Source organism: Salvelinus namaycush, chromosome 14 (genome assembly GCF_016432855.1).
Source record: "Salvelinus namaycush isolate Seneca chromosome 14, SaNama_1.0, whole genome shotgun sequence".
Classification (NCBI taxonomy): domain Eukaryota; kingdom Metazoa; phylum Chordata; class Actinopteri; order Salmoniformes; family Salmonidae; genus Salvelinus; species Salvelinus namaycush.
In genome coordinates, this window is record NC_052320.1 from 34459599 (window position 1) to 34601841 (window position 142243).

The following is a 142243-nucleotide window of genomic DNA, read 5'->3' on the forward strand; positions in this document are numbered from 1 at the left end:
CGGGAACTGGAACACGCTGTCGTACACATTGATCCAGAGCATCCCAAACTTGCTCAATGGGTGGTGATGTCTGGTGAGTATGCAGGCTATGGAAGAAGTGGGACATTTTCAGTTTCCAGTAATTGTGTACAGATCCTTCCGAAATGGGGCCATGCATTATGCTGAAACATGAGGTGATGGCAACGTATGACTGGCACAACAATGGGCCTCAGGATCTCGCCACGATACCTCTGTGCATTCAAATTGCCATCGATAAAATGCAATTGTGTTCGTTGTCCGTAGTTTATGCCTGCCCATACCATAACCCCACCACCACCATGGGGCACTCTGTTCACAACGTTGACACAAGCAAACCGCTCGCCCACACGACGCCATACACATGATCTGTGGCTGTGACGTTGGAGGCGGCTTATGGTAGAGAAATAAACATAAACATTTCTGGAAACAGCTTTGGTGGACATTCTTGCAGTCATTATGCACATACATGTACACACAGCATGCACACACGGCACATTTTAGAGTGGCCTTTTATTGTCCCCAGCACAAGGTGTACCTATGTAATGATCATGCTGTTTAATCAGCTTCTTGATATGCCACACCTGTCAGGTGGATGTATTATTTTGGCAAAAGAGAAATGTTCACTAACAAGGATGTAAACAAGTTTGTGTCTATGGAACATTTCTGGGATATTTTATTTCAGCTCATGAAACATGGAACCAACACTTTACATGTTGCATTTATATTTTCGCTCAGTGTATATGTTACAACTTTTATCACAAGCTGTAACGTATACATAAGGGAGAGTTATGGCTTTTTGCATTATCCAACTGTAGTTAATTATAAATGTAGGCAGTACTCACGTGGTTTCATCGAGCCGGAGACTGCAGATTCTTTTGTTCAAAAAAATCCATCAAAAAACGAGGAAGACGGACAGACACTAGAGAATCAGGAAATCCTTCTGCAGGCGTTAATTAGTCACCGAATTAGAAGTAAAATAATCTGAAATCAAGAGGTTTAGCAACTTTTAGTTGGAGAAAGCGAAAGTTTTTCATCGGTGTATTAGCTAGCTAACGTTAGTTAACGTTACTCAAGGTTTGTGTCTTTGTTTAGATATCGATAGCTTACACTAGCTGGCCTTAGTTAGTGACGTTAGCTGGCTAGCTAGATTAGCTAGCTAACTAATTCATTTTTTTATCAAGTGAAACCGTGCACTGTGTGGCTATTTTCGTATTTTTCCGTAGTTTAATAGTTGTCTGTTGTTCAGTAGGTAGTAGCCTCAGATTGTTAGCACAAAGACAAAGAAATGCGGACAACTGAGTGCTAGAATTCATTACTAGCGCGAGTTGCTATGTTAATCGTGCCTAAAATAGGTGGCTTTCTAACTTGTGTGTACTTGGACTTCAATTTAACGTGTAAATGACAAGCCATTTACGCTTAGTTTTCCTTTGACTGTTTACATGTCTTTCCTCTCAAGAGCATTGCGTTGTCAGCAATAATAGTTTGGTTTCGGTTGTATTGATATCCAAATGCATGTCTGTGTTTTCACCCCTACTTTAATAGATATTTTGACAAACATGCCACGCAAGAAGGTAACAGAAGTCTCAGGGAATGGTGGGATCAAGAGGAAGCGGGCAGGAGGCAAAAAGAAGGAAAGGGAGTTCAGCAGTGATGATGAGTTTGACGATTATGAAGAGCAGGAGAACACAAAGAAACCTGGCAAGCCTGCTACAAAGTCAGGCCTTCAACCAGTCACTGTCGCGGACGATATCAAGGAAAAAATAGTAAGTCCTCCTGACCTGCATGAGGTTGTCGAACATTGTTCAGGTAATCAAGGGAAGGGGTTTGTGATGTGACTATATAGAATTGTGGTTAATGTGAATGGAGAATGTAACAACATGTCACTTGTAAATCAAGGGTGCTTATGCAGTGCTAGAACAAAACATCAGGAGAAACGTTAAGATAAAGCTGATCCCTGTATTGTCATTTCTATAGAAACTTGACTTACCTAAAGTCAAAGGTCAACTGCTCATTTTCGGAGCCACCAACTGGGATCTCATCGGAAGGAAAGAGGTGCCAAAAGCACAAGGTATAACCCTGCCCAGTCCTGTATGTTGCTGTATGCAATACTCCACTCAGTTGTCCCTTAATAGCACTTGTCACCAACTTTGAAAGTAGTTTTTCCTGTCTTTCTACTGACAATCTTGAAGCAATCCTCATAATTGACTGTAGTATTGAACTGTTCCTGTTTCTTATCAAATCAAACGTTAAAGTGCATTTAAAAATGCAACCGACTTTACGTTAAAATTGTGCTGTGTGTGTGGTCTCTCAGTGGCCTTCAGGAACCTAGGCCAGAACTTGTGGGGTCCTCACCGCTATGGCAGCTTGAGTGATGTGCAGGTCAGCAGTGTGGTGTCTGGGCCCTGTGCTGCCCACAGCCTCCTAATCACCACTGAGGGCAAGCTCTGGAGCTGGGGTAGGAATGCTATACTGTAATAGCTCATAGTTTATACTTGTATATGTCTCATAGATGTAATCATTCTAGCTTGTTTGAGTCCAGGAGAAAGGATCAATATTGACTTCTTTCTCTCTTTGTCAGGTCGAAATGAAAAGGGTCAGCTGGGTCACGGGGACACCAAGCGCCTGGAGGCCCCAAAGCTGATTGAGGCCCTCGCAGACGAAGTGGTGGTGGCTGCAGCCTGTGGACGTAACCACACCCTGGCATTGACAGAGGGTGGCACCGCCTACTCGTTTGGAGAGAACAAACTGGGCCAGCTGGGCCAGGGCAACCAAACAGATGCAGTCCTCAGTCCAGCCCTGGTAAGCAACATAAACCTCCCTATTCATCTGCCTCATTATTGTGGCTGATTTATTATAGGTTTAATATGGCCACATCCTGAGCCTGTGCTTATCAAAGCTTTCCCTTTCCCCTCTCAGATCCAGTACAATGGGCAGCCCTTGGTCAAGGTGGCGTGTGGGGCAGAGTTCAGCATGGTGGTGGACTGCAAAGGAAACCTCTACTCGTTCGGGTGCCCAGAGTATGGCCAGCTAGGTATGTACACAACTAAAGAGCAGGACTGGACAGATTTAAAATGTAAAAATGTTTCTTTAATGACACATTTTAAAGAGTCACAATGACCCCTTCAAAAATCATTCTAGATCAAACACTGGCGTTGCACTTATTTTTGTCTTGTGTTTTGGGTCACAGGACACAACTCTGATGGCAAGTTCATTGCCCGCGCTCAGCGCATCGAGTTTGACTGTGAGACCATTGCACGCCGCGTGGCCATCTTCATCGAGAAGAGTAAGGACGGCCAGGTGACGCCTGTACCTAACGTGGTGGTCCGAGACGTCGCCTGCGGAGGCAATCACACGGTGAGGAGAGAAGACCAGGACCTGTATTCAGTCTTGGAAAACGATCAGTTTGGCCTTTTTAGATCATAATGAATAAAATGACAGGTACTTGGGGGACCTGATTCTAGATCAGCACTCCTACTCTGAGACACTTTATAATTACGGGCTCTGATCCCTACTGTCACAAACCCCTTGAGCCAGAAATGTGCATTTTAGAAATAGAAATCAAGCAATGGTATAAAGCTTTGTCTCGCAATAGTGTTGGTGTATATTAGTGATGTTAGCATGAGGTGTGTGTTTCCAGCTGATATTGGACTCCCAGAAGCGGGTGTTTTCCTGGGGCTTTGGTGGTTATGGACGGCTGGGTCACACGGAGCAGAAGGACGAGATGGTGCCCAGACTGGTGAAGCTCTTTGACTTCCCCGGGCGCGGGGCATCCCAAATCTACACTGGCTATCAGTGCTCCTTCGCTATAAATGAGATGGGTATGGGACACAATGCTTAACCCCTTGAATGTCGCACTGATGAGTAAATCTTTTTAGAATTATTTTATTTATCACCCCTATTATCAATTTATACCACTATAAACCAAGAATACTACTGTTACTTCCCCAAGTCTGTTGCTCTACCTGATATACACTCTGTACAAAACATGTCTCTTTCCATGACAGACTGACCAGGTGAAAGCTGCAATCTCTTATTGATGTCACCTGTTAAATCCACTTTAATCAGTGTAGATGATGGGGAGGTCTGGTTAAAGAAGGATTTTTAAGCCTTGAGACAATTGACATGTGGATTGTGTATGTGTGCTCTTCAGAGGGTGAATGGGCAAGACAAAAATGTGCTGCTGAACGGGGTATGGTAGTAGGTGCTAGGCGCACCGGTTTGAGTGTGTCAAGAACTGCAATGCTGCTGGGGTTTTCACGCTCAACTGTTTCTCGTGTGTGTCAAGAATGGTCCACTACCCAAAGGACATCTAGCCAACTTGACACAACTGTGGGAAGCATTGGAGTCAACATGGGCCAGCAACCCTGTGGAACGCTTTCAACACCTTGTAGAGTCCATGCCACCAACGAACTGAGGCTGTTCGGAGGGCAAAAGGTGGTGCAAGTCAATATTAGGAAGGTGTTCTTAATGTTTTGTACACTGAGTATATTGTAGTGATTTTCAAGCGGTATGCCAACTGATTTTGAACCTTACATCTGTCAGTCTAAACAATGTAGCCATTACGCCAAAGAGGTGGACAAATTTTGCTGGTGTTTTTTTTATAAGGAAGCTACAATATTAACATTTTGTGTGCAGGAGGGCTGTTTTTCTGGGGGGTCACCAATACCTCGCGGGAGTCTACCATGTACCCCAAGTCCGTGCAGGACCTGTGTGGCTGGAAGGTCCGCAGTCTGGCGTGCGGGAAAAGCAGTATAGTTATCGCTGCAGACGACAGCACCATCAGCTGGGGACCCTCCCCCACCTTTGGGGAACTGGTAAGTTTTAATTGGTGTATTTATAAAGCAGACTTCTCGCACCCAAAGTGCTGTACCATTATAGAAATGTACTTGTGTGCTCGAAAGACTGCTGAATTGGCACCCCTCTTCTGGCTTCTCTACCTGTTATGACATGGGTTTTGTGTTTTGTTACAGGGATACGGAGACAACAAGGCCAAGTCCTCCACTACTGCTCAGGAGGTGAAGACCCTGGATGGAGTTTACGCTGAACAGGTGTGGAGCAGCAACAGAGAATGAAAACAGTGATGAATTTGAATTCCCACTTATGTAATCTGTAGATGGGAACTGCATTTAGGTGCAGCTCTTTGGGCTGAAACATTTGGGTGTTTGTGGTTTTAGGTGGTGATGGGATACGCACACTGCCTGGTCATCGCCAGACAGGATACTCCACAGGAACAAGAGAAGCTCAAGAAGCTGCCAGAGTACAACCCACGCACGCTCTGATAGGGCACCATCCAGCTGCCTCACCTTTTATTTTTTTACTCCAGAGACAACCGATTCTCCAGAATGCACCTGCCCTTTAAGTCACCTTTGTAAGTCATGATGGATGGCTGGGGAGGGTGGGCTCCCATGAATATGTATGCATACACTTTGAAAAACAAGTCAGGTCTAGGCCATAGATTCAGAGGTTAAATGAAAAAAATGCGCCACAACAACTAAGACTGAAACAAATCCACTCTGGACAGAATACATCCTGCTCACAACGCTTGTCAGATTTCTACAGCTGGATAGAGGAACTCTACCACTCAACTCTCCAAGCATGTTATTCCTCTCTGGGTTCTACTCTACCCCAAAATCCATGCAACTCCACTGAAGAGTTCACTATATTTTCATGAAGTCTTTTTATTCTTCTGTTGAACTGATCAATGTCCTCTCCCTCACCATAACAGGTGCTACATCAGTCCTCTTTGGGCAGATTCATTTCCAAGTGAGGGATCACTTCAAGACCAACACTCCATCCCTTTTAAAATTGTCGTTTGGGGGTATGGAGTAAATGTTTCTTTGTGTTTGTTCCCAAAGACCAATTGCTGAATTTAGTTTAATTTGTTCATGAAGTCCATGGCAGTATTACTCTTTGTCAGGTCGATCTGTATGCATTGTCAGAACACAATCGGGATCTGAGACATTTGTGTCACCAAGTTGATGCTCTCCGGCCATTGACTTATGTTACATTCTTTGGTTAATCTCTTCACTTGTATGATTAAATGTTGGCGTTGAGGATGCGCAACTGTCCCTCAAAGGCCACTGTCTGCTTGTTGTCATTCCTGATATTTGTTTGATTTTTTTTCCCCTTATTACTTTTTAGCCTGGGAAACCAGCTGTGGACACTGCAGTCTTGGGAATGATGAAAACCAGCATGAATGTGATTTTGGGAGGACTTGAGTTGTGTGCCTCTTTTAGTGTGAAACTACACTTTCTGCACTGCTGTTAAAATTCTTTATTTCATAAACTCCTGTGTTGAGCATCCTAAATAATCCCATAGATTATGTTATTATATTTATAGTGAATTTGAAGGGGGGGGACATGATGTAAGATGCTACCCTGGTATTACAAATTATGTATTGGCTACTAAAGCCAACAACTTACTGCTGTGCAATGGAGTTTTGATGAAAAAATCTGATAATCAAATGCTACTATTTATGCTGCCCTAATTTGAATTGTGTACAGAAAATGAAGCTCTGAGTATTGATCAGTTTTTCTGGCACAATTTGGTGAATGCGCCCGATGCCTTCAGAAAGCCTTGGTTTCCCCATTTACTAGTGGAAACACCACTGGTAGGAAAATGCCTTATTTTTTCCCCCGTTTCGGTCTGTCGATCTGGCTCAGTTACAGTAATCTAGGCGTGAGCAACAAAAAAAAAGCGTTGTACGGTGCATTCGGAAAGTATTCAGACCCCTTTTTCAACATTTTGGTAAATTTTTATTCAAAAATTGATTAAAATGGTTTTATTTCCCCTGCAATCTACACACTATCACATAATGACAAGGTAAATACAGGTTGACATTATTGCACATTTTATAATTTTTTAAAATCAAAAATCTTAAATTTACATAAGTATTCAGATCCTTTACTGAGTACTTTGGTGAAGCACCTTTGGAAGCAATTACAGCCTCGAGTCTTGGGAATGACGCCACAAGCTTGGCACACCTGTATTTGGGGGGTTTCTCTCATTCTCTGCAGATCCTCTCATGCTCTTTCAGGTTGGATGGGGAGCGTCGCTGCACAACTATTTTCAGGTCTCTCCAGAGATCGGGTTCAAGTCTGGGCTCTGGCTGGGCCACTCAAGGACATTCTGAGACTTGTCCCAAAGCCACTCCTGCGTTGTCTTGGCTGTGTGCTTAGGGTCGTTCTCCTGTTGGAAGGAGAACTTTCACCCCAGTCAGAGGTCCTGAGAGCTTTAGAGTAGGTTTTCATCAAGGATCTCTACTTTGCTACGTTCATCTTTCCCTTGATCTGACTAGTCTGCCACCACCATTCTTCACCGTAGGGATGGTGCCAGGTTTCCTCCAAACGTGACGCTTGGCATTCAGGCCAAAGACTTCAATCTTGGTTCCATCAGACCAGAGAATCTTGTTTCTCATGGTCTGAGAGTCCTTTAGGTGCCTTTTGGGGAAACTCCCGACTGGGCTGTCATGTGCCTTTTACTGAGAAGTGGCTTCAGTCTGGCCACTCTACCATAAAGGCCTGATTGGTAGAGTGCTGCAGAGATGGTTGTCCTTCTGGAAGGTTCTCCCATCTCCACAGAGCAACTCTGGAACTCTGTCAGAGTGACCATCGGGTTCTTGGTCACCTACCTGACCAAGGCCCTTTTCCCGCTTGCTCAGTTTGGCCGGGCGGCCAGCTCTAGGAAGAGTCTTGGTGGTTCCAAACTTCTTCCATTTCAGAATGGAGGCCACTGAGTTCTTGGGGAACTTCAATGCTGCAGACTTTTTTGGTACCTTTCCCCAGATCTGTGCCTCGACACAATCCTGTCTCAGAGCTCTACAGACAATTCCTTCGACCTCATGGCTTGGTTTTTGCTCTGATGTGCATGGTCAACTGTGGGACCTTAAACATGTGTGTGCCTTTCCAAATCATGTCCAATCATTTGAATTTACCACAGGGGGACCAAGTTGTCGAAACATCTCAACGACGATCAATGGAAACAGGATGCACCTGAGTTCAATTTTGAGTCTCATAGCAAAGAGTCTGAATATTTATGTAAATATAAGGTATTTCTATTTTTTTTTATACATTTGCTAAACTTTCTGAACCTGTTTTTTGCTTTGGAAGCTTAGAGATAGGTCTATAATTATTCAGTGAGGAGGGATCTAGATTGTGCTTTTTAATGAGAGGTTGGACCAGAGCCAGAGGTCAGACAATGTTGAGGCCAACAGTATGCATAAACCTCTTTAAGTAGTCTAGTAGGGACCATGTCACAGGGGTAGGAAGAAGTCTTCACACCACACACGCTTACACTTGGTGACAGTTCCTTGCATTCTCGCCATTGACTCTTCTGCCATATGCTACCTGGGTGTGTTACATTCTTCAGGGGTGTGTGGCAGATCCAGATATGTAGTACAGACTGATTCCGCAGGCAGTGACCTCAAACACACAACACAGGATTCCTATCCTCTCAGGCATGACAAATCATGGCAACTAATACTCTTACAATCAAAATGGCTCCCAACAAGGTGGACTTTCTATTTCTAAAGACACGCCCAGAGTATACTGTGTTCAAAGGTCTTTATCTCAAGAACGCTTAGCAACAAAACGGCTGTAGCAGAATGCAAATGTTCTGATAAATGAAAGTGGCACCAGTGTGCTGTTTGAGGGGGCATATTACACTTTTAGCTCTCAAACTCGAGTGAGGGTCATTCCTGAGCTCAGGCCAAAAGTAGTGCACTATGTAGGGAATATGGTGCAATTTGGAAGGCATTTCTTATGAATAACTCAAGGCTTTTGGGAGAAAGATGGCCATAGATGGAGTGGTCTTATGATTAGACCCCAGCAGGGAGAAGCCTACGTGATCTACGGTCAGTCAGAACAGTGCATGGATTGTTTGGCCGAAGGGAATCCCAGTCAGTGGCTGGCTCTATACTCCCACACCAAGGACATTACTCAATCAAAACCTCTATCCTGGTTTCTGGGATGTATGTCGTAAACAACATTGCCCCACTGCAGCAAGTAAAAACATACAATGTATATACAATTTCGTTTTTTTTTTTTTTATTCACCCAAAAGTTGTGTTGATAACATGAACCCAAATGTGCATTCTTGCAGCACACAAAGAATGTTGTTTTGAAACTGGGGACCAAGTTTGACTTACTAAGGCTTGCTCTGTAAGCCTATCAAGTCACTTTCCTAAAATATGGAGGTCACCCCCACCCCCATACCTTCCCATCCTTCCTATTGGGGTCCAGGCTTTGTTGCAATGCGATGATACAGAGAGTAATGGACAGTCACAGCATCCAGGGAGGGCTGTAGATGTCCTCTGTGCGGTCCACTCTCACACAACACGGTTAGCCCTGAGCTCCTGGCTCTAACCACACAAAGGCTGTCACTAGTTGCTGCTCCCACACTAGGATCAGGAAATGATCCTCTCTCTATGGTTAGCGCTCTCCCTCTGTTTTCCCTCTCTCCCTGCAGTGCATTAACAGGCGCAGTCCTACACTACTGGGGTACAAATACTCACAACACCCCATCAGCCAATCAGGAGCATAGGTTCAGCATTTCCACCAATCACAGCTTTGTGTGAATCCTGGCACCTCATTCTCAAAACGTGGGCTGGGATAAGGAGGAGAGCATTGTCAGAGGCAAGACTGGCACCTATAGGCCTTTACTAAGTAACACTGGCACAATGTATCAACTCATTATACTATTGAAGTCACATTAAGATTACCCACTGTTCAATGGTCAATTACTTGATGATACCCACTGATTCTTGAAAAATATTTGTATTTTTTATTGTTTTACCTTACCCTATCATACAAATCTATTGTTTTTTGCCCCATTTTTTGTATACATTATCTACAATGTATAGCTCCAAATATGTTTCCAACGATCATGTCAGTCTAATTGACCTTCAGGCATTCTGAATTGCAGAGTGGTTACCCCTAAGCCTCATCCTAAATTTAGTAGTTTAGCAAACAAAGTGGCAGGGTCAGGCTGTTGAAATTAACACTTTCAAAGTATGTAATTCACTGACATTTGGCAATGAGTTCTAGTCAAGGATTTCCCCTTTCATTTTTGGCTCCAGCCTAAATAATCTCGAATTTGCATTTGTAAAAAAGTCCACTCTTGGATGGTAATGCACATCCCCGTCACAAGAGGGCGACATGATACTTTGGTAGCTTCATGGGTTGTAGTTTTCTTTACATTTTCCAAGTCCATTTTTATTTTGTAGTACCAACCGGGCCGGCATGTCACGTCTCTGCACATATTTACATTTTAACAAAAAAGACAGACGACAAAGGGGGAGGGATCATAGCGATAAAGCAGAACATCAATCAAAAGATTTATAGGCCAGACATCCACAGCAAACGAATCCCAGGTAAACATTGAAACATATGTGTTACAACTTGCATCACAGGCTGTAACGTTAATATACATAAGGGAAAGTTGTACGTATTTTACGAGTTATAGCTTTTTGCATTTTACGACTGTAGTTAATTATAAACATAGGCAGTACCCATGTGGTTTCATCGAGCCGGAGACTGCAGATTCTTTTGTTTATTTTTTATTTTTTTTAAACCTGAAGATGGACATGCAAGAGAGAATAAGAATAAGGAAACCCCTCTGCAGACGTTAATTACTCACAGAATTAGAATGAAGATAATCGGAAGACTGGTTCCTATATAGTTCAATGAGCTTGTTACACAGGAATCTGAACAGATTCAGAGTAGTGGGTGTGCATTTGTAACGACGAAGAGTCGTTTTTATTTTTTTTCTATAAAGATATAATTTCGAATCGGTTTTTGTATTGACGAAACGTGAATAAATCCGGTGGAGGTGATTGAGCAACACTGGGCTGTGACTGGAACAGAGATGGATGAAAAGGTAGGCAGGTTAGGAGTTGATGAGGACGGGATGGAGTGGAAAAAGGTGGAGGTAGAGTAGTAAAAGGTTAAGAAGAAGAGAACGCCTGAGGAGCCTTTGCAGGTCTTGTGGGAAGAGTAGTGATGACGGAGGTTGGGTTCGCAGTGTTGTACTGAGAGAAGTGGCGTTCAAGGTGTTGGTGAAATTTAAGGACCATATTCAGATGATTTAATAGTCACAGGTACAGGTTGTAGGTGTGATTACAGGGTACAGTGGAAATTTTAGGATTCGAGCTCCAACATGCAGGACTAGTGAAAAAAATCATGAAAATGGTAAAATAACCAATATGCATAATAACAAAGGTGGCAGTGATGAATAAATACATTTCTATTGTGGTGGAGGCAGAGTAAAGACTATTGAGGGGGTGGAGTGGAATGACCATAGGGGGACAGCAGCATGATCATTGAGTGAAATAAAAACAAAAAAGTTATAATATACATATTAACAACTGCAACAGTGATGAATGTTATTATGGCGGGGGAAGGTCCATACGGGGAGTAGCATGGGAGGGGGGAGCAGGTAGCTGACTAGTGGTGGCTATTCAGCATCCTGAGGGTATAAACTGAAAGACTGGACAATAGTTTTTGCCATGATGCTGTGATGTGTGGGGGAGAACATGCATGTGGAGATGGGGTCCAGTTAAAGTGCTGGTAAAAATCATCTGTCATCTGTCCTCGTTTGCAACACTCACTACCAACTTCAAAACTGCCTCTGGAAGCAATGTCAGCACAATAACTGTTCGTCGGGAGCCTCATAAAATGGGTTTCCATGGCCGAGCAGCCGCACACAAGCCTAAGATTGTCGTGCGCAATGCCAAGCATCGGCTGGAGTGGTGTAAAACTCGCCGCCATTGGACTCTGGAGCAGTGGAAACGCTTTGTCTGCCGTAATGAATTATGCTTCACCATATGGCAGTCCGTCGGACGAAGCTATGTTTGGCGGATGCCAGGAGAACGCTACCTGCCCGACTGCATAGTGCCACTGCCAACTGTGAAGTTTAGTGGAGGAGGAATAATGGTCTGGGACTGTTGTTCATGGTTCGGGCCCCTTAGTTCCAGTGAAGGGAAATCTTAACGCTACAGTATACAATCGCATTCTAGACGATTTTGGGCTTCCAACTTTGTGGCAACAGTTTGGGGAAGGCCCTTTCCTGTTTCAGCATGATAATGCCCCCATGCACAAAGCGAGGTCCATACAGAAATGGTTTGTCGAGATCGTTGTGGAAGAACTTGCCTGGCCAGCACAGAGCCCTGACATCAACTCCATCAAACACCCTTTGGTATGAATTGGAACGCCGACTGTGAGCCAGGCCTAATCTCCCAACATCAGTGCCACTAATGCTCTTGTGGCTGAATGGAAGCAAGCCCCCACAGCAATGTTCCAACATGTAGTGGAAAGCCTTCCCAGAAGAAGAGTGAAGGCTGTTATAGCAGCAAAGAGGGGACCAACTCCATATTAATGCCCATTCTTTTGGTTATGTGGTTGTAACTTGGGATCACAGGACTGACATGGGAAAATGTACAGGATGACCTCCATAAGATTATCAGTCCAGCCAGGAATCATGTATTGGTTAATTTTCATAATGGCGTTAATCCTTCAATGGAATGCCAGAAGTTTGATGGCTAATGGTGTCTTGAGGAGTTACCAGCCAAACCTGATGTGATATGTCTCCCGGGGACCTGGTTTAAACCTACTGTCAATTTTGTATTACAAGGTCATGTTGCAGTCTGTAGAGAGAGGGTGGCAGGGGAGGAAGAGGATGTGCTTCCTTTATAAAGCAGGGGGATCCCATATAGGTGTGTGGGAGTTGAACAGGAGTATGTAGTGTTAGAGGTGTGGTTGGCAGGGGGGGAGAATATGGTAATAGTGAACTTTTACAACCTGTGTAAGACACTAGAGTTGATGGCCCTTGGGAATGTAGAAGCTCAAGATAGGAGACGGGTAATGTGGTGTGGGGATGTTAGTGCTCATAGTACACTCTGGGGAGGATTACGGACTGATGTACATGGACAAGTGTTGGAGGAACTACTGGATGAGAAAGGGCTTGTGAGTCTTAATGCCGGCCGGGGAATCAGGATTGACCCAGTAACTGGAAAGGAATCTGCTCTGGATCTTACTTTGATCTCAAGTTCAATGGCAGGCAGATGTAGTTGAGAGGTTTTGGAGGAATCTACAGGGGGTACGGATCACTATCCTATCAGGTGTACTGTAGGATTGAGGGAGGAAGATTCAGTAGGAAATGGATTGCGGAGATGGATATTTGGGGAAAGCGGAGTGGGCTTAGTTTCAGGAGTTGAGTAAACAGGAGCTGCCTAAGGTTGATCTCAATTCGGATATAGAAAGAGTTAATGATGCAGTAAGAGGAGATGCAGTAGGGGCGACAAGGCAGGTGATTCCTACGGGTACAGGGGGGAGAAAGAGTAACGCAGTTCCCTGGTGGACTGAAGAGTGTAGAGAAGCAGTGAAGAGTAGCAACAGGGCTTTCAGAATGTTGAAATGGTCACATAATCACCAGCACCTGATTCAGTATAAACAAGCACAAGCAGTAGTAAGGAGGATTATTAGGACAGCTAAGAGGGAGTATTGGCACCGGTTCTGTGGATACATAGGCAGGACCACTCCTATGGGGGATGATTAAGAGGATGAGTGGGGTCAGATGGGATCGGGATCTCCCTGTGCTGTGGGGAGATATGGAGACGGCTGATATGTTATCCCTGGCATTTAAGGTGCATTGCTAAAATAATGTGACGGCGGCGTCGGAGGAGAACATCCTGCGGTCCTGGATCAGAGGGAGATGGTGGGGGGTGCATTGAATGCCCCTTTTCCGTTGGCTGGGATGAAGAGAGCATTAGCTAAAGCTGGGGTAACATCTCCTGGGAAGGATGAGGCGTGTTACATCATGATGGCTCATCTCAGCGACACTGCAGTGAAGAAAGTATTGGGCCTTTACAATAAGGTGTGGCAGGAAGAGAAACTGCCTGGGAGTTGGAAGCAGGCTGTAGTGGTGCCGATACGGAAACCAGGGAAAGAGTCCTTTTAAGCTATAGGCCGATAGCGTTGACATCTCATGTATTTGAACTTATGGAAAGGATGAAATGGGAAAGGCTGACTTACTTTCTGGAGTGTAGAAGACTAATGTCACCAGATCAAAGTGGGTTCAGGAAAGGCAGGATCCTGTACTGTGCCTTGAGTCAGTCATACGGAAGGTCCAGGCAATAAGGAGGTGGTGGTAGCCGTTGTCTTTGATGTAGAAAAGGCTTATGATGTGGAAGGAAGGCCTACTCATCAAGCTGGATAACATGGGGTTTGGAGGAAGGGTTTTTAACTGGATCATGTATTTTCTTTTTGGGCAATCAATACAAGTGAGGGTGGGGAGCTCTGTCAGAAAGCTATAAGGTAGATAATGGTACATTCCGGGAAGTGTCATTAGTCCTTTGTTGTTCTCTATTATGATTGATGATGCATTCTCCCAGGTGAGACCTGATATTGGGAGGTCATTAATTGCGGATGATGGGGCACTGTCGAAGAGAGGGAGAAATATTACCCATACAGTCAGAAGAGTTCAAGAAGTGATTAGTGAAGTAGAGCAGTGGTCCCTCAGGTAGGTCTTCAAGTTTTCAGTTGAGAAAACAGACTGTGTTTCTTTCTAGAAGGAAGGTTGGGGAGTAAAAATACTTGAAGTTGTATGGAAGGAATCTGGAGAGGGTGGGAGGGGTTTAGGTTCCTGGGGGTCTGGTTTGACACTCGAGTGACGTGGGCAGAGCATATTAACAGAGTACTTGTCAAAGGAAAGAAAATATTGAATGTGATCCATTGCTTGTCAGGAATGGAGTGGGGGCAGATAGAATGGTGTCAAATGCTATATATAGTGCTGTTAAAGTCATCACTGGATTATGGAAGTATGGCATATGGATCAGCAGCTCAGACATCTTTAAAAAAGCTAGATGTAATCCAGCTTCAAGCCCTAAGAATATGTCGTGGAGCACTCAAGACCTTTCCGGTGGCAGCGATGCAGGTAGAGTTGGGAGAGATGTTGTTTAAAGTTAAGAAGACAGCTATACATGACCTATACCCAATAGGACAAGGACATAAGGTTACACACGCTACAAAAAATGTACTCCTAGAACATTAACGAAATCTGAATACAATCTTTGGGTGGATAGGCAATGGCATGGCGAGAGAGATGGGGTTGTTTGGGAGGAAGTTGGGCCCCTCTGTGGTTCTTCCTACTATCCCACCTTGGTTTCTACCTCAGCCAGTGATTGATCTAGGGTTGATTGCGAGGGTAAGATATGGGAGGACAGGTGCAGGGAGGACAGGTGCAACTTTTAGTGTTCCTGAGTTTAAGGTGGCAGTGACAAAAAGAGCAACGGATAATTTATCTGTTTGCACAATGGAGTTGTTGGCCAGAGTGGGTGGAGGAGGAGTAGTCTTCTGCTCTGACTCCTGTGCAGCACTGATGAGCCTAGCTTAATACATCCTGTCTGCTATGAGATGCACATGATGAGGTTTTGCAGTACTTGTATAGGGTGAAACAGGTTGGGGGTATTTGTGATGTTCCTCTGGGTACCAGCTCCAGTGGGAGTAGAGGGGAATGAGGAGGTAGGTGGATGTTGTCACCAAGCAGGCTCTTAAACATCCTAATGTTGAGATGGAATTGTCAATCAGTAAAGCAGAAGCCACGCGGTTTAATAAGAACAGTGGTTAAAAACAAATGGCAAGAGTTGTAGAACAGGGAGAGGAAGGGAAGATGCCTGTTTAAGATCCAGGAAAAGGTGGTGGCAGGGAGGTCCTCAGGCCGAGAGAGAAGGGAGGGAAGTGTAATCACAAGGCTCAATAGTACATTGAAATTGGTGGGGAAACATCTGACTAGGAGGTGTGATCATTGTCAGGAGGAGATGGAGACAGTGGAACATGTTCTATTTTAGTGCCAGAAATACGGGAGGGAAAGGGAGTGATTGTTATTAGATTTGAGGGTGGCAGTAATTTGGGGTGGCAGGTAGCCTAGTGGTTAGAGTGTTGGGCCAGTAACCAAAAGGTTGCTAAATCGAATCCCCGAGCTGACAAGGTAAAAATCTGTCGTTCTGCCCCTAGACAAGGCAGTTAACCCACTGTTCCTAGGCCGTCATTGTAAATAAGAATTTGTTCTTAACAGACTTGCCTAGTTAAATAAAATAATTTAAAATAATGGGATTGAAGAGCCAGGATTCAGTGAACTGCTGGGGAAATCTTCAGGGGATATAGTAATTCCTTATGTATTTCGTTTCCTTAGATAGACGCGAATCTTGGGTAGGATTGAGACTTTAACTGTCTCTGGTCCACACTCCAGTCCAGTTGGTGGCGGTAATGCATCTTAAAATTGGTTGCCAACTGCCATATAAAATCCACAGAAGAAAATCTGAAGCCAAGAGATTTAGCAACGTTTTCATCTCACCTTCAACTTTTAGTTGGGGAAAGATAACGTTTTTCATCTGTGAATTAGCTAGCTAACTTTACTCAAGATGTGTCTTTGTTTAGAAATCGATAGCATACACTAGCTGGCCTTAGTAGCTGGTAGTAAATTGTGTGGCTATTTTCATATTTTTCCGGAGTTTAATAGTTAGTTGTCAGATAGGTAGTAGCCATTGATTATGCTAGCATGACGACAAAGAAATGCGGAGAAGACTGAGTGCTAGAATCCATTACTAGCTAATAAAAATCTAATCAAACTTTTTGTCACATGCACCGAATACAACAGGTGTAGACCTTACCGTGAAATGCTTACTTACAAGCCCTTAACCAACAGTGCAGTTCAAGAAAGAGTTAAGAAAATATTTACCAAATAAACTAAAGTAAAAAATAAAATAAAAAGTAACACAATAATATAAAAATAACGAGGCCATATAAAGGGGGTGCCGGTACCGAGTCAATGTACAGGTTAGTCGAGGCAATTTGTACATGTAGGTAGGGGTGAAGTGACGATGCGTAGATAATAAACAGAGAGTAGCAGCAGTGTACAAAACAAATGGGGGGGGGGTCAATGTAAATAGTCCAGTGGCCATTTGATGAATTATTCAGCAGTCTTATGGCTTGGGCATAGAGGCTGTTAAGGAGCCTTTTTGTCCTAGACTTGGCGCTCCGGTACCGCTTGCCGTGCAGTAGCAGAGAAAACAGCGACTGGAGTCTGACATTTTTTGGGGCTTTCCTCTGACACTGCCTAGTATATAGGTCTTGGATGGCGGGAAGCTTGGCCCCAGTGATGGGCCGCAATGTAGCGCCTTACGGTCAGATGCCGAGCAGTTGCCATACCAGGCAACCGGTCAGGATACTCTTGATGGTGCAGCTGTAGAACGTTTTGAGGATCTGGGGACCCATGCCAAATCTTTTCAGTCTCCTGAGGGGGAAAAGGTGTTGTAGTGCCCTTTTAACGACTGTCTTGGTGTGTTTGGACTATGATAGTTTTTTGGTGATTTGGACACCAAGGAACTTGAAACTCTCGACCCGCTCCACTACAGCCCCGTCGATGTTAATGGGCCTTTTCCTGTAGTCCACGATCATCTCCTTTTGTCTTTCTCACATTGAGGGAGAGGTTGTTGTCCTGGCACCACACCGCCAGGTCTCTGACCTCTTCCCTATAGGCTGTCTCGTCGGTGATCAGGCCTACCACTGTTGTGTCGTCAGTAAACTTAATGATGGTGTTGGAGTCGTGTTTGGTCATGCAGTTGTGGGTGAACAGGGAGTACAGGAGGGGACTAAGTACACACCCCTGAGGGGCCCCAGTGTTGAGGGTTGAGGTTCAGCGTGGAAGACGTGTTGTTGCCTACCCTTGCCACCTGGGGGCGGCCCGTCAGGAAGTCCAGGATCCAGTTGCAGAGGGAGGGGTTTAGTCCCAGGGTCCTTAGCTTAGTGATGGGGTTTGTGGGCACTATAGTGTTGAACGCTGAGCTGTAGTCAATGAACAGCATTCTCACATAGGTGTTCCTTTTGTCCAGGTGGGAAAGGGCAGTGTGGAGTGCGATTGAGATTACGTCATCTGTTGGGGCGGTATGCGAATTGGAGTGGGTCTAGGGTATCCGGGAGGATGCTGTTGATATGAGCCATGACCAGCCTTTCAAAGCACTTCATGGCTACCGATGTGAGTGCTACGGGGCAGTAATCATTTAGGCAGGTTACCTTTGCTTCCTTGAGCACAGGGACTATGGTGGTCTGCTTGAAACTTGTAGTTATTACAGACTCGGTCAGGGAGAGGTTGAAAATGTCAGTGAAGACACTTGCCAGTTGGTCCGTGCATGCTTTGAGTACATGTCCTGGTAATCTGTCTGCCCCACGGCTTTGTGAAATGTTGACCTGTTTTAAGGTCTTGCTCACGTTGGCTACCGAGAGCGTTATCACACAGTCGTCCATAACAGCTGGTGCTCTCATGCATGCTTCAGTGTTGCTTGCCTCAAAGCAAGCATAAAAGGCATTTAGCTCGTCTAGTAGGCTCGCATCACTGGGCAGCTCGCGTCTGGGTTTCTCTTTGTAGTCCGTAATAGTTTTCAAGCCCTGCAACATCCTTCGAGTGTCAGAGCCGGTGTAGTAGGGTTCAATTTTAATCCTGTATTCACACTTTGCTTGTTTGATGGTTCGTCTGAGGGCCTAGTGGGATTTCTTATAAGTGCTATGACGTTACTAGCGCGAGTCGCTATTTTTGTGTATATGGACCTGATCATTGCAAAATGCGTGGTCAGCAGTTGAGGAAGAAGACTTTGGTTATGGTTGTATTGATATCACAATGCATGTCTGTTTTGTTTTCGCCCCAACTTTTCTCCAGTGACAAACATTGGCAGTAGAATGGTCCGTACTAAAGAGCTCAGTGACTTTCAACGTGGTACCGTCATAGGATGCCACCTTTCCAACAAGTCAGTTCGTCAAATTTCTGCCATGCTAGAGCTGCCCAGGTCAACTGTAAGTGCTGTTATTGTGAAGTGGAAACGTCTAGGAGCAACAACAGCGCAGCCGCGAAGTGGTAGACCACACAAGCTCACAGAATGGGACCGCCAAGTGCTGAAGCATGTAGCATGTACAAATCGTCCGTCCTCTGTTGCAACACTCACAACTGAGTTCCAAACAGCCTCTGGAAGCAAGGTCAGCACAAGAACTGTTCGTCGGGAGCTTCATGAAATGGGTTTCCATGGCCGAGCAGCCGCACACACGCCTAAGATCACCAAGTCAGGCCTTCAAGCAGTCACTGTTGCGGACGATATCAAGGAAAAAATAGTAAGTCCTCCTGACCTGCATTAGGTTGTTGAACATTGTTCGGTTAATCAAGGGAAGGGGTTTGTGATGTGACTATATAGAATTGTGGTTAATGTGAATAGAGAATGTAACAACATGTTATTAGTCACTTGTAAATCAAGGGTGTTTATGCAGTGCTAGAACAAAACATCAGGAGAAACGTTAAGATAAACCTGATCCCTGTATTGTCATTTCTATAGAAACTTGACTTACCTAAAGTCAAAGGTCAACTGCTCATTTTCGGAGCCACCAACTGGGATCTCATCGGAAGGAAAGAGGTGCCAAAAGCACAAGGTATAACCCTGCCCAGTCCTGTACGTTGCTGTATGCAATACTCCACTCAGTTGTCCCTTAATAGCACTTGTCACCAACTTTGAAAGTAGTTTTTCCTGTCTTTCTACTGACAATCTTGAAGCAATCCTCATAATTGACTGTAGTATTGAACTGTTCCTGTTTCTTATCAAATCAAACGTTAAAGTGCATTTAAAAATGCAACCGACTTTACGTTAAAATTGTGCTGTGTGTGTGGTCTCTCAGTGGCCTTCAGGAACCTAGGCCAGAACTTGTGGGGTCCTCACCGCTATGGCAGCTTGAGTGATGTGCAGGTCAGCAGTGTGGTGTCTGGGCCCTGTGCTGCCCACAGCCTCCTAATCACCACTGAGGGCAAGCTCTGGAGCTGGGGTAGGAATGCTATACTGTAATAGCTCATAGTTTATACTTGCATATACACTACCGTTCAAAAGTTTGGGGTCACTTAGAAATGACCTTGTTTATGAAAGAAAAGCAAAAAAAAATTGTCCATTAAAATAACATCAAATTGATCAGAAATACAGTGTAGACATTGTTAATGTTGTAAATTACTATTACTATAAAAATTACTATAACATTACTGATTTTTAACGGAAGATCTACATCGGGCGTACAGAGGCCAATTATCAGCAACCATCACTCCTGTGTTCCAATGGCACGTTGTGTGAGCTAATCCAAGTTGATCAGTTTAAAAGGCTAATGGATCATTAGAAAACCCTTTTGCAATTATGTTAGCACAGCTGAAAACTGTTGTGCTGATTTTAAAGAAGCAATAAAACTGTCCTTTAGACTAGTTGAGTATCTGGAGCATCAGCATTTGTGTGTTCGATTACAGGCTCAAAATGAGCCTACTTGTTTGGTTCCTCTGTCCAGTGCCTATGTAGATATTCCATAAAAATCTGCCGTTTCCAGCTACAATAGTCATTTACAACATTAACAATGTCTACACTGTATTTATGATCAATTTGATGTTATTTTAATGGACAAAAAATTTGCTTTTCTTTAAAAAACAAGGACATTTCTAAGTGACCCCAAACTTTGAACGGTACTGTATATGTCTCATAGATCTAATCATTCTAGCTTGAGTCCAGAAGAAATTGTCAATATTGGCTTCTTTCTCCCTTTGTCAGGTCGAAATGAAAAGGGTCAGCTGGGTCACGGGGACACCAAGCGCCTGGAGGCCCCAAAGCTGATTGAGGCCCTCGCAGACGAAGTGGTGGTGGCTGCAGCCTGTGGACGCAACCACACCCTGGCATTGACAGAGGGTGGCACCGCCTACTCGTTTGGAGAGAACAAACTGGGCCAGCTGGGCCAAGGCAACCAAACAGATGCAGTCCTCAGTCCAGCCCTGGTAAGCAACATAAACCTTGAAAAAGAAAGGAGAGCCGCACGCTCTAGGAGCTCAGATCCCATAATTTAATTACCTAATAACCAACGTTTCGACAGACAAGCTGCCTTCATCAGGGTATAATGACAAACACTGCGGTAACTAGTTTATATAGTGTCAAAGGACACACACAAGTGTCTGTAATCATGGCCGGGTGTGGCTTGATATCGTTGGTTAATTTACAGATATAAATAGAACATATAAAAAAACATAAATGGATAGCATGCGATCATAGATACAATTTGGCTACATAGGCCTACAAAGATTTACAATGAATAGCAAAATCATAATGGCTTCAGATCAACGTCTACGTTGAGACCGAAGGGAGAAAGGGTCTTTAAATCAAAGATCCAGGCAGCCTCTCGTTTTAACAATAAATTGTCGAGGTCACCCCCTCTCGTAGGGAGGGTGACGTGTTCGATGCCGATATAAAGTAGGGACGAAATCGAGTGGTTCGCTTCCAAAAAGTGGGCCGCAACTGGGTACGTCGAATTTTTGCACCTAATGGTGCTACGATGCTTTGTAGTTTTAATTCACACATCGTTTTACCCACATACTTTTTACCACAAGGACAAGTTATAAGATAAATAAATGTCTAGTGGAGCACGTAATCACACCTTTGATTTGTTTCCCTGTTTGGGGGTGTTTGAAGGATCTACATTTGTAAGTGCCATTGCATTGAGCGCAGCCATTACACTTGTAGTTTCCATCTGGTAGAGGCACAAATAGACGTTGGGCAGAGATATTTTGTGATGGTAAATCAGAGTTTAGCAATTGATCTCTGAGATTTCTTCCCCGCGAGAATACGACCAAGGGAGGGTCCAAAAACACATGACTGATACTGTCATCGGATCTTAGAATGTGCCAATGTTTGAACGATTCCCTTAATTTGTTCAGAGCACTTTGAATAGTGGGTAGTAAGAACACAAGAATGCTTATTTTTGGGAGACTGTCCTTGAAAGAGATCATGTCTCGATTTATTTAGGATTTTCTCAATGGCAGTATTAATATGACCGTTTTTGTACCCCCTCTCCTTTTTCTCTTTGCGTCTCAGCCATATTTCGGTCAATCTGATTGTTTTTTGCAAATTCTTTTGATTTGACAGAATTGGCTGTAGGGAAACTGTTTTTCAAGGGAAGCAGGTGACAACTATCAGCCCTCAACAAACTGTTACGATCAGTAGGTTACCTGTAAAGATCAGTGTATAGAACATTATCCTAACACAAAATCAGAAGATCAAGGAAACTGATTTGACGTGTGTCAGATTGCATAATAAATCTCAGGTGCTCAGAACGAGAGTTAAGAAAATCCTGGAGCTGTTTTGCATCACCCCTCCATAGAACAAAAATATCATCAATGTACCGTTTCCAAATAATTATGTTAGGCAAGAAAACATTTTTGAGAGGGTTGAAAATAGACTGTTTCTCCATGTAACCCACATACAAATTAGCATAGTTAGGAGCCATAGGGGATCCCATAGCAGTACCCTTCGTCTGAATAAAGTAATCATTTAGAAACATGAAATAGTTGTGTGTGAGTACTATTTCAGCCAATTTTATAATGCATGCACTGGAAGCAACATCAACCTCCCTATTCATCTGCCTCATTATTGTGGCTGATTTATTATAGGTTTAATATGGCCACATCCTGAGCCTGTGCTTATCAAAGCTTCTCCTATCCCCTCTCAGATCCAGTACAATGGGCAGCCCTTGGTCAAGGTGGCGTGTGGGGCAGAGTTCAGCATGGTGGTGGACTGCAAAGGAATCCTCTACTCGTTCGGGTGCCCAGAGTATGGCCAGCTAGGTATGTCCACAACTAACGAGCAGGACAGATTTAAACTTCTAAAAAAAGTTTCTCTAATGACACATTTTAAAGAGTCACAATGACCCCTTCAAAAATCATTCTAGATCAAACACTGGCATTGCACTTATTTTTGTCTTGTGTTTTGGGTCACAGGACACAACTCTGATGGCAAGTTCATTGCCCGCGCTCAGCGCATCGAGTTTGACTGTGAGACCATTGCACGCCGTGTGGGCATCTTCATTGAGAAGAGTAAGGACGGCCAGGTGACGCCTGTACCTAACGTGGTGGTCCGAGACGTCGCCTGCGGAGGCAATCACACGGTGAGGAGGGAAGACCAGGACCTGTATTCAGTCTTGGATAAGGAATGCTGACCTAGGATCAGTTTGGCATTTTAGATCATAATGAATAAAATGACATGTACATGGAGAACCTGATCCTAGATCAGCAGACCAACTCTGAGGCGCTTTTATGAATATGGGCTCTGATACCTACTGCCACAAATACCCCTTGAGCCAGAAATGTGCATTTTAGAAACAGAAATCAAAGAATGATATAGAACTTTTGCATCTCACAATAGTGTTGGTATATATTAGTGATGTCCCCATCCCCCAACCTTTGCATAATCACTGAATGAAGAACATACATTTGAGTCATTCAACAGACGCTCTTATCCAGATCAAGCTACAGTGTTCCCTTCATGTTTAATGAATGAACCTGCAGATGGAGACCTCTTTATTCTGGTCCTTAAATCTGGACACTAATAGAGAGCTGAGCGGGTCTGGTAACATTTGGCACCAGCCTGTGTTTAAAGGGATAGTCCACTCTAAGTATGAGTTTTCACTTATATTGGCTGTAGTTGATTTGCAAAGTTAGGTTTTTTTCTTCTCACTTTTTTGTTAGTGTGAGGTATGTATACTGTGTGTGTCCAGCTGATATTGGACTCCCAGAAGCGGGTGTTTTCCTGGGGCTTTGGTGGTTATGGACGGCTGGGTCACACGGAGCAGAAGGACGAGATGGTGCCCAGACTGGTGAAGCTCTTTGACTTCCCCAGGCGCGGGGCATCCCAAATCTACACTGGCTATCAGTGCTCCTTCGCTGTAAATGAGATGGGTATGGGACACAATGCTTAACCCCTTGAATGTCGCACTGATGAGTAAATCTTTTTAGAATTATTTTATTTATCACCCCTATTATCAATTTATACCACTATAAACCAAGAATACTACTGTTACTTCCCCAAGTCTGTTGCTCTACCTGATATACACTGTATACAAAACATGTCTCTTTCCATGACTGACTGACCAGGTGAAAGCACACCCTTATTGAGGTCACCTGTTAAATCCACTTCAATCAGTGTAGATGATGAGGTCTGGTTAAAGAAGGATTTTTAAGCCTTGAGACAATTGAGACAAGGACTGTGTGTATGTGCAAGACAAAATATTTAAGTGCCTTTGAACAGGTTATGGTAATAGGTGCCAGGCGCAACGGTTTGAGTGTGTCAAGAACTGCAATGCTGATGGGTTTTTCACGCTCAACAGTTTCCCATGTGTATCAAGAATGGTCCACCACCCAAAGGACATCCAGCCAACTTGACACAACTGTGGGAAACTTTGCAGTCAATATTGGCCAGCAGCCCTGTGGAACTCTTTCGACATCTTGTAGTCCATGCCCAGACGAACTGAGGCTGTTCTGAGGGCAAAAGGTGGTGCAAGTCAATATTAGGAAGGTGTTCTTAATGTTTTGTTGTGTATGTTGTAGTGATTTCAGGGCGTATCCCAACTGTGAACCTAGCGTCTGTCAGTCTAAACATTACGCCAAGAGTTGGACAAATTTTGCTAGTGTTTTTTGATAAGGAAGCTACAATATTAACATTTTGTGTGCAGGAGGGCTGTTTTTCTGGGGGGTCACCAATACCTCGCGGGAGTCTACCATGTACCCCAAGTCCGTGCAGGACCTGTGTGGCTGGAAGGTCCGCAGTCTGGCGTGCGGGAAAAGCAGTATAGTTATCGCTGCAGACGACAGCACCATCAGCTGGGGACCCTCCCCCACCTTTGGAGAACTGGTAAGTTTTTAATAATAATTAATTGGTGTATGTATAAAGTACATTTCTCAAAACCAAAGTGCTATACAATTATACACTGAACAAAAATATAAACGGAACATGTAAAGTCTTTTCTCTCAAATTTTGTGCATAAATTTGTTTACATCCCTGTTAGTGAGCATTTGTTGTTTGACAAGATAATCCATCCACCTGACAGGTGTGGCATATCAAGAAGCTGATTAATTATGATAATTATACAACTGCACCTTGTGCTGGGGACAGTAAAAGGCCACTTCAAAATGTGCAGTTTATAGTCACACAACACCATGCCACAGATACCTCAAGTTTTGAGGGAGCGTGCAATTGGCATGCTGACTGCAGGAATGTCTACCAGAGCTGTTGCCAGATAATTGAATGTTAATTTCTCTACCGTAAGCTGCCTCTGTCGTTTTAGAGAATTTGGCAGTATGTCCAATTGGCCACGCAACCACAGACCACGTGTAACCACGCCAGCCCAGGACCTCCACATCCGGCTTCTTCACCTGCGGGAGGATCTGAGGGGGGCGGGGCTGAGGAGTATTTCTGTCTGTAATATAGCCTTTTTGTAAGGAAAAACGCATTCTGGTTGGCTGGGCCTGGCTGCCAAGTGGTTAGGCCTATGCCCTCCAAGGCCCACCCATGGCTTCACCCCTGCCCAGTCATGTGAAATCCATAGATTAGGGCTTAATGAATTTATTTCAATTGACTGATTTCCTTATATGAACTGTAACTCTCAAATCTTTGAAAATGTTGCGTTTTATATTTGTGTTCAGTATAGAAATGTACTTGTGTGCTCAAGAGACTGCTGAATTGGCACACCTGTTCCGGCTTCACCTCTTATGACATGGGTTTTGTGTTTGTTACAGGGATACGGAGACAACAAGGCCAAGTCCTCCACTACTGCTCAGGAGGTGAAGACCCTGGATGGAGTTTACACTGAACAGGTGTGGAGCAGCAACAGAAAATGAAAATAGTGATGAATTTGAATTCCCACTTATGTAATCTGTAGATGGGAACTGCATTTAGGTGCATCTCTTTGGGCTGAAACATTTGGGTGTTTGTGGTTTTAGGTGGTGATGGGATACGCACACTGCCTGGTCATCGCCAGACAGGATACTCCACAGGAACAAGAGAAGCTCAAGAAGCTGCCAGAGTACAACCCAGGCCCCCTCTGATGTGGCACCATCCAGCAACCTTACCATTTGTCAACAGATTTTCTCCAGAATGCACCTCCCCTTTAGGTCACCTTTGTAAGGCTTGATGGATGGCTGGGGAGGGTGGGCTCTTATGAATATGTATGCAAACACTTCAAAAAACAAGTCAGTTCTTTTTGTGTTTGTTCCCAAAGACCAATTACATTTTCTTTGTTCATGAAGTCCATGGCAGTATTACTCTTTGTCAGGTCGATCTGTATGCATTGTCAGAACACAATCGGGATCTGAGACATTGTGCCATCAAGTTGATGCTCTCCGGCCATTGACTTATGTTACATTCTTTGGTTAATCTCTTCACTTGTATGATTAAATGTTGGTGTTGAGGATGCGCAACTGTCCCTCAGGCCAGTATCTGCTTGTCATTCCAGACTTTTTTCACCTCAGTGACTCCTTTTAGCCTGGGAATCCAGGTGTGGGCACTGCAATCTTGGCAATGAAAACCAGCATGAATGTGGTTTTGCGACTCTTTTAGTGCAAATGGTTAACAGAGTGTGGTTATCCTAGTTTTAAATCAAGACTGGTTGTTTTTCTTAATTTGTTTTGGTGTCTGGGTCAGAAGGCCTGCATGTTTTTTACATTTCAAATGTGGAAATGGTAAAGGTTAATTAAATTGGTTGATTTTGTTCAGTCTGTTCTGACATTGCCTGCCCTCCTGCCTTCCCCCCGCTTCAAGAGGGGTTAAAAGCTAATGTAGGCCAGTAAATCTTGTCATCACTGCTGTCAACAGCCTGGTTTTGACCACTGTATGTAGCAGTTAGTATGCATCCATCTGCTGACCAATCATCCACCGTATTTTGGATGAGCTAGGAGTAGATGACTGGGATCGTACAGATGGGCAAGTTTCTTGTACATACCGATGATGTGCACTCCATGGCTTGATTTCGGGTCACACTTCTAGCACCAATCTGATTTAACTAATTCTGACAGGCAAATTTCCCCATTTACAAATGAGCATATCACACCGTACACAGGTTCTGAGCTGCCAAATACTTGAGATTCATGATTTACAGATGGTTATGCTGGATTAACATTGTGGAAGGTTGACTGTTTTGTCTGCATTTTGGGAGTTATGGCTAGCTGAATCTAGTGCCTTCAGAAAGTATTCATACCTGTTCACACAGTTGTTTCAGCCTGAATGTAAAATGTATTACATTGTTTTTTACACTTGTGTACAAACACCCCATAATGTCAGAATTGTTTAAATTTGTACAAATTAAATAAAAATGAGAAGCTTAAATGTCTTGATTCATAAGAATTCCACCCCTTTTGTTATGGGAATCCTAAATAAGTTTAGGAGTAAAAATGTGCTTAAGTCACAAGTTATGTATAACATGATTCTTTAATGACTGCCTCATCTCTGTACCGCATACATACAATTATCTAAGGTCACTCAGTTGAGCAATGAATTTCAATTAAAGACCAGGGAGGTTTTCCAATGCCTCGTAAAGGGCACCTATTGGTAGATGGATAAATGACAAAATCTGACATTGAATATCCCTTTGAGCATGGATAAGTTAATGACACTGAATGCTGTATCAATACACCAGTCACTACAAAGATACAGGCGTCCTTCCTAACTCAGTCGCCGGAGAGGAAGGAAACCGTAGATTTCCCCATGAGGCCAATGGTGATTTTAAAGCTGTTTAATGGCTGTGATAGGAGATAATGGAGGATGGATCAACAACATTGTTACTTACAATACTAACCTAGTTGACAGGGTGAAAAGGAAGCCTGTACAGAATATTCCAAAACATGCATCCTGTTTGCATCAAGGCACTAAATACAAAGTGTTGTTTGTGGCAAATCCAAAACAGCACTTTACCGAGTACCACTCTCCATATTTTCAAGCATAGTGGTGGCTGCATCATGTTATGGGTATGCTTGTAGTCATTAAGTACTGGAGTTTTTCAGGATAAAAAATATGAAACATAGGAGCTAAGCACAAGAAGAAACCTGGTTGTCTGCTTTCTGGAAGTTGAACTCACCTTTCAGCAGGACAAAAGCCTAAAACAAGGCTAAATCTACACAAGTAATTTACCAAGAAAACAGTGCTGTTCGAGTGGCCGAGTTATTGACTTAAATCTGCTTGAAAATCTATGGCAAGACCTAAAAATGGTTGTCTAGCAATTCTCTGCTAATTTGACAGAGCTGGATGAATTTTAAAAATGGGCAAATGTCACAACCCAGGTGTGGAAAGCTCTTAGACTTAGCCAGAAAAACTTCTACAAAGTTTTGACTCAGGGGTGTGAATACTTATGTAAATGAGCTATTTCTGTATTTCTTTCTCAATAAATTTGCAAAGATGTCTAAAAACCTGTTTTCACTTAGTCCTTATGGTGTAATGTGTGTATATGGGTGAGAGAAAAAGTATATTTAATCTATTTTGAATTCAGGATGTAACAAAATGTGGAATAAGTCCAGGGGTCTGAATAGTTTCTCTAGGCACTGTACTGCATTGTCACAAGGTTGAGTGATCGTCACCCACAGTGTGTATTCAGGAGTGCACACCGCAGCAAAACGTTTTGCAATGAAAATGTGTTTCTTGTTGGACAAATTCAGCTAGGTCCCTCCCTGTTTTAGACCTTTTGCTTCCTAGTAAATATACCCGTTCCATGTCTCGTCACCATAGAGAAAAAATAAAAAACAGGAGTACTCTAAGAATTTATTGAATGTACAAAATCCAGCAGACAAAGTTTAATCCTCATCCTCTTCCTCCTCCTCATCCTGGTTGATCTGGAAGTAACGCAGCTCGTAGCTCTCCTTGGTGTTGGCCACAACACGCAGCCAGTCGCGAAGGTTGTTCTTCTTCAAGTACTTCTTGGTCAGATATTTCAGATATCTGCAGACAGGAGACAGATGGCATTCAGATGTGAGAGGTTGGGCTTTTTCCCCAATGCAATACACATACTAACTTAGTAAAGAAAAAAATATATACACACAGTACCAGACAAAAGTATGGACACCTACTCATCCCAGGGGTTTTTATTTTTAAAATATTTTCTACATTGTAGAATTATAGTAAAGACATCAAAACTATGAAATAACACATATGGAATAATGTAGTAACCAATTGTTTTTTAAACAAAGCAAAATGTATTTTATATTTGAGATTCTTCAAAGTAGCCACCCTTTGCCTTGATGACAGCTTTGCACACTCTTGGCATTCTCTCAACCAGCTTCATGAGGTCATGTTAAAAGTTAATTTGTAGAATTTCTTTCCTTCTTAATGCGTTTGAGCCAATCAGTTGTGTTGTGACAAGGTAGGGGGAGTATACAGAAGATGGCCCTATTTGGTAAAAGACCAAGTCCATATTATGGCAAGAACAGCTCAAATAAGCAAAGAAAAACGACAGTCCTTCATTACTTTAAGACATGAAGGTCAGTCAATCTGGAAGATATCTTCAAGTGCAGTCGCAAAAACCATCAAGCGCTATGATGAAAATGAAACTGGCTTTCATGAGGACCGCCACAGGAAAGGAAGACCCAGAGTTACCTCTGCTGCAGAGGATAAGTTCATTAGCGTTACCAGCCTCAGACTGCAGCCCAACTAAATGCTTCACAGAGTTCAAGTAACAGACACGTCAACATCAACTGTTCCGAGGAGACTCCGTGAATCAGGTCTTCATGGTGGAATTGCTGCAAAAAAAACACTACTAAAGGACACCAATAAGAAGAAGAGACTTGCTTGGGCCAAGAAACAAAAAGCAATGAACATTAGACCGGTGGAAATCTGTCCTTTGGTCTGATAAGTCCAAATTTGAGATTTTTGGTTCCAACAGCCGTGTCTTTATGAGACACAGAGTAGGTGAACGGATGATCTCTGCATGTGTGGTTCCCACTGTGAAACATGGAGGTGGTATTATTGTGTGGGGGTGCTTTGCTGGGAACACTGTATGTGATTTATTTAGAATTCAAGGCACACTTAACCAGCATGGCTACCACAGCATTCTGCAGCGATACGCCATCCCATCTGGTTTGCACTTAGTGGGACTATCATTTGTTTTTCAACAGTACAATGACCCAACACACCTCCAGGCTGTGTAGGGCTATTTGACCAAGAAGGAGAGTGATGGAGTGCTGCGTCAGATGACCTGGCCTCCACAAATCACCCAACCTCAACCCAATTGAGATGGTTTGGGATGAGTTAGACCGTAGAGTTCAGGAAAAGCAGCCAACAAGTGCTCAGCATATGTGGGAACTCCTTCAAGACTTTTGGAAAAGCATTCCAGGTGAAGCTGGTTGAAAGATTGCCAAGAATGTACAAAGCTGTCATCAAGGCAAAGGGTGGTTACTTTGAAGAATCTAAAATATATTTTGATTTGTTTAACACTTTTTTGGTTACTACATGATTCCATGTGTTATTTAATAGTTTTGATGTCTTCACTATTATTCAAAAAATAATAATAATAATTTTTAAAAAAAACTCTTGAATGAGTAGGTGTCCAAACTTTTGACTGGTACTGTATGTATGTATGTATAAAAAGAAAGGTTATGAAATACACCATCTTGGAAACAGGTGCTGCGCAAGTGAAATTCCCAGTTTGGAAGGATTTTGGAGTCATTGTGGACAAGGACAACAACCCGGTAGATGGATGCAAAAAGTGCAAGAAGGTATTTGTTTACGATAAACTATATAAGCCTATTATCAAATTAGTATAACGTTAAATCAGTCTTTCATTCATTTAGACCAGTGGTCACCAACCAGTCGATCGCGATAGGTGCACTTGACTCAAAAGTCAGGCGCTCCAGGTAAGCAAAGTGTTCCCATGAGACAAACTCCACCTACCCGGTGGACCGGCAAATCTGTAACTAAATCGAGTGCACCTACTGCGCTGCCCAATCGGATAGCTCAAATCACCGTGGCTACAGAGCTTCCATGAGCCTGGCCACAACCAAGTCGAATAGGCTACTAGCCTATGTAAGATTTAATAACTTTTAAAACCATGACTACAGACTGTCAACGAATACAGCAAAGAGCTGCTGTTTTTATGAGTGAGTTCATGTTTAAGTTTATATTCAGCACCGTCACTGTTTTTATTAAACTATTACCTATTACAAAACGCGCTTCTCCGTACTTCCGCTCGGGCTGCAGCTGCAATGAATGAGTAGCCAAGTATTGATAGCCCTGCATTTTATTATTATTAGCAGCTCATCGTGCCAATTTTAATATTAAGGAATATTTAACTTTCTCTGGTCATAGGAACAACATCAATTTGTGCATGAGGTAGAAGACGGTGTCCCCTCTGGTCAATCTCACCGAAGGAAAGGAAGGAGAGAGCAGGGACCGTGAGAGCCAGATGGGAAAAATCGTTTTGAATGGTCATCCAACTCGGAATTCCAAATCGGAAACTCGGGCATCTTTCTAGAGCTCCGACTTTTCCACCTGAAGATCACTGACGTGGTGATTTGACGTCGTTGACCATCAGATGCAGGTACCATCAGTCCAGTAAAATAAAAAAGACAATTATTTCAATTCATGCTCCACAGTGCCTCACAAGTGCTGAAACAACTGATCTATTTTGTTATCAAAGCTTGAGTTTTGAAATATAATATGGTCTGATTAACAACATTGGCAGGCCAATCATATAGCCAATATGCTCTGATAATGCATTAGGCCTACTGCCCAAACCTCATTCCTACAAAACTGTTTGTATGAGGTTAAAATTTTAAAATCTGAGCAGTAGATCCTAGATTGCTTTTTGACTGCGAAAGTGATATTGACTTTGGTTGGTGACCACTGATTTAGGCCATATCAAGTTTAAACCGGTGTGGCTGGTAAATGTTTGAGTATAGCCTACTAAAATGCCTTTTTGCAGCCTAGATTCTGCGATTTGTTTATTTCAATTAAACCATTTGATTATCTAAACAATATTGAATGTAAAGCTGTCAGCTATAGTCTTTCATTCGGTAAGAAGGCTAATTAGAAGGCCATTTTCCCCCAGAGTGATTTCAGTTGTCAATGTGCCGCATTTCATTGTGAAAATAAAATTGTCGTTCATGGCATTGTTTCCTTTTATCCAAATGTTGAATAGACATGCAGACCAATTCATGCAGGGAATGGAATAATAGCCTAGGCTACTACTCTGGAGTCATACAAATTATACAATAAATTGATTCCCGAGCTCCACCTGTTCAGATTTTCACCGCAACCCAACCCACCTGAATATAATTGTTCCGAGGGCTGATCCGTGACCTGGTGAAAATCTGAACAGGTGGAGCTCGGGAATTTATGTGACCCGCGTTGGGTGAGTGTGGCTCCAAACAACACCCGTGCAGGACTCTAAACGTGCAGTTAGGGGAGTCATCGGCAGGGGTGGGTAAACTGAACAGGGAAGTCTGAGAGGAAACTTTCACTGAGTATACAAAACAATAAGAACACCTGCTCTTGATGTCACTTGTTAAATCCACTAAAATCGAATTAACATTTTCAGTGTAGATGAAGGGGAGGAAACGGGTTCAAGAAGGATTTTTAAGCCTGGAGACAAAAAAAACTCAATATTAGGAAGGTGTTAATGTTTGGTATACTCAGTGTATATTAATGCACATGATGTTACTGGTGCATGTCAGAAGCAGCAGATAAACAACCCCCGTATGTTATGCCTTATAAGTGGAATTATTAATTGTTTTATTCTACATAGCCAAAAGTCAACATTGGCATCAACCTAGACAAAGATTACAGATATATGTATTTATTATTGATCCCCATTAGACTCTTCCTGGGGTCCAGCAAAATTAAGTCATTTATCCATTGTAAGCAGTGTGAAAGTGTAAGTAATGAATTTATGAGTAATTATTTTGTCATGATGTAAGCATTTAGGAAAGTTTTTGTAGCATAAACATGAAAACAAAACTTCTTGGGTGAAAGAAACATTTTATAAATCGTGTTTTTTTTATAATAAGAATGAATATGCAAATTCTGTTTGCATTGCAATATTCATTACTCCAGTGCTGAGTTGCCAGTGCAGTTACCGTACCTTTTGGAGAAGGGGACCTCAGAGGACACAGTGATCTTGCTCTTGCTCCTCTCAATAGACACCACACCGCCACCCAGATTGCCAGCTTTCCCGTTCACCTTGATGCGCTCCTGAAGGAACTGCTCCTATAACCATTAAGACATACTGTGTAAGCATATACTTCTAATTTCCCAAAAACAAAAGATTGACAGCTGCCCAACATGACTACTGTAGTGCAGGGTTTCCCAAAGTCAGTCCTGGGTTTCCCAAAGTCAGTCCTTTTTACTAAATCAAGTGGTAGGGGTGCCACTGCCAGGGACAGGCTGAAACACAATTCAAGATTGTGGCTAAAGTAAAGGGGACTCGAATAAGGGTGTTTGTGAAACTTTTTTTTAAATATTCATTTTCACTGCAACCAGGCACAGGTATAAAACGACTTACAAAGTTGGCAGCATCCATGATGCCATCTTCAACAGGGTGGGTGCAGTCCAGAGTGAACTTCAGGACCTGCTTCTTCTTCTTGCCACCCTTGGAGCCTTTGTTGCTTTTGTTGCTCTGTTTCTTCTGCAAATCAGATTAACAGACAAATAAAATGAGACCGTCCACCAACGCTTCTCCGATTAGCTACTTGTCTAGGTCATTAGCTAGCTATCGCTCTAAAAGGCCATCCTGCTAGTTCTAGTAACCAAGTTAGGTAGCTGTCTAGAATCTAACTAGCTAGGCTTCTAGTTCAAACATACGCGCTACAACCGCTCAGACATCAACTAAATTAGCGATCTGTCTATCGTCAGTTAATTCCCAATTCAGCGGAAGCTTTAGTCAGTTAGCTAACCAGGCCTATACTTTTATCACTTAACTACTGCTGACTATAAAACGAACTGGAAAACGTTAAGCTAGTTTTCTGTAGCTAGCTACAACGTGGTGGATCTCTACGCTAGCTAAATTAGCAGGCCTCGTGAATAACAAAACCCAATGCAGTATTAACGAAGACATAAGCCCCCCCTCCGAATATGCCCCTATTCATACGAATATGACACAAATTAAGTACAGTCGTTTGAAGTGTGAAACATGTATATATTTGTAAACTTGTTCACACGCGATTGTACCCACCACAGGAGCCATGGCGAAGAATTTAGCAGAAAGGAAGAACTAGGTTTGCGCGTGCGTTACATTTCGGCCTGTTAAATCAATCGCTGATTGAGTCGATAGAATCACTGAATCAGAGTTCGATTACTATTGTTTTCAACAAACATTATTTTATTTAAATTCCATACAATTTGAAAGATTAATTAGTACAATAGAAACAATACATCATTCTACAAATTGTAACAAAATAACATACAAACACCCTGGATAAGAGCATCTGCTAAATGACTAAAACCTACAGCGTTTTACATGCAAAGACTTTTGAAAAGTAGCTATACAATTAGCTACACGCTACGGTGATACAGTATTTGAATGCCTCCATATACAGCTGTTACATCTTAGCAAACCTTCTCTCTGAAATAAACTTGTCTCTATTAACATCCTGTCCAATTGCAGGTGGTACTCCAAAAACCAGAGAATATTCAGAGACGAGTTATCGTCATTTTAGTTGCCAGACATATTGTATTTCCCAACGTATTTGATTTGATATTTGTAGGAACTAGTAATTTCTATGCGACGCGGCCAAATTGTAGAAGTGACTGTGCGACCAGAACAAAGATCTACACACATGCAAGAGGCATTTCTCAATGGAAACAAAAAGTGGATTCAATATTTGTTTTTTTGGAGTTCCACCTGCAACTGGACACATACATTTATAAGAGACGTGTTTCTTCCGAATTAAGAACAATGAAAGTATTGGCAAGAAAAGGTTAGTTGAAAATATTGCTACAACGGCTTTCCACTAGCTAAGCTAAGGTGTAGGCCTAACGGCTGTATGAAGTGCCACGTTGAGGTGCTAGTCGGAACTAGGAAACTCGGAAATTTCCGACTTGCTAATTGGTTGTAGTTATACACCTGCTGCGTTCAATCAGTTAGCAAGTCGGACATTTCCGAGTTTCTTAGTTCCAACTAGCACGTGAACTTGGCAGAAGCGTTCCCATATCACCGGTACAGTGTGTAGCTACTATCTGGTGCACGATTGCCAGTCCCCTCAGTTTAATATGTATCATAATGAAAATTATGATTGGTCCATCATAATGACTGTCAAAACTCTGCTCTCTGATTGGTCCATCATAATGTTGCTCTCTGATTAGTCCCTTAATTATGATAGCGTCATGTCATAACCCTGCTCTCTGATTGGTACTTTCATAATGACATCATCATAACCCAGCTCTCTGATTGGTCCCTTCATTACAACAGCGTCATGACCTTGCTGTCTGATTGGTCCCTTCATAATAATATCTTAAAACCTGCTCTCTGATTGTTCCTTTAATAATGACATTGTCATAATCCTGCTCTCTGATTGGTCCTTTCACTATGACGTCGTCATAACCCTGCTCTCTGATTGGTCCCTTCATAATTGTCAAAACCTTGCTTTCCCATTGTTCATTACAATCAACCCATACTGGGCTATAGTTCCTTGCCAAAAGTTATGTAATGAACTCTGGCATAGTGAGCAGGGAGGCAGACAAACAAGGTGACATAACCTTTGACAAATTAAAAGATACATTTGAAGTCGGAAGTTTACATACACCTTAGCCAAATACATTTAAATTCCATTTTTCACAATTCCTGATATTTAATCATAGTAAAAATTATCTGTTTTAGGTCAGTTAGGATCACCACTTTATTTTAAGAGTGTGAAATGTCAGAATAATAGTAAAGAGAATGATTTATTTCAGTTTCTATTTCTTTCATCACATTCCCAGTGTGTCATAAGTTTACATACACTCAATTAGTATTTGTTAGCGTTGCGTTTAAATTGTTTAACTTAAAATGTTTCGGGTAGCCTTCCACAAGCTTCCCACAATACGTTGGGTGAGTTTTGGCCCATTCCTCCTGACAGAGCTGGTGTAACCGAGTCAGGTTTTTAGGCCTCCTTGCTCGCACATGCTTTTTCAGTTCTGCCCACAAATTTTCTATAGGATTGAGGTCAGGGCTTTGTGATGGACATTCCAATACCTTGACTTTGTTGTCCTTAAAACCTTTCAGTGATACCCATCCCGGATCCGGGATCCTCCTCATCAAAAAAGCTGACTAGCATAGCCTAGTCTAACGGGACAGGGATATCATATAATATAATTTTCATGAAATCACAAGTCCAATACAGCAAATGAAAGATAAACATCTTGTGAATCCAGCCATCATTTCCGATTTTTAAAATGTTTTACAGCGAAAACACAATATGTATTTCTATTAGCTAACCACAATAGCCAAAGACTCAACCGCATATTTTCACCATGTTTCTACCGCATAGGTAGCTATCACAAAACCGACCAAATAGAGATATAATTAGTCACTAACCAAGAAACAACTTCATCAGATGACAGTCTTATAACATGTTATACAATAAATTTATGTTTTGTTCGAAAATGTGCATATTTGAGGTATAAATCATAGTTTTACATTGCAGCTACCATCAAAAATATCACCAAAGCAGCCAGAATAATTACAGAGAGCAACGTGAAATACCTAAATACTCATCATAAAACATTTATGAAAAATACATGGTGTACAGCAAATGAAAGATAAACATCTTGTGAATCCAGCCAATATTTCTGATTTTTTAAGTGTTTTACAGCGAAAACAGAATATAGCATTATATTAGCTTACCACAATAGCCAAACACACAAACGCATTTATTCACCGCATAGATAGCATTCGCAAAAACCATCAAAAGATATAAAATTAATCACTAACCTTGAACAACTTCATCAGATGACAGTCTTATGACATCAGGTTATACAATACACTTATGTTTTGTTCGAAAATGTGCATATTTAGAGCTGCAAACCGTGGTTATACATTGTGAAAATGTAGCAACATTTCCCCAGAATGTCAGGAGCTATTTTGGACACTCACCTAATCTGACCAAAGAACTCATCATAAACTTTACTAAAAAATACATGTTGTACAGCAAATGAAAGATACACTGGTTCTTAATGCAACCGCCGTATTAGATTTTTAAAAATAACTTTACCATAACAAACAGCTTGCGTTATTGCGAGACAGCGCCCGCCAAAACGGCGGAGAATAGAAATAACATTTTCCACAGAAATACGAAATAACATCATAAATTGTTCTTACTATTGCTGAGCTTCCATCAGAATCTTGTACAAGGAGTCCTTGGTCCAGAACAAATCGTTGTTTGGTTTTAGAATGTCCTTTTCTCCTGTCGAATTCGCGCCACAATGCTAGCCAATGTTGATGACGTTCCCATTTTCTCTCGACGCAAAGAACGGAAAACTCCAAAAGTCCCAATAAACGTTGAATAATCTGATAAAACTCGGTTGAAAAAACATACTTTACGATGTTATTATCACATGTATCAAATAAAATCAGAGCCGGAGATATTAGCCGTGTATACCGAACGCTTATCAGAAGACAATATGGAGGTGCTTCGCCGCCTTGGTAGAGAAAGGAAATTCCTGACCTGCCACTCCAAAAGCTCTTGTTCGACCTCAGATCAAGCTAGACACCCCATTCCACCTTCCACTGCCTGTTGACATCTAGTGGAAGGCGTATGAAGTGCATGTATATCGATAAATATAAGCCAGTTGAATAGGCAGGCCCTGAAACAGAGCCCCATTTTCAGAATTTTCACTTCCTGTCTGGAAGTTTGCTGCCAAATGAGTTCTGTTTTACTCACAGATATAATTCAAACAGTTTTAGAAACTTGAGAGTGTTTTCTATCCAATAGTAATAATAATATGCATATTGTATGATCTAGAATAGAGTACGAGGCCGTTTAAATTGGGCACGATTTTTTCCAAAGTGAAAATAGCGCCCCCCTATTGACAAGAATTAAGCCATTTTTCCACAACTTTGGAAGTATGCTTGGGGTCAAATGGAAGACCCATTTGCAACCAAGCTTTAACTTCCTGACTGATGTCTTGAGATGGTGCTTCAATATATCCACATCATTTTCCGTCCTCATGAAGCCATCTATTTTGTGAAGTGCACCAGTCTCTCCTGCAGGAAAGCACCCCAACAACATGATGCTGCCACCCCTGTGCTTCACGGTTGGGATGGTGTTCTTCAGCTTGCAAGCCTCCCCTTTAACCTCCAAACATAACGATGGTCATTATGGCAAAACAGTTATATTTTTGTTTCATCAGACCAGAGGACATTTCTCCAAAAAAGTACGATCTTTGTCACCATGTGCAGTTGCAAACCGTAGTCTGGCTTTTTTATGGCGGTTTTGGAGCAGTGGCTTCTTCCTTGATGAGCGGCCTTTCAGGTTATGTCGATAGAGGACTCGTTTTACTGTGGCTATAGATACTTTTGTACCTGTTTCCTCCAGCATCTTCACAAGGTCCTTTGCTGTTGTTCTGGATTTGATTTGCACTTTTCCCACCAAAGTACGTTCATTTCTAGGAGATAGAACGCATGTCCTTCCTGAGTGGTATGACGGCTGCGTGGTCCCATGGTGTTTATACTTGCGTACTATCGTTTGTACAGATGAACGTGGTACCTTTTGGCGTTTGGAAATTAATCCCAGGGATGAACCAGACTTGTGGAGGTCTACAAGTTTTTTTCTGAGGTCTTGGCTGATTTCTTTTGATTTTTCTATGATGTCAAGCAAAGAGGCACTGAGTTTTAAGGTAGACCTTGAAATACATCCACAGTTACACCTCCAATTGACTCAAATTATGTAAATTAGCCTATCAGAAGCTTCTAAAGCCATGCCATCATTTTCTGGAATTTTCCAAGCTGTTTAAAGGCACAGTCAACTTAGTCTATGTAAACTTCTGACCCACTGGAATTGTGATACAGTGAATTATAAGTGAAATAATCTGTCTGTAAACAATTGTTGTAAAAATTACTTGTGTCATGCACAAGTAGATGTCCTAACCGACTTGCCAAAACTAGTTTGTTAACAAGAAATTTGTGGAGTGGTTGAAAAATGAGTTTTAATGACTCCAACCTAAGTGTATGTAAACTTCTGACTTCAACTGTATGCTATTTCCAAAACTAATATTCATTGCTCAATTGTCCCCTTTATTGTTCCATTCTGAATTAGCAACCAATGCATGACGTTTGACAGGAGTCATTGGAGGCTGCAGTGGGGGAAATAGAGGGATTAGAGAGAGTAATGTATTTTGGTCACCTGTTGACAGATGAGTGGTGTCTGGTTACTCTTTTGTCATCCAGTACTGCTGTGCTGTGGTCACACCTCCTCCAATACCCACTGAGTACCCTGACTTTGGTTTTGACGTCAGGGCCGGCACTTCATCCCCTCCAGGCATACTCAAAGACCCTCCACATATCTGTCATTCCTGCTTGGGACAGCAGCTAAGGCAGCAAGCAGTAAGGTAATGTTTCAGCTTTACTCCCATATTCTTATATTATTAAGTATCTGCTTCTTGACTTATTCATTAAGTATATGCTTAAAAGGAATGTACTTTAATGTACTTCCATCGGGTTGAAGGTTGGGAGTACTGATTGATTATTGACTTCCCTGGAATACTTTCAATTATATGTGTTTGTAACAGTATACCACAGTTGATACATCATGGAATGATTAGGGTGTCTGATGAAACGTGCATTTTCACCAATTCGCTCAAATGTCACTAACATAGATCAGCATCACTCTGATGGGCTTTCCTGTATGTGTTTTTTCAGATGTCTGGAGGAATCTTCTGCCCTTTGGAGAACCTATATGACCCAGACAGTGCCAACTGCCACCCCTTGGTATGCCACTTGTGCCATGAGCAGTACGAACACCCCTGTCTACTGGACTGCTACCACACATTCTGCGCCAGTTGTCTGCGTGGCAGGGCAGTGGAAGGCAGACTCTCCTGCCCCCTCTGTGGGTAAGTAAGCATGAGCATTCCATTGATTTACTGGATGGCATAAATCATGATATACAATACCAGTCAAAAGTTTGGACAAACCTACTCATTCAAGGGTTTTTCTATTTTTTCTATTTTCAATATTGTAGAATAATAGTGAAGATATCAACACAATGAAATAACACATATGGAATCATGTAGTAACCAAAAAGTGTTAAGCAAATCAAAATATATTTTAGATTTTAGATTCTTAAAAGTAGCCACCCTTTGCCTTGATGACAGCTTTGCACACCCTAGGCATTTTCTCAACCAGCTTCACCTGGAATGCTTTTCTAACCGTCTTGAAGGAGTTTCCACATATGCTGAGCACTTGCTGGCTGCTTTTCCTTCACTCTGCGGTCCAACTCATCCCAAACCATCTAAATTGGGTTGAGGTCAGGTGATTGTGGAGGCCAAGTCATCTGATGCAGCACTCCATCACTCTCCTTCTTGGTCAAATAGCCCTTACACAGCATGGAGGTGTGTTGGGTCATTGTCCTGTTGAAAAACAAATGATAGTCCCACTAAGCCAAACCAGATGTGATGGCGTATCGCTGCAGAATACTGTGGTAGCCAGGCTGGTTAAGTGTGCCTTGAATAATAAATAAATCACTGACAGTATCACCAGCAAAGCACCCCCACACCATCACACCTCCTCCTCCATGCTTCACGGTGGAAACCACACATGCGGAGATCATCCGTTCACCTACTCTGTGTCTCACAAAGACACAGCGGTATCGCGTTTTAGGGAAGACCCGGATGCAGTGTCAAAGTAACAAAAGTTTATTACTAGAATAGGGGCAGGAAAAACGACAGGTCAAGGGCAGGTCAGTAATCCAGATCAGAGTCAAAGGTACAGAACTGCAGGCAGTCTCAGGGTCAGGGCAGGCAGGCGTCAATAATCCAGAGCGGTGTGACAAGGTACAGAACGGCAGGGTCAGGGCATGCAGAATGGTCAAAACTGGGAAAATTTGAAAACAGGAACTAGAAAAAGACAGGAGCAAGGGGGAAAACGCTGGTAGGCTTGATGGACAAAACGAACTGGCAACAGACAGACAACACAGGTATAAATACACTGGGGATAATGGGAAAAATGAGCGACACCTGGAGGGAGGTGGAGACAAGCACAAAGACAGGTGAAACAGATCAGTGTGTGACAGGCGGTTGCAACCAAAATCTCAAATTTGGACTCATCAGACCAAAGGACAGATTTCCACCGGTCTAATGTTCATTGTTCATGTTTCTTGGCCCAAGCAAGTCTCTTCTTCTTGGTGTCCTTAAGTAGTGTTTTTTTTTTGCAGCAATTCGACCATGAAGGCCTGATTCACGGAGTCTCCGCTGAACAGTTGATGTTGATATGTGTCTGTTACTTGAACTCTGTGAAGCATTTATTTGAGGCTGGTAACTCTAATGAACTTATCCTCTGCAGCAGAGGTAACTCTGGGTCTTCCTTTCCTGTGGCGGTCCTCATGAGAGCTAGTTTCATCATAGCGCTTGATGGTTTTTGCGACTGCACTTGAAGAAACCTTCAAAGTTCTTGACATTTTCCGGATTGACTGACCTTCATGTCTTAAAATATTGATGGACTGTCATTTCTCTTTGCTTATTTGACCTGTTCTTGCCATAATATGGACGTGGTCTTTTACCAAATAGGGCTATCTTCTATATACCACCCCTACTTTGTCACAGCACAACTGATTGGCTCAAACGCATTAAGAAGGAAAGAAATTCCACAAATTAACTTAAGGCACACCTGTTAATTGAAACGCATTCCAGGTGACTTCCTCATGAAGCTGGTTGAGAGAATGCCAAGCGTGTGCAAGCTGTCATCAAGGCAAAGGGTGGCTACTTGGAAGAATCTCAAATATAAAATATATTTTGATTTGTTTAACACTTTTATGGTTACTACATTACTCCATATGTGTTATTTCATAGTTTTGATGTCTTCACTATTATTCTACAATGTAGAAAATAGTAAAAATAAAGAAAAACCCTTGAATGCGTATGTGTGTCCAGACTTTTGTCTGGTACTGTAGGTATTTTAATTTCCTATGGAACAAATTACCTTTGATTTATCATATCAATGACCAACTCAGTGGCTTTGTGGTTACATTTTAAGCCCTAAGATTGGAAAGTTGGGGGTTTGTTCCACGGTCGAGTCATACCAAGGACTGTCCCAATGGGACCTGATGCCTCACTGCTTGGCACTCAGCATTAAGGAGATGGATTGGGGGGATGGCCCTGGAACAGACTAGCGTCCAGAGCATGTACATGTACAGTGGCTTGCGAAAGTATTCACCCCCCTTGGCATTTTTCCTATTTTATTGCCTTACAACCTGGAATTAATGTGGATTTTCTGGGGGTTTGTATCATTTCATTTACAGAACATGCCTACCACTTTGAAGATGCAAAATATTTTTTCTTGTGAAACAAACAAAAAATAAGACAAAAAAACTGAACTTGAGCGTGTGTAACTATTCACCCCCCAAAGTCAATACTTTGTAGAGCCACCTTTTGCAGAAATTACAGCTGCAAGTCTCTTGGGGTATGTCTCTATAAGCTTTATCACATCTAGCCACTGGGATTTTTGCCCATTCTTCAAGGCAAAACTTCTCCAGCCCCTTCAGGTTGGATGGGTTCCGCTGGTGTACAGTAATCTTTAAGTCATATCACAGATTCTAAATTGGATTGAGGTCTGGGCTTTGACTAGGCCGTTCCAAGACATTTACATTTTCCCCTTAAACCACTCGAGTGTTGCTTTAGCAGTATGCTTAGGGTCATTGTCCTGCTGGAAGGTGAACCTCCGTCCCAGTCTCAAATCTCTGGAAAACTGAAACAGGTTTCCCTAAATGATTTCGCCGTATTTAGCGCCATCCATCATTCCTTCAATTCTGACCAGTTACCCAGTCCCTGCTGATGAAAAACATCCCCACAGCATGATGCTGCCACCACCATGCTTCACTGTGGGGATGGTGTTCTCAGGGTGATGAGAGGTGTTGGGTTTGCACCAGACATAGCGTTTTCCTTGATGGCTAAAAAGCTCAATTTTAGACTCATCTGACCAGAGTACCTTCTTCCAAATGTTTGGGGAGTCTCCCACATGCCTTATGGCGAACACCAAAAGTGTTTGCTTATTTTTTTCTTTAAGAAATGCCTTTTTTCTGGCCAGTCTTCCGTAAAGCCCAGCTCTTTGGAGTGTACGGCTTAAAGTGGTCCTATGGACAGATACTCCAATCTCCACTGTGGAGCTTTGCAGCTCCTTCAGAGTTATCTTTGGTCTCTTTGTTGCCTCTCTGATTAATGCCCTCCTTACCTGGTCTGTGAGTTTTGTGGGTGGCCCTCTCTTGGCAGGTTTGTTGTGGTGCCATATTCTTTCAATTTTTTAAAATATGGATTTAATGGTGCTCTGTGGGATGTTCAAAGTTTCAGATATTTCTTTATAACCCAACCCTGATCTGTACTTCTCCACAACTTTGTCCCTGAGCTGTTTGGAGAGCTAATTGGTCTTCATGGTGCCGCTTGCTTGGGGGTACCCCTTGCTTAGTGGTGTTGTAAACTCTGGGTGTATAACAGGTGTATATATACTGAGATCATGTGACAGATCATGTGACACTTAGATTGCACACAAGTGGACATTATTTAACTAATTATGTGACTTCTGAAGGTAATTGTTTGCACCAGATCTTATTTGGGGGCTTCATGGATAGGGGGTGAATACATATGCAAGCACCACTTTTCTGTAATTTTTTTCATTTCACCTCATCAATTTGGACTATTTTGTGTATGCCCATTACATGAAATCCAAATAAAAATCAATTTAAATTACAGGTTGTAATGCAACAAAATAGGAAAAACGCCAAGGAGAAAGAATAATTTTGCAAAGCACTGTACGGTAGTTTAAGCTGCCTCACGCTACAGAAACAGGAGATAGGCTCCTGCCCCTATGGGCAGCTCTGGCTTGGACAAGGCTAACTTGTTTTAGGCTTACTTTATCATATCAATAGCTTTTGTAGTGAAATGTCCCATTGGCTCTTCAACTCCATTTTCTCCATCATGCCTGATGTCATTGGAAGGGCTGAAGTATTTATCATTGATGCGTGTTCACTAAAATATACATAGAACAACATAGCCTCTCCAGTTAGCAGTGCCAGAATGAAAGTTTTACGGGATTATATGGGGGGAATAGACAGCTGCAGTGTAAATCCTGCCTTTGTTTCATCCTGCCTGGCATTGAGAACAGCTTGGTCCTAGTGTAGGACACGCCTAGTCAATAATCTAGCCCCCCTTTAAACAAAGGAAATTTGCTTTAAGCAAACTGTTTGTTTGTGGCATTTACTAAATTAATGACATGGGAAATCACACTGGTATAAAGTAATATGCAGTGTCGTTGTTGCTATTCTTGTCATTGACATTACCTTGTGTAATCAGAATTCAGAGCGATGCTATTTGTGGCTGTGTTACCGTGAAGACTAGGTGAATACTTGGTAATGGGAGAGGCAATAGCCTACATGAGGACAATAGTTCAACAGCTGTAGCATAAGATATCCAACCCACACAGAACAAAGGGTAAAACTGCAAACACAATCACTTTTAAATATATTAGTTTGTTTCCATTAACTTTTCAGGGATCTCTTCACTTTAAGATTGTTAGTAGCTAAATGTGTTGGATCCTATTTGTAAGTTTTATGTAACCACTCTTGGTTTTGGTACAGACAACAGTCCATTGTCAAAGGCCTAAGTGCCTTACCCCAGGAGGACCGCCTGCTCAAGTTCCTGGTGGATAACTCTACTGACTGTGAGGAGACTGTTCAGTGTTCCAACTGTGATCTGGAGTGCAAGAAGCAGGTACTAAGGTTTTATTAACTCTGAATGATTTATTTGAACCTTAGCCATGTATGCAAAAATTCTCCTAACAAACACAGGTTTGGATCATCACATAATTGGCATATATATATTACTCTTACAGAATTTCCACGTGGGCGAGGATATTGGAAGTGTAATCAAAGCCTTGTTTTTAACTTGTTTTTAACTAGGACAGAAGAATTTATAACTGACTTTTTCTGACATAACATAGGTACAGCAGATCCCCTTATTGTATGGGACACTTTTAATTATGCCTTTAGAGGCCATGCAATTCAGTACTCATCTATAAAATAAAAGCAATTTAGGTCAAAAGAGACCATATTAACAAACGAAATTGAAGGACTAAGAGTACAGTTAGATAGCAATAAAAACTGCACCATAGAGGCACAGAATAAGTTAGAAGAAAACAAAAAGAAATGGAGGAACTTATTCAAGAACGATCCAGTATAATATATTCAAAAAATAAAGCGAACTGGATGGAATATGGGGAAAAATGCACCAAATTATTTTTCAATCATCAACATAGAAATGCTACCAATTTTTTTTATTGAAACTTGTTACAAATGGAGTCACGCATGATTCACCGAACAATATTTTGAAAGAGGAAGTGAAGTACCTTAAGAATATTCCTCCATCTCCACTAACCGAAGCTAATTGTATGGATTTTCCCCCTATTAATAATGTAAAATTAACAGCTGTACAGAAATACTCATGTGAAGGCCAAATTACAGAGGAGGAACTTCTTGATGCAATTAAAGCCTTTAAATCCAGGAAAACTCCAGGGCTGGATGGCTACCAGTGGAAGTATAACAAACTTTTTTTGATATATTCAGAGGACCATTATTAGCATGGTTTAACCACTCCTATATAAACGGTAGATTAACGGACACGCAACAAGAAGGTCTGATTTCATTATTACTGAAGCAGGATCCAAGTGGTATATATATAGATCCAGTCCATTTAAAAACTTGGAGCCCTCTTACACTTCACTGTTGTGATAAAAAATTATAGCTAAATGCTTGGCGCATAGAATTAAAAAGGTATTGTCAGATATTATTCATCCTAATCAGACAGGTTTTTTACATGGATGATACATTGGAAATAATATAAGACAAGTACTGGAAACAATAGAATACTATGAAATATTGGGGAAACCAAGCCTGGTTTTCATAGCTGATTTTGAAAAGGCTTTTGATAAAGTACGACTGGAATTTATATATAAATGCCTGGAATATTTCAATTTTGGAGAATCTCTTATAAAATGGGATAAAGTTATGTATAGTAACCCTAGGTGTAAAATAGTAAATAATGGCTACATCTCAGAAAGTTTTAAACTGTCAAGAGGAGTAAAACAAGGTTATCCACTATCGGCATATCTATTTATTATTGACATCGAAATGTTAGCTGTTAAAATCAGATCCAACAATTATATTAAGGGATTAGAAATCTGTGGCTTGAAAACAAAGGTGTCATTGTACGCTGATGATTCATGTTTTCTTTTAAAACCACAATTAGAATCCCTCCACAGCCTCATAGAGGATCTAGATACCTTTTCTAACCTCTCTGGATTAAAACCAAATGATGATAAGTGTACTATATTATGTATTGGGTCTTTTGCATTAACGTGTAGTTTACCAATAAAATGGTCTGACAGGGATGTGGACATACTCGAGATACATATCCGAAAGAAAGAAATTATCTCTCTCCAATCAATTTTAATAGAAAGTTAGCAAAAATAGATAAGATCTTGCTACCATGGAAAGGAAAATACCTGTCTATTTGTGGAAAAATCACCCTGATTTACTCTTTAGTCATATCACAGTTTACCTATTTGCTTATGGTTTTTGCCTACACCTAGAGACCTGCTTTTTAAATTATATGAACAAAAAATATTCCATTTTATTTGGAATGGCAAGCCAGACAAAATTAAAAAGGCCTAACAAATATGAATTCGGAGGGCAGAAATTATTAAATATTAAAGCATTAAACCTCTCACTAAAGGCATCAGTCATAAAAAATGTATACTTAAATCTGAAATGGTTGACTAGTAAATTAGTAAGAATGTCTCACCCCATGTTCAAGAATGGCCTTTTTCCCTTTATTCAGATTACAACTGCTCACTTTCGGTTATTTGAAAATGAAATAATCTCCAAAATATTGTTATTTTTTAAACAAGCCTTAGAAAGTTGGTTGCAATTTCATTTTAATCCACCTGAAAAGACAGAACAAATAATACAACAAATATTGTGGTTAAACTCAAATATACTAATTGATTAAAAAAAACTATTTTTCGAGATTATTTTTTTAAAAGGTATAATCTTTGTAAATTATATCATAAATAGGACTGGTGGAGTTATGTCACACATGCAGCTAACACATACATATGGAAATGTCTGCTCTACCCAAAATTACAACCAACTAATTGCAGCGTTACCACAAAAATGGAAGAGGCAAGTGGAAGGGGGAAAAAATAAGGAACTTGTCTGTCGGCCCTGCATTAAAGACCAAAAATGGTTCAAGAAAATAGTGATAAATAAAAATACATCAATTTCATTTAAGGACCAAAAAATTGACAGCTGTGCCATAGAAGTTGCAAAATAGTTGGGAGGAGATTTTCGATGTACCGATTCCATTGCACATGGTTTATGAATTGACACGCAAAACGACACCGGATTCAAAACTTAGAATTTTTCAATATTATACAAAACTCTTGCAACCAATCGAATGTTATATATATGGGGGATACAGTCTTCCCAGCTCTGCAGATTTTGCTGTGAAGAGGTAGAGTCATTAGATCATTTATTTTGGTACTTTCCATATGTAGCTTGTATTTGGTCACAGGCCCAGGAATGGCTGAAGAATTGCAACATTTACCTAGAACTAACGCTGCAGATAGCAATACTGGGTGATTTGAAAAGTCATAGTCAATCGATCAATAATATAATAATTATTTTTGCAAAAAATGTTATCTTTATTTTACAATCTGTAGAAGAATGTGGCGGCAGCGTAGCCTAGTGGTTAGATCATTGGACTAGTAACCGAAAGGTTGCAAGATCGAATCCCCGAGCTGACATGGTCTGTCGTTCTTGCCTTGAACAAGGCAGTTAACCCACCGTTCCTAGGCCGAAAAAATAAGAATTTGTTCTTACCTGACTTGCCTAAAAAAAAAATAGGAAGGTTTAGTACTTTTGTGAAGCATCACAGCACAGTTGAAAAATATATGGCAAATAGAAATCCAAAATGGATGGTGTTAAGAGATAGATTGGAGGGGTTGAATGGAGCTAAAGGGTGGGACTAATAACAACAAGATAACCAATGTAAAACATACAGGGTCTGTAAAATGTATATAGGTTCAGAAATTTTGTGAAATACCACAGTTACAAATAGAAATCAAACTGGATTGACATCAGAAATAGAGGAAGGCCAGGACTAAAAACAAACAAAATATAACTATTGTAAAATATATTGTGTCTGTAAAATGTGTATTGTATGTATAAAAGCCTAAGTGTTATTGTTTATTAGTTTACTCCAATTGGGGGAAGGGTGGTAGGGTTTGCGGGGGATAATAAAGGTATATTCTAAAAAAAAAAGTGTGTATGTATGTATGTATATAGATATATATATTTACCCCCCCAAAATATGGGGGATTGGAAATGATGCAGACAATTACATTGATGGAAGCAACAATCTCCGCAATATTAAAGCTGATCCACCCCTGAAAAAAAAAACTGTTTTGGTTCATACCTGTAGTTTTTGTCTGCAGTACAAGCTTTTGAATATGTTGTGGTCTTGTGTGTTGACAGGATGTGGAAGCAATGTATTATTGCAACACTTGTAGCCAGCCGTTGTGTGGAGCTTGCAGGGAATCAACCCACAAGGCCAAAATGTTTGCCCGCCATGATATTGTCTCCCTTGCCAAACGCACAAAGGAGGTCCACAAAAAGTGTGGTGTGTTAAAAGTCCAATCTTCTTCAAATACAGCTAGATACCTTTTATGAATAAACTAGCAGGTGCACAGAACATTTTCCAAGGCTCTCCAGCTCATATTCTCTCCTCTGAGATTACATTGTAATGACTGTCTCTGCCTGTCTGTTTGTCTGTCTGTCTACCCACAGCCCTCCATGACGAGCTATACATAATGTTCTCCACAGAGAAGAAGTCCATGCTGTGTATCAACTGTTTCAGAGACATGCAAGTGTGAGTTACAGTCAGCTCCTATCCCCAATATTTGATCACTTAAGTAATTAAATAATCAACCATTAAGCAATTGCTTTTTGTGTGTGTCCTCCAGGGAGAGCAGAGCACACTGCATTGATATTGAGACAGCATATATGCAAGGCTGTGAAAGGCTGGACCAAGCTGTCATAGTGAGTGCATTCTCTTCATTAACTCTGTATTATCTACTTATTCCATATTGCTGTAGAGTATACCTATAGACAATACATATGGGGGAACATGGCGAAGTTTAGTTTGTTGGGTGTGTGTGTATGTGGTGGTGTCCAGTGCCCTCTCATGATGTGACCCCTGACCCCTAGGCGGTAAAAGAGCTACAAACGTCTGCCAGGGAAGCCATCATCCTGCTGAAGGCGATGATCAGGGAGGTTCGAGAGAACGTGGATGAGGAGGAGAGCGCTATCAGCACACTGTTCAACAACATGCAGGTGAACTGACACAGGCATCGGCCATTTTGAAAACATTCAACTCAACTCAAAGCTGGAAATTTCCCTCCATTCCAATGACAGTTTTTTTCAATCAATCAATGTTCTTTTAAAAAATTGTTGAATGTTTTTTTTATTTTCTGACTGCAGTTTATTCTACCACAAGGTGTCACCCTTCGTGTCTTATCTCCTAAAGTTGCTGAAAGTTCAATACATTGCACATGACATCAGAGCAAAATTGGATCAAATTGGAATGCTCAAGTAGTGCTTTCATTTACAAACTTAACATTGAGAGGAAATGAATGTAATTTTTCATTGTAATAGTTTTAATTGGGCAGTCTAATTAATTTAATTTAATCATTTAATCTTGACACAGATAATATTGTCCTCTTTTGAAGGAAAAACTGGCAGAAAGAAAAAAGATTCTTCTGAAAGCAGCTTTAAGGTGAGAATTAATTTTACTTCAGGCTACCTTGCTTGAAAACCAGTAAAGGTGGGTGCCACAGGAGGTTGGTGGCACCTTAATTGTAGAGAACAGGCTCGTGGTAATGACTGGAGCGGAATCAGTGGAATGATGTCAAATACATCAAACAAATGGTTTCTATGTGTTTGATGCCATTCCATTTGCTCCGTTCCGACCATTATTATGAGCTGTTATCCCTTCAGCAGCCTCCACTACTGGGCGCAGAGTCAATCATGTTTATAATGTAATGTATAGCCTATGCTCAGAGAAACTGTGAAATATTTGGTATTTACCTATCATTGTTTGAATGGGCCATTCGAATACAGAACACACAGATTCAGCCTCAATGGTTGCATATAGCCATTAAAAATCACTGTAAACTCAATGAACTCTCAGGGCAGGAAGTCTTTCCGCAGACAGACACCACCTGCATCCCAAATGGCACCCTTTTCCCTTTAAAGTGCACTACTTTTTACCAGGGTCCATAGAGTAGCGCACTATACAGGATATTTGGGATGCACCCAGAGATATTGAACAGGCTAATGGCTCATCTAATGCCTGCCTATGTATCCTGTTCCACATTTATAGATCCTGCTGGGAGATGAAGGTATCCATGGCAGCAGACCAATCTAGATAAAAGCCTAATTAATGATAATAATGTGTCAAACTAGCTACATCACGCTTGCATGGCACCACTTTGAACCCTGTAGCAGAAATGTTTCCCGAAAAGCTTTGCATATGCTGCAAAAGCTAAAGAGTAAGGATGATAATCACATGAGATTCTTGCTATTGACATGTGGGTTAAGATCATGCATGTTGTTCCAGTTAGATACTGTAAGAGATCCATTTAAAATGGATTCTCTCTTGTTTTTAACAGTCAGCATGAGGAGAAAGAGAGAGCCTTCAAAGAACAGCTGTCTCATCTGGCTGCACTCTTACCCACTCTCCAGGTAATGTCCTGTCTATGGCACGCCTTTCTATCCTGGAGTAGTGATACATCTGTTGTATTTGTCATCCAAACGGATGGCCCATCTTGAGCAGGTGTAACATGCTCAACTCAAGCCAATGTTCTCTGCCTTTCCTGTCTCTAGGTTCATCTGGTCACTTGCTCAGCCTTTCTAAGTTCAGCCAACAAGTTTGAGTTTCTTGACATGGGATATGTATGTACAATACAGTATGATAAATAATGCCCAATCTGGTTCCATGAATCCCATACCAAAACATGAAATGTAATACTAGCAATTGTGAATACCGTTTTGAAGCAAATGTGTTTGACTTTAATATATGTTATCCAGCAACTGATGGAGAGACTGAAGAAGATTGTCAAACTTCCACACAGACTGAGACCAGCTCAGAGTAGCAAGGTAAGGTAAATAATTAGGTGGGTGCTTATATTTGTCCTATTTCACACATGTATACGTGTGTATTAATATGCATGTGGGAATTGGAAATATCCCAATTCCACCTGAGACACCCTCGCAGAGTGGGGTCACGGCCAGAGTCGGCCATTATCAACGGTGACTCTGGATCAATTAGGGTAAAGTGCCTCGTTCAAAGGCACATCGGCAGATTTTTCACCTTGTCAGCTCGGGGATTCGAACTAGTGACCTTTCGGTTAATGAAAAGACCCTCTCTTGTCATATGCCTTTTCAACTGATGTTTTGTCATATCACATCCCAAATATTCACCCTATTCTATGTTTCTGGTTTAGATCAACACAGAGTATCGGTCCGAGTTTGCTCGTTGCCTTGAGTCTCTGTTACTGCTGGGCCAAAGACGCTCTGTGTCCATTGCTGGGAGTGTGACTGGATTGAGTTTGGGCAATGCCAGCGGACTGTGAGTCATATTTCACTCCTACCATATGGAAATAGTGCAGACCTACACGCTCAAAGGGAAAATGTCATCAGCATGTTATTGGTGTTCCCAATGAGTGAAACCTCAAATTTCAAGACAGTATGCTTGTACTTCCCAAGTATGCGCTTGTCATGTTCTAAAATATCCAGCGGAAATATGAGGACCCCCGTGCCTGATGCCCAAAATGTTATGTAAAGATATTGATTTATTCATTGTTTTGTTTAACTGTCCCCTCAGCCTGCAGTCGTCCCTGTCCATGCCCTGCCACTCCCCAGCCATCAGTGACATGTCCCTGGGCTCGTCCGTGGTGCGGAAGCCTACCCCCCACCGCTATATCAGCACCAAGGTCCTCCTGGCTGAGGGCGGAGAGACCCCCTTCACCGAGCACTGTCGCAACTATGAGACCAGCTACAGGGTGTGAGCTTCTACGACTCTTTTCAGTTACTGTACAGCTCTTACGAAATTACTGAGGACTTTCACAGCCAAACACAATGTTTTGGTATGTGTATTTGAAATACATTAGAGATGCATGGCTTATTGATTTCAATCAAGGCGCTACCCTGATTACTATACCCTGATGTAGACCATAAAAACATTGTGTTCTCCTGACTCCAGACGCTGCAGATGTCCATTCAGCAGCTGAAGGACCAGGTGCAGGAGACCCACAGGGATCTGACCAAGCACCACTCCCTCATCAAGACAGACACCATGGGAGACATCCTGGATACCTCCGTGCAGATGGACAGACAGATCTCCTCTGAGTACTCTGCAGTGGAACTCATGAGGGCCATGTTTGAGGAGGTGGGAATCACTAAAGCAATCAATCAATCAATCAATCAATCAATCAATCAAATGTATTTATAAAGCCCTTTTAACATCAGCGGATGTCACACAGTGCTATACAGAAACCCAGCCTAAAACCCCAAACAGCAAGCAATGCAGATGTAGAAGCACGGTGGCTAGGAGAAACTCCCTAGAAATGAGGATTATGAAAAAGTATTCCCACAAAATTGTTTATAAATGTAACCTGGCTTACCTTTTAGAGCTCATTTCCATCTTGTTATCCTTCACCATAGGTCTGGGAGACAACCTTTCAGAGGGTTGCAAATGAACAGGAAATCTATGAAGGTAATGGGGATTTAGTTTTTCTGTTAGCTGTAAGATAGATATGGTCAAGTTGGTGTTTTATATACTGCATGTGTCCATTCTGGTTTCAGCCCAGCTTCATGATCTGACCCAGCTAAGGCAAGAGAACAGTTATCTGACCACCATCGCCAGGCAAATTGGCCCGTATATCCGATCCATCGCCAAGGTGAAGGAACGCCTTGAACCCAGGTACTGGAGCACAGTCACTGAAACTCAATATCACAAACTACAATGTCTTGACTAACAAGATAGTTTGGCAAATGTACAATTTACTCTGACGAGGGGTCACAGACTGAGACGTTTCTTTCTGTCATGGTGACTGTGCAAGACATGGTTTACCACAAAGTGTTCCCTTTTCAATGTTCCCACAGACTGAAAGAGCCTAAGGAGCTGAAAGACGACCGTACAGAGGCCATGCTGAAGATCTATGAGGACACCACTACGGCCACAGATACTAAACAAACCATTTCAACAACACTGACGTAAGCTAGTGAGGAGATTACTGAATAACTTGTTGGGAGAATTGATCTGATTGATTTCAATGAAAACTATACAACGTCTCTGTTAAACCTCTACTTTTATGCTTTACCTCAACAGAAATGACCTGACCTGTCAGCCTACCACAGATGACAACCACACTCTCAGCAGCATCTCTGATGAGGCTGCCCTCAAGAATAATTTCTACTGGCCAGGGAAGCAGAAGACCACAGAGATAGCCATTTGGAAGGAGATGTATCCCTAAACAGGATAGGGGCATGGGACTTCACCAACAAAGTGCTCACCCTTGACTTACTGTATGTAAATGATATTGAATATAAAATCCAATATTTCCACATTGTGTGCAACAAGGTGTAATGTAATGTATGCTATGGTAACACCGTCACTGTGTTCAGGTTGGCTTCTTGTAGTAATTTAAGCATGCATCCATTATCCATATTAGGACTACATTGGCAAAAACATGAAAGACAACCTAATGAGGAAGACAATTTTCTTAGGATAAACTTTTGATTTTATTTGACAGGACAATGGTGTTCATTCAATTCAGAAAATGTCAGTAAAGTGAAAAAAAGTTATCAACCAAGAGTTAGATAAGTACACCCTCTGCATGATACATTTTTAATTTACCTGTAATAAACTGTAGTATTGTTATACTGTAGTGCAACACAACTGGCTTTTTCCATGTTCAGCTCAGCTGTATCATGCTTGGAGCAGCAAACTATCATACGTCTGCAGCCAACTGAATGTGCTCTTATATTAATTAATCTACAGAATCTCATCTTGATTCATGTAACACATCACTTTTACAGTGCTCTAGACTGTCCTCATTTCAGAAACTAACTCACACACACTCATCTTGCACAACAGTTAGTGCTTTTGACTGTTCTAATTTCACAAATTCTCTTTCACTCACAGACATACTCCTCTTGCACTCCATACAGTCTGGGCATACAGAGTGGAGGGCAGAGGCGACCTTTCACCTGAGACAAGCTGCGGTAGTTCAGAAGGAAGCCATGTTGGGTGTAGCTCTCTGAACCCCTTAGCCATAGGAATGCATCTTTTGGTTGGTTTTAATACACAGTGAGCATGAGGTGACAAGTGCACAGAACAAATAAATAATAGATGGAGTGATGATCAAGTGGGGGTAGAGAGAGACCGTGTGAAAGCGATTGCATTTTAAAAGATGACTATTAGTGAGTGCCCCTATTACTAAAACCCTATGGAGGAACAACACCCCTGATTCATAGTCTACACCCAGGGGACATTTTAAGGCTTACAGCAGACTGGAATAGAACAGTGAACGGATTGTCAGTATTCATTATGTTTTAAATTACTTACAAAGTAGATTTCTGATTTATTACGCCGTACCGATTGGAGAAATCCGAGAACCAGGCTGCAACTTGCTCAGGTTGTCAAATTAGCAAAAGATTTCTGATTGTACAGCCTTTTGATCCTGAGTGGACATGGGATATGTGAATTTAAAATCAGGGGTTGGAACCAAAGTTATTTTCTCAACAACAAAAAAAACTTTTTTTTTTTTCATTCTATTCCACTGTTCCGATCAGCAAAATAAAGTTCTGAACCGGTTTGAAACCTGTGAAACCCCATTTTGACCCATTTTGACCATTTAGCTCATTAAAATGACTTCAGCAATCAGTGCGGATAGAGCAGGCAAGCTAGTTGTTTACATGCATGCTAGTTGTTTACATGCCTGATGGACAGACCAGTGTAGGCTATGGCGCAAGATGCTACTGAAATTTTACGGGTGGGGAGAGAGTGAGAGGTTTGAGGAGCAGGCTTGAAGCGCTGGCCCTCTAAGACATGCATTATCTGAATTAGGTTCACAGAATTATACCTAGGAGAGGCTTTGAATGTCCTTTGAGATAGCTAGCTAACAAGCTTGTGTGTGAAGAGCAGCACCAGAATTAAACACACATCTTACTTTTTTGTAGTTAATAAATCCAATCTGAAACTCAACTAGGCCTATAGTATCCTTAACTAACATTGAAAAAGTTAATCCATGCTTCTCTAGCTAATTAAAAAGATCTCTCCCCATCTTCTCACACTTCTAAGGTCAGTACAGTAGCCTATGCTTCAGATGGGGGAGGGGCAGGTAGCCTAAACATGCACAGGCAAAGATTTTCAGTTTGCAGGCAGACGCTGGGATAAGTTTGAGTGACAGAGTGAGGGCTTTGCACATGCGCTTTGTTGCGTTTCTTTTGTGGGACTAGAAAAAAAATGTCTAGAACGTAAAATATTCTTATTAACCGGTTTGCATGCTTTTAAAATAACGGTTCTGTTCCGGAACAGTATGGATCGCTTTCGTTCCCGATTCAGTTTCTGTTCATTAAAAATGTTATTTTACAGTTTTGTTCCCTGAACCGGTAAATTAATCATTTTGGGTAAGGATGCATCAGTATAGAAATTCTGGGCTGTAACCTATAACCAATATTTTCTCATGGCATATTTTGACATTTGATTACCATCAAAAGGCATTTTATAATTTATGAAAAGTCATTAACTTATGGGGCAAAGACCATGTTGCAAGCAACCACTTTGCCACCATTTTGGGAAATTTTTGTAAATGTACAACAGCCAAACAGAAATAAATGCTTCTTAGCGCAGATTTACCTACTGGGAAAGAATATGTACGGGGGCAGATGAAATTGTGCATCCCTAATCTTGTGTAAAACTATTGTTGTAAACGCTGAGACCTAATAATGATGACTTAGTGATAAGCCAGACAAACAAGGAATAGCAGACACTCGACCAGGCTCATTACAGCACTTTGATTCAGTAACACAAGCTAAAAATCCATTCAGCATCCACTGAAGAAACTCAACTCCTCCCTATGGAAAACACAGAAAAGGGAGACATTGGAGATGAAGATGGGGAAAAAAAACATCTCTAGTAGTCAAACTAACCAAACCAAAGAGGCGGTTGGATGTGTGCAATAGATATAACATTGGGGGGTGTCGTTTATTTTTGAGTGAGTCCGTCTACCCAGGTTTTTGGGGAGCCCTTTACCACGCTCATGGGTGTCAGTCTCCGTGAGCTCTAGACCCCCCCCCCAGGGCGGGCGACCACAAGTGCTAATCCACAGTATGCTGACAGGGGCTGCCCCTCACAGTGCCTGTCTGTCATGTTCATACATCCAGGACCCCATCTCTCACACCTAGGAGCTGTTGATGCGGATGCCTGAAATAAAGGGCAGGCCGGTGCCCACCTTCTTCTTGTATTCCAGGTAGTCCTCTCCAAAGAAATGGAGGAGAGAGACCTCCTCCTCCTCAATCCGTTCACGGAAGAAGCGCCAGCTGGCCATGGTATAGCCCGCGATGCAGACAGGGTTGCACAGCATCACCTGGAACATTGGACACGGAAAATGGAACATTGGACACGGCTTGATTGTAACATTTTTAAGAAATACAATTCTGGTAATTCTTTCACATTTTAGGCATGTACCTGTGTGCCAATGCTCCAGTAGAACCAGCCCACGTAGGACGGGTGTCTGAAGAAGGCGTAGACCCCATCGGTGACCAGCACGTGGCTCTGAGCCTTCTCGTTCTGGACGATGTGGTTAAAGTTAGAGCCAGCCGTCAGCATGGCAGACTTACGAAGGAAGTCCCCACACAGCACCATCAACAGGCCCACCAGGCTGAGCCAGCTCAGCTGCTTCAGCTCTGAGACAGAGGGAAAAAGTTCACAGCCAATTGAGACATTTTCCTCCTCCTGTGACAACATGTCATGCCATTTCAACTGAGACATGAAGTTATTGGCTGCGTTCCAGGCTGACTACGTCTCAATCCCAATACCCCCTAGCCCTCCCCTCCATTTTGCACCATCCCGCGAGCCACATTGAGTCGGAGTGGTGTTCCAATTCAACTTCGAGCGAGGGGGGGGGGGGGGGGGGGGGGGTTATTAAAACTACCATAAAGTCCTGCAACCCAAGGCTCTAAAGTTGTTTCAGGAAGATGGCTGACAAAAATACTAGGATGGAAGGAAATGTAATTAATTATAACTTCACAACGAGTCATGCAAAGTATTTACAGTTAAGATGAATATGTTAGTTAATGTAGAGAACAATTATAATGCACATTTCTTGATCATAAAGTTAATTTACAAAAATCACTATTTAACAAGCTAGCAACAACTAGCTAACATTAGCCAACTAGCTATACATTTAGCTTTCTATACAGGCGTTTTACATTGGTATGAATTGTAATTCATGTTGTAGGGACTCCTGAGCAAACCAGGCTGTCATCTGTGAAACTCAATGTATGTAAAGAATGTAGCTAACGAAAGCATCTACTGCAAATTTTATGTAAAATTTTGTAAGCTTGCCTTCCTGTTCATTAAAAAATAATAATAATACTTCAATCACTTGTAATTGTTTTTTATTGTAGCTAGTTACATAACAGAGACTGAAGATATTTGCCAATGCAGGTAACGTAGCTGTAGCCAACTCTTTTCTTCCTTATTGTATAGTGGAGGATAAAAAGAGCAGTATGCTATGGATGTGTAGCCTATCGGTGTATACACATTTGTTAAAAAATTTGTTCAGAACAGTGATTTTAATTGTTCTAGCTACAATGCCTCCACTGTTAAGGACTGGGTGAAGGGAACGCAACTGTTACATGTCAAACTGCTAAGGACTGGGTGAAGGGAACGCAACTGTTACATGTCAAACTGCTAAGGACTGGGTGAAGGGAACGCAACTGTTACATGTCAAACTGCTAAGGACTGGGTGAAGGGAACGCAACTGTTACATGTCAAACTGCTATGGAATTAAAGTCCTGCTTCAGTCCTACTCCACATTGAACCACAGCCAGAGGATGGGTACATTACAGGCACGTTGTTTTTCATTTGATGCTCATGTGGTAAGTATGTATTTGTCGCATGAGATATATAAGAAAAGCTATTACTGCAGCCAGTAGTGGCTCATCGTCAATTAATTGTGTGGTATCCGTTGGCAGTATCTGACATGCGCGAGTGAAAGGGAAAAGGGAAAGGTGGATACCGAGCCAGTTGTACAACAAATGTGTCTTTCCGCATTTAACCCAACCCCTCTGAATCAGAGAGGTGCGGGGGGCTCCCTTAAATCGACATCCATGTCATCGACGCGAGTGATGTAGTGATGTCCCATTCCCTAGGCCTAATCTCCCTACCACTAGTTGCTCCATTTTCAAGTGCCACTCACCCCCACATGAGGGACACTCAAAAACAAAGGGGAGGGCTAACGGGGGTATTGGGATTGAGCCTACATTGCAGGTGCCTGCCTGCGCAGAATGACGTGGTACGCAACCATTGGTTGATGCAATGCAATACCAGCAATGTAGTCAGGCTGGAACGCAACCATTGAGCACAAGTGTGGTATGAGGCAAGACCTGGGACAGAGAGCTTCTCTATAGTGAACTCCACCCATGAGGAGACAGCAGCCACGGTGTACTCCACACTGTGGTTGAGCAGGAACGAGTCCAGAGACAGGCTGCGGGGGTTAATGATGGCCGTCACCAAGTACTCAGAGTAGTGGAAGAAAGACATGGAACACATGTACCTGCAAATACATTAATTGACTGAGAACTATGCATAAACAGGTATCGAACTAACATCAGTTAGTTTTGTGTGTGACAGAGAAAGTACAGGTGTTGGATGCTTACCAGCCAAAGTGTGTCCATGTAGTTTGAGAAAAGCTTATGATCAAGCCACACCCAAAAGTAAAACCAAGGAAGCAGGCTCGCACAGCAACCTGGGAGAAAAGAGCATGCTTCGATAACCTTTCTAACTTGAACTTGTGAAACTACAAAGCTGGCTCCAAATCAACAGCGAAGACAATAACATAACCTTAGGCATGGCCCACTTAACTTCAATAGTGTTATCTAGCTTATCGTTAAATTAGGGTTCTACTTTAGGCAATCAAGGTGACAGCTGTCTCAATCCAATTCAGCTAATAGGATTAGCCAGCTAACGTTAGCACAATACATTGTCAGAAAGAAGCGCGACAATTAATATAACTGATCATTTAGATTAAGCCTAGCTAGCTGACTGACGTTTTGGATGGGCAAATACAACATAAATCTTATTTCAGACGTTAGCCAGCTAGCTAGCTACTACTGTAGCTCTTACCTTATATAGAGGTCCCTTATATATGATTAGCAAGAAGCCATTGAGAACAGCGATGTACACCGCAATAGCTATTTTCCCCCTCACTCCAGTGAGATAGTCGAATACCCAGTCAAGATGTCCAGCGAATGTTCTAATAAGGGGAATTATAACAACACCAAGCCCTAAAAGAAAGCTTATTATACTTATTTTTCCCTCTAATGCCAACTTATTGCCTGCCATGATGAAGTGACGTTACTCCCTATGGGCTCTCGCGAGTTTTCCACAATCACAGAATTTCTTCATTAATCTTGGCTCAGTTCCAGGGGGTGACGCTGCGCAGATGATCAAATCAGATTTTATTTGTCACATGCGCCGAATACAACAGTTGTAGACCTTATAGTGAAATGCTTACTTACAAGCCCTTAACCAACAATGCAGTTTTAAGAAAAATACGTGTTAAGAAAGTATTTTCTAAAATAAACTGAAGTAAAAAAAAATATATATAATAATAATAAAGAAAATAACAGTAACGATGCTATATACAGGGTCAATGTGCGGGGGCACAGGTTAGTCGAGGTAATTGAGGTACTATGAACAGTACCAGTCAAAAGTTTGGACACACCTACTCATTCTAGAGGTTTTCTTTATTTGTACTATTTTCTACATTGTTGAATAATAGTGAAGACATCAACAGTATGAAATAACCCACATGGAATCATGTAGTAACCAAAAAAGTGTTAAACAAATCAAAATATATTTTCGATTTTTCAAAGTAGCCACCCTTTGCCTTGATGACAGTTTTGCACACTACAATGTAGAAAATAGTAAAAATAAATAAAAATCCTTAAATAAGTAGGTGTGTCCAAACTTTTGATTGGTACTGTACATGTAGGTAGAGGTAAAGTGACTATGCATAGATAATTAACAGAGAGTAGCAGCAACGAAAATAGTCCGTGTAGCCATTTTATTAGCTATTCAGGAGTCTTATGGCTTGGGGGTAGAAGCTGTTAACCTCCACGGGATTGGGTCCCAGGACAAAGACATATCTGATATGGGCAGAAAGCTTAAATTCTTGTTAATCTAACTGCACTCTCCAATTTACAGTAGCTATTACAGTGAAAGAATACCATGCTATTGTTTGAGGAGAGTGCACAATTATGAACTTTAAAATGCATTAATAAAACAATTAGTCACATTTGGGCAGTCTTGATACAACATTTTGAACAGATATGCAATGGTTCATTGGATCAGTCTAAAACTTTGCACATACACTGCTGCCATCTAGTGGCCAAAATCTAAATTGCACCTTGGCTGGAATAATTATGGCCTTTCTCTTGCATTTCAAAGATGATGGTACAAAAAAACAAATACACATGTTTTTTTCTTGGTATTATCTTTTACCAGATCTAATGTGTTATATTCTCCTACATTAATTTCACATTTCCACAAACTTCAAAGTGTTTCCTTTCCTTTCAAGAATATGCATATCCTTGCTTCAGGTCCTGAGCTACAGGCAGTTAGATTTGGTTATGTCATTTTAGGCGAAAATTGAAAAAGGGTTGGATCCTTAAGAGGTTTAAGAAGCCTTTTGGACCTAGACTTGGCGCTCCGGTACCACTTGCCGTGCGGTAGCAGAGAGATCAGTCTATGACTAGGGTGGCTGGAGTCTTTGGCAATTTTTAGGGCCTTCCTCTCACACCGCCTTGTATAGAGGTCCTGGGTGGCAGGAAGCTTGGCCCCAAGTGATGTACTGGGCCATACGCACTACCCTCTGTAGTGCCTCGCGATCGGAGGCCGAGCAGTTGCCATACCAGGCGGTGATGCAAGCAGTCAGGATGCTCTCGATCGTGTAGCTGTATAACTTTTTGAGGATCTGAGGACCAATGCCAAATCTTTTCAGTCTCCCGAGGGGGAATAGGCATTGCCGTAACCTCTTCACGGCTGTCTTGGTATGTTTGGACCATGGTAGTTAGTTGGTGATGTGGACACCAGGGAACTTGAAGCTCTCAACCTGCTCCGCTACAGCCCCGTCGATGAGAATGGGGGCGTGCTCGGCCCTCCTTTTCTTGTAGTCCATGATCATCTCCTTTGTCTTGATCACGTTGAGGGAGAGGTTGTCATCCTGGCACCACCCTGCCAGGTTTCTTGACTGTAGATGGGGCTATAAAGCCATATAATCAAACCTCTCTCTACTTGAGGTCTAGACAAAAAAAATTGATGAGGCATCACTTTTTTTAGATGGAGGGGAATTTGTTTTTAGTCATGCTTAGGCTGTCTAGCAGAGGACATAGCACAGACTGAGATATCTCATATGTCATGAACTTACCATACTGTTCACAGGAAACAAATTCAATAAATAGTAGTGGTCAGTCCAACAGACAAATTAGACTTCTGCTTACATTTTGTGAACGGGAACAAGTTTTGTTACTCAACAGCCTGTTGAAACCAAATTGTTTCATTATTCAAAATGTACTGTACGAAGCAAACATTGCATTTATTACCCAGATAAGACTGAGTATCATTCACATAAAATAATAGGCAGAAAAACATTACATCTCTCATTTGCTTGTTTTGGCTACTAGCAATATGCAAACAGTGTGTGTGTGTGTGTTGGGTTGAATTTGTGCCTGCTTGGATGAATAGGTTACATGTGTAGTAGAGTTAAAATGGTTATTCCATCAAACTTCAAATTATTAGAATAGTACACAACGCACAACAGAACAACCAGGTTGAGGGTCAGTGGCCTATGATCGATTTTTAATTGTTGCGCTACTGGTGCTGCCTGTTGATGTTAGGTAGGCAGCTACAGTAGCTGGATGATGTTAACATCTTCGGTTTTGTTTCATTAAATGTATTTTATTTCATCTGGGTGCTTGTGTCACCTACTAACACCCTGGTACTACCCATAGCTCCCGTTCTCCTCAGTCCGAGAAAACACTGAGAGAGAAAGATATGTGTTGCAGATTACTCCTTTGTAGAAGTCCATAACGTGAAATAAATAAAACATCCCAAGGTTAATGCTTTAGATATTGTTATAAGGGAGTGTGAGACTATTGAAACATGTTTCAGAGTTTTATTGTTATTAATATAGTTTACAGAGTGCTAAAAGTGCTGCTGTTGCTAGCTAGCATGCCTTTCTGTGATGCAGACGGTTAGCTGAGCTGCCGACTGGTGCTAGCGTTGCATTATGGGAGATGTAGTTTGGTCCTCTACGGTTTTAATGGAATAGAGGCGATTTCACGTTGTAACTTGTTTATGTTGCAATGTTTTTGTACATGAGTTGTTGTATTTTGGTACTGTCAACACTGAAAGCACTAGCAATGTATTGGGGATGTGAGACAGGATATGTGTTTTACCTTTCTTCATGCTCCTGTGTAGAACAACTTGTCAGATGGTGCATTGGAGACATGTGTTCCTATCCCGACTTTTCACAATACTATTGCAGATCAACATAAAAGCCTAAAAGACAGCCGTGGTGTCGCTCTTCATTTCTTGGTTTTCCTGTTGTACATAAGAAACCCGCTACACATGGACATATGCAAAGACTGGTGGGCTGGTAGAGCTGAAAATTGAGAACTATTATGTACTACCGGTTATTAGGGAAACACTTATTGAAGAAATCATGATCCATAGATGTTGAGGTCATTTTTGGTGGATTTAAAATATTTTAAGTTGTCAAGTTATTTAGTAGGCAATAGTGCAGAAATTGACCCCAAAAAATGAACAAAAAAAGCAGACATCATCAGTTTTTTTACAACAACATTTTTGCATATCAAAAATATGATTTCCCTTGTGATGTAGCCTACCACGAGGCTCTTTTATTTAAGCTTTATTTAACTAGGCAAGTCAGTTAAGAACAAAGTCTTATGTACAATGACTGTCACGCCCTGACCTTAGTTCCTTGTTTATGTCTCTATTTTGGTTTGGTCAGGGCGTGAGTTGGGGTGGGCATTCTATGTTTTTTTTCTATGTTTTCTTTTCTATGTGTTTGGCCTGGTATGGTTCCCAATCAGAGGCAGCTGTCTATCGTTGTCTCTGATTGAGAACCATCCTTAGGTAGCCTTTTTCCACCTGGTGTTTGTGGGTAGTTGTTTTGTGTTTGCACCTTTCAGGACTGTTTCGATTTTCGTTTCTTACATTCACTTTGTTATTTTGTATTTTCGTGTTCAGTTATAATAAATTAACATGGACACTTTCCACGCTGCGTTTTGGTCCGATCTTTCCTGTTCCTCAGATGAAGAAGATCGTTACAATGACGGCCTACTGTACCCCGGCCGAACCCTAACCCAGACAATGCTGGGCCAATTGTGCGACGCCCTATGGGACTCCCAATCATGGCCGATTGTGACACAACCTGGAATCAAACCAGGGTCTGTAGGGACGCCTCTAGCACTAAGATGCAGTGCCTTAGACCGCTGCGGCACTCGGGAGCCCACCATAGCTCTACCATAACCTATACTTATTTCAACATATTGTTCCTTTGTATACATGCAGGAATATGGCTTTCAGTAATAACTCTTTCCTCAGAGAGTAGTCTTCAAGTGACCATCTCAGCAAAAAATATTAAAACAAAATGGCATACAATGAACGGCATATACATACAGCATAGATTAAAATCTGTCTTTACAAAAGACCATTAACTTTGAATCTATTGTTTAAAAAATATATATATATGGAAATATATACACATATTGTTAAAAAAATATCCCAATCATTTCAGTTGCAAAATAGTACATATCAATTGAAATAATCCAAATAATAGTTAAATTAATTTTACATTAAAAACATTTAAATAATAATCTTTAGCTCTTCCAGGTGTGTGGAGATGACGATAGATTTGATGTGAGAGTAACTTTGCATAGGGTACAGAAACTGCTCAGTGTTACCATGCTCAGTCCCACTGCTGGTCTTGGTGTTTCCATGGAGATCCATACTGGATCAACAGTGGGGCAATATCTTCAGCAGGTAATGGAGACAGTCATAGAGTATCTTTGGAGTACTTTGAGTAGTTGTTGTGGAAGAGCAGGGGCCTCCTGACTGAGAAGAAGGAGTCTGTGTTGGAGACCCTGTTGTGGAGTTGGCTCTCAAGTGCCGTGCGAAGCTTCTCCACCCTATCAGTATATTTTCTCTCGAGGATCATAACTTTACCCCTGTGGGAGCAGAGAAAGGAAACATGAGTTAAATAGCCCTACAATATATAGCTCCCATAAGCTTAATTGAAAGACATCCTCATCAGTTCAATATGGTCCATTTGATGTGGTCCCTCATGTTGGATGTGCTTTAAGGTCTTTGTATATTGCCTGCTTTGAAATGAGAATGACTCCGTGTGCTTTCAGTGTGCAATGTCTCTGATTTTAACCTCATTTTCCTTTCCCTTTATATCAGCTCTCACTACGCTTTAATGTGATGCAGCTTCTCATAGTATTTTTGGCAATCACGAGGCCCTCGTGACAATAGAAAGTGCACGAATTGCTTGAATTAATTAAATACAATGGCCCTGATCCAAATGAACAGGTGGGAGGTGCACTTAAAAATGCCCGCCTCCCCCCTCCCATTCGTAGCATGATGTGTTATGGATGGGAACTAACCAATGAGCATTGACTACAACTGATACGTGGTGGGAGCGTGGTGAGAACATGGAGTACATCCTCTGTCTGTGGACATTTCACATGTTCAGTGGAGATGTTAAGCATCAAGTGTCCATGGCAGAGAAAGACATTTTCACTCCAAATTCCGTTACTGTGAGCATTGCTAGAGTACTTAAATAAGATCCATTTCATTGCATCATATAAACTATGAAATAAACATAATTGAATACAAATTGACATTGTAGTGCTATTACAATTGTAATAATGGTGGTATTGGTATTAGTAATTTGTATTGACTATTTGATTAGGTGGTAATAGTATAATACAAAATGTTTTTTTATCTTGTATTTTCATATATTTAGTCAAAAAGTCATCATAATATTTAAAAGACTTTGAAGTTTGACTATTTAAATGCCCTTTTCCTACATTCTCACGCTTTCTATTTCATCTCCCTGAGCAGGTCTCACGTGGCCCATTGGGTGATTATAGTGTCCCATCTGTCCAGATGGTGTGCCTGTGAAAGCCTTGTGAGAGCCTTGTTGACTGCACTGTGGCTGGGCAGGAGGGAGGAGGGAGTAGAAGGGCCTTGGTCACTTGAGCTTTGTGTGACGAGGCACACTTCCTTTGTGTGTCCGCCCCAGTGTCATTAACACTGAAGTGTGGGAAACTCAGGACCATGGCAGCTCTCACGTTCCACTTGTGCAGGAAGGGAGCTTGTGACTGGGACGCAGCCAGCGGCAAGCAGGACGGGCAGCTGTGTGTGTGTGTGTCTAAAGGTTGTGGTGCCTGCATTTCTATCAGTAGATGTGAAAGTGTGCTAAAAGAGTAACAGTCCATATCTACACGTGGAGCTTTCCAAAACTCAATTTTGGATATATTAAAACTTCTTATGGCTGCAATCCCGTTAATGGGATCGATATGACAACAGCCAGTGAAAGTGCAGGGCGCCAAATTCAAACAACAGAAATCTCATAATTAAAATTCCTCAAACATTTTTTTTTTTTATTTTTTTATTTCACCTTCATTTAACCAGGTAGGCTAGTTGAGAACAAGTTCTCATTTACAACTGCGACCTGGCCAAGATAAAGCATAGCAGTGTGAACAGACAACAACACAGAGTTACACATACATGTATCTTATACCATTTTAAAGGTAATCTTGTTGTTAATCCCACCAAAGTGTCCGATTTCAAATAGGCTTTTCAGCGAAAGCACCACAGCCGATTATGTTAGGTCACCGCAAAATCACAGACAAACACAGTCATTTTTCCAGCCAAAGACAGGAGTTACAAAAAGCAGAAATAGAGATAAAATGAATCACTAACCTTTGATGATCGTCATCAGATGACACTCATAGGACTTCATGTTACACAATACATATATTTTTTGTTCGATAAAGTTAATATTTATATCCAAAAACCTCAGTTTACATTGGCGCCATGTTCAGAAATGCCTCCAAAATATCCGGAGAAATTGCAGAGAGCTACGTCAAATAACATAAATACTCATCATAAACTTTGATGATGTCACGTTCTGACCTTAGTTCTTTTTTATGTCTTTATTTTAGTTTGGTCAGGGTGTGAGTTGGGGTGGGCATTCGATGTTGTTTTTCTATGTTTTGTTCTGTATGTTATATTTCTATGTGTTTGGCCTAGTATGGTTCTCAATCAGAGGCAGGTGTCGATCGTTGTCTCTGATTGAGAATCATACTTAGGTAGCCTGTTTTCCCACTATGGGTTGTGGGTAGTTGTTTCCCGTTTCAGTGTTTGCACCATACGGGACTGTGTCGGTTTTCATTTATTCTCTTGTTCTTTTTGTATTTTGTATTCATTCTCGATTAAACGATATTATGGATACGTACCACGCTGCATTTTGGTCCTCCTCTCCTTCCACCAACGAAAGCCGTTACAGATGAAAGATACATGTTTTACATAGAATTAAATATACACTTGTTCTTAATGCAACCGCTGTGTCAAATTTCAAAAAGCTTTACGGCAAAACACAATATTCAATAATCTGAAAACAGCGTACAGCCACGAAAGCAAGCCATACAGTTACCCGCCAAATTGTGCAGTCAACAAAACTCATAAAAAGCAGTATAAATCTTCACTTACCTTTGCTGATCTTCGTCAGAATGCACTCCCAGGACTCCCACTTCCACAAGAAATGTTTGTTTTGTTCGGTAATGTCCATAATTTATGTCCAAATAGCTATTTTTGTTAGCGTGTTTGGTAAACAAATCCAACGTCAGGAAGCGCGTTCACTAAAAGCTGACGAAATGTCCAAAAGTTCCGTAACAGTCAGTAGAAACATGTCAAACAATGTATTGAATCAATCTTTAGAATGTTTTTAACATAAATCTTGAATAACGTTCCAACCGGAGAATTACATTGATTTCAGATGAGCGATGGAACAGAGCTCCCTCTCATGTGAATGCGCATGGTCAGGTCATGGCAGACCTGACTAATTCCCCTCTCATTCGGCCCCCCTTCACAGTAGAGGCATCGGACAAGGTTCTACAGACTGTTGACATCTAGTGTAAGCCGTAGGAAGTGCAAACTCATCCATATCTCGCTGTGAATTCAATAGGATCTTGGTTGAAATTCGACCAGCCTCAGAGTTCCCACCTCCTGTTTGGATTTTTTCTCAGGTTTTTGCCTGCCATATGAGTTCTGTTAAACTCACAGACATCATTCAAACAGTTTTAGAAACTTCAGAGTGTTTTCTATCCAATATGAATAATAATATGCATATATTAGCAACTGGGACCGAGGAGCAGGCAGTTTACTATGGCCACCTCTGTGCACCTTTCATCCAAGCTACTCAATACTGCCCCTGCAGCCATGTTATATGTTAACGGGTTGAAGTGAAGACTTTTCATGGCAGTAACTGCTACAACTGTGCAATGTTTATAACTCACAGAAATCTACTACCTGACAAATATACAGACCACACCAAAGTCAAACTGAATTTTTTCACCTTTATTTCACCTTTATTTAACCAGGTAGGCCAGTTGAGAACAAGTTCTCATTTACAACTGCGACCTGGCCAAGATAAAGCAAAGCAGAGCGACACAAACAACAACACAGTTACACATGGAATAAACAAACGTACAGCCAATAACACAATAGAAAAAAAGTCTATATACAATTTAGCAAATTAACACTGGAGCGATAGATAAATGTTGCCCCATCATTACATCTTTACATGACATTACACCAAAGACCCAAGGATTTTGAATAGCTCATGGATATGAACATATCCTCATTAATATGAACAAGTTAGGCTATTGGAAACAACCTGTTCCATGAAGATAGTGGATAACACAGTAGCTCCATGTGCTGTTAGACTCACAGCCCTGCCCCAGATCTCTCAGTCTCACACCTACTGTATGTGTGCCCTGTGCCGAAACACTTTGTGCTCACTTTATTCTGTGATCATGGCAGAAGATGAGCAAACTCCTTCCTCTGGGGTCACCACTTCCCCAAATCCATAACGACACCATGTCAGCCCCCCTCCCTCCCTGTCACGCCCTGACCTTAGAGATCCTTATTATTCTCTATGGTCAGGGTGTGACTCGGGTGGGGAAATCTATGTTTTCTATTTCTTTGTGTTTTTGGCTGAGTATGGTTCCCAATCAGAGGCAGCTGTCTATCGTTGTCTCTGATTGGGGATCATATATAAGTTGTCATTTTCCTTTTGGGTTTTGTGGGATCTTGTTTTCTGTTTCGTGTCTGTACCTGACAGAACTGTGCGCTTTCGTTTTCGCTTTGTTATTTTGTTTGAGTGTTTTTGATCAAATAAATCATGAACATTTTCCACGCTGCGCTTTGGTCCAATCCTTTCGACGAGAGCCGTAACACTCCCCTCCATTTCCGTGCCTGTCCCTCCCAGCCTTCCTCTCCCTCCCCATCTATTCAATTCAATTCAAGGGGCTTTATTGGCATGGGAAACATATGTTAACATTGCCAAAGCAAGTGAAGTAGATAATATACAAAAGTGAAATAAACAATAAAAATGAACAGTAAACATTACACTCACAGAAGTTCCAAAAGAATAAAGACATTACAAATGTCATACAGGGTTGTAACGATGTGCAAATGGTTAAAGTACAAAAGGGAAAATAAATAAACATAAATAGGGGTGGTATTTACAATGGTGTTTGTTCTTCACTGGTTGCCCTTTTCTTGTGGCAACAGGTCACATATCTTGTTGCTGTGATTGGCACACTGTGGTATTTCACCTTCAGTAGATATGGGAGTTTATCAAAATCGGGTTTGTTTTCAAATTCTTTGTGGATCTGTGTAATCTGAGGGAAATATGTCTCTCTTAAATGGTCATACATTTGGCAGGAGGTTAGGAAGAGCAGCTCAGTTTCCACCTCATTTTATAGGCAGTGTGCACATAGCCTGTCTTCTCTTGAGAGCCAGGTTTGCCTACGGAGGCCTTTCTCAATAGCAAGGCTATGCTCACGGTGGTCAGGTATTCTGCCACCGTGTAAACTTTGTTTAGGACCAAATAGCATTATAGTTTGCTCTGTTTTTTTGTTAATTCATTCCAATGTGTCAAGTAATTATCATTTTGTTTTCTCATGATTTGTTGGGGTCTAACAGTGTTGCTGTTCTGGGCTCTGTGGGGTCTGTTTGTGTTTGTGAACAGAGCCCCAGGACCAGCTTGCTTAAGGGACTCTTCTCTAGGTTCATCTCTCTGTTGGTGATGGCTTTGTTATGGAAGGTTTGGAAATCGCTTCCTTTTAGGTGCTTGTAGAATTTATCGTCTCTTTTCTAGATTTTGATATTTAGTGGGTGTCGGCCTAATTCTGCTCTGCATGCATTATTTGGTGTTTTACATTGTACACTGAGGATATTTTTGCAGAATTCTGCATGCAGAGTCTCAATTTGGTGTTTGTCCCATTTTGTGAATTCTTGGTTGGTGACCTCACAATCATAAAGGGCAATGGGTTCTATAACTGATTCAAGCATTTTTAGCGAGATCCTAATTGGCATGTCAAATTGTATGTTCGTTTTGATGGCATAGAATGCCCTTCTTGCCTTGTCTCTCAGATCGTTCACAGCTTTGTGGAAGTTACCTGTGGAGCTGATGTTTAGGCCAAGGTATGTATAGTTTTTTGTGTGCTCTATCAACCTGCTCCCTAGAGGCACACTCTTTGTCCTCCCAACAATAAACACTTCATTGAGCATGTGGCAGCCCGGGATCTCGCAATGCCCCTCCCAGCCCTCCCATTGGCTCCAGGCTGTGAGAAACTCCAACAAGCCCAAGACCCACACATTCATATGGAGATTTAGGAGTATAAATAGGAGGGAGAACCAGAGGGAAGACGGCACATATCCAATTGGCTCTTTACTGAGACTTCAGCTCAACAGAACTACTACTGCCACAGCCATGGCACCAACAATGACTAGACAGATTACCTACTCTGAGCAGCACCTCTCACTTACTAAGGTAAACAAATGCTTTGAATACATACATACAGTACAATTCAATCTTATTCTATTGCTGTTAATTATACATGGCAAGTTGACTAAACTGTTCCTTGTTTTCTCTTTGTGCAGGTAAAGAAGCCAGCTGTGGAGAAGATGCGCAGGGATCGCATCAACACCAGCATCGAGCAGCTCAAGTCCCTCCTGGGTCCTGAGTTCCTCCTGCAGAAGCCTGACTCCAAGCAGGAGAAGGCTGACATCTTGGAGATGACCGTCTATTTCCTGAGCCGACAGCAGCAGGCAGGAAGTTCCTCCACCGTGGCAGCCAATGGGGGCTACTCTCACTGTGTGCAGGAGGCTGTCAGCTTCCTGTTGCAGTGTGAGGTGAAGACACAGTCCCACAGCAGGCTGCTGAGCCACTTCCAGAGCCTGCAGACATCCAGCCAACATAGCCAGGCTCCCAGGTCCTTATCCCCGCTGGGCTCCCCAGTCCACCAGGCCACCACCAAGGGTGTGCTGAGACCCATCTCCCATCCACTCTGGAGGCCCTGGTAGAGCAACCAGGGCCTCCACTTCAGAATAATCTACTTCAGGCAACACTTCAGACCTTTTCATGTCAGACAAACGGAATTAGACAGGCCAGTCTATGTTTTGACAGGCATGGACAGTGGTGTTCGGAGTGAAGGAGGTCTACTTCTTCTGCATTTGGCAAGAGATGTCATGTCATAAGTCTTCATCCAGATGAAGAAAGGGCATGTTTCGCCAGTATTCCTTTGAAAGGAAGGATTCTATGAAATGATTCAGATTGGTCTGGAATGGACACATACTATGTATTTGAAAATGTACACTGATTTAATAACAGTGTTTCTCTTATTTTATTTTATCGTTTGAGAACCTTAACTCTGACAGTACAGAGTTAAATTATTGTAATAACATACTTGTATTGTATTTCTAACCCATATTGAGTTGCTACTGTTTGTATCTGTAACCACCTGTTTGTTAGAATTTGTCAAACTCTTTACAATGAATTGTCACTGAATGATAAAATGTATCAATTTGATGATGTAGCTATATTATCACACAAATGGATCTAATGGATCTACACTAAATGTAAATCATGTTAGGATTATGTCAAATCAATGTCATTGATAATACAGTATTCAATGTTCAAAGAATATGTTAAAAAGTTCATTGTAACTTCGAAGATACACCTTTCATAAAGAACTTTTGTGTATTCCACAAAAGGTTTTGTAAAGAAAAAAGCTTTTCCGTGAAAAGTTTCTTTGCCTTTATTGGTTTAAATGACACGCCATTTGGAGTGACATGCCATCAAGTGTTTGAAAATAAATGAAAAACTTAAGTTTCTCAAAATTGCATTTTTGGTTTTATCTTTTCTGTCGTGCGGAGTCATATATCTACACAAAGTTCTCCACCCACATCCATTCTGATTACAACAGTAGTATGGCTAACTTTTTCATCCACACAGTTAAAAAGAAGACCACTCTAGTTAGTATATAAAACATATTGGTTGATTGACTATATTCACAAACCTACATTTAGATTGTGAGGAGCACCTATCCTGAAGGTATAGAGATGTCAGTTCAATATTGGTTCCTGATTGATAAACCAAAACCTTGAAACCTATTGTTGATTTGTGGTTGGACAAAACCTATGTACAGTACCAGTCAAAAGTTTGGACACACCTACTCATTCAAGGGTTTTTCTTTATTGATACTATTTTCTACATTGTAGAATAATAGTGAAGACATCAAAACTATTAAATAACACATATGGAATCATGTAGTAACCAAAAAAGTGTTAAACAACTCAAAATATATAAATATTTGAGATTCTTCAATGTCGTAGCCACCATTTGCCTTGATGACAGCTTTTCACACTCTTGGCATTCTCTCAACCAGCATCATGAGGTAGTTACCTGGAATGCATTTCAATTAAGAGTTGTACTTTGTTAAAAGTTAATTTGTGGAATTTCTTTCCTTCTTAATGTGTTTGAGCCAATCAGTTGTGTTGTGTTGTTGGTCAATTTCTTCAACAGATGATCAGGTCTATATAATTATCAAACGTATATATATTGATAGTAGAAAGGAAACACAGACACTTTGTTTAAGTATTAAAATTCTCCTTTAGTAAAACAATTGCACGGTGGCTAGGAAAAACTCCCTAGAAAGGCCAGAACCTAGGAAGAAACATAGAGAGGAACCAGGCTATGAGGGGTGGCCAGTCCTCTTCTGGCTATGCCGGGTGGAAATTATAACAGAACATGGCCAAGATGTTCAAATGTTCATAGATGACCAGCAGGGTCAAATAATAATAATCACAGTGGTTGTAGAGGGTGCAACAGGTCAGCACCTCAGGAGTAAATGTCAGTTGGCTTTTCATAGCCGATCATTCAGAGTATCTCTACCGCTCCTGCTGTCTCTAGAGAGTTGAAAACAGCAGGTCTGGGACAGGTAGCACGTCCGGTGAACAGGTCAGGGTTCCATAGCCGCAGGCAGAACAGTTGAAACTGGAGCAGCAGCACGACCAGGTGGACTGGGGACAGGAAGGAGTCATCAGGCCAGGTAGTCCTGAGGCATGGTCTTAGGGCTCAGGTCCTCCGAGAGAGACAAAGAAAGAAAGAAAGAAAGAAAGAAAGAAAGAAAGAAAGAAAGAAAGAAAGAAAGAAAGAAAGAAAGAAAGAAAGAAAGAAAGAAAGAATGAAAGAAAGAAAGAAAGAAAGAAAGAAAGAAAGAAAGAAAGAGAGAGAGAGAATTAGAGAGACCATACTTAAATTCACACAGGACACCGGATAAGACAGGAGAAATACTCCAGATATAACAGACTGACCCTAGCCCCCCGACACAAACTATTGCAGCATAAATACTGGAGGCTGAGACAGGAGGGGTCAGGAGACACTGTGGCCCCGTCCGACGATACCCCTGGACAGGGCCAAACAGGCAGGATACCACTAGAGGGATATATCTTCAACCACCAACTTACCATCCTAAGACAAGGCAGAGTATAGCCCACGAAGATCTCCCCCACGGCACAAACCCAAGGGGGGCGCAAACCCGGACAGGAAGATCACGTCAGTGACTCAACCCACTCAAGTGACGCACCCCTCCTAGGGACGGCATGGAAGAGCACCAGTAAGCCAGTAACTCAGCCCCTGAAATAGGGTTTGAGGCAGAGAATCCCAGTGGAAGAGGGGAACCGGCCAGGCAGAGACAACAAGGGTGGTTCGTTGCTCCAGTGCCTTTCCATTCACCCTCAGACTCCTGGGCCAGACTACACTCAATCATAGGACCTACTGAAGAGATGAGTCTTCAATAAGACTTAAAGGTCGAGACCGTGTCTGCGTCTCTCACATGGATAGGCAGACCATTCCATAAAATTTGAGCTCTATAGGAGACAGCCCTGCCTCCAGCTGTTTGCTTAGAAATTCTAGGGACAGTAAGGAGGTCTGCGTCTTGTGACCGTAGCGTACATGTAGGTATGTACTGCAGGACCAAATCGGAAAGATAGGTAGGGGCAAGCCCATGTAATGCTTTGTAGGTTAGCAGTAAAACTTTGAAATCAGCCCTTGCCTTAACAGGAAGCCAGTGTAGAGAGGCTAGCACTGGAGTAATATGATCAAATTTCTTGGTTCTAGTCAAGATTCTAGCAGCCGTGTTTATTTAGTGCTTTATCTGGGTAGCCGGAAAGTAGAGCATTGCAGTAGTCTAACCTAGACGTGACAAAAGCATGGATTAATTTTTCTGCATCATTTTTGGACAAAGTTTCTGATTTTTGCAATGTTACATAGACGGAAAAAAGCTGTCCTTGAAACAGTCTTGATATGTTTGTCAAAAGAGAGATCAGGGTCCAGAGTAACGCCGAGGTCCTTCACAGTTTTTTTAGACAACTGTACAACCATCAAGATTAATTGTCAGATTCAACAGAAGATCTCTTTGTTTCTTGGGACCTAGAACTAGCATCTCTATTTCGTCCGAGTTTAAAAGTAGAACATTTGCCGCCATCTACTTCCTTATGTCTGAAACACAGGCTTCCAGGGAGGGCAATTTTGGGGCTTCACCATGTTTCATCAAAATGTACAGCTGTGTGTCGTCCACATAGCTGTGAAAGTTAACATTATGTTTCCAAATTACATCACCAAGAGGTAAAATACATAGTGAAAACAATAGTGGTCCTTAAACGGAGCCTTGAGGAACACCGAAACAGTTGATTTGTCAGAGGACAAGCCATCCACAGAGACAAACTGATATCTTTCCGACAGATAAGATCTAAACCAGGCCAGAACTTGTCCGTGTAGACCAATTTGGGTTTCCAATCTCTCCAAAAGAATGTGGTGAACGATGGTATCAAAAGCAGCACTCAGGTCTAGGAGCACGAGAACAGATGCAGAGCCTCGGTCTGACGCCATTAAAAGGTAATTTACCACCTTCACAAGTGCAGTCTCAGTGCTATGATGGGGTCTAAAACCAGACTGAAGAGTTTCGTATGCATTGTTTGTCTTCAGGAAGGCAGTGAGTTGCTGTGCAACAGCTTTTTCAAAAATGTTTGAGAGGAATGGGAGATTTGAATATAGGCCAATAGTTTATATATTTTCTGGGTCAAGATTTGGCTTTTTCAAGAGAGGCTTTATTACTGCCACTTTTAGTGAGTTTGGTACATATCCGGTGGATAGAGAGCTGTTTATTATGTTCAACATAGGAGGGCCAAGCACAGGAAGCAGCTCTTTCAGTAGTTTAGTTGGAATAGGGTCCATTATGCAGCTTGAAGGTTTAGAGGCCATGATTATTTTCATCAATGTGTAAACATATATAGTACTAACAAACTTGAGTGTCTCCCTTGATCCTAGGTCCTGGCAGAGTTGTGCAGAATCAGGACAACTGAGCTTTGGAGGAATACGCAGATTTAAAGAGGAGTCCCTAATTTGCTTTCCATTGATCATGAGTTTCACGGCAAAGAAGTTCATGAATTTATCACTGCTGAAGTGAAAGCCATCCTCTCTTGGGAAATGCTGCTTTTTAGTTAGCTTTGCAACAGTATCAAAAATACATTTTGGATTGTTCTTATTTTCCTCAATTAAGTTGAAAAAATAGGATGATCAAGCAGCAGTGAGGGCTCTTCAATACTGCACGGTACTGTCTTTCCAAGAGAGTCGGAAGACTTCCAGTTTGGTGTAGCGCCATTTCCGTTCCAATTTTCTGGAAGCTTGCTTCAGAGCTCTGGTATTTTCTGTATACCAGGGAGCTAGTTTCTTATGACAAATGTTTTTTGTTTTTAGGGGTGTGACTGCATCTAGGGTATTACGCAAAGTTAAATTGAGTTCCTCAGTTAGGTGGTTAACTAATTTTTGTATTCTGACATCCTTGGGTAGGTGGAGGGAGTCTGGAAAGGCATCTAGGAATCTTTTGGTTGTCCGAGAATTTATAGCATGGCTTTTGATGATCCTTGGTTGGGGTGTGAGCAGATTATTTGTTGTGATTGCAAACGTAATAAAATGGTGGTCCGATAGTCCAGGATTATGAGGAAAAACATTAAGATCCACAACATTTATTCCACGGGACAAAACTAGGTCCAGAGTATGAATGTGGCAGTGAGTAGGTCCGGAGACATGTGGGACAAAACCCACTGAGTCGATGATGAGCCTTTTGGAGTGGGTCCGTGGACTTTTCCATGTGAATATTAAAGTCACCAAAAATTTGAATATTATCTGCCATGACTACAAGGTCTGATAGGAGTTCAGGGATCTCAGTGAGGAACACTGTATATAGGCCAGGAGGCCTGTAAACAGTAGCTATAAAAAGTGCTTGAGTAGATGGTCACTAGTGTAACCAGGAGGTGAGGCCTCATTTAGTACAGTAAATTCATCAGGCTTAAGGCATGTTTCAGACAGGCCAATCACATCAAGATTATGATCAGTGATTAGTTCATTGACTATAACTGCTTTGGAAGTGAGGGATCAACATTAAGTAGGCCTATTTTGAGATGTGAGATATCAGAATCTCTTTCAATAATGACAGGAATGGAGACGTCTTTATTCCAGTGAGATTGCTAAAGCGAACACTGCCATGTTTAGTTTTGCCCAACCTAGATCGGAGCACAGACACGGTCTCAATAGGGATAGCTGAGCTGACTACACTGACTGTGCTAGTGGCAGACTCCACTAAGCTGGCAGGCTGGCTAACAGCTCTCATTGTGGAATTAGAGCCCTGTCTATGTTCGTAGATAAAATGAGAGCACCCCTTCAGCTAGGATGGAGTCTGTCACTCCTCAGCAGGCCAGGCTTGGTCCTGTTTGTGGGTGAGTCCCAGAAAGAGGGCCAATTATCTACAAAAACTGTTTTCAACCAGCGATTGAGTTGTGACACTCTGCTGTAGAGCTCATCACTCCTGCTAACTGGGAGGGGGCCAGAGACAATTACTCAATGCCGACACATCTTTCTAGCTGATTTACATGCTGAAGCTATGTTGCGCTTGGTGATCTCTGACTGTTTCATCCTAACATCGTTGGTGCCGACTTGGATAACAATATCCCTATACTCTCTACACTCACCAGTTTTAGCTTTAGCCAGCACCATCTTCAGATTAGCCTTAACGTCGGTAGCCCTGCCCCCTGGTAAACAGTGTATGATCGCTGGATGATTCGTTTTAAGTCTAATACTGCAGGTACTGTATATTATGAGTACAGCGACTGCAATTAGAAGGCATAATGTTAATGTTACTACTTATCTTCGGCTGGTGAAGGTGTCATGTTTTGTCTTTGATCATCATGTCTTGTCCCTGTGCTTCCCTCTGCTGGTCTTATTAGGTTCTTTCCCTCTTTCTATCCCTCTCTCTCCCCCTCCCTCTCTCCCTCTCTCGCTCTCTCTCTCTATCGTTCCGTTCCTGCTCCCAGCTGTTTCTCATTCTCCTAACGACCTCATTTACTCTTTCACACCTGTCCCCTATTTTGCCCTCTGATTAGAGTCCCTATTTCTTCCTCTGTTTTCCGCTTCTGTCCTTGTCGGATTCTTGTTTGATGTTTGCTGTTCTGTGTCCTTGTTCCGCCCTGTCGTGTTTTTGCCTTCTTCAGATGCTGCGTGTGAGCAGGTGTCTATGTCAGCTACGGCCTGTGCCTTCCTGAAGCGACCTGCAGTCTGTGGTCGCGTCTCCAGTCGTTCCTCTCTACTGACGAGAGGATTTCAGTTTCCTGTTTTGGATTTACCTTTGATAATATCCAGGAGAATCATTGTTTGTTTAATACTGGAATAAAGACTCTGTTTCTATTACGTCGCTTTTGGGTCCTCATTCACCAGCATAACAGAAGGTCCTGACGAACCACGTTCAGATAAAGCGTCCGGGGTGAATAAGTTGAATGAAAAAAGTTGGGCGAGGGAAAAAATGTAAATAGAAAACGGTAATTAAAAAGTAAAAACCGTAAAGTTGGCAGGTAGCAGCAAAGTAAGGTTAGCAACAAACCGCACAGCAGCACGTAAGCAAGTCTACAAGTTGTGACCGGAAATTACGTCAAGGAACACAAAGACACACAAACACAAGTATAGGGTCATAACAAAGTGAACAGGTCTAAGCATCTTCTGACAGGTGGCTGTTTTCATCAGGCCTGTGGCAGCCTTGTGTTCTCAAAAAAACAGTCGTATTCTCAGAACCTCAGACAGCCACGGTGGGGCCCAGACAGGAGGAGTATGAGCGTAGGCGGTTTCCTGCCTTCTAATAGTGTCTGAAGGGCACAACACTCATCATAAAACAATTTATTAACCCCTTCAGTGACAAGGTATGGGTGGTATACAGAAGATAGCCCTATATGGTAAAAGACCAAGTCCATATTATGGCAAGAACAGCTCAAATAAGCAAAGAGAAACGACAGTCCATCATTACTTTAAGATATGAAGGTCAGTCATTCCGGAAAATGTCAAAAACGTTGAAAGTTTCTTCAAGTGCTGTTGGAATAACCATCAAGTGCTATGATGAAACTAGCTCTCATGAGGACCGCCACAGGAAAGGAAGACCCAGAGTTACCTCTGCTGCAGAGGATAAGTTCATTAGCCTCAGAAATTGCAGCCCAAATAAATGCTTTTCAAGTAACAGACACATCTCAACATCAACTGTTCAGAGGAGACTGTGTGAATCCGGTCAAATTGCTGCAAAGAAACCACTACTAAAGGACACCAATAAGAAGAAGAGACTTGCTTGGGCCAAGAAATACGTATCCTTTTTATTGTGGCAAAAAGTTTGAAACAAGTTTCTCAGGGTTAGTCCTGCAGATGGTCTGGCGGTGACTACGGAGCCCTCCCTCCCTCCAACCAGAGATCAAACACCGTGGCTAATGTGATGTGTAACAAGACACACTTCTATTGTCCCCTTATTGAGGCCGGTGAATGGACAGAGAGTGTGGGAAACAGGAGCTAGCACACTCCCAAAGGCACAGGGCTGATGGGAACCAGCCTTACTCCACCACAGGCCTGGCAGTCCAGAGTGTATGGCAGGAATTCAGACTGACTGTTGTCTATCTTTGGGTGGGTCACTGTTCACACACACTAAAAGACCCCAGACAAAGGCTAGCCAAAACCTTCCTTCCCCACACTGTCAATGTTGTCAATGCACAGCTAGCCAAATCCTTCCCTTCCCCACACTGTCAATGTGATCAATGCACAGCTAGCCAAAAGGGAATGTCTAGCTAACAGTTAAAAAATATTATTGTATAGATGTAGTTGACAAATTCCCCTTTATGAGTAGTTTTAACTCCATTGAAATGTTCAACATTCATCAGGCCAAAGTGGAAGAAGAAGACAGGGCGCTCTTGTAGCTCTTTGTCGATGTGCAAGGCCCCATTAACTTGATTTTTTCCCCCAGATGGTCTGTGACATAGGGTTTCTGTTTGTTCTGCAACAAAGGATCAATTAACATTCCCAATGGGGCATTGAGGGAGCGGCCTGGCTTTTGTAGCTCATCTACCCCAGTGCTAGGGACTGGTGGGAAACTAGGGAGAGTACTCTCCTCACAGCACCCACAGGCCAGGCCAGACATGTGTGACCTTTGCACTGCCTGAAACACAACCATTGCACTCTGCCAGTGACTGTGGCATTGTCCCCAGTCTCCCCACTCTGGTCCAGCAGCACAGAGTCCAGCATTGATCACAGATGAGAGTTCTGGTATTTTTCTTGGGAAAGTAACAATTTCTCTTATTAGTTACAATGTTATACTGTAGTTCCTCTTCTTTGTATTTAATGCCACGATATTTACCGTCTATGAGATAAAATACCTCTTCAGTCATACTTTGAATTGGAAAAATAAACTAAACACTTGTTGTGGGACTAAACATTCTAGAACGAATCTTTCCTGGGGGCAATATATCCACATGTGGGCATGAGTTGTCTTGAGCTTTCCCACACTCGACAGCCAATGAGAACAGAGATACAGACAATAGATAACACAATGGTTAAATGTCAACTGTCTGTCAAAGTGGAGGCTACTTGTCTGGACGAAGTGTGTGGGGTGTGTGACAAAAAGTTTGATATATACGTAAGTGCGTGTACCTCCCACATTCCAACACAGCGACAGCCATCTGTGTCTATGTGAATGTCTTCTTCATCAGACATGAGCATCATTTAGCATTAGCATCATTTTTATAACAATACAAACCCAATGGTTACGATACCACTAACTTTCAAAAGTGTTGTAACCACACTGTTGCAGTACTGACTGCATATATACAATGAATTGTATCCAAATTGTATGTATTTTATTGAAACGATGCGACAATTCAACTAATGTTGGGTTAATTACAAGAACAAAATTGTCTGGAGAGAAAGATAACTCTCCAGAGTAATTTTATTTTGTAATTATACTGGCAAGATTGTGTTAGAAATGAAAGGGTTCTGAAATTACTCAGATCTTTTCTTTACGGTCTAAATTACCCTCTTTTAAGAGGGCTCTTCCCTTCAGAAGTGTGTTGGCTTTTTGTTTTTACGTCATAGTTTTCTCATTTGATAGGTATGATAACCCAGATGTAATGTTAATTGCATGTATAATGTTTTCACCTATTAATCTATTAATCACTAGTTAATAGCTTATCTTGGGAAACATCTCTGTGTTGCCTCTACTACCCCATAATCCATCAAGTTATTGATGTTTCTCCTATTGTTGCGATGGGCGGCCCTGTGGTCTCAGTAGTGTGGGAACCCCAGCCAGGTCTGGGCCACATGGCTTTGTCATGGTAATCTCTTGCTATATAAAAGGGGGAGACATCCCTTAGAGGGCCCAGACCACACTGCAGCCCAGGAGAACTAGCAGACAGACCTGTCACTCTCTCACACCTACAGACATGGCTCCCTGTTCAACCAACTGCTCTTTCCAGCACCTGAGGTTTGCAGAAAAAGACATTAAGGTATGCAAATGATGTTCAATCAATGTGTATATACAGTATAAAGTGTGTATGTTTACTGTGGCTTTTTCAGTTTATTGATGTCATATATTAGAGCTGTAGACTAATCAAATGTTCTTCTCTGCGTCAGATAAGGAAACCCATCGTGGAGAAGATGCGTCGGGATCGCATCAACGGCTGCATCGAGCAGCTCAAGCTCATCCTGGAGAAGGAGTTCCACAAACAGGACCCCAACACCAAGCTGGAGAAAGCCGACATCCTGGAGATGACCGTGAGCTTCCTGAGGCAGCAGCTGCAGCCGGATCCATCTCAGAGGGACTACGGCGAGGGTTATTCACAGTGTTGGAGGGAGTCTCTGCAGTTCCTGTCCGGAAGCCCCAAGAGAGACACCACTTCCATCATCACCTCGGCTGGACCTCTTCAGGGGCTCCAGCAACAGCTCTCCACCCAGGCCCAGAGATCCATCCAGCAGCACCCAATGGGCCATTCCACCTCCCCAGTCTCCTCCACCCTCCGACCCACCACTAACGCCAACACCACGCTCCAGGACACAGGAGCTAAAGGCCCAGTCTGGAGGCCCTGGTAGAGAAAGACAGTGGACTGAAGTCACTCTAAAACCTGAGGGAAACAATGGACTGTATGTCCCTCACTATGTAGGAAACATGCATTTCCAACCTGCTCAACCGTTGTGGGTTTGCTGAGCTCTTATTTTCTCATCACATTGATGGACAGATATGTGTGGCACATTTGTGGCATATTTGAAGTGAGGGTAGACACTTTTTTGTGAAGGATGTTTTTTCTCTTGTTTTATCAAATTAGATTTCCATTTGCAGTGAAGAATATAGCTGCCGATTGAGTTATGATCTATTATTGTGAAATTTGCATTTTTTTCTTACTCCAGTGGAGTCCACGTGTTATATGATAGATGTAACAGCATCTACAATAGGCTACTGTATTTTTGACAGCAATTCTTTGAGGATATTTCTCTATTGTAATGCATTGTTTTGTTATCTTATGGACGTATCTTTTATAAAGGCAATAGTATGTTGGTATGCTTTGTAATAGTACTGTTATTTTTCAGATGTTTTATATTGCATTTAAAGAAGCTCTTTAAACTATGTATGACATTTGTATGACAATAAAACTACAATCAATTTTAAATAAATAATAACCTTTTGTCCGGGATTGTGATTTTTGACCAAATTGTAGTGGATCTTGCATTCCATAGATTCTGTTCTAACTAGTTCATTTGACCATTAAATGTCTTGTCAAATTTGACTAACAAATTTAAGAAAATCCACATTTAACTTTCCAATAGTTTCCCCCTAAGAAGCTTGGTTTAAGTATGAACGTTTTGCATTATCAAAAAGACAGTTTTACACATTAAAGTGCAATACTACCACTTTTAAAACCTAATTTATTATCTCCTTCACCATATCAGTGTCTGCATGTGGTAACAGTGTCTATAGTGTCTACATATATTTATAAGTTTCGTAGTTAAAAAGTGCAATTTGATAATGCCATCAAAGTAAAAACATTTTAAAAAGTGATTTTCGAACACTATAAGATTTGCGCTGACGTGGGGAGTAGGAAAATGGCGTCCCCCTGGCTAGAAAAACTCATTGCATGTTTTGAAAATCAATTTTTTACTTTTAATTCTTGTTGATGTCATCGAGTAAGACTTTTTTTAGGACCTTTCTTCTGATCTTCAAATCAAATCCAATCAAATTGTATTTGTCACATACACATGGTTAGCAGATGTTAATGCGAGTGTAGCGAAATGCTTGTGCTTCTAGTTCCGACCTTGCGGTAATATCTAACAAGTAATCTAACAATTTCACAACAACTACCTTATACACACAAGTGTAAAGGAATGAATAAGAATATGTACATAAAAATATATGGATGAGTGATGGCCAAACGGCATAGGCAAGATGCAGTAGATGGTATAGAGTACAGTATATACATATGAGTAATGTAGGGTATGTAAACATTATATAAAGTGGCATTGTTTAAAGTGGCTAGTGACACATTTATTACATTCAATTTTTAATTATTAAAGCGGCTAGAGATTAATCAGTATGTTGGCAGCAGCCACTCAATGTTAGTGATGGCTGTTTAACAGTCTGATGGCCTTGAGATAAAAGCTGTTTTTCAGTCTCTCGGTCAAATAAAGCATGGTTCTACTGGGGCTTGAACCCAGGACTTGCTGCATGTAAAGCAGACGTGATAACCACTACACTATGGAACCACATAGTGGATTCTTTTTAACCACAGAATGTAGAAATGTGCAGTTTTCACATATGTAGACAGTAGACACTGGTATGATGCTGGAGATAATGACTATGAAGTTGAAAAGTGGTGGAATTTCCCTTTAATGAAATACAAAGAAGGAAAACTAGGTCATTTTATTTGTTGGTTTATTTATTTCAAATAGCGCTATACAAAGAAAAGGTTATTAATTGATTTAAGCATAAATAATCATATGCAGATTCTTCAAATAGGCTACTGACTCACACACTTAGATTGAAAACCGAGAACTATGGGACATGTGTATGGGTCTTTGGGATAGCTGGGTATAAATCAAAGGCTTACAGGCTGTCCAATTGAGCTCCTGAAGCCTGCCACCACAGATGCCCAGTAAGAGGGCACACATACAGACAGGCACTCACACCAACAGAAGGCAAGGCACCTCTCTATGGCCTGCCCACAAAACCACTTTCTATTCTTGTAAAGAGAGGCCAAACATATGCCACACAGACACTGAAGAAAGAGCACAACACCAGATGCAGCCAAAGAGGTTTAGCTTTGGTATTCTGAATTCTCCCCAGTAAAAACACACACTTCGCTAAGTCGAAAAGGAGTGCTTTAGAAAGCTAACCTCATAACTACATTACAACCATGTTCGAGAACATTATACATACATTTAAATGTGCACGGTCAACATTTACTTCCTCCTTAGCTAAGAGCAGAGCAACATGTACTATGGCATTTTTAAAGCCATATACCTATGCAATGGATTTGGAATAAGTATCAGGAAATACAAAAGGCAATCTATGAAAGACACATATATTTCACTGTTTGTTCATGGTATACATCTGAATACAGTTTTGGAAATGGGCCGTTGTGTTCATTTGGGGCCTCAGCACCATGATGTAGACCTTAGGCATGAAATAACCACCGAGTATACCGAGCACACTGGACACTATGGCCAGCACATGCATGGCCATGGCAAACTCTGCCCTTGTGACAAAATAGATGGTGAAGAAGCTGATCCAGGAGATCATGTAGACCATGAGACTAAAGGTGATACACTTGGCCTCATTATAGTTGGCTGGCAGGTCTTTGCCCATGTAACTGAAGGAGAAACAGAGCATGCTGAGCACAGAGACGTAGGCTAGTTCTATCATGGCACCGAAAGAGAGGGTGTTACTACACTCTGTGACAATGCAGTTGGAGTAGAAGGCCACGTCCTGGGAGGGGTACGGGGGGTTTAGAGCAACCCGGAGCACAGAGATCAACAACACTGTCATGGACACGACAAGGACGGTGACTTCAGGCCCGTGGTTCTTAGCCCAGGTATCATAGGCACGGGGCAGCTTGGAAGACAGCTTAAAGATGCAGACCACTTGGAAGGAGCGTACGGTGACGCACGCCAGACACACGGTGAAGCTGAAGACGAAGAGGGGCTGCTTGAGGAGGCAGGCGGGCCGAGACGGGAGGCCAAAGTGGCACAGGGTGCTGGCGGCCGCCGCGGTTAGGGCCAGAAGCATCACCAGGCAGGTGCGCCCGCCAGCCGACTTGGCCACAGGGGTGCCCAGGTTGAGGAGGAAGACGACCCCTGACCCAAGGGTCATGAACAGGGTCAGAGCCAGGAGGAGCAGCAGGGCAAGAGACAGGGGGGCGTCCCAAGCCAGCAGCAGGACCGTCCGATCCAGACACACCTTGCTCGCTTCTGTGGACCACTGGTGGAGCTCACACACCTGGCACCAGGTAGATCCTATAGAGTGACATATATATCATAACATCAAGGCTGGGGTCAGTTCAACATTTACAGGATTTATTTTAGTTCAACCAGTTCAGAAGATGGTGTTTACATTCATGAATTGAGTTTACATATATCCTCAGTATTGATTTTAAAACAGATATCACTGATATTCACACTATCAGAGACAGTTGCATTATCACTGTTATTCTAGTTGTGCTACTACCAGCTGCTTGCTATAGCTCAGGGGTGTCGAACTGACTTTGCCCCTCGGGGGGCTGCATTCAGTCTTCAACGAGGTCTGGAGTTGTTTCCTTACCGTCAAAATGAGCTAAAAATAGTCCTCCATCCATCCTTTTTGGGAATTTTTGATGCTCTCTGACTGTGCACTGTGATTATTAGTGAGCTGGACAGTGAATAAACTGTTAATATAGGTCCATTATTGTTTCTACACAGTTTAGATTTGGTTTTAGTCATTTTAAAGTATATTGAGTTTGTTGCCCCCCCCCAAAAATGTTGTTTACCTACCCAATTCTTTTACCCCCCCCCCCACAGAAAAAATGTACAATTAAATTTAAAAAAGTTTTTACTCAACTCACCCGTGGGCCAGATTGGACCCCAGGCGGTGTGTTTGACAACCCTTCTATAGCGACAGTTTATGAGAGGGGCAACATCCGCCACCTGCTGGACACTTTTAAACAGCACAATTCAAATCACTACAGATAGAGGATGAACTATGGATGTGCACAGTGGGTGTGTGACTGTAATCTCACCGGTACTGTTGAGGAAGGTGTGAGCAGGACAGGCCAGGCAGTCAAAGCAGCACTTGTGTTGTCCTGTCTGCAGCTTCCTGTGACCTGTAGGGCATTCTGGAGAGCATATTGATGCAGGCACCTCCTGGACACAACCACAATAAAAACAACACACACACAGGTTTTCCAAGTCCACATGTAACCATGGTTTCCACTCTCTATGACTAGTTTCTACAATTCTAGTACCCAAAATCATTCTGCAATTTCATCTGACAATGGATTGTAATACTACTGTGTAAATACTGTAATATTGTGGCTATACTTTTCCCAGGTTGTCAATGTCACTAGCCCATTCAATTTGAGCAGGGTCCACTGTGAGGTCAGTGGGGTCTGGAGTGTAAGAGCCCACCACTCGGAGAGACCACTCTGTTCCCCTCCAAATCCAGGTCACGATGTCATATCCTGTGGGCGGGTCTCCGTTCTCATCAAAGTACACAGAGGAGTTCTCAACAGAGAATCTCACCTGCTTTAACAGTGGCAGAAGCTGAGGGAGAGACAGAGGAAGAAAAGCATGCACCAATTTAAACATGACTGTAACATACCTGTGATAGTGAACATTGTTCACTGTAGATTTTCAATAGTACATAGATATCAAGTGTGTCGTGAACTTGTGCTCACTTTCTTCAGAGTGGGCTTTTTGACTTCAGTACCATCATTTTGAAAACACTCACCTGCCAAGGTTGTACTTGAATCTTTTGGCATTCACCTGAGTCACAACCAAGTGCTTGGTGCAGTGCATGGGCCACAGCATATACAGCCTTGTAAACATTATAAGAGGATGTCATGTCATAGCCATCCAAAGATACGTTTTTTACTGCCATGCTATAGAGATCCGTATTTTGCAAACATTCAACCCTCAGGTCAACCACGCCATTGGAGTTGTTTCTAAGTAACTTCGCAACAACATGGCTTTCAAACGTCTCAAACCCAGCTATGGCTGCGTATTTGATGGAGACACCTAGAACAGTCCCGATGGTGTGAATCCCTGGTATCCCCGACACTAGAGTGGCCACTGACCAGTCCTCTGTCCCTATCCACACCTTACCAGTTACACCCTGCTCTATGACAAATGGGAAGAACCCACTAACTTTGCTTTTGCTGGAGAACACAACAATAGTGTTGACCTTGGTCTTCAAGATGTCCTTGACTATGCTCCTCATGGTCTGGTTGGTGGCCGTGGTGAGGTCGGGGATGACTCCTTGGTAGGCGATGCAGATGTCGTAGTAGGCCGCCTGTTGGGAGAGCCTCTGCATGCCCTGGAGGCCGTAGGAGTTATCGCTGCCCAGTAGAACGATCCAGGTCCAGTTAAAACGCACCAGCAGCTGGATCATGACGTCCACCTGGTTCTTGTCACTGGGGATGGTGCGGAAGAAGGATGGGTAGAGGTGCTTGTTGCTCAGCAATTCGTTTGTGGCTTCATAGGATATCTAGAAAAAAAAATCACAAATAGGAGGAGGAGGACCAGGAGGGGGGACCAGGAGGAGGAGGACCAGGAGGGGGGACCAGGAGGAGGAGGACCAGAAGGGGGGACCAGGAGGAGGAGGAAGAAAAAATAAAGGATACATAAATGGAAAAAATGTGAAATCATAGGAGGCAAGGAGAAGACATTTAAACATATAGATAGAAGAGCAATAGAAGACAAAAACAAATGGTCACAAATGTGTTCCATTCTTAGTCTAGAGGGCAAACAGACTAGCGTTAGTTTCACCAGTTACCAATAACTGAACTTGGGAAATACAATGTACCTGTGGCACCAGATAGGAGCCCAGCATTGCAGCCGGGGTGAAGGTGTAACTGCTACTATCAGGCCCAATCACTGCCACTGCTCTCTGGTCACCACCTGTCTTGTTTCCTGAAGTTCCTTGTAACTGTTGGGCCAGCAGGTCCAGAGTGGCCAGGACACTGGCTGGTGTATTGCAGATGTCATACGCCTGGTAACCCAGCGTCACCCCTGGGAGAAGATGTTGGTTTTTTGTGCCATTGTTGATCTCCTCCACAGCGAATCTCATGGCTTGTATCAAATGATAGCCATGTTTATTAGATTTCCCTCTGAATAGGAGTGAATTGATTGCAAGCAGAATAAAAAGACATTAAAAGATAAATCCATTATCGAAAGAAAGTGATCGAGTCAAGTCACAAAAACTCACTGATGTCTAAAATGAACTAAAATGCCAGTGAAATAGATTAACAACATCCTCTTGTGAGATCTTTGCTATTGAACTTACTTTTCGCAGGCTCCCAGGTCTGGTAGGTTGGAGCTGGAGGTGGCTAAATTGTGGAGCGGAAAGAAACACGAGATGGAGTAGTCCCCTGAAAGCTGCAGACTGGTTCCCTCAGTCAGCTGGTGGCCAGTCAGGACCAGTACCAACCAGCCCAGGACGATACATACACCCATACCTCAACCTCAACAACCCTCAGCTCTGAACTGGAACTATGGGCAATCTACCTCTTCTTATGTTAGGGTGGATGGGTGGAGTGGAAAGAAGGTGGAATGGAGGGAGGGGGATCTGGATGTCGATGGTTTTCCGGTGATGAAGTGAGGGTGTGCACATTTGCATTTTAACATTTGTTTTTCATACAGTAGAGTTAGCTTTCCATTGAAATGAACTGCATAATTGTAATAGCCCATGAAAGAGGAGTCCGGTGTGACAATATCAATCACAGTCAAGTGACAGTGCAATTAAATGGTGTTCGACTGTAGTTTCATTGCAGTATCGGTGGTATGTTGGACTCAAGGTGCAGACTGGGCCACTAAGGTGCAGGAGAGAAGAGGAGAGCCACTGCACACTTAGAAGCAATGCAAATGTCATATTGTGGCTAACCTTTCAGTCAAAGCAATGTAAATCAGAGCTGGTTTAGTTTTTCTGTCTTGTCTGTTTTGTTATGAGGGACCATGTCTATGTTCCCTCTGCCTTATGTTCTATCACATAAAATAAAAATATATATTCATGAAGCTCTTTTTACATCAGCAGACGTCACATAGTGCTGTACAGAAACCCTTCCTAAAACCCCAAACAGCAAGCAATGCAGATGTAGAAGCACGGTGGCTAGGAAAAACTCCCCAGAAAGGCAGGGACATAGGAAGAAACCTGGAGAGGAACCAGGCTCTGAGGGGTGGCCAGTCCTCTTCTGGTTGTGACGGGTGGAAATAGTACATGGCCATTAAGGCCAGATTCTTCTTCAAGATGTTCAAACGTTCATAGATGACCAGCAGGGTCATTCAGAGGTCGAGAAGGTACACACCCATGCCGTGTTTAGTGAGTCCGCCAAATCAGAGGCAATAGGGATGACCATGGATGTTCTCTTGATAAGCGTGTGAATTGGACCATTTTATCTGTCCTGCTAAGCATTCGAATGTAATGAGTACTTTTGGGTTTCAGGGAAAATGTATGGAGTAAAAAGTATATTATTTCCTTTAGGAATAGAGTAAAAGTAAAAGTTGTCAAAAATACAAATAGTGAAATACAGATACCCTACAAAACTACTTAAGTAGCTTTAATACTTCAAAGTACTTTACACCACTGCAGTGGAAGTTGGCTGGATGTCATTTGGGTGGTGGACCATTTTCTTGAATGTTCTGTATACTCAGTGTATAAAAAATAAAAATTTGTGCTAATTGTGCTAAATAGAGCTGCACACATTGCTCTTTGCACTATGTTCGCGCTCTGACATGGACTGACTCCCACATACAATATATACAGTGCATTCGGAAAAAATTCAGACCCCTTGACTTTTTCTACATTTTCTTAAGTTACAGCCTTATCTTAAAATGTATTAAATCTTTTTTTCCATCATCAATCTACACACAATACCCCATAATGACAAAGCAAAAACAGGTTTTTAGAAATGTATTAAATACAAAAAATGGAAATATCACATTTACATAAGTATTCAGACCCTTTACTCAGTACTTTGTTGAAGCACCTTTGGCAGCAATTACAGCCTTGAGTCTTCTTGGGTATGACGCTACAAGCGTGGCACACCTGTATTTGGGGAGTTTCTCCCATTCTTCTCTGCAGATCGTCTCAAGCTCTATCATGTTGGACGGGGAGCTATTTTCAGGTCTCTCTAGAGATGTTCGATTGGGTTCAAGTCCAGGCTCTGGCTGGGCCACTCAAGGACATTCAGAGACTTGTCCCGAAGCCACTCCTGCGTCGTCTTGGCTGTGCGACTAGGGTGGTTGTCCTTTTGGAAGGTCAACCTTCGCCCCAGTTTGAGGTCCTGAGTGCTCTGGAGCAGGTTTTCATCAAGGATCTCTGTACTTTGCTCCGTTCATCATTCTCTCGATCCTGACAAGTCTCCCAGTCCCTGCCGCTGAAAAACATACCCACAGCATGATGCAGACACCACCATGCTTCACCGATGGGATGGTGCCAGGTTTCCTCCAGACGTGACGCTTGGCATTCAGGCCAAAAAGTTCAATCTTGGTTTCATCCAAACAGAGAATCTTGTTTCTCATGGTCTGAGAGCGGGCTGTCATGTGCCCTTTACTGAGGAGTGGCTTCCGTCTGGGAATCCCTAAATATGTTGGGGGGAAAGCACCTCTTCGGGGTACTCAAATCTTTTTAACATACCATCTGCTCCATTTTTCATGAGTGGTGGGCAAGATACAGCCAATTTAGAGACCTACCTCAAGTTGTTATTGCTCCTGGTCGGGTTGAGTTTCCATTCTCTGTCCCTCAGCAAAACCACGGTGACATTTGAGGCCAAGATTGTGCCCCATGTGTAAACACACCTTTAACCACTAATAGCCTATTTGCCTCATAATCACACACTGCAGGATCTGTAAACTCAACAGGAGACCACAGTTTCCCTTTGTTTCGACAGCAATATTGGACATTTTGTCAACGTCATTATTACAGACGCAAATACCATGTAAAGTAAGAGCACTGTACAAGCTTAGCAAAATAAGATTTCCATGTGTGTCATGTTACTTTCACTGAGAACATTTGCCAATTTGTAGGTTTCTGGCCATGTTATGCTGTGTCATGAACACAAGTTCACACACATTTGAAAAATCATACAATATAAAATTGTATGAAGCTATGGCATAATAATACTAATAATAGCATATTATTATTCTTTTTTTTAAGCTTATTGTCATTAATAATAGGCATAGATGTCACGTTCCTGAGCTTATTTTCCCTTATTTTGTATTTATTTAGTATGGACAGGGCGTGAGTTGGGGTGGATTGTCTATGTATGTTTTCTATGTTGGGTTTTTTGTGTTCGGCCTGGTATGATTCTCAATCAGAGGCAGCTGTCAATCGTTGTCCCTGATTGAGAATCATACTTAGGCAGCCGGGGTTTCACGTTGGGTGTTTGTTCCTGTGTCAGTGTTTCGCCACACAGGACTGTTACGGTATGTTCGTTTGTTGTTTTGTATCGTGTATTGTTTTTGTGTCTATTAAATTACCATGGAAACTTACCACTCTGCAAATTGGTCCTCCGATCCTTCTCGCCTCTCCTCGTCCGATGAGGAGGACGACTTAGACTACCGTTACAATAGACCTACTCTGGTTGCTTGTAAGATCAGGTGCAGGGGTCCTATTAATTATGACATCTTTTTGACACCTCCAGGATCTGCATTTATGGTCTGTATTTCTGTCATGTCTTTGTAGTCTACTGTGGTCAGAAGTGATTTAGCAAAATAATGGAAATGACATACTTCCTAGCTACAGATTGTACACCAGATAATGTGATATAACCAAAGGTTTTTGGTATCCATTACCGGGTGTTACAGGTTTGCATATACAAAACACAGCCGTAGATTTTCCAACTAACCTGGAATTTGCGATACGGTCTTCGTTCTCGATTCGGCAAAACATGAATCTTCTAAAATGTCCGTATCCAGTTGCAGGTGGTTAGTTTGAATTTAGAAAATGCTCCGTCTCGTCTAATTCAAATCTTCTCTCATTGATCGAGACAGGTGATTGTCACCATGGCGTGCGGCACTTTGGGGTGGACCCACCTGTCTAAATGAATGAGAGAAGATTTGAAACAGACAAGATGGCAGAGTACACTTTGCTGGAATACTTCAAGGAGTAATTTATTAGAATTTTTTTTTATTCAAACACACCACCTGCAAGTGGACACAAGATACGTTTGGCTGAATCAAGAACGAAGATAGGCAACGAATGCATCTATGGTTATTCTTTGTCAATTTAGATTGTCTTGGAGGCTAGTTCCCAATTCATTTGGAAAAACGTCTTAAAAAAATTACATCTTATACTATTTTGTATTATAAGGGCTGTTACGCACGCCTCTGAGAAGAGGGAACGCAACACCCTGCTACAACTCAACTCCCCGTGAAGTGAAAGAGGTATGGACTGTAGGTGCGAGTAAGGATGACAAAAGTCCGAATTTACCGTTTACTAGGATTTATTTCCTTAAACGGTAATATGGGGAAAAGGGGCTGGACGGAACCAAAGCAAAGAAAGTAAATATCAAAGCTTCCCCCTCTCCTATCTAACCTGCCTACCCACTTAACTTAGCACCACCTGGTGCCCTAACCAAAATACAAGGGGGTGGTCCGCCCAGGTCTTACCTAGTGTGCCTAGACAGTGAATATACTACGGGTATATGTATGCCCGCGGGCCTCTTGCCTAAGCACTCCCAAAGTGCCTTCTCCTTCCCCCATAGTACATACCAAATCTCTTTGAGAAACAAACAAAACTTTATCACAATCAAATTCTCCAGAAAAAATCTCTCTCTCTAATCTCTCCAAAATATTCAATCTTCTCCCCTCCTGAACAGAACACTGGCTTTTATATAGCTTTAGGAGTCTAATTGGATACAGCTGCATCTTGACAAGGGGGCGGGGTCAGCTCTCTAATCATCCATTAGCCATTGAGTCGACCAATCAGCTGGTTGGGGAGGCTTCCAGGAAGCCATCTCCTGAAACACACACACTCAAATACAACACAGAAACTGGGGAACGTAACAAGGGCCTATAATACTGTAGCGATTCAGGCATAGCATAATGTTAATTGGGCAATCAGGAATTCAAACAACAACAAAGGTTTCCCCGCCATTGTTTTTGGTAAAAAGCTTAGGGATATGGGGCTTGAAAAATGTAACCATTCTCAAATTCATAGACGCCCTTATGTATGCAAGCACCATCCATGTGATCCCAATCATAGTTTTAACCATGTTTACAATCACATTGTTTACAAACCTGATGTATCAATCCCATATTGCCCCTTTATTCGTGACTATAGCCAGCGCCTCTAAAGCACCTGAGGTTCAAAGTAGATCATCTGACATGTAGGCTATATAGAGTAGGCTATATTACATGCTTTGTTTACTCTGGTTGCTTGTACAGTACCATATAAGATGCAGGTGGCCTATCAATTGTGACATCATCTTTATGACACCCCTCGATTTCAACGTCAGCACTTGTCCATAGTTGCACAGCTCAAGCACTTTGAAGCCTAGTGTAGTTAAGTGTGTTTAGCAAACATATTTTGGCAAGTAGCTAGATCAAGAACGATTTTCTCAAATACCTTGACATTAGGCCCTTAAATCCTTTCGAGGTTCAGGCCTATTTCTAGTAGTTCTGTCAAATGTAATGTTTAAAAAAACTTTTACAAACCAAAGCAAATAGGCTCAGATAATTACTTTTATTTCAATTATGAAAAATGATATATTCTAAAGTAATACATTTCTGTTATTCAGGATTTGAAAGAGAGAAAAGGATTGAGGTAAAGGAAGAGAAAGGGATGGAAGAGCCAGTTGCTCAACCAAAGGAGATATTTAAATTGGCCCATATAAAATGTAAAATGTTAAATTTCATGAATTAATGGTGGACACTAATCCCCCTAATTCTAAACGAAATATAAGGATATTAACCCTCCACTTATTGGTGCACTAATTTCAGAAGGGCTTATTTATTAAATTATTTTGACTTGAGATGCTTTTAAGGCATGTTTCATGGTCTGTATGAACCTCTCCACCAGCCAATAGGTAGATGGGTGATATGGTGAGGACCTGATGTATTGTACGTCATTCACGCCATGTATTGTGACAATTTCTTGGGACACTAGCTGCCGCCGTTGTCACTAACAAGTTGGAGTGGCGATCAGAAACGACAAACACTTTTCCAAGTTTCTCGATGATCTTCTCTGCAGTAGTACACCTCATGATGGCAACCTCTGGCCACTTGCTATGAGCATCCAGAACCACGAGAAACAGTCTGTCTTTGAATGGACCTGCGACGTGTATGCGTGATGTCCATTACTTCAGATAACACCTGGTCGTTTCTGGTGTTTCTCCGCACTTGTGTTGAAGTGACTGGTGCGTTTTCCACTTGTCTGACGTAGAAGATGTCCACTTGGTGTGACTCTGGTTTTGACAGGTAGTGTTTACCTGGAATGTCCATCTGCGTTACAATGCAGTTCTGACTTGAAGTACTTGATGTCGTAGGTGTGTGCGGACAACAACAAAGCCCACCTTTGCATTCTGCTACAAATCATTCCCTAAGTTCTAGACCTCAGCTGAATCTCGTAATGAATGGTGTGGCTGTTAAACAAGTTGAGGAGACTAAATTGCTTGGTGTTACCTTCAATTGTAAACTGTCATGGTCAAAACATATAGATTCAATGGTTGTAAAGATGGGGAGAAGACTGTCCATAATAAAGAGAAGTCCTGCAGGCTCTAGTTTTATCTTATCTTGATTATTGTCCAGTCATATAGTCAAGTGCTGCAAAGAAAGACCTAGTTAAGCTGCAGCTGGCCCAGAACAGAGTGGCACGTCTTGCTCTTCATTGTAATCAGAGGGCTAATATTAATTCTATGCATGCCAGTCTCTCTTGGCTAAGAGTTGAGGAAAGACTGACTGCGTCACTTCTTGTTTTTATAAGAAACATTAATGTGTTGGAAATTCCAAAATGTTTGCATAGTCAATTTACACAGCGCTGACACACACACACCCCACCAGACATGCCACCAGGAGGCTTTTCAGTCAGTCCCCAGGTCCAGAACAAATTCAAGGAAACGTACAGTATTATACAGAGCCATGAGTGCATGGAACTTACATCTTATATAGCGCAAGTGAACAGCAAACCTGGTTTAAAAAAACAAATAAAGCAACACCTCACGGCACAATGCCTCTCCCCCATGTGACCTACTTGTTGTGTGTACTGACATGTATGTGTAACTGATAGATGCACACACACGACATGTTAATGTTTTTAAATGTAGGTAAAATGATTTTGTCTAATGTATTTTTCGTTGTGTCGGTCCCCAGTAAGACTAGCTGTCTTCGGCTAATGAGGATCCTAATAAATCAAATCAAAATACTTGCATCCAAAGATGCTCCTTCGCAACTTACGCACTCCAAAAACATTACTTAGGGCTTCACATTCCATCTGTGCATAGTTACTTTCTGCTTTGTTCAATGTCCTCGGTCCGTAAAGGCATGATATGGGACACAACTGCTCCCACACCATAGGGACTAGCACCACAAGCTAGTTGGATGGGTCGAAGTGTGTCAGGAGTGTTTCCTTGGTTTTCTTGAATGCTCCCTCGCATTGTTTTGTCCATTTCCGTGTTTTGTCCTGACAAAGCAACTGATGCAGCAGCTTCAGCTTCGTTGCTAAGCTCGCGATAAAGCGTCCGTAGTAATTCAGTAACCCCAGGAACGAACGTAGTTGACTCACGTTCCTAGGAGCTGGGGCATCTAAGATAGCGTTGACCTTGGACGGAACCTTGTGAAATGAGAATGCAAAAGCAGAAAATAACCTCGTACCTACTGTAAAATATGGTGGTGGATCTTTGATGTTATGGGGCTATTTGACTTCCATTGGTCCTGCCAACGACATCATGAACTTTACCCAGTACTAGGATATTTTTGCCAAAAACCTGGTTGCCTCTGCCAGGAGGCTGAAACTTGGCTGTAAGTGGATCTTCCAGCAAGACAATAACCCCAAGCACACATCAAAATACACAAAGAAATGGTTAATTGGCCAGAAAGATCAACATTGTGCAATGGCCATATCAGTCTCCCGACTTGAAACCCATTGAAAACCTGTGGTTTGAATTGAAGAGGGCAGTCCATAAGCGCAGACAAAAGATATCAAGGATCTGGAAGGATCCTTTTAAAACGTTCTGTGCTGTGATCCTCGCAAGGTGAGGTATTGAATGGTATTGAAAACAGGGGTGTCAATGATTTCAACCCCCACCTTAAAATGTATATATTACTTATGAAACAAAATCTCTTTCTCTGAGCAATTGAATTAGTATAAAATAATATAATTTCCCAATTATTTATTTGCATAAAATATACAGTAGCTCAGAATTTTATTTATTTATTTTATATAGTCATTTTTGCTCATCTTTATCAAGGGTATCAATAATTTCAGACCCCACTGTATATCTATTGATATCACAAATACTGCATTTTACATATAAATAAATAAACACATCAAATAATTACTGCATATACTGTACATACATATTTACATAAATGTGTTTCTCTACACAAGCATCTAATTAAAACACAATATTAGCACAATCACCAACACAGTGCCTTCAGAATACATTCAATCAAGTGTCATCAGTCATTTTAGAGCGTTGCCTATAAAGTGTAAGGAGTTCAAGAGCCCATTTCTCAGCCCTCCCACCCCTCCTATCTCCCCAGCCCTTTTCCTCCTCCCAGCGTTCCTCGCCTCTCTTCTCTGATGTCATGAGAAGCTCCAGTAAAGCTCTGGTCCCATTCTGATGAACCCAGCAGGACCGTGGTTACCATAGTGATGAGCCAGCCAGGATGGGAGGGGGTAGAGGGTAGATAGTGACAGGGGAGCAGAGAGAGGGGTTGTGTGTTGGTGTGTCATCAAGCTGAAGCAGAAAGCCTCTCTTCGTCCCCAAAGAGACTGTGTAGTAGAGATCTCTGAAAGCCCTCCTCTGAAGACTCTGGAATCAGGAACTCCAACAGCAGGTCACAGATACAGTAGATCAGGTGCCTGTAGAGTCACCCAGACACAGAGAGAGGGGAGAGGTTACCACAGGTCAGACTGAAGTTGACATGGATCAAACGCTCAATGTTTGGTCTGTATGTGACATTGACATTTTAGGTTGAACAAACCTACTGTACACGCACACCAACATGCTAAAGCCAGTGATGATAGGGGGCTCACCGGTTGATGTTAGGGTCCTGCAGAGACGCCAGTGCCATATCCCAGCTCACCCTGTACTTCTCAGAACCCAGCATGTCAGCAATCAGGTCTACACACACAGACACACACACACATTAAAATGGCAATAAGGGGACAGTACAATGACCTAATACACCCGTGGTTCCCATACAGGTAGCCTAGCGGGGCGGCAGGTAGCCTAGCAGGGCGGCAGGTAGCCTCACCCTGTACTTCTCAGAACCCAGCATGTCAGCAAACAGGTCTACACACACACACAGACACACATTAAAATGGCAATAAGGGGACAGTACAATGACCTAATACACCTGTGGTTCCCATACAGGTAGCCTAGCGGGGCGGCAGGTAGCCTAGCAGGGCGGCAGGTAGCCTCACCCTGTACTTCTCAGAACCCAGCATGTCAGCAAACAGGTCTACACACACACACAGACACACACAGACACACATTAAAATGGCAATAAGGGGACAGTACAATGACCTAATACACCTGTGGTTCCCATACAGGTAGCCTAGCGGGGCGGCAGGTAACCTAGCGGGGCGGCAGGTAGCCTAGCGGGGCGGCAGGTAACCTAGCCGGGGGGCAGGTAACCTAGCGGGGCGGCAGGTAGCCTAGCGGGGCGGCAGGTAACCTAGCGGGGCGGCAGGTAGCCTAGCGGGGCGGCAGGTAGCCTAGCGGGGCGGCAGGTAGCCTAGCGGGGCTGCAGGTAGCCTAGCGGGGCTGCAGGTAACCTAGCGGGGCTGCAGGTAACCTAGCGGGGCTGCAGGTAACCTAGCGGGGCTGCAGGTAACCTAGCGGGGCTGCAGGTAACCTAGCGGGGCGGCAGGTAGCCTAGCGGGGCGGCAGGTAGCCTACCGGGGCGGCAGGTAGCCTAGCGGGGCGGCAGGTAGCCTAGCGGGGCGGCAGGTAGCCTCACCCTGTACTTCTCAGAACCCAGCATGTCAGCAATCAGGTCTACACACACACACAAACACACACACACATTAAAATGGCAATAAGGGGACAGTACAATGACCTAATACACCTGTGGTTCCCATACAGGTAACCTAGCGGGGTGGCAGGTAGCCTAGCGGGGCGGCAGGTAACCTAGCGGGGCGGCAGGTAGCCTAGCGGGGCGGCAGGTAGCCTAGCGGGGCGGCAGGTAGCCTAGTGCAGACACTGACCCGGTAGTAGCTGTGTGAGGCAGTGCAGACACTGACCCGGTAGTAGCTGTGTGAGGCAGTGCAGACACTGACCTGGTAGTAGCTGTGTGAGGCAGTGCAGACACTGACCTGGTAGTAGCTGTGTGAGGCAGTGCAGACACTGCTGCCTGGTCTCTTCTCTCTGGATGAGGCTGCGGTCAGGACGGGGCCCATCAGGGAGGACACCCCCGGGCCACACTGCCTCCTGCATCACCTGGAGGTAGATCACCCAGCAGGGAGCACTGGTCAGGTGGGCCATGCCCACGTCCAGCCACCTGGAGGGCAGGGATGGGGGTGAGGATAGACAAAAGCAACATGGAGGTCGGTAGACATATGTATACATGCACGTACATACACAATAGGGTGAGTCAAAAAGACAAGAGACGTGACATACACTGAGACACACGCATGCGCACACACACACATAAGAAAAAGGCACAAAACAAATGAGGACAGAAAGGATATGCAGAAGTGCATGCATACGTACACACAGTGAGCGGATTGTACAGTACATTCTCAGGTTAGTGGTTTTCATGATCAATCTTCTGGAGGCAGCTCTGCAGAGTGGTCACTAGCTGGCAAAGTCATGTCATCAAATCTGATTTTATACCTAACCTTAACCCTAACACACTGCTAACCTGAATTCCTAACAGCTGATTCATGCTTGATCCGGCAATGCTGTCCGGAGGCTCCGTATGGAGGGTGTGACGCAATCGCGGAGCCTCGGGAAGCTTGTGGAAGCCAAATCGTGCTCCACACCACATCGCCGTGCTCTCCCAAACTTTGTAACAATGCAGAGGGCTCCGTGTTGCTCCGTATTGACATGATTGGTTGATGGTAGATGGGGCCGGGAGGTCCTGTATAAACACAAACTCACTTCCTTGACAACTTCCTTCACAACAGCTCTGCGAAGCGCAAGAAGTATGAAGGCCTTGACTCCTGCAGAGGCCGTATCACCATAAATGCTGTATGGCCAATGACGAAGTCGGATTGACCATGCGACGCCTTTCATCCTAATATTAAATTAAGACCAAAAATCTCATAATTTTGTTCATGAATTTACAATATAGACAATTTGGACTTTGCAGCTGGCCTATCTTAAAACTTCTCTGCGCTACGGATCCCTTTAGCGGGATCATTTTCCTAAACAACCGCTGAATTGCAGGGCGCAAAATATTACTAAAAATATTTATAATCATGCAATCACAAGTGAAATATACCAAAACACAGCTTAGCTTGTTGTTAATCCACCTATCGTGTCAGATTTTGAAAATATGCTTTGCAGCGAAAGCAATCCAAGCTTTTGTGAGTGTATCAATCAATGCTACAACAGCTAGCCCCAAATTAGCATGGTCACGAAAGTCAGAAAAGCAATAAAATGAATCGCTTACCTTTGATAATCTTCAGATGTTTGCACTCACGAGACTCCCAGTTACACAATAAATGTTCTTTTTGTTCGATAAATATTACTTTTATAACAAAAAAACGCCATTTGGGTTGCGCGTTATGTTCAGAAAACCAAAGCCTTGTTCCGTTCGACGAAAATTCCAAAAAGTATCCGTAATGTTCGTAGAAACATGTCAAATGTTTTTTATAATCAATCATCAGGTTGTTTTTAACAAACATAATCGATAATATTTAAACCGGACCGTAACCTATTCAATAAAAGAGAGAAAGAAAATGGAGAGCTACCCCTCTCGCGCGCAGGAACTAATCAAAGGACACCTGACTAGTTTTGAAAAATCTCGCTCATTTTTCAAAATAAAAGCCTGAAACTATGTCTAAAGCCTGGTCACAGCCTGAGGAAGCCATTGGAAAAGGAATCTGGTTGATATCCCTTTAAATGGAAGAAAGACGGGCAAGGAAACACAGATAAAAAAAATAAAAAAAACACTTCCGGTTTAGATTTCCTCAGGTTTTCGCCTGCAGAATCAGTTTTGTTATACTCACAGACAATATTTTGACCGTTTTGGAAACTTTGGAGTGTTTTCTATCCTAATCTGTAAATTATATGCATATTCTACGATCTGGACCTGAGAAATAGTCCGTTTACCTTGGGAACGTTATTTAAAAATATATATATAATCTGACCCCTAGCGTCAACCCAGTCTGTATTGTTCTAGGTTGATCTAATTACGTGTTTAAACTGTTTAGACTTCCTGCTCTCGGGCTGTAAAACAAGCCTCTTATCCACAGTACTACAGCCTCCTGCTGCTCTTTGTGCGCTACTGGAAGAGGACGACGACAACTCTCCCTCCCTCCCTCCCTCCCTCCCTCCCTCCCTCTGTGTACTCTCTGTTCAGGCCCAAATAGCATTCTAGTTTGCTCAGTTTTTTTGATAATTCTTTCCAATGTGTCAAGTAATTATCTTTTAGTTTTCTCATGATTTGGTGGGGTCTAATTGTGTTGCTGTCCTGGGGCTCTGTGGGGTCTGTTTGTGTTTGTGATCAGAGCCCCAGGACCAGCTTGCTTATGGGACTCTTCTCTAGGTTCATCTCTCTGTAGGTGATGGCTTTGTTATGGAAGGTTTGGAAATCGCTTCCTTTTAGGTGCTTGTAGAATTTAACGTCTCTTTTCTGGATTTTGATATTTAGCGGGTATCGGCCTAATTCTGCTCTGCATGCATTATTTGGTATTTTACGTTGTACACTGAGGATATTCTTGCAGAAATCTGCATGCAGAATCTCAATTTGGTGTTTGTCCCATTTTGTGAATTCTTGGATGGTGAGCGGACCCCAGACCTCACAACTATAAAGGGCAATGGGTTCTATAACTGATTAAAGTATTTTTAGCCAGATCCTAATCGGTATGTCAAATTTTATGTTCCTTTTGATGGCATAGAATGCCCTTCTTGCCTTGTCTCTCAGATCGTTCACAGCTCTCGCTCTCTCTCCACTCTCTCTCTCTCCGCTCACTCTCTCTCGCTCACTCTCTCTCGCTCACTCTCCTCTCACTCTCTCTCCGCTCACTCTCCTCTCACTCTCTCTCCGCTCACTCTCTCTCTCTCCGCTCACTCTCTCTCTCGGATCACTCTCTCTCGCACTCTCCGCTCACTCTCTCTCGCGCTCTCTCCGATCACTCTCTCTCGCGCTCTCCGCTCACTCTCTCTCGTTCTCTCCGCTCACTCTCTCTCCGCTCACTCTCTCTCTCGCTCTCTCCGATCACTCTCTCTCACGCTCTCCGCTCACTCTCTCTCTCGCTCTCTCCGATCACTCTCTCTCGCGCTCTCCGATCACTCTCTCTCGCGCTCTCCGCTCACTCTCTCTCGCGCTCTTCGCTCACTCTCTCTCGTTCTCTCCGCTCACTCTCTCTCGTTCTCTCCGTTCACTCTCTCTCGCTCTCTCCGCTCACTCTCTCTCGCTCTCTCTCGCTTTCTCCGCTCACTCTCTCTCCCTATCTCCGCTCACTCTCTCTCCCTATCTCCGCTCACTCTCTCTCCCTATCTCCGCTCACTCGCTCTCCCTATCTCCACTCACTCTCTCTCGCTCTCTCCACTCTCACTGAACGGGGAGGGGGACATTAATAAAAGCTAGCAGGCTCAGTGACATAATGCCCATGGCATTCTAATATGGGTCATCGTACGTACACTATGTAATGTTGTGTGTTTGAATGACTGTGTATCTCTACGGCAATCCATACGTGTGTGTCTAAATGACTGTTTTTAAGCATGTTTTTAAGATGTTGTCACGTTCCTGACCTGTTTTATGTTATTTTTGTATGTGTTTAGTTGGTCAGGGCGTGAGTTGGGGTGGGCATTCTATGTTTGGTGTTTCTATGTTTAGGTCACTTGTAATCAGCCTTATATGGTTCTCAATCAGAGACAGGTGTTTGACGTTTTCCTCTGATTGAGAACCATATATAGGTTGGCTGTTCACACTGTTTGTTTGTGGGTGATTGTCTTCCGTGTCTGTGTCTATGCACCACACGGGACTGTTTCGGTTTGTTTGTTCGTTCGTTCGTTTTGTTGTAGTCTGTACCTGTTCGTGCGTTCTTCGTGTTACATGTAAGTTCTCATAGTTCAGGTCTGTCTACGTTTTTGTTTTGTTATTTTGTAATCATTTTCAAGTGTTCTTCGTGTTTCGTCTTCGTCTGTAAATAAATCATTATGTATTCACAACCCGCTGCATTTTGGTCCTCCGATCCTTCTCTCCTCTCCTCGTCCGAGGAGGAGGAAGATCTAGACACCCGTTACAGATGTCTTTCTTTACAAATAGCGATCTGAGAATAAATATCCCCATAACGCATTTTACAAGAAATCTGCCAATATATTGTATATCAGCCAACTGAATAGAAGATAAGAACCCCAAGAATCCCTTGTGCTGTAGTCTATTCATGTCAACAGCATAATTCAGATAAGAAAAGATTCCTTAAAATATTCCGATGATGGTGAAATGCTTCATAATGTTAGGATATGCTGCCTAGCAACAAATACCATTCTCTTTAAGATGCTGTTTTTTTATACCACAATTGCACAATTTGTACACAGAAATACTTTTCATGACAACATAGTGTTTCCACACACTGTTACAATGAAGTGAGCAACATTCAAACTAGTGGCAACTGAGCTGCCACCAACTTTTAACAGGGCACATCCATTTGGCCATACAGGTGAAGGTGTTCACATTACAGTCAGTTTGTATCTCTGATAATACGGCTATGTGGTTCAAATTGCTGTGGTTCTAATCTCTCATGGAAAAATTCTGCGTGTAAACCGAAAGAATCTGTCGGGACTGAATTGCATGCACAGAAAAAGAGCAGCAGTAGTTCTGGTGTTTGGGTTTTTCATCTCTGGTTATTTGAACAAATCATTTTGCAGGTGTTAGCATCTTTCGAATTTCGGAAGGGGACGGAACATTGGGCTGTAACTTACAAAGAGAAAGGGGGGAGCTCCTCATTCCGGTTCCACTCTTTGTTCTAGCATTTCTTGATATCTTCTCTTTACATGTATGGACACAGAACTTAATCGAGCAGCTGACCAATTACATGAGACTTTAGTTCTGGGTTAACCAAGATTACTTTGGGTGGAAGGCTGTCTACAGCCAGGATGACTACAAGTAGATACCAGATGTTAATGTCTCGGTGATGTCTTCATAATTACACAATTTGTAAACAAAAAGGTACTTTTCACGATAATGTCCTTCCGCGCATCTATTTGCACAGGTAAAGGTGTTTACTGTCATTGCATCTGTCTGATAATACTATACAGACTCTGTGGTTGAGACAGTCTGCAGGATGACTACTACTAGGAAATGTCTCTGTGCCGTCTCATCTCTCCCCTGCCTCTCTCCCCCCACTGGTTGTGTGAAAAGACACACCTCAGCAGCTCATCATCCCCAGGACAGTCGGGACTTTCCCAGCAGCACTGTGTCTGGTCTAGCCTGGAGGTGTAATCTAGCCCTATTGTCGGGCTTCTGGCTTGTATGAACTGGACGGACGCCTCTCACTCGAGAATGGGTTGGGCAGATAGAGACACACAGCCCAGGCAGCCCGTCTGTTGAAAGTACCTTGAAAATTCCAAGCCACCTGTGGGCCAGCCCCTTGTGTGCAGTGCCCTTTGACACCTAAGGGTTGCACCAGTGATAACGCAGGGGCCTGATGTAAGAGTGAATCGAATGGAGCCCTGTCCTGCTCTGCGTTTAGCATTATGAACCCAACCCAACCCCATGGCTGACCTAAACCACCTGCTCATCTCACACCCAAATGCAATGGCCTGGTCTCTGATGTCATATCCTGTCACAGAACCCAGTGCAGTGGTGCAACAAATATATTTCTATTTTATCATATTTTTACATTTTAGTCATTTAGGAGACACTCTTTTCCAGAGCAACTAGGGTTTAGTGACTTGCTCAAGGGCACCGACAGATTTTTCACCTAGTCGGCTCGGGGATTCGAACCAACACCTTTTGGTTACTGGCCCAACACGCTTAACCGCTAGGGCCAGCATATGGCTAGGACTAGGTCTAAGGCATGGAAAATAAGATTCTGACATAAAAGCAATGGAAATTGCAAGAGTAATGCTTTATATGCCATTCAATATTAAATATCAAGTCATTTCATTCTGAAACTCCAAACCTTCCTCAATGTTCTGTGGCCATACTTCTACAGATGTGTGCTGCCTCCTAGAGGTAGAAAGTGACATTGCGACAGGAACTTTATGGATCCCAGTGCAGGTACTGCAGACTGTAGTCTGTACCTGATTGATTGATGATTGATATAATTTATTTAAGTGTCATACACCTACTGGTGCAAGGCCCACATGGGACACCACAGAACAAAATAACATTTGACAAATGAAATGCATAAAATAATCATGGCCAGTACAGCGACCATCGAGCCACACTACACAAACAGTACATTTCTCCTTCTCCTCCAGGCATTATGAACAAACTCAGCCATCTCAAACACACCTTGTGTGGAAAAAAAATTCTAGCCTCTGTTCATCCTGTACCCAGAATAATTCAGTGTTATCACAAATAGTTTTTTCTTCAGATAGTCATACAGAGGGCAATAAAACACTAAATGGATTTAGTTTTAGATTTCCCCGAGATCACATAGTAGGCAAATTCTCTCCTCTTCAGACACTCAAATCTACCCGTATCTATAGCCAGAGGGAGGGTGCTGGATCAGAGTTGTGCACAAACGGACTTTTGTTAGAATCAGGTAAGCATATGGTTCAGGGCTGTAGTTATTTTTGATAAGAGTGTACGTTCTAAGTTTAGGTTTAAACCAAACATCAACTGCCCATTTTTCCTTGTGGATCAGAAAAGGCTTGTCCTTGATTTGGTTACCACCACATGGTCATTTGTTCCTGGATATATACTGCAAATCAGTTTCACAAAAAATAGATAACAATTATCTAGCCCACAGATAGTTATGAGTAAGGTCCCACCTTGTTTTGTGATTATGTGTCTGTTTCATAGACGTAACATGTCAACTTTTTGCCTAACCACACATGGTTCTCAACCCATATCACAGATGGCCAGGTTTGGAGTCAGTTTGTGCACACCAAGAAAGCAGTGGATTGCTCTGTTTTGAACATTGTTACAATTAGTACCCACTTTGGAACCCCACACCCCAGTAGCATAGTCCATCACTGGACACACAAAATGTATACGGCCGAGAATAAGCACGGACCCTAAGTCTCTGCCTGCAGAATCTGCCTGTGATCTGATGCCATCTTCAAAGGTCATGTGCTCATCCAGAGTGAAACCAAGGTATTTATAGAGCCCAGTGTAGAATAATGGGGTTGTACCAAAACAAAAGTTATGTGCACTTCGCTGCACGCCCTTCTTTCTGAAATTAACAATCTGGGTCCTCTCTTGATTTATCGCTAGTCTCCAGTTAGCACACCATAAACTAACAATATTCAACATATTCTGGGGGTCATCTTCGGTCCCGGTAAGGAGAACTACTTCATCAGCATATACAACAAGATCCCAGGAATATATCCGCAACTTTAACACCAAGTTTAGCATGTTTGATTTGTAGGGCTAAATCATTAACATGTAGTGGGAAATAAGTGGGCGAGAGTACGTCTCCCTGTTTTACACCGTAAGGGGTTGGAGACCCGCCAGTCCTGAGGTCATTGACCTAAACACAGGCAACTGGAGGCCGATAAAGAGCTTTGATTGTATCATAGAATATTCCGTTAATTCCCATTTTAATTAGTCTAAAAGCAAGAAGGTCTCTATTCACCCAATTAAAAGCCTTCTGAAAACCAATAAAACAGGCAAAAGTTGTCTCTCTCTCTTGAATTCTAGCCAGGATCACTGTGGAGACAGTATAGATATGGTCTATACAGGCCCTGGCTTTCCAAAAGCCATTTTGTTCATCAGCAAGCTGACCAGACAGTTTTAGGTACAGCTGCTATGAACAATCACTGGCTTCCTGCTTCCAGCCAAGGTAGAAATAGGCTATATCCGAAATGGCACCCTATTCACTACGACCTACATAGTTCGCTATTTTTGACAAGGGCCCTTTGGGGAATAGGGTGCCATTTCAGACACAGTCATAGTGTAGCTTCTGGCCGAGCTAACAGGCCTCAGCTCTTCCGTTAGCATACTGATTCTCCAAGCCTGGGCTGCCTGGGTCACAGGAACCTTCCACGAGCTGATTAAAATGTGGACGCCATTCAGGAATCACTCACTTACTGAGAAACGGGCTCGTTGCTGCTAACAAAAGAAAACTGCCCAAAAGTAGTCAACAAGACAGGACCATACTGCAGGCATTGTGCCCTCGGTGATGCGTTGGGCTGACTGCACCTCCCTCTGGAGAGCCATGCGGTTTTGGGCGGTGCAGTTACCATACCAGGCGGTGATGCAGCCTAACAGAATGCTACCGATGGTGCATCTGTAGAAGTTCGTGAGGGTCTTAAGGGCTATGCCAAATTTCTTCTGCCTCCTGAGGTTGAAGAGGTGCTGTTGTGCCTTATTCAACACGGTGTCAGTGTGGTGGGACCATTTCATGTCCTTGGTGATGTGCACATCAAAGAATTTGAAGCTTTTGACCCTCTCCACTGCGACCCCACCGATGTGGATAGGGGCATGCTCTCTCTGCTGTCTAGTGTAGTTCATGATCAGCTCCTTAATTTCTTTTAAGTTGAGGGAGAGGTTATTTTCCCGTCACCACTCCTCCAGAGCTCTAACCTCCTCCCTGTACGCTGTCTCGTTGTTGTTGGTGATCAGGACTACCATTGTTGTGTCGTCAGCATTCTTGATTCTCTCTATGTCTCTCGGTCTCTCTCTACATCACCATTTGGCCAAATGGTGGTATTGTGCCTTGACCACCATACCTGACTGGCTTGACAGCCCAGTTCAGACAGAGGGTATGGTGAAGAGGTTCTGTAACCTAAAATGGTAGCAACCTGTCTACTTGTCTAGTTTGTGTGTGTGTGTGTTGAACAGCTATCACTAGCCGGCCACCGCCCGATACTCTGCCCAGCACCTCAGAGACTGCTGCCCTATGTATAGAGAGACATTGGTCACTTTAACAATGTTTACATACTGTTTTACCCACTTTATATGTACATACTGTATTCTCGTCATAGCTCATCCTGTATAACTACTGCTGTACAGACCTTTTCTATTCATATACTGTCCATACACACACCATTTATATATATTTATATTACAGACTCTGCTATTGCTCTTTCTGATATTGCTTGTCCTGAAATGTATTTTTTTGGGGATTATGTGTGTATTTTTATTGTATTGCTAGATATAATTGCACTGTTGGAGCTAGAAACATACTGTAAGCATTTTGTTGCCTGCAATAATGTGGGTGCTCACGAGATTTGGTTCTGGGTCCTGGGATTACATAAAATAATGAACATGAACTATGAGCTGCATTTCACATCCCAGGGTTACATTAGTTTCAGAATCAAATATTTAAAGTTAGAGGTCATACTGAAAAGGTTTTAGGCATCTTTCATCCTGAAAGATCTTTCATCCTATCATTATCCTCATCTTCAAATTAGCAAAGCACCACCACATTCTGATCGAGTCTGACTGACTACCTTCGTGGACAGACCTAATCAACTGCCATGTTATCCCTCTCCAATATAAGGTCTTCCCAAGTCATTTTAGGTCAAATATTTATGTAAATGTTTTCACATGTCAACTTCCTCTGCATGTCTAAATCTTTTAACGTGTCATGCTGTTGTTTCCGTGTGTCTGGCCAAATAAAGTATCGGCTTGTTAAAAAGACTATTGGAGGGGGCTGGGGTGTAGTTCATGCACAGAGCATACTCTTTCCATATCACTGAAAACATCCAGTTCCCCAGACTTTGACGTCAATCCCTGGATGCTGAGATAGTAAATTCACAGGAAAGATATGGCCAAGGATTACTGCGATTCTTGCAAAGTGGCTATACAATAACTACATGGCATACGGGTGTCTAGACTAGAGCGTTTCATTTTTTCACCGTTTTGTCGTGGAACCATTGATCAACTGTCTTGCTTGTTACAAGAGTTGAATCTATTGCAAACACAGAACGCTGCAATACAAGTGTTCTTAGTTCAGATGAATCTAGATATAAACTCAACAGTGAACAAGGATTGGACAAAAACAATACGACAAGTAATACTTCATTTAAAGAAAGGTCATGAAGACAAGTCCATATTTGGGTACATGCAGAGCCTTTGTCTGATAAAGTCAGAGCCTGTCTGTCTGTGCTTACTTGAATGGCTACAAAACACATCTAATGACAGATTATCCTAGGAATGTGACTCAATGTTGCACTTGTAGCTGTGTACATGATCAGATCTATCTGTCAATAATCAGAATAACTATCAGACACAGGTGTGACTCTTGTCTCACATCCATGGTGCTGATATTGTTCTTCCCTCCTGCCAAAGTGCATTACAGAAATGACTGACACAATGTGGTCATTCATTTAAAGGAGTGCAGAGCAGAGCTGGAAGTTTGTATCTCAATATCAAATCCTTTCTGGGTAACAATTAAGTACCTTACTCTTTTCAATTAAAATGGTAATAATAATAAACAAATAGCTTCTTAGCAAAGCGCAATTTCTCAAGCAAGACTTTTGCTAGAACTGTCTGGAAGTGGTCTGAGTGGGGAGGGGAAAACTGAAAACAAGCTGTTAATGGCAGAGAACTTTTGAACTGTCTTTCTTATTGGTCTGTTAACACATTTTAGGCCAAAGCTCCATCCCATCAAAGCAGGCTGAAATTTTAGCCTCTTACACTAAAAGGGCAACCATCATAATTTTGACAATTTCAGAGATTTATTCGAACCACATATTGAGAAAATATATATAAAACACAGAAAAATCGACATTTTCACTGCACTGGGCCTTTTAAGCTCCGTCATCAACTATACTACCACCAATTACTGGCCATAACAACAGATTTTCTGTTCTCCTACGTACCCCAGACAGGTTAAAGCACAACATCATTTTTGTATAATTATTCTACTAAACAATGAACAGTTCTATGAACAGTGAACAGGCCTGAATACTAAGACTGACGGTCTACTAAACTAATCTCAACAGTCAATACGTGTTTTTTCCCCTCCAGACATGAAAGGAAATGGTATTTCATAACAGCATTTAACATAGCCAAGTTATAGAGAAAAATAATCCCTTTCTGAATGAACAGCCTTTTGAAATTATTAATCAAATCCATATTACAAAAAACGTATTTTTGGAGCGAAACTTGGACACTTATATCAAGCATTATTCGACTGATGAAAAACCCTCTTACTTAATACCTCAGCAAACCATTCCTGGAAATACAAAGAGAACACAATGGCTGGATGTTCTGCTGAAGACCTGTCAAGATCCACAGAGCGGTAGGAACCCTCCCCACACTACACCCATCTCCTAGCCCAGGGGTTCCCGTTCACTCAGGTCCCCCTTCCAGCATTGGGGAACATCCCGCGCCTACGCGTGCCACATCTATTTCTATGTCTATTAAGCTGTTCACACCCCTCTTGTTGGTGGAGAGAACATTTTGCAGGTTTAAAGCATTTTTTTTGTTGCAGTTCTATACATTTAGCCATTTCTAATGTGTATTCATGTGATAATTGAGTGACTCAAACAATTACACCAAAATCTATGCGCTAACAAACCTAGCTAAAAAACTGACCCGCGCCCCTCCCCCTGCACCCCCCAGTTTGGGAACCACTCCTCTAAGGTATGCAATGACTGACGTGACAAGAGGAAAACTGACGATACACTTCCCAATTTAGAAATGGCACTTTATGCCTTCTACTATTCATACTTTCAAGAGTAAGTTGAAAACCACTGTCCTAGCTAACTAGCTAACCTAAATGACTGTATGGATCAAATTGTGTTCTTGCCACAATCTAACCAAAATGTGTACTTATTACAGGGGTCATATTAAGTATGAGGTACCACATCTGACTAGGGAAGTCTTGCTCCTGACAGTGTAAAGTTGATTCTGTGACAGAAGATGCAATGGGTTAAAGTGCCCTGAATTACTAAGTAAACTGACTGACAACCCCATATGTACAAGATGAGTGATTTGTTTCTTCTAGCTGCTAGTGGAGCAAAGGGCCACGCGCAATATAAAAGATGAGTATGAAGGACCAACTGTTCTTTACTGTTGAAGTCTATGTTCTAGTCTATGATGAGGGAGTGGTATGGTCTGCTTCCCTGTTCTAGTCTATGATGAGGGAGTGGTATGGTCTGCTTCCCTGTTCTAGTCTATGATGAGGGAGTGGTATGGTCTGCTTCCCTGTTCTGGTCTATGATGAGGGAGTGGTATGGTCTGCTTCCCTGTTCTACTCTATGATGAGGGAGGGGTATGGTCTGCTTCCCTGTTCTAGTCTATGATGAGGGAGTGGTATGGTCTGCTTCCCTGTTCTGGTCTATGATGAGGGAGTGGTATGGTCTGCTTCCCTGTTCTAGTCTATGATGAGGGAGTGGTATGGTCTGCTTCCCTGTTCTACTCTATGATGAGGGAGTGGTATGGTCTGCTTCCCTGTTCTGGTCTATGATGAGGGAGTGGTATGGTCTGCTTCCCTGTTCTAGTCTATGATGAGGGAGTGGTATGGTCTGCTTCCCTGTTCTACTCTATGATGAGGGAGGGGTATGGTCTGCTTCCCTGTTCTAGTCTATGATGAGGGAGTGGTATGGTCTGCTTCCCTGTTCTACTCTATGATGAGGGAGGGGTATGGTCTGCTTCCCTGTTCTACTCTATGATGAGGGAGGGGTATGGTCTGCTTCCCTGTTCTGGTCTATGATGAGGGAGTGGTATGGTCTGCTTCCCTGTTCTAGTCTATGATGAGGGAGTGGTATGGTCTGCTTCCCTGTTCTACTCTATGATGAGGGAGGGGTATGGTCTGCTTCCCTGTTCTAATCTATGATGAGGGAGTGGTATGGTCTGCTTCCCTGTTCTGGTCTATGATGAGGGAGTGGTATGGTCTGCTTCCCTGTTCTAGTCTATGATGAGGGAGTGGTATGGTCTGCTTCCCTGTTCTACTCTATGATGAGGGAGGGGTATGGTCTGCTTCCCTGTTCTAATCTATGATGAGGGAGTGGTATGGTCTGCTTCCCTGTTCTGGTCTATGATGAGGGAGTGGTATGGTCTGCTTCCCTGTTCTACTCTATGAAGATGACGGTATGATATGGTGTGATACCTCTCAATGAAGGTGCCAAACAGCAGTCTGATGGTCTTCTGTATGTTCTCAGTGCACAGCCAGCTCCACTGGTCCTTCATCAGCAGACACAGGATGCTCAGAGCTACGTCTGCCACGGCCGTGTCTGCACGAACACACATCACAGTCAGATTCACACATATAAGCACGCACGCACGCAACAGAATACAAAACCTGAACTTGACGAAGATACAAATACTGGGAGATGATTCTGGAACACGAATAACAGAAAGGCAAACAGAGCCAGATAGCCTCAAACAGATAGTCAACACCGTTTCCTCAAAACAGTGGTGTGGTACTGGCCTACAGAGGCTGTGCAAGGTTACTACCACCCGCTGGCCATTACATGCTCATAGATGATCTCATTTGGAAAGTTTATAATTATGATAATAATGTCTGTTTTTGCACTGAGACGGTCCTTAGATATTCAGTCAACTGTATGACGGTCCTTCATGTCAGAGAATAATAGGTTGATAACGCAAGCCCGTGTAGACGTTAGAAAAAGTGTACCTGTCCCTCGAGGTTTTCTCTCCCGACCCCCACCTCCCTTCCTGTCTTTGCCAGGTAGCACGCTGAACCTCCTCTCGTCAGCCTCCTTCTCCTGGGGAGCATAGAGCAGAGCCTCCTGGTCCTTTATAAAGCCCTCCAGACCAGACAGGGACAGGCCATGGAACACCTGCAGAAACAGACCAGGGCACAGGAATGAATGAGTGAATTAATGGATGGATGGATGGACGGGTTGAGTGAGTGAGTGCACTCAAACAGACAGTTAGATGACATTAATATTAAATGATTATTCATTGATACTCATTGCTATGAAACTTCCATGGTTAACTTACAGTGCTCCCTTCATTGAAGCAGTATATGACTTTGGGCTGGATTTCAGGTATATTGAGAGTAGGGGCGACTTTACTGGAGAACCTCAGCCGGACAGACCTGACACAACAAGCAACAATTAACAAACACATTACACAAAACTAGATAGTGTCACGTTCCTGACCTGTTTTCCTTTGTCATGTATTTGTTTTAGTTGGTCAGGGTGTGAGTTGGGTGGGTTGGTCTAGGTTTGATTTTCTATGTTGGGATTTTGTGTTCGGCCTGGTATGATTCTCAATCAGAGACAGCTGTCAATCGTTGTCCCTGATTGAGAATCATACTAAGGCAGCCAGGGTTTCACTTGTGTTTTGTGGGTGTTTGTTCCTGTGGAGGTTTTGTTGCCACACAGGACGGTTTCGGTTTTGTCACGTTGGTTGTTTTTGTATTTTGAAGTGTTTTGTTGATTTTCATTAAAAGAATGAACACTAACCACTCTGCGTGTTGGTCCCCACCTTCTGTCAGCGAGGACAGCCGTAACAGAAACACCCACCACAAGAGGACCAAGCGGAGTGGAGAAGGGCAGCGACAGCAGCAGAGACAGACAGAGAAATGGACATGGGAAGACGTCTTGAACGGCAAGGGTTGCTACACATGGGAGGAGATCCTGGCTGGAAAGGATCGCCTCCCATGGGAACAGCTGGAGGCAGCGAGGAGAGCAGAGGCAACCGGAGAGAGGAACCGGAGGTATGAGGGTACGCGGCTAGCACGGAAGCCCGAGAGGCTCACCCAAAAATTTCTTGGGGGGGGGGGCTAAAGGGGAGTGTGGTGAAGCCGGGTTGGATACCTGAGCCAACTCCCCGGGCTTACCGTGGAGTGAGAGGGCGTCGTACTGGTCAGACACCGTGTTATGCGGTGGAGCGCACGGTGTCCCCAGTACGCGTGCTTAGCCCAGTGCGGGCTATTCCACCTTGCCGCACTGGGAGGGCTAGGTTGGGCATCGAGCCGGGTGCCATGAAGCCGGCCCAACATATCTGGCCTCCAGTACGTCTCCTCGGGCCGGCGTACATGGCACCAGCCTTACAGGTGGTGTCCCCGGTTCGCCTGCATAGCCCAGTGCGGGCTATTCCACCTCGCCGCACTGGCAGGGCTACGGGGACCATTCAACCTGGTAGGGTTGGGGAGGCTCGGTGCTCAAGAGCGCGTGTCCTCCTTCACGGTCCGGTATATCCGGCGCCACCTTCCCACCCCAGCCCAGTACCATCAGTGCCAACACCAGGCACCAGGCTTCCAGTGCGTTTCCAGAGCCCTGTTCCTCCTCCACGCACTCTCCCTGTGGTGCGTGTCTCCAGCCCAGTGCCTCCAGTTCCGGCACCACGCACCAGGCCTACTGTGCGCCTCAGCAGGTCAGAGTCGGCCGTCTGCCCAACGCCGCCTGCGCTGCTTGCCTGCTCAGCGCTGCCTGAACTGTCTGCCTGCCCAGCGTGGTCTGAACTGTCTGCTTGCCCAGCGCTGCCCGTCTGTCCCGAGCCTTCAGAGCCGTCCAGCCAGGACCAGCCAGAGCCGTCCAGCCAGGACCAGCCAGAGCCGTCCAGCCAGGACCAGCCAGAGCCGTCCAGCCAGGACCAGCCAGAGCCGTCCAGCCAGGACCAGCCAGAGCCGTCCAGCCAGGACCAGCCAGAGCCAGCCAGCCAGGAGCTGCCAGCCAGCCAGGATCCGCCAGAGCCTTCCGCCAGCCAGGATCCGCCAGAGCCTTCCGCCAGCCAGGATCCGCCAGAGCCTTCCGCCAGCCAGGATCCGCCAGAGCCTTCCGCCAGCCAGGATCCGCCAGAGCCTTCCGCCAGCCAGGATCCGCCAGAGCCAGCTAGCCAGGATCCGCCCCTCAGTCAGGTGCTACCCCTCAGTCAGGTGCTACCCCTCAGTCAGGTGCTACCCCTCAGTCAGGTGCTACCCCTCAGTCAGGTGCTACCCCTCAGTCTGTTACTGCCCTTTGGAATAGTGGGATTGACATGGAGGGTGAATATTGGGAGGAGGCCACGGAAGCGGGGGTTGACTATGGTGGGGTGGGGACCACGACCAGCGCCAGAGCCGCCACCGTGGACAGACGCCCACCCAGACCCTCCCCTAGACTTTGTGCTGGTGCGCCCGGAGTTCGCACCTTAAGGGGGGGGTTCTGTCACGTTCCTGACCTGTTTTCCTTTGTCATGTATTTGTTTTAGTTGGTCAGGGTGTGAGTTGGGTGGGTTGGTCTAGGTTTGATTTTCTATGTTGGGATTTTGTGTTCGGCCTGGTATGATTCTCAATCAGAAACAGCTGTCAATCGTTGTCCCTGATTGAGAATCATACTAAGGCAGCCAGGGTTTCACTTGTGTTTTGTGGGTGTTTGTTCCTGTGGAGGTTTTGTTGCCACACAGGACGGTTTCGGTTTTGTCACGTTGGTTGTTTTTGTATTTTGAAGTGTTTTGTTGATTTTCATTAAAAGAATGAACACTAACCACTCTGCGTTTTGGTCCCCACCTTCTGTCAGCGAGGACAGCCGTAACAGATAGTTTGACTTTAATGTCATATAAGCAGTTACAAAGAACACATTTTTTTCCTAAAGCAGCTTTCAATTTCATATGTGCATTGAAAACTACAGCGAGTGGTTTACAGGTGTTTTAATTAGTATTTCAAGAGAGACATGATAGTGAAAAGCTTTGGCCAGGTCGTACATATGTGACATTTAGAGAAAGAGAAGACACAGAGAGGGGGAGGAGAGAGAGAGAGAGTGAGAACAGAGTGAGTGAGTGAGTGAGTGAAAAGACACAGAGAGGGGGAAGAGAGAGAGGGAGTACAGAGTGAGTGAGTGAGAGAGAGAAATGGAGAAAAAAAGACTCCCACCTCTTCCTTCCTTCTGGGGCATTCCTCGCATCAGCAGGCTCTCCATCCAGGTCATCCTCAGCACGAGGGAATGCTGTCTTCAGAGTGTCTACAGCATTTGCCATCATCTACAGTAAACGCCAATAACCAGGCCCAGGAGGACACAGCACACAAACAGCACCAAGGTTAGCTTCCCGAAAAAACAGGTCACCAGAAACCACATTCTATCATCTCTCACCTCTCCCTTTTCATGTTTTTAGGTCAAGTGATCATGCACTGTTTTTATTTCATAACCGCGACAGTTGTGACACTGAAAACGCTAAGTCACCTTATCAATTCTGGACATAACAAATGGTTTCTTCTCGAAGGCTGTGCTGGCGTCTGTGTGAAGAGCCAGGAACTCCTGCATCTCGTCGCTGTTGGCCGTCTCAGGGATGGTACACAGTTGCTAGAGAAAAACAAAACGGAGTGATCAGATACAATGCAACAGTCACATTTCAAAAACATACAAATCAGGAAATGATTCACCTTGTTAGATAAACAATACAAATCCTACTTTAAGAAAGGTATCCAGCTGTCCTTTTCGAACTTCCACCTTGTCAATATCTGGGTTTCCAAATGGAAGATCAGGGAAAATCTTCTTGGGTCCCTTGACATCTGAAATGGAAAAGATACAAACACCCTTTGGTGAGAATAAAATATCCATACAGCACATGTAAGACTTCATCTACGCTATAAATGATTTGTTTTGACTGAATATAATGTACAGCTGCCAGCTTGGGTTCGAATCTGTTCTACTGCTCTTTCAGCACTCTCTCGTACCCTTCACCGAAATCTCTCTCTAGCCAAAAAACATACAAAATACTTAAAAAAAATATATAGAATTGGACTTCTTACTCTTAATCATCTTCTTGAGGTCAGGCTTCTCCTCCAGGCGTGTCTGCAGGTGGAGGAACTCGCTGTAGCGCCGGTTCACAGTGTGATAGGCTACAGGTTGTAGAGTACCTAGGCTCTCTGAGTCAACCACTGTCTCATACTGGGGAAGAACAACGGTTACAGATTGACTGGGAAAGTTTAATAAGACTAGTCCAATGTTCACATTTCAAGATCGATATGAAAAGGTATTAAAAAGGTAAGGAAGTGTACACTAATGTCCGGTACTGTCACAAGTGATTCGTCTAGCATTGTACCTTATGATAAAAAGAGTCACAGGTCTATGTGTTACATTGTTGCTATCCCTGCCTTTAGAGACCATGACTGCGTAAGCATTCAAGCACTGACCTGTTAAATGTCATGTCAAAATGTATATTTCCGACTAAATAGATGTATTTATCATGAGAGGGCCATAAACAAAACCTAGTAATGCTTATACTGCCAGAATGATTAAAATCCCAACTTTCTGGTATAAAAAAAAAAAATTGCTGAGGTGTAGTCAATTTTGAGACACACACTCAAGTACACAGTACAACTATGATAAAAATGTGAAAATATGAAATATTTGATGTATTTCTTATTCAACACTGTATGAATAAGCTTTGAAATGACTTATATGCTTTCTAAATATAGTATAATCAAATTATAAAACGACTAAGATTTCACCTTCCTTATAACTGCAAAATACATATTTGTATGTTTAGTGTTCGAGAACATGTGCATTTTCTAAAGGCTTCTTGATTAAAACTTCTGCCCTCACCCTTCTAAACATCGGACAGGGCTTTAGCTTGGCTTACTGAACTCATTAGGAACTTACCTTTCATCTCATATTAATCTTGTCTGTCTATGACAAACCCAAAATGTTTTTTGTTTAAAATCTATTAATTATTTTAAGATTACATTGAAAAGGTTGGCAATAAAAAAATCGATCTGTGAATGTGCTAGCTAGAGCGATAAAACCACTCTCTCCTGCTCCTCTAGGATCTACAGGTGTTTCCACATATAGTCCTCTTTAAAAGAACCGATCTCAGTCCTCTTTAAAGTGAACTCTGGGGTAATAAAAAGCTAAATACATCAGGGCAGTATTCACACTTCCCTTGACTTTGAACTATTTTGCCAGTTCATGTCACCTATTTTGTGGTGTGAGTCCTCTTTGCATTCACATTGCTATGTTCAGAAAGGAACCAAGATCTTTTTCCAGCATTCACTCAATGCACTCTGGATTTTTACAAAGTGCAGGACAAGCCATTCCATTAGATCGTGTTATCAGACAGCTAGATAATTACATTTTGGAAGCTAATAGACAGAATTTAGTTAAAAGATGAGACATAATAATTATAAACATAAGATAATATTAACATGTAAATATTATTGGTAACAGAATAAATTGCAGAAGAATACTGCAGATTAAATAATGCTGTGATGTAAAAGGTGCATAAAAAGGGAGAAATTCAGATACAGTGCATTTGGAAAGTATTCAGACCCCTTGACTTTTTCGTCTTTTTGATACATTACAACCTTATTCTCAAATGTATTTTTTATAATATTCTTCATCAATCTACAAACAATAACCCATAATGACAAAGCGCAAACTTTTTTTGGAACAGAAATACCTTACTTACATAAGTATTCAGACCCTTTGCTATGAGACTCAAAATTGAGCTCTTGTGCATCCTGTTTCCATTGATCATCTTTGAGATGTTTCCACAACTTGATTGGAGTCCACCTGTGGTAAATTCGATTGACATGCTTTGGAAAGGCACACACCTGTCTATATAAGGTCCCACAGTTGACAGTGCATGTCATAGCAAAAACCAAGCCACGAGGTCAAAGAAATTGTCTGTAGAGCTACGAGACAGGTTTGTGTTGAGGCACAGATCTCGGGAAGGATACCAAAATATTACTGCAGCGTTGAAGGTCCCCAAGAACACAGTGGCCTCCATTATTCTTAAATGGAAGAAGTTTGGAACCACCAAGACTCTTCCTAGAGCAGGCCACACGGCAAAACTGAACAATCAGGGGAGAGGGGCCTTGGTCAGGGAGGTGACAAAGAACCCAATGGTCACTCTGACAGAGCTCCAGAGTTCCTCTGATGAGATGGAAGAACCTTCCAGAAGGACAACCATCTCTGCAGCACTCCACCAATCAGGCCTTTACGGTAGAGTGGCCAGACGGAAGCCACTCCTCAGTAAAAGGCACATGACAGCCCGCTTGGAGTTTGCCAAAAAGGCACCTAAAGTACTAAAGGACACCTAAAGAAACAAGATTCTCTGGTCTGATGAAACCAAGGTTGAACTCTATGGCCTGAATGCCAAGCGTCACGTTTGGAGGAAACCTGGCACCATCCCTACAGTGAAGCATGGTGGTAGCAGCATCATGTTGTGGGGATTTTTTCAGAGGCAGGGACTAGGAGACTAGTCAGGATCGAGGGAAAGAAGAACGGAGCAAAGTACAGAGAGATCCTTGATGAAGTCCTGAGCGTTCTGGAGCAGGTTCTCAACAGGACAACAACCCTAAGCACACAGCCAAGACACCGCAGGAGTGGCTTCGGGACAAGTCTCTGAATGTCCTTGAGTGGCATTTTAGAATAATGCTGTAACGTAACAAAATGTGGTAAAAGTCGAGGGGTCTGAATACTTTCCAAATGCACTGTATGAAGTATTTGTTTGAGCACTATCCACACGCGACATAGTTCAATGTGACTATATATCAGCAGAATCTACTTTTTCGTTTTTTTAAATTGCCGCCGTCTTGGAGCTAGAATTGGGATAATGTATACTGTGCTAATGCCAATCCAAAAAAGAGTAACAGAGCGCACTGTACAATATGGCGAACTTAGCAAATTAGGTGTTTCTGGTAAGTACATGGGGGCCGTCCTCCATTTTTATGCACCTTCGCCATTGAAACTTTAACATCCAATGTAGGCTACTGCCCCTTTAAGAGGCTAGCATTGATTTTGTAGTCAATGCTATCCGGAATCCTTGGGACGTTCCAACCCTAAATCCCAACCCTAACCTTAACCATAACCATGACCTAACCCCAATCCCAACCCTACCATTTTAAATGCCAACTTCATATGGGGTAACGTAACTACATAGGGTCGTAACTACATATGAGGACACCGAGGTCCGGACCACTGTAATTACTCAGAATAAAAATACATTAATTATTATTATTCTTTGAAAAATTAGGAACTCAGTTAGCTCAATTTACTGTTGAGAGTTAGAATAATAGAATACACCAGGGGCAATATGTCATCCACTGACAGTCACTCAATTAGCCCATGTCAGTAAAAACATTTAAGATCGCTAAATTAATCTAGCCACCTATCTAAACTTGTAGTAATGATGGTAATTTACTGACTGGGCACACTGTGCACGTGCCCAGGGGCCCTGACCTCCAGGGGGCCCCATTGATTTTGTTAGTCACTCTCATTCAGATATCATATTAATATGGCATAAGTCATGACAAAAAGTGTAGAATTGCAGGAAATTAGCTTTAAAACTGCAACAATGTCTCCCGACCCCATGGTAAAACGTGTAGAATTGCAAGAAATGTTCTGTAAAGCAAACTCGTTTGTTTTCTTTTGTTAAAGATCCAGTGCACTCAAAAACGTGATTTTTCTGTGTTTTCTATGTATACAGTACCAGTCAAAAGTTTGGACACACCTACTCATTCAAGGGTTTGAATGAGTAGGTGTGAGCACTAACAAGTACTCAGCATATGTGGGAACTCCTTCAAGACTATTGGAACTTGTAAAGGAAAGTATGGTTTATTCCGATGGGCGAGGGAGAAAAAAACTTGTAGTATTGATTGATCACCATTTGGATTTCACCGTTACATGCCAATTAGCTAACGTAACGGCAAGCCGGTGTGAATGACCGGTGTGTAACGGTGTTGTATCGAGCTCCTTCCCACTGGGCAGCTGTATCACGTCGCTGGCAGTAGCCAATTTGTTCCATCCGAATACAGTATTTCGAGTAGCCTACACTAAAACTAACTTGTAATATTGGTAGTAAGTAACCGTCTGAATGTTATCGTGATACAGCTCAACGGGGAAAGTTAGTGCTGCAAGCCGGAAACACAACACAGGGCACAGTAGGAGAGGGAAGTACAGTAGCTAGATAGTGTAGCCAATATAGTAGGACAGGGTGACAGCTAAATGTATTCTAGTACAACTACGGTATTATTAACGTCTACATTTTATTTGTTTTACTCCGCTGAAAAACGAATGATTCTAAACTCCCGAATCCCAACTTAGACAGGAAAGTTTCAAATCCTCACTGAAGTTTCTAGCCACAATAATTAAAGTTAACTAGCTAGCTGGGGAGGGCTCATTACGACAACTGACTGAACTAGCCTCTCCCGTGACAGCTAGGGCTATCGCTGAATGCAAGCCATTTCGATTGACTGTTTCCACAGATCGATTTATATGCAGAAATGTCGGTCAGAACCGGTACCAGAACCACGCTAGTCCCCTCTTTAGGGGGATTTATATCTAACCTGGTTTTACACTGTGTTAGACATAATGTCTTACCTTTACGGTGTATAGAGTATAGGGGTGTGAGCCAGTGCTGCGATGCTCCTTGGCTGTCACAGCACCAGTGATTCTCAGGTTCTGGATAAGGACGGGTCCATCTGGGCTGCTGAGGGGTTCGAAGCTGAAGGGGGTCAGACACAGCCTCCCCGGAGGGACAGGGCAGCGTGGGTGCAGCTCTTCCGCCATGCCCGCTGGCCAATGGGGCTGATCGGACACCTGCATCTCAAGATTTTAGCAAAGCCATTCATAGCAATTTGTAACCTTATTTATTCTACATCAATACTTTGTATTGTTTTATACTTATATACAATTTAAATAACTGTTTAAGAAAATGTAGGAATGCTGAAAGACCAATAAACTAACTAACAAGCAAACAAATAAACAAACAAACCTTGGGTCCCAGGACCTTCAAGTTGCCGAAGCATCCAGGCGGCTCGTCTTCAAACACACTGCAGAAGTTGGTAGGGGAGGTACAGTCACAGAAGCTGTCTGTCTGGTCCTCCTCAGAGTCCATCTGGTCTAGGGACTCCACAGAGAGCTGATTGGATTCTGTCGATGGGGACTCCAGGTCCGAGTCCACACCCTGATACAGGCGGCTGCCACCGCTGCAGGACCTCAGCAGATCCATAGACACATGACAACTGTTTATTTTGATCGATGAACCAATGCATGGCATTGGCAGGATCGCCCCACAGTACTGCCGTGTTTCCTCCTTCAGATCTGGCACTGCCGTATGGTAGGACTCCATGGATTCCAGGGAGTCTGGAGTGGCTGGCTTGGGAGGAGTGGGGCTGTTGCTGGACTCGTTCTGGTCTCTCGGAGTCTGGAGCCAGGAGGTAGAACGGGTCCGAGTCCAGAGCTCCTGCTGGGTCTGACTCCTGTGCAGCTGGACTAGAGTATCAGGGAGCTCATCGAGGGACTCATCCGGTGATTCTTTGGCTTTGGTGAACAAGTCCACAATGGTGAGATTGAGCCAGTCAGGATCGGACACCCTACTGACCAGTGGGAGGAGGACGTTACAGGTGATCAACTCCCCCACCATGTATCTCCCTGTCCTGGTCTCCAGGTGAGGGAACGGGACCAGGACTTGCATTAGGAGGTCCACTACGGCCCGGGAATAGCTGAGCTCCGTAGCTGGACTAGCCAGGGCTGGGTGGGGGGCATCTGCCTGGCTATACAACTCCCACAGGCTGGGGGTGCTGGAGCGGTCTCTGTCCTGCATCCCCAGCCGTGCCTCTGCCTGCGTCATCATCTCCCTGGCTGTCATATAGCTCTGCAGGTGGCAGCCACACAGCTCCAAGGTCCTCTGGACCAGCGCTCTCCTGTCCACGCACCGAGCCCTCTCCTTCAGCTCCATCACTGAATCCAACATGGCGTCCCGCATAATGTGCTCAAACTCCCCCAGCCCCTCCTCCTCGGTCAGCATGGTGTGGTACCAGGACGACACAAAGTCTCGGATGGCTTTATGCACAGCGCTGTGGATCTCGTGGTCCAGCCTCCATTCGCTCTCAGGCGAGTGGAGGGCCGGCTGTGATCTACCCAGGGGGACGAAGTGCTCCAGGTGTAGCAGGCTGTTGGCATCCAGGGCAGCGCGGGACCCCAGCCAGCCACCCAGGACCACCAGCAGGCTGGTGAAGAGACAGAGGAGCCACACGTTCACCAGGAGGTGGAAGAGGACCATCCATGCTACTAGCACCCCCAACACCACAAGCCTCCGCTGGCCCAGTAATTCTGAGAGGGCCCAGTGGTTAGGGTTAGGACCAGAACCCTCTGGTGGAAGCATTCCCCTCAGTGCTGAGACCTGAGTTAAAAATCAAGTAATAGCAATCAATACACACCTCAATCAAATATCTGTATACCTTAATTTGAGGACATTGGTGATTTCTTTCAGATAATATCATTTTAAAATTCATAGACTTGATTTGCAGGGAGAGAAACTGATACTCACAGACCTGGGTTGAAAACAATCATTCAAAATGCACACTTCAAGCAATAGGTGGTGGCAAGGCTCCAGTTGTTTTTAGATACCTCTACCTGAGATATAACAAAACACAAGCATGTTTTTTCAAATCTATAAATGTCTCTCATCAATTAAATGGATGGTTGTGTAAATATATTTTACTGCAAAGGTGGTTAAATTGATAGATATTGTGTGACACCCCCTAAACTCAAAAGTGCAGAATAATGCCTGGTTGGAGGGGGGATGTGCCACATAAGCTTACAGTATGTAATACAATATTACAAGCTCTGATATTGCTCAAATTTGGAATACAAGGGTTGTCTGCAGCATGCTTCTTTGGAAATACAGACCTGTAGACACAGAGATACAATAGGCGGAAATATAATGGATATTTATGATGAATGTAAGCTTTACTTTTTGGTAGCTGAATAACATAACTTTCTAAATCAAATTCACTCTCATTCTGTGCTGCCTTGCCCTGCCTGACAAAAATACATATAATTACAACTTTTTTTTTTTAATGTTGTGGCTACAGTAAATCGGCTCTAAAGAAAACAATTGGGCTCAGACATCGAAATTAAATGTTTTGGGCGCCAAAGCCCCTATTCTTGCAATGAAGTGAGGAGGACACAATAGATTATTGTTGGGGTCACCCTGGATTTTGCCTCAATTCCAATATGGCATCCAAAATCCCAAAAGACTGCCATAATACCATTGGATGGAGGTTAAATAACCTGGAAATGTGATTTTTGTCAATTATATACATTTTCGCAGATTTGAATACAACACTCATGCCCATAGACTGTTTTGGTGTAAATACATTTTATTATGAATCTAATATGGCCAACATGACTAAACGCAACATGTGACAATTTCTAAGCTTGTTCTGACTTACAGTTCATATAAGGAAATCAGTCAATTGAAAGAAAATCATTAGGCCCTAACCTATGGATTTCACGACTGGGAATACAGATAGGGTATGCATCTCTTGGTCGCAGATACCTTAAAAAAAGGAAGGGGCGTAGATCACAAAACCAGCCAGTATCTGGAATGACCACCATTTGCCTCATGTACCTCGACACATCTCCTTCGCATTGAGTTGATCAGGCTGTTGATTGTGGCCACTCCTCTTCAATGGATGCGCGAAGTTGCTGGATATTGGCGGGAACTGGAACACTCTGTCGTACATGTCAATCCAGAGCAATGGGTGCTCAATGGGTGACATGTCTGGTGAGTATGCAGGCCAGGGAAGAACTGTGCCATTTTCAGCTTCCAAGAATTGTGTACAGATCCTTGCGACAAAGTTGGTCAGACGATCCCAGATGTGGAGGTCCTGGGCTGGCATGGTTACACATGGTCTGCAGTTGTGAGGCCGGTTGGACGTACTGCCAAATTCTCTAAAATGACATTGGAGGCGGCTTATAGTAAGAAAAATGAACACGCAATTCTCTGGCAACAGCTCTGGTGGGCATTCCTGAAGTCAGCATGGCAATTGCACACTACCTCCAAACTTGAGACATCTGTGGATATGTTTTGTGTGACAAAACTGCACATTTTAGAGTGACCTTTTATTGTCCCCAGCAGAAGGTGGACGTGTGTAATGAGCATGTTGTTTAATCAACTTCTTGATGTGCCACACCTGTCAGGTGGATGGATTATCGTGGCAAAGTATAAATGCTCACTAACAGGGATGTAAACAAATTTGTGCACAACATTTTTGAGAAATAAGCTATTTGTGCATGTGGAACATTTCTGGGAACTTTTATTTCAGTTCACCAACACTTTACATGTTGCGTTTATATTTTAGTTTAGTATATATTTTCAATCTGTGTTTATGTTTTAGTCTTATTCACACACTTATGGCATATTAACAAAGGGCACTGCTTTTAATGACACAAGCACACAAGTTAACCAAGTTACATGAAAGCAACCTGTAATACAACAGTCAGGTACTCTAGTAGCGTACATGTAAAGCTATAACATTTTCCCTATTTTCCCCACTGAAACGAAGCGTGCAAGGTTGATATAAAGTATTTGAAGTGACCAAGACATGAGTGTGCCCTAACAGGGTGAGGAGATAAAGTAGTGGTTGTAGTTCCCTGCTGAAAAAACTAGTACAGATCAGCCTAAATTGCATGCTGGTCAAAGTTGGTCAGTGCTGGTCTGATTGCTGGTCAAGCTGGTCTGACCAGCATGGTCTAGCTGGTTAGGCAGGCTGACGATCTGGTCAAGCTAGTGATGCTGGTGATCCATTTATGCTGGTGATGCTGGAATGCTGGTGACCAAGCTGTTCCATGCTGGTCTGCAAAACCACGCCCATCATTATCATATTTCCCAACATGCTCTATTGTAGTTAGATTTTAAAAAATTGTTTGCTTCAATATCTGGGCTTTTGTATGTACATTAATGTATCTTATGCTACACAGAGGAATATAAGATACATTTTTTTAAACTAATCCAATCAGTTGACTTACTGCACCCGTTGCTGAAATGCAGTGGCGTGCCGTGGGCCTGGGGCCTGGGCCTTCAGTGAGGTACTACACAGTCCCACCCGAATTAATCCACCTCATTATGATGCCATGGCTCTAGAAACTATACATTTAGACAGAAACGCAGTATAACCAGGCGTTGCGTCACCTTGAAATTGACAAATTGACGTTTTTGGGTAAACAGTGTTTACCCAAAAACATGACACAATCAATGAGTCTTTTCAATATTTCCCTTCACCTTTTCATTGTGCAGCTCCGTTGCCCTGCGCGTTTGTTCTTTGAGCTGTCGATCCACTCCGGTGTCCCCAAAAGTTTTCAAAAGCACCATTGCTTGTTAGTGCCCAGCCGTACTTTGGTGTCTCGTTGCTGCCTTGGTTAGACAACTCAAGTTTGCAAAGCCAGTGTGGCTCCAAACACCAAATCGATCACTTGCAAATAATAGGCATTCCCAGCAGTACAGTTTGCAGTGCTTCTCGGAGCCAAGGAGCCTGTGAGCCATTGACAGCGCTCGTAGTTGAAACTTTGAAAGTGGCGAGCGAACGAAGCACTTTCCCGCCTGTGACAGGCTTTGTGGCGTCGGGCGACCTCTCCTTACAATGTCTAACTTTTCTTGAAAAATTCATCTTGAGAATGGCGTTATAATTATATCCTCGACCAAATCGATATCTTCTCCTCCTTCCGCCATTGTGGGTTGAAAAAACAGCTTAGTAGTACGCAAATTAATTCGTTTATCAAATTCAGTTTCCTAGATCTCCATAGGACCTGCCTCTCAATATTGGTAATCCAATCAAAAGACGTGCACACACTACGCCTGCTAGCTGGCTCCTGTGTAACACTGGAGCCAGCCAGAAGGCGTACAATAGCCAACTCTAAAGCTGATTGGTTGACACTAAATTTTCATTTCCATTCACTATAAGCTACAAGCGCCCGCACTGTTGATTCTGAAGGCCTGAGGGCAGATTTTAGACCCCTGGCAACACATGATGGCTGAATATGATTGGATAAAAGATCTAACATAAAGACCAGCCCTCAAAATCTCAACCTGGGGCTGGAAGCAGTGCAACCAAGAGGAAAGCTATGAAATGAAGAGTATAACTCTTACTCTGGGGAATAATTTAATACATATTTGTGGGAAAATATATTTAAAAAAAAATTATATTCTGATAATGTTTAGGCCAGCAGAGAAGGCCTTGCAGGCCCTGACGGCCCACCACTGCTGAAATGGTTGTTCCAGTTAAGATGATTTAGCTAGTCTAATTCATTAACCATTCTAACCCTGGCAGTCATTCTGAATATAGCTTTTTGGTGACTAAAAATTATAATTGTTGGATCTCCCCACTGGCTGGATTCCATTTTTTAAGGCTGGTTGCCATCAAAACCACAGAAAAGGTGTGAGTATGTTTTTTTGAATGTTAAATGTGGAAAAAAGTCCTGCAGGTCAAGTCGGGTAGGATGATAATTTGGCAAATAGCAATGTGGGTGGTGGCTGTGATTAGTCTGGGGCAGACCCAGCAGGAGATGAGCAGAGTGAGAGAACCTGTGAGGACAACCTTAGACTACAACTAACTAACCTCTAAGTAAACTATGTCCTACGCTCTAAGAAGCGTTGGTTCTGAGAGACGCTGCACAGATCCACTCACACACTCGGAAAGTATTCCCATCCCTTCACTTTTCCCATATTTTGTTACAGCCTTATTCTAAAATGGATGAAATTGTTTTTTCATTATTTTCGGTTGATCCTCTCAAGCTCTGTCAGGTTGGATGGGGAGCGTCACTGCAAAGATATTATCAGGTCTCTCCAAAGAAGTTCGATCGGGTTCAAGTCCGGGCTTTGACTAGGCCACTCGAGGACATTCAGAGACTTGTCCTGAAGCCACTCCTGCATTATCTTGACTGTGTGCTTAGGGTCGTTGTCCTGTTGGAAGGTTCACCTTCGCCCCAGTGAGGTCCTGAGCGATCTGGAGCAGGTTTTCATCAAGGATCTCTCTGTACTTTGCTCCGTTCATCTTTCCCTCGATCCTGACTAGTCTCCCAGTCCCTGATGCTGCCACCACCATGCTTCACTGTAGGGATGGTATTGGCCAGCTGACAAGAGTTGCCTGTTTTCCTCCAGACCTGACGCTTGGCATTCAGGCCAAAGAGTTCAATCTTGGTTTCATCAGACCAGAGAATCTTGTTTCTCATGGTCTGAGAGTCCGTTAGGTGCCTTTTGGCAAACTCCAAGTGGGCTTTCATGTGCCTTTTACTGAGGAGTGGCTTCCGTCTGGCCACTCTACCATAAAGGTCTGATTGGTGGAGTGATGGAAAGATGGTTGTCCTTATGGAAGGTTCTGCCATCTCCACAGAGGAACTCTAGAGCTCTGTCAGAGTGACCATCGAGTTGATCCGAGGCCCTTCTCCCCCGATTGCTCAGTTTGGCCAGGCGGCCAGCTCTCGGAAGAGTCTTGGTGGTTCCAAACTTCTTCCATTTAAGAATGATGGAGGCCACTGTGTTCTTGGGGACCTTCAATGCTGCAGAAATTTGTTAGTACCCTTCCCCAGATCTGATAAAATCCTGTCTCTGAGCTCTATGGACAATTCCTTCGACCTGTTTTGGTTTTTGCTCTGACATGCACTGTCAACTGTGGGACCTTATATAGACAGTTGTGTGCCTTTCCAAATCATGTCCAATCAATTGAATTTACTACAGGTGGGCTCCAATCAAGTTGTAGAAACATCAAGGATGATCAATGGAAACAGGAGGCACCGGAGGTAAATTGAGTCTTATAGCAAAGGGTCTGAATCCTTCTGTAAAATATGGCAGTGGATGTTTGATGTTATGGGGTTATTTTGCTTCCACTGATCCAGTGGCCCTTGTTAAGGTCAACGGCATCATGAACTTTACCAAAAATTTGATTTTCCTGTGTTCTAAATATATTTCCACTATGAGGTTGGAATAATACTGTGAAATTGTGAAAATTATGATAATGGCCTTTTAGTGTAAAAGCTGTTTGAAAAGACTGCCTGAAATTTAAGCCTGTTTTAGTGGGATGGAGTTTTGGCCTGGCAGGTGATATCACCAGGCGGTAAATGAGTTAATAGACCAATAAGAAAGAGAGTTCCAAACCGCTCTGCCAATAACAGCTAGTTTTCAGTTTTTCCCTCCCCACTCATACCACCCCCAGACAGTCCTAGCAAAACTGCTTGAGAAATTGCTCTTTGCAATTTTATTTATTTACTATTTTTATGGAAAACAATCACAGTAAGGTACTTAATTGTTACACAGAAATTGTTTGATATTGAGATAAAATGACTGCATTGGACCTTTAATAATATTGTGGCAGCCATATTGCATTTGGACGTCTTATTTGATTTGGGATTTGTATTGTAATCGGCTCTAATGAAAACAAGTAGGCTCATGAACTAAAAACGGTCATTTTTCCCGGTCATTTTTAGAAGCCCAATCCATATTTTAAAATCACAGCAGCCCTACCAATTAAAGCTGAGGAAAGGGGCTGAAGAAAAGTAAACACTTTCACTCTCTACTCCCCCCAACCCCTACCAGGTATCAATTTCCAATAGGAATTGATGTCAAACCAAATAGAAACATGTCTTCTGCTCCAGACCCTGCCCATTAATTATGGTGAATGCTAGGGAGTAGAGATGATTGTCCCGAGAGTCAGAACGAAGGTTACGGGTCTCTTGTTTTTTCACCTGGCGGAGGTATTTAGCCATATTGGTTCCAGCCATGGGATTAAAGAATATGACTAGAAGATGTTGAACAGTAAGGAAGACACTCATCACACTCGCAAGCATGCACACACAAATTGTGGCCTTTCCTTTTGCTCAGAACATGCTATACTCGTATACACTCTATTGCTGTGTGCAGGACATCAATCTGCATTGAGTCCAGCCATTTTGTGCATGGTTCACAGCAGAAGTAGGAAGAGTAGTGAAATAGCCTACTCAAGTAGAGGTATTGTTACTTCAATGACATTGTAATCAAGTAGAAGTAAAATGACTGACTTTGAAACTTTTTATAAAAGTACTTTGAAAAGCTACTCAATTACAGTAATGCGAGTATTTGTAATGAGTTACTCCCCGCATCTGGTTTACAGTATTCCATATGAAATAGTATTCCATATTCCACATGTATACTTACGCTTCATTATGACTTTCGGGCGTCATCAATGCTTGGGCGGGCAGTCTTCTTTCCGACTCCTTACACTGGTGGTGGGAAAAACACTCTCCGGATCATGTTGTCTTTAGTATCTGGGAGACAAAGACATAAGGTTTTAGGGGACAGACAAAATGGATAAACGTGAATCAACATTTGAGACACTACTTTCATTTCAATATGTAGCTACTTGCATTCAGTACACTGGTGGTGGGAGGGCCACTCTAGTATCAGTGGGAGACAAAGACATAACATTAACACAGTTCATGTGGAGTCAAAATGGATAGCCTAAACTTGGATGAACAATTGAGACAACCCTTTCATTTCAATATAACTGTCTGCATCCAGACTGAGCTAGCTATCTATCTAACTCAGTAACAATTAGGCTATAAAAACATACAGTAACTGAAACACCACAAAAGCATGAGTTACTGTATGAGCTTGTAGTTCAATGTATTCCGCCAGTGTGTGACTTGTCTTTTTGTTGTCAATGCCTTACAGTATATCACGGTGGCATATGAACGATCGGGTTATAGAGCAAACAATGCAATTATCCCAACATAGGTTGTAATTTGGTTTGGCTTCCTCAGTGGTTTTATCCACGCACCACTATGGTCTATTTAAGCAATAAGGCCCGAGGTGGTGTGATATATGGCCAATATACTATGGCTAAGAGGTGTTCTTGAGTACACGTACCTTATTGCTATTTTAAACTGTTTACCAAAGTAATTAGAGCAGTAAAAATAAATGTTTTGTCATACCCGTCGTATAAGGTCTGATATACCACGGCTGTCAGCCAATCAGCATTCAGGGCTATATCCACCCAGTTTAAAAAACCCATTCGTTCATATGCCACCGTGATATACAATAAAGCCTTTACAACAAAAAGACAGTCACAGTGGCGGAATAAATTCAACTACACATACGTTTGTTTCATCACAGAATCGGAGAGCAACATCTGTCCAGTGACGTCCACAAAGCATATATTGCATACAAACAGTTGTATCACCTGCAGCATGGTCGAGCAAGTTTGTTTTGGACAGTTTACTAAACTACTGATTTAGAACCACGGAGTTACCGCAAGTCAGCACAAAGACAACAGGAGCACTGCCTCCGCTATTCCAGCACCATTTCAACTTAAACATTTAAACATAATCAAAATCAACAAAGCTATATATGCTTAGTTTAATATACTGAAAACAAACGTAAAGATAACAAAAACGATTTAGTCCAATCAATGTTGCTAAATATCCTGTGGCTGTCCATGGTACTGATTTCTGTGTGTGCGCTTTAGCGCGCACGCAAGTAAAACAAAAAATGATGACTCACCCCATTTGTAGACTAGTTGAACGCCAATGCCATCCTTTCATGTTGGCAAAACGTTCTATGACTGTCATGCAGTACACTTTCAGTTTTTGTTGTAATAGGCACCGAGGTAAAGTTGGTTTTATATTCACACATTCGGACATTCAACAGACATTCGCCAAAAGCCATTTAAAATTGTCAAAATCAATAACTAATTCATTGTCACAGAAACATAAAACTAGATATGGTTTATTCTATAAATGTCTAGCATACTTTTATAACCTTTGTTTAGAGGAAAAAAATCCAGTTTTGATTTGATAGAGGGCACGTAGTCCGTCTAGAGGGCGTGTGGTCAAAGTTCTAACGAGTCTGTTAGAACTATGGGTTCCAGTCTTTAATGCGAAGCAAGACTGCTCAATGTGTGCTTTGCATCATCCAGAGAAAAATGATGATCATCTGACCAACTGGGTTTGTCTTTGTGTAATATAACAGTAGGCTATGAAAACTCATGTAGTTTCATCCTTCAAGACATTTAGAAGTATGAAACTTTGTCTTGAAACTTTTTTTTAAATCAGGGTTATCCTTGTATTATTGATCATGACTCCGTGTTATTATTCTACTATGAGAGATACTAGATACATACTATGACAGGAATTCACTGTAATAGGTACACATGTATCTGGCACAAGTGACGATCAAACCGATTTGGATTTCAAAGACTGCTATTAATGTAATGTTTGATATTACAACATTGATGTGTGAAACCTTTTTTATCAACACATACGTTTTTTGCAAATGTATTCCTTTATTACTACATGATTTATATTGCCTGAATACTCAACGATCATTAACACCACAGTCATGTGTGCTTCTGTCAGGGTTGTGGTCAAATGCACGTCATTTAAAGTCAATTCAGCAATTGAACAAAAATCCAATTCAATTTGAACATTTTCCTAATTGCAAAAGCCTGTAACATAATTTGGGTATTCCAGAACTGTAATTTACATGTAAATAAACATAACCCTGTTTTTATATGTTTTTAGAATGCTCTGTGTGCCAGAGATGGTACCATTCAGCTGGTCTGGGGATGACAAAGAAAATAGAAAAAGATTGGAAGGGGCCTCTTTGCTGTTAAATTAGAGACGTATAAATAAATGAGTGTTGTGCCTTGTAACTACTTTAAGATGTGGAACTTTTGCACTAAAAATGCAAACATTGATTTGGCGTACAATTTAAGATTGTAAACATTGTCTAACTTCATATAGAACATATAAGACTTGAAATTAAAATGTCTTTAAAGTTATTGTAAATAAATGCATATTTCCCAAAAAATCTGAGCCAATTACAGAATTTGTTATTGATTTCTTCATCTTTAAATGCAATATTTGAGATGTTATGTATTTCTATCAAGTCAAAAACTGGAATTTTTACTCAAAACAAAGGTTGTAAAAGTATGCTAGACATTTATAGAATAAATCATATCTAGTTTGATGATTCTGTGACAAAGGGTGAATTAGTTCTTGATTTACATCGCTTTAAATGACATCTTATATATTTTATGTATTTATATCAAGTCAAAACTGTAATTTCTACTAAAAACAAAGGTTGTAAAAGTATGCTAGACATTGATAGAATAAACCATATCTATTTTTATGTTTCTGTGACAATCAATTAATTAGTTGTGGATTTTTACAATTTTAAATGGCGTTTGGCGAATGTCTGTTGAATGTCTATTGAACGTCCTAATGTGTGAATATAAAACCAATTTTACCTTTGTGTAATAGGCTACCTAGCCAAAATGCTTGCTAGCCTGACTCCCTAGCAAAATTTGCTAGTTAATGTGAGCCTACATCTAGGCCAAAGAGTTCTGTGTCTATGCTACCTATTGAACTTCAATTGTCTCAGGCCAGTGGCACAACATATCAATTCGTGGTTAGATCAGAATCGAAGTCAATCATTGGCATGTACATAGAATTAAGTCAAAATCCCAATCTCCATCCATGGCTTAAGAAAGGGCCGATTTAGCAAACTAGCTACTGCAGGACATCAACACAAGCAGACCAGAAACAGACACGTTTTTCAAAAAATTACGTTTTGCAAAGGTCTGAAGCCAAATCCAAACTTCCCTTGTGGGGTGTTTTGCTGCACCTAGGCAACCCACAGTTGAGCTCAGCTCAACGCTGAGGCCATAAACCTGCTGGCATCAATCAATCAAACGCTATGGACAACATGTTATACTCTTTTGGTCCAGACAGCCTCAGAAACATGGGCCACACATACTGAGACATAGGGGCGCTGTTTACTTCGGTCGGATGATTTCTCCGGTGAGATTCAGCCACTTGCGAATTGACGGACAATTATTCAAACACAGAGAGACATGAAAGAGAAATTGTATAATTTTAATGTATTTATTGGTCAAATATTTGGGGAAGCCTGGCTTCCACTGGCATCCATGTGTGACTATGTAACTACCGGGGCGGCAGGTAGCATAGTGGTTAGAGCGTTGGGCCAGTAACCGAAAGGTTGCTGGCTCGAATCCCTGAGCTGACAAGATAAAAATCTGTCATTCTGCCCCTGAACAAGGCAGTTAACCCACTGTTCCCCGGTAGGCCGTCATTGTAAATAAGAATTTGTTAACTGACTTGCCTCGATAAATATATCTGTCAGGCAGGACAGCACTGAATGAGAACCAATTTGACTTGGAGAGTGGTCAATTAATCAGCTACCAAAAAGTATAGCTCACATACATCAAATATATTCAAAGTTGATATTTCTGCCTATTAACAACTTTTGCTGTAAAATAGTTGTACACAACCATCCATTTCATAAAATGGGAGACATTCGATAAGGAAAAACATGGTTTTGCTCTTATGCCCCATTTACAGATATCTCAAAAACGAAATCCCCCCCGAGTAATGCAAACTGGCCGGATAGTGTGTGTTGTGCTGAAAGGACAGCTCCGCTGATCGGCAAGGGATTACCCTTGTCTATGGTGGTCAGGGCAAATTTCGTGTCGCTGAAGGACAGATCTACCAAGGGCAAACTAGGTTTAAATCACAGCTGCAATGCTAACCTCAAGCAAATATCATATTTTAAAATCAAACAAACACAAATTAAGCTAATCAACAGTATTTGGGTTGTTTATAGTTTATATCAAAGAGACAAACTATAGCGTTTTTTTCATGACGCTTTGCATTTTTACATATAATTCCACTGTAAAACAAAATGGGACATATGAACTTACCGCAAACGTTTTTAAATTGTCATAATTTATCTTCTTCTCGAGGCTCTGTTGAGTCTCTTTGCTTCAATCTCTTCAATGACATTTATTTACTTCCTGGTTCCCATGGAGCCATCTTGCTCTAATCTCTGAAACAGGTGTCCATGACGTTTACAGTAAGTACCGCCACCTACTGAGGTGAAGGTGCACCTAACCAGAGATATATACACACACACTGTATGACTCTGCACCTGGCTAATGCCGCGTTCACGTGCCAGTCATAACTGGGGAAATTTAAAATGTCCAACTTACTAACTGGTTGTAGTCATAAACGTGCCGCGTTCAATCAGTTAGCTAACTAATCGGACATTTCTGAGTTTCCTAGTTCCGACTAGCAGGCTAACGTGTATATCTCCCGGCACTTCGTTGTGATGACCCATGAAGTGGATGTCCTGTCCATTGGTCATCAGGCGGAGAAGTAGCGGCGAAGCTTGACAAGACTGATACCACGTTCACGTGCTTATCGGAACCAGGAAACTCTGAAATGTCAGACTCGCTAACTGGTTAGTTATACAAGTGCCCCGTTCAACGAGTCGGAAATGAGTTTCCTAGTTCTGACTAGCACGTGAACGCGGCACGAGAAACAGCTGTATCCGTCAAATATTTCACATTTTCCTCGTTTGATATTAGTGCAGCCTATTAGGAAACCAAGTAGCCTAGGCTGGCTTCTGTTTGGTCAATTTTTTTTAAAGCATAGGCTATACCGTATATCACATGCAAAATAATAGGCTACGACAAAAACGTCCAATGTAAATTCTTAATTTGACATAATGTAAAGTTGTTTTCCCATGTCGGCCCTATATATTCATTAATTTGTCTAATCACTTGGATCTCAAATACAATTGAACCTTTATTTAACCAGGCAAGTCAGTTAACAAATTCGATCCCAATACAATTAGGTTGCAATGATTACACAAAATACATTAAAACATGACATCGACAACAAGCTTAATTTGATATGGTATGCAAGGTCACATTGGGTGATGGGTCAAAAGCGAGACAGGCCACGCAAAGTAAGACTAGTTGTTTGTGCAAGTAGCCTTGTTACTTGTTGCACACATGCTTCTTCTGAAAGGGGCAAATCTGTTTGGTGCATTCCCAACAGCTTTGGACAGGGTGAGACCCAGTGTTTGAGGTATTCTGGTGGCACTGGCTGCACCCATCCTTTGCGCCATGGTTATTCATGCCGCGTATTTGCTTTCGGAGGTCCCAGCGCCTTTGATCGTCCAGACAGCAGGCCACATCCACCACCACAATCCGGGCGGGATCCCAGACGCAATCCTCTTCACGGCCAGATTTAATAGCGGTAACGCCACAATTTGGTGGCACCCAGCAACTGTCGTAACCGTTCTGGTGCCATGACTTCTGAAGCGGATGGTTATCAATGTCGATCTTCTTCACCTTGCCAACCCGTACCTTTAACTTCAACACTATCGCTTCCTTTTTGTCAGCATTCAGCGGGTAACACTTTGCTTTGTCGATATTACGGCTCACGTAGACCCCTGGCCCCAACATCCCATCGCTGGAGCGTTGGAACCCACTGGTGATAATACGCTGGACATACTTGAGATACGTGCCATGGTACATGGTGTAAACTTTCTCGTCTTTGGGCTTCTCGCCTGCATGGAGCTTCTTCTCCTCAATCGCAGTCCAGCCAGAAAAAGTGATCTCTTCTAGTTCCATAGTCGGTATCTGTGGAAGTTATATTTATTTAGTCCAAGGCAAAAGGTAGCGTTATGGGGGGCCAAATATATCACGTAATCATATCCTAATAAAATACCAAATTGACAATGCCAAATACATTCTAAACGCTATACGAACCTGTTGGAAGTACAGCCAAATATAAAGTTAAGGCTATTGCACCGCATAGGATCACTATACTTTCACTTTTGATTCTCTAGTATGTCCTGTTATACAAACCCTTCTTTACTTTTCCATTCAAGTTCTTAAAGTGACACACACCCCTCGGCTTGTCATGCATTTAGCCAGCCTATAAGCCTATTTATTCTTCAAGAAATCGTTCCAACAACAAAAACTTAAAGGAAAAAAAAGATGATACCACTGCTGAAAGTATAGTTTTTCATGTAGGCCTAACATTTCTTGAATAGAAAAATGCAATTGTTTCGGCAATGATCATAAACTAGTCAAATGTATTCCAGAATACATGCACAGCCACAACTGCCGCCTTCCGTCCTTTTAAATCCCCATGAATAAAGGGCCATGTTCTTTCTCAGTTTTTATTTCATTCAAACCTGTCATCACCCTTTAGATTGTAGGATGAAGAAGTACATGTTGACCATTCCCTAGTTTTCTTTCTCATCTCATGGGCGCACTCGTTTTGCACCCTTGTGGACCCCAAACTGTGTAGGCGTTACATGACCTACAGCATGGTCGAGCAAGTTAATGTTTCCGACATTTTCGGACAACTAAACAACTATTGATTTAGAACCATAGAGAGTTACTGCAAGTAGCAAAGAAAACAGGAGCTGCTTCCACTATTCCAGCACCATTTCATCATCATCAAATCACCTATGCTTAGTCTAATACAGTGACAACTAGAAGATAACGAAAACAATTTAGGCCAATCAACTTAAGCTAAATATGTGGCTTTCCATGGTTCTGATGTGTGTCTGTGTGTGTGCATTCATGCAAGTAGAAAAAACATGTTGACTCACCCTACTTGTAGAGAAACGTCAATACCACTATCCTTTCTTTCATGTTGACAAAACAGTCTATGATTCTGTCATACAGTACACACTTTTGTTGTTGTCCTACACTACCTGGCTAAAATGCTTGCTCGATAGCCTAACTTCCATTCATGGGCAACGTTAGCTAGTTAACATTAGCCTTCTACATTTGGCTAAATATTGAACTTCCATCCACTCAGGCCGGGGGTACAATGTATGAATTTATGGTGGGATCAGAATCGCCGTTATAGTTATTGGCCAGTACAGAGAATTAAGTAAAACCACAAATCCCTATCGCCAATCATGGCTAATTTAGGAAAGGGCTAATTTTAGCTAGTGAGCCACCGGAAGACAACACAACGAGATGCAACAATTCAAGTTGTTTTAGTCAATGACATATTTGATGTCGATGTGATGTGTTTGGAGTGAAGCCAATCCAATCTGGCTTCCCTTTACATTTTTCTTTTTGGTGCACCAGGACCATTCAGTTGAGTTCACTCAGTTTTGCTCAACACTGATTGGCTATTATTTGATACTTTTTTTTTTTTTTTTAATCAAGGGAGGCCAATCGCTCGCTGGCTTTTCTAGCCTTCAATGCTACGGGCGGCCACAATGTCATACTATTTTTGAACAGACAGCATCAGATAGATGGCCTACACATACAGAGACAGACAGAAGGGCTCTGCTTTGGAAGTCAAGCGCTTATGTAACGGATGTGAAATGGCTAGCTAGTTAGCGGGTACGCGCTAATAGCGTTTCAATCGGTTACGTCACTTGCTCTGAGACTTGAAGTAGGGTTTCCCCTTGCTCTGCAAGGGCCGCGGCTTTCGTGGAGCGATGGGTAACGATGCTTCGTGGGTGACTGTTGTTGATGTGTGCAGAAGGTCCCTGGTTCGTGCCCGTGTCGGGGCGAGGGGACGGTTTAAAGTTGTACTGTTACACTTACTCCACTCACCCAGGCAACAGCCAGGGGACTGGGCAATGCAAAACGAGCTCACCCTATAAATTCACAGAGAGGAGTGCCTTAAAATAAAGAATTTTCCCATTTGGTCATCAGGCTATTCCTTTTATTGACATGTTCAAAGCAGAGCAATGAATACCATTAAAGATCCCTCATTAGAACTCCGTAACATGATGCACAGTCAAAAGGCCTGCATCATTACAGATAACAATTTTTATCCAACAGCAACATGTTTATGTGCAATGTGTTGACCTACGTGTTAAAAATGTATCCATGTCCTCATCTGTTTTTTTTTTTACATGTCTGATGTGTTTATGTTGCCTGTCTTGTGTATAATGTTTCCATGTTCACCTGCCCGAGGACTACAGATGGAAAGTAGCTATTAGCTAAATCTGGTGCGACATCATTTCTCAGTGCTATGAGACTTATGTTTTTGTTATGCATTGTCTCTGCCAAATAAACGTAATAAAATAACAATAGATCAGCATAGTCATTGGACAAGAAGATAATCGTTGCACAGGTCCTTTGATCTTGTCCCTGAAGTGTTGAGTTGAATCTGACAAGCCTACTCCGATGAAAGTCTGGCTCAGTGACTGAATGAATCAATGCATACCCCTTTTCTTCATTTTCTCCCTGTTGAGTTGAGTCAATGCATGCCCCCTTTCTGCGCCATATGAGTAAAGCGGTTTGTGATGGTGAGGGTGGTGTCAATGAAGCGCTCCACACAGCTAGCCAGGCACGTCTCCGTCCGGGAGTCCAGCTTGCTGCTCGGCTTATCCATGCATTTGTCCCAGCACATGTCGGTGGAGGTGTGCACCTACAAGAAACCGTCATAAACACAACACAAAATAAGTCTAATGTATTTCAAGGGATTACGCAATAGTTCACCTGCAAATAGCCATCTTTGATTATACTGCCTAAAGGTAAAGGAATACCATATAACCTTGAGAAAACTACATTTAAACATTTAAGTTTCACAAACGGGAATAGACTGGATAGAGGAATCGTCTTTCCCTTCATTTGAGATTGAGACATAACTGAATGATCTGACTTTCAACCGCTTTTAAGTCCAGAAAACAATAGGGAAATGTATTTGGGAGTGAACTAGCTAACTATCCCCAGTTTTTAAAACAAGAGGCGCAACATCGCGAGAATTCCGGGAACTCTTGTGAAACAGACAAAACTGACCAGATCAGGGTTTGAGAAATCAATGAGAAAAGTAATAAATAAATAATCTTCCATAGTTTTTATTTTTCTCGAAATCTAAAGATACAACCTAGATTCGAGCAAATGTCTTTAGTAGTTGAACATGTTACTACTCCAACCTGACATGTTTTTATTTTCGTTTAAAACGACTTTATATCGAAGGAATGTCTTTGATTTCACGGCCTGCACATGCACAGTTCGACGCGAGACGACCGTTACACCCAATTACGTACGTATTAGTATTAAATATATATTTTTTACCCCTTTTTCGCCACAATTTCGTATTCCTACGCATCAGTTTAGCTAGCCAACGTCACCTACAACTGTGATCGGGGATTTATTGGAAAAGCAGTTTTAGCCTATCTTCATACTGTAGTGTCTTTGCTATCACTTTAAGATAGCTAGCTTGCTTAGTAGTTACATTAGCTACCTGTGCTTCAAACTGAGCTTTCTGTTGCTCGACTGCTATCATCCTCTGAAGTTCTGAGGCCTCAGCATTTTCAGACGCACTGGCAGAGGACAGGTCAAAAGCCATATTATCAATCAAGATATTATAAAAAAAATTCACGTGCAAGAGTTCAACAGAAAGCACTACTCTGCGACAACGGCATATGTTCAATCAATACCGGAAGTATAGCGGGAAAGTCGATCTGACATCACCTTCTTGTACTTCTTGTTCTTCTTCTATGAGGTTTAACGGCGGTTGGCATCCAATTTGTTGCATTACCGCCACTTATTAGACTGGAGTACAACTCCCTTTTACTTTACTTGAAATAGAAAAATGTACTAAATAAATACCCTACCATCTAACACTATACGCACTAATTTCAAAATGATATAAAATAAAATGAACACCCCCCTACTCCACTAATTAAATGTATGTATTCCTGCCTCATGCCATCACCCTGAATGGATGGGACATCACCACTTAACACATCTTGTAACTCTTCTGCTGTAAAGTGTTGCGCACCCAAATACCTCTTTGCAGCTGCCACCACAACCTCCATTTTCAGAGACTTCCGATCCATCCCTGCAGTACATTTAATAACCATTGCTATAAATGCTAAAAACCCAATCTTACTGAAACTTATTTTACTTTTTGGCCTATCCCTCTGTACTGGTATATCTCTACTACTCTCACCACTCCTCCCCCTTAACCCATCTTCATCTACTTTCTTTACTGCCTCAGCATATGACAACTTCTGCTCTACTCTAACCCTGGAAACCTCAACCTGCCTCTCTCACACGGGACATTTCTGATCCCCAGCTCCATGGGCACCCCTACAATTAACACATTCCACTACTTTCCCCAATACTACACATTCCTTTGTTTAATGCCCTTCTGCACATTTCTCACACCTTGGACCCTCCCTCCTACACACTGCTGCCACATGCTCATAAGCTTGACACCTGTAACATCTTAATGTATTCGGCACATACACTCGTACAGGATAACTTATATATCCTAACTTCGCTTTGTCAGGCAAAGACTCAACTTCAAAACTCAAAAGAACAGACAATGACTCTTCTGTTTCCCCACTCTCGCCACCCTGTCTGCATCGCATCAAACGACAAGCATCACATACACCGGAAATCTTTGACCTCAACTAGTCAATGTTTATATCTACTGCTACCCCAGTTATCACTCCTTTCATTGGTGCCTATTTCTTGAAAACGAAACACTTTACTTACCCTCATTTGTTTTACTTCAAGCGCATTCTTCCTCTGCCCAACTGAAACACAAACAATTATCACTAGACCACTTCTAGTTACCCTCACCTATTCCACATGACCCAACTCTTTTTTCACCCACGGTGAAACCACAAATGGATCAGCCAAAAGGCAAGAGTCCACTTTCTCCATAAACTTCACTCCTACTGTCACAGACTCTTCATCCTGATCATCGGTGCATTGCTCGGTCTCCGAGAACTTTACCGCAACTACCACCTCCGATACTTCACCCTCATTCACTTCCATTTCTCCTCCTGTCTTCAGCTCCCTCTGCTTACACTTTCTACCATTCTTCTTTAACAAACCATCTCCCTTTTTCCCACCATTTTTATCTGACTCAAGCTCATCCTCTTCATCCCTCACTCGCTTAGACCTCTTCTCCCTCTCTTTTTCCCTCCATTCCTCCTCCATTTGTCTCGGGCATTGCTTTCCACATGCATATAATTAACACAAAGCATTTTTTATTTATTCATTTTTATTTCACCTTTATTTAACCAGGTAGGCCAGTTGAGAACAAGTTCTCATTTACAACTACGACTTGAACAAGATAAAGCAAAGCAGTGCGACAAAAACAACAACACAGAGTTGTTGTACAGTCAATAACAAAGTACAGTCAATAACACAATAGAAAATTCGTACACAGTGTGTGCAAATGAAGTAAGGAGGTAAGGCAATAAATAGGCCATAGTGGCGAAGTAATTACAATTTAGCAATTCACACTGGAGTGATAGATGTGCAGATGAGGATGTGCAAGTTTAAATACTGGTATAAATACTGGTGTGCAAAAGAGCAGAAAAAAACAAATATGGGGTGAGGTAGGTAGCTATTTACAGATGGGCCTTGTACAGCTGCAGCGATCTAAGCTGCTCTGACAGCCGATGCTTGAAGTTAGTGAGGGAGATATGTCTCCAACTTCAGTGATTTTCGCCATTCGTTCCAGTCATTGGCAGCAGAGAACTGGAAGGAAAGGCGGCCAAAGAGGTGTTGGCTTTGGGGATGACCAGTGAAGTATACCTGCTGGCGCGCGTACTACGGGTGGGTGTTGCTATGGTGACCAGTGAGCTGAGATAAGGTGGAGCTTTACCCAGTAAAGACTTATAGATGACCTGGAGCCAGTGGGTTTGACGACGAATAGGTAGCTAGGACCAGCCAACGAGAGCATACAGGTCGCAGTGGTGGGTAGTATATGGGGCTTTGGTGACAAAACACGTGGCACTGTGATAGACTGCATCCAATTTGCTGAGTAGAGTGTTGGAGGCTATTTTGTAAATGACATCGCCGGGTCGGCAGGATAGTCAGTTTTACGAGGGTATGTTTGGCAGCATGAGTGAAGGAGGCTTTGTTGCGAAATAGGAAGACGATTCTAGATTTAACTTTGGATTGGAGATGCTTAATGTGAGTCTGGAAGGAGAGTTTACAGTCTAAGCAGACACCTAGGTATTTATAGTTGTCCACATAACACAGTGTCCAAATAAGGGCCAGATGTATACAGAATGGTGTCATCTGCGTAGAGGTGGATCAAAGAATCACCCGCAGCAAGAGCGACATCATTCCCGTCGTCCCAAGACTCTCCTCAGCCCCACCTCTGACATCACTTGTAACTTTGCTTCCATTTTTTTTATTTACACATTTTTACCATGATGCATTCAATACATATTATGTTTTAGAATATCATAATGTGCCTTTCATAGTCTTAGTTTCTCAAATGTTGAAAAATAAGTGTACAGCACAGTAGGTGGCAGCAGAGATCTTCATAAAGAAGACACGAGCTGATGGGTGCGTTCCAGACCAAATACTCAACAAAGTCTACAACTACGCAGGCCTGCAAACCAATATTTAGCAAATATTTTATTAACTCTATTTCTTGAACTGCATTGTTGGTTAATGGCTTGTAAGTAAGCATTTCACGGTAAGGTCTACACCTTTTGTATTCGGCGCATGTGACAAATAAAATTTGTCCTCTGGTACTCTAAGGCCTACGGACTATGTGCTTCTCCAGGGTTCAAAAGACTCAGTGTAGTGTTGCACAAACTCACAAACTAGTGTTGTTGTGTCTGAGATTAAGATTTGGTCTGTAACTCAGACTGTTTACAAGAGTACAGATAATGCTGTGGGGTTTTGTCTCTAAGTTTAAGAAGCCAGCT

The 142243-nt window shown here is 42.5% G+C and overlaps 11 protein-coding genes and 1 non-coding gene across 13 annotated transcripts; 5 read left to right on the forward strand and 7 right to left on the reverse strand.

The window, feature by feature from the left end:
* Positions 1 to 882: 882 nt before the first annotated feature.
* On the forward strand, positions 883 to 6439 carry LOC120059429 (protein RCC2 homolog). 2 transcript variants are annotated; one of them, XR_005478144.1, is made up of 12 exons: positions 883 to 1092; positions 1561 to 1781; positions 1993 to 2086; positions 2330 to 2473; positions 2597 to 2817; positions 2935 to 3049; positions 3206 to 3372; positions 3656 to 3836; positions 4654 to 4832; positions 4989 to 5066; positions 5193 to 5386; positions 5744 to 6439. XR_005478144.1 is itself a non-coding variant. In XM_039008473.1 (11 exons), the coding sequence occupies exons 2-11, from the start codon at positions 1575 to 1577 to the stop codon at positions 5295 to 5297; spliced, it is 1491 nt and encodes a 496-aa protein (XP_038864401.1). In that variant the 5' UTR covers positions 883 to 1092; positions 1561 to 1574; the 3' UTR covers positions 5298 to 6439. The 2 variants fall into 2 exon arrangements, 1 of the variants encoding a protein (XP_038864401.1); XM_039008473.1 differs by having other exon boundaries at positions 5193 to 6439.
* An 8463-nt stretch (positions 6440 to 14902) lies between these two features.
* On the forward strand, positions 14903 to 24759 carry LOC120058716 (protein RCC2 homolog). Its single transcript, XM_039007460.1, has 9 exons — positions 14903 to 14945; positions 19095 to 19168; positions 19387 to 19480; positions 19724 to 19867; positions 20626 to 20846; positions 22571 to 22685; positions 22839 to 23005; positions 23615 to 23795; positions 24569 to 24759. Exons 1-9 carry the CDS (start codon positions 14903 to 14905, stop codon positions 24757 to 24759), a joined length of 1230 nt encoding a protein of 409 aa, XP_038863388.1.
* A 3868-nt stretch (positions 24760 to 28627) lies between these two features.
* On the reverse strand, positions 28628 to 34140 carry LOC120059430 (60S ribosomal protein L22-like). The gene is made up of 4 exons (XM_039008474.1): positions 34043 to 34140; positions 33374 to 33496; positions 32954 to 33078; positions 28628 to 28818 (listed from the first exon to the last, which is right to left on the reverse strand). The coding sequence occupies exons 1-4, from the start codon at positions 34052 to 34054 to the stop codon at positions 28674 to 28676; spliced, it is 405 nt and encodes a 134-aa protein (XP_038864402.1). The 5' UTR covers positions 34055 to 34140; the 3' UTR covers positions 28628 to 28673.
* A 5563-nt stretch (positions 34141 to 39703) lies between these two features.
* On the forward strand, positions 39704 to 54016 carry rnf207b (ring finger protein 207b). Its single transcript, XM_039008475.1, has 17 exons — positions 39704 to 39894; positions 44625 to 44757; positions 48579 to 48723; positions 48891 to 48972; positions 49067 to 49142; positions 49311 to 49436; positions 49832 to 49878; positions 50774 to 50846; positions 50988 to 51056; positions 51192 to 51260; positions 51608 to 51732; positions 51988 to 52165; positions 52366 to 52551; positions 52827 to 52878; positions 52968 to 53085; positions 53268 to 53378; positions 53494 to 54016. The coding sequence occupies exons 1-17, from the start codon at positions 39704 to 39706 to the stop codon at positions 53636 to 53638; spliced, it is 1926 nt and encodes a 641-aa protein (XP_038864403.1). The 3' UTR covers positions 53639 to 54016.
* LOC120059433 (protein-S-isoprenylcysteine O-methyltransferase-like) lies at positions 53888 to 59761 on the reverse strand. Its single transcript, XM_039008476.1, has 5 exons — positions 59518 to 59761; positions 59052 to 59140; positions 58779 to 58948; positions 56857 to 57074; positions 53888 to 56755 (listed from the first exon to the last, which is right to left on the reverse strand). The coding sequence occupies exons 1-5, from the start codon at positions 59734 to 59736 to the stop codon at positions 56570 to 56572; spliced, it is 882 nt and encodes a 293-aa protein (XP_038864404.1). The 5' UTR covers positions 59737 to 59761; the 3' UTR covers positions 53888 to 56569.
* Positions 59762 to 70486: 10725 nt separating this feature from the next.
* Positions 70487 to 71079, forward strand: LOC120058717 (transcription factor HES-5-like). Its single transcript, XM_039007461.1, has 2 exons — positions 70487 to 70546; positions 70657 to 71079. The coding sequence occupies exons 1-2, from the start codon at positions 70487 to 70489 to the stop codon at positions 71077 to 71079; spliced, it is 483 nt and encodes a 160-aa protein (XP_038863389.1).
* A 9774-nt stretch (positions 71080 to 80853) lies between these two features.
* LOC120059002 (transcription factor HES-5-like) lies at positions 80854 to 81499 on the forward strand. The gene is made up of 2 exons (XM_039007760.1): positions 80854 to 80916; positions 81044 to 81499. Exons 1-2 carry the CDS (start codon positions 80854 to 80856, stop codon positions 81497 to 81499), a joined length of 519 nt encoding a protein of 172 aa, XP_038863688.1.
* Positions 81500 to 83091: 1592 nt separating this feature from the next.
* trnav-uac lies at positions 83092 to 83164 on the reverse strand. Its single transcript has one exon. It is a non-coding gene; the product is annotated as a tRNA-Val (tRNA).
* Positions 83165 to 83987: 823 nt separating this feature from the next.
* LOC120058718 (taste receptor type 1 member 1-like) lies at positions 83988 to 88105 on the reverse strand. Its single transcript, XM_039007462.1, has 6 exons — positions 87936 to 88105; positions 87456 to 87759; positions 86382 to 87137; positions 85973 to 86194; positions 85672 to 85792; positions 83988 to 84913 (listed from the first exon to the last, which is right to left on the reverse strand). The coding sequence occupies exons 1-6, from the start codon at positions 88103 to 88105 to the stop codon at positions 83988 to 83990; spliced, it is 2499 nt and encodes an 832-aa protein (XP_038863390.1).
* Positions 88106 to 96045: 7940 nt separating this feature from the next.
* On the reverse strand, positions 96046 to 122107 carry snx19a (sorting nexin 19a). The gene is made up of 12 exons (XM_039007463.1): positions 120716 to 122107; positions 120322 to 120540; positions 115749 to 115887; positions 115408 to 115508; positions 115180 to 115299; positions 114873 to 114979; positions 112019 to 112115; positions 111690 to 111855; positions 111162 to 111285; positions 98130 to 98314; positions 96846 to 96933; positions 96046 to 96671 (listed from the first exon to the last, which is right to left on the reverse strand). The coding sequence occupies exons 1-12, from the start codon at positions 122105 to 122107 to the stop codon at positions 96542 to 96544; spliced, it is 2868 nt and encodes a 955-aa protein (XP_038863391.1). The 3' UTR covers positions 96046 to 96541.
* Positions 122108 to 134344: 12237 nt separating this feature from the next.
* On the reverse strand, positions 134345 to 135447 carry gig2o (grass carp reovirus (GCRV)-induced gene 2o). Its single transcript, XM_039007722.1, has 2 exons — positions 135336 to 135447; positions 134345 to 135206 (listed from the first exon to the last, which is right to left on the reverse strand). Exon 2 carries the CDS (start codon positions 135195 to 135197, stop codon positions 134559 to 134561), a length of 639 nt encoding a protein of 212 aa, XP_038863650.1. The 5' UTR covers positions 135198 to 135206; positions 135336 to 135447; the 3' UTR covers positions 134345 to 134558.
* Positions 135448 to 137246: 1799 nt separating this feature from the next.
* Positions 137247 to 139001, reverse strand: LOC120058967 (mitochondrial import inner membrane translocase subunit Tim8 A-like). Its single transcript, XM_039007723.1, has 2 exons — positions 138799 to 139001; positions 137247 to 137979 (listed from the first exon to the last, which is right to left on the reverse strand). Exons 1-2 carry the CDS (start codon positions 138901 to 138903, stop codon positions 137809 to 137811), a joined length of 276 nt encoding a protein of 91 aa, XP_038863651.1. The 5' UTR covers positions 138904 to 139001; the 3' UTR covers positions 137247 to 137808.
* Between the last annotated feature and the right edge of the window lie 3242 nt (positions 139002 to 142243).

Excerpts from the sequence above, each read along its gene's own strand:
- LOC120059429 (XM_039008473.1), top strand. The coding sequence starts at position 1,575 with ATGCCACGCAAGAAGGTAACAGAAGTCTCAGGGAATGGTGGGATCAAG. Across the intron at positions 2,087-2,329 it reads AGAGGTGCCAAAAGCACAAG|TGGCCTTCAGGAACCTAGGC; the intron begins GTATAACCCTGC and ends GTGGTCTCTCAG. Across the intron at positions 3,373-3,655 it reads CCTGCGGAGGCAATCACACG|CTGATATTGGACTCCCAGAA; the intron begins GTGAGGAGAGAA and ends GTGTGTTTCCAG.
- LOC120058716 (XM_039007460.1), top strand. The coding sequence starts at position 14,903 with ATGTCGTGGAGCACTCAAGACCTTTCCGGTGGCAGCGATGCAG. Across the intron at positions 19,481-19,723 it reads AGAGGTGCCAAAAGCACAAG|TGGCCTTCAGGAACCTAGGC; the intron begins GTATAACCCTGC and ends GTGGTCTCTCAG. Across the intron at positions 22,686-22,838 it reads CCCAGAGTATGGCCAGCTAG|GACACAACTCTGATGGCAAG; the intron begins GTATGTCCACAA and ends TTTGGGTCACAG.
- LOC120059430 (XM_039008474.1), bottom strand. Across the intron at positions 33,079-33,373 it reads TCATGGATGCTGCCAACTTT|GAGCAGTTCCTTCAGGAGCG; the intron begins GTAAGTCGTTTT and ends TAATGGTTATAG. Across the intron at positions 28,819-32,953 it reads GAGGTCCCCTTCTCCAAAAG|ATATCTGAAATATCTGACCA; the intron begins GTACGGTAACTG and ends TCCTGTCTGCAG.
- rnf207b (XM_039008475.1), top strand. The coding sequence starts at position 39,704 with ATGTCTGGAGGAATCTTCTGCCCTTTGGAGAACCTATATGACCCAGAC. Across the intron at positions 52,879-52,967 it reads TGAACAGGAAATCTATGAAG|CCCAGCTTCATGATCTGACC; the intron begins GTAATGGGGATT and ends TTCTGGTTTCAG. Across the intron at positions 53,379-53,493 it reads ACCATTTCAACAACACTGAC|AAATGACCTGACCTGTCAGC; the intron begins GTAAGCTAGTGA and ends TTACCTCAACAG.
- LOC120059433 (XM_039008476.1), bottom strand. The coding sequence starts at position 59,736 with ATGGCAGGCAATAAGTTGGCATTAGAGGGAAAAATAAGTATAATAAGC. Across the intron at positions 59,141-59,517 it reads ATAAGGGACCTCTATATAAG|GTTGCTGTGCGAGCCTGCTT; the intron begins GTAAGAGCTACA and ends CTTTTCTCCCAG. Across the intron at positions 56,756-56,856 it reads ACTGGAGCATTGGCACACAG|GTGATGCTGTGCAACCCTGT; the intron begins GTACATGCCTAA and ends CCAATGTTCCAG.
- LOC120058717 (XM_039007461.1), top strand. The coding sequence starts at position 70,487 with ATGGCACCAACAATGACTAGACAGATTACCTACTCTGAGCAGCACCTC. Across the intron at positions 70,547-70,656 it reads AGCACCTCTCACTTACTAAG|GTAAAGAAGCCAGCTGTGGA; the intron begins GTAAACAAATGC and ends CTCTTTGTGCAG.
- LOC120059002 (XM_039007760.1), top strand. The coding sequence starts at position 80,854 with ATGGCTCCCTGTTCAACCAACTGCTCTTTCCAGCACCTGAGGTTTGCA. Across the intron at positions 80,917-81,043 it reads TTGCAGAAAAAGACATTAAG|ATAAGGAAACCCATCGTGGA; the intron begins GTATGCAAATGA and ends TCTCTGCGTCAG.
- LOC120058718 (XM_039007462.1), bottom strand. The coding sequence starts at position 88,105 with ATGGGTGTATGTATCGTCCTGGGCTGGTTGGTACTGGTCCTGACTGGC. Across the intron at positions 87,760-87,935 it reads GACCTGGGAGCCTGCGAAAA|AGGGAAATCTAATAAACATG; the intron begins GTAAGTTCAATA and ends ACTCCTATTCAG. Across the intron at positions 85,793-85,972 it reads ACATTGACAACCTGGGAAAA|GTGCCTGCATCAATATGCTC; the intron begins GTATAGCCACAA and ends TGTGTCCAGGAG.
- snx19a (XM_039007463.1), bottom strand. The coding sequence starts at position 122,107 with ATGCTTCCACCAGAGGGTTCTGGTCCTAACCCTAACCACTGGGCCCTC. Across the intron at positions 115,888-120,321 it reads ATACTCTATACACCGTAAAG|TATGAGACAGTGGTTGACTC; the intron begins GTAAGACATTAT and ends GTTCTTCCCCAG. Across the intron at positions 114,980-115,179 it reads TTATGTCCAGAATTGATAAG|ATGATGGCAAATGCTGTAGA; the intron begins GTGACTTAGCGT and ends CGTTTACTGTAG.
- gig2o (XM_039007722.1), bottom strand. The coding sequence starts at position 135,197 with ATGGAACTAGAAGAGATCACTTTTTCTGGCTGGACTGCGATTGAGGAG.
- LOC120058967 (XM_039007723.1), bottom strand. The coding sequence starts at position 138,903 with ATGGCTTTTGACCTGTCCTCTGCCAGTGCGTCTGAAAATGCTGAGGCC. Across the intron at positions 137,980-138,798 it reads AAGCTCAGTTTGAAGCACAG|GTGCACACCTCCACCGACAT; the intron begins GTAGCTAATGTA and ends GGTTTCTTGTAG.